Source organism: Nycticebus coucang, chromosome 14, assembly GCF_027406575.1.
Source record: "Nycticebus coucang isolate mNycCou1 chromosome 14, mNycCou1.pri, whole genome shotgun sequence".
NCBI classification, from domain to species: Eukaryota; Metazoa; Chordata; class Mammalia; order Primates; family Lorisidae; genus Nycticebus; species Nycticebus coucang.
Genome location: NC_069793.1, coordinates 12,976,979 through 13,115,871, shown reverse-complemented (window position 1 = coordinate 13,115,871; position 138,893 = coordinate 12,976,979). Strand labels below are relative to the sequence as shown.

At 39.8% G+C, this 138,893-nt stretch overlaps 2 protein-coding genes, 1 non-coding gene and 1 pseudogene across 5 annotated transcripts; 1 reads left to right on the top strand and 3 right to left on the bottom strand.

Moving 5' to 3' along the window:
• Positions 1-6,872: 6,872 nt before the first annotated feature.
• TCN1 (transcobalamin 1) lies at positions 6,873-22,422 on the bottom strand. Of its 2 annotated transcripts, none has more exons than XM_053562951.1 (9): positions 22,258-22,422; positions 18,935-19,114; positions 17,586-17,726; positions 16,257-16,412; positions 14,220-14,410; positions 10,637-10,817; positions 9,465-9,648; positions 7,259-7,377; positions 6,873-7,098 (listed from the first exon to the last, which is right to left on the bottom strand). In XM_053562951.1, the coding sequence occupies exons 1-9, from the start codon at positions 22,334-22,336 to the stop codon at positions 7,037-7,039; spliced, it is 1,293 nt and encodes a 430-aa protein (XP_053418926.1). In that variant the 5' UTR covers positions 22,337-22,422; the 3' UTR covers positions 6,873-7,036. The 2 variants fall into 2 exon arrangements, with proteins under 2 accessions (XP_053418926.1, XP_053418927.1); XM_053562952.1 differs by having other exon boundaries at positions 16,257-16,409.
• On the bottom strand, positions 8,268-8,374 carry LOC128566110 (U6 spliceosomal RNA). The gene has a single exon (XR_008374406.1). It is a non-coding gene; the product is annotated as a U6 spliceosomal RNA (small nuclear RNA).
• Positions 22,423-32,380: 9,958 nt separating the features above from the next.
• OOSP1 (oocyte secreted protein 1) lies at positions 32,381-93,622 on the top strand. Of its 2 annotated transcripts, none has more exons than XM_053559732.1 (6): positions 32,381-32,485; positions 81,054-81,235; positions 82,686-82,783; positions 83,735-83,869; positions 84,141-84,269; positions 93,453-93,622. In XM_053559732.1, the coding sequence occupies exons 2-6, from the start codon at positions 81,140-81,142 to the stop codon at positions 93,577-93,579; spliced, it is 585 nt and encodes a 194-aa protein (XP_053415707.1). In that variant the 5' UTR covers positions 32,381-32,485; positions 81,054-81,139; the 3' UTR covers positions 93,580-93,622. The 2 variants fall into 2 exon arrangements, with proteins under 2 accessions (XP_053415707.1, XP_053415708.1); XM_053559733.1 differs by lacking the exon at positions 32,381-32,485 and adding an exon at positions 43,354-43,409.
• Positions 93,623-106,339: 12,717 nt separating this feature from the next.
• Positions 106,340-106,983, bottom strand: LOC128564287 (translation machinery-associated protein 16-like; annotated as a pseudogene).
• Positions 106,984-138,893: the final 31,910 nt, after the last annotated feature.

Sequence of the window (138,893 nt, the reverse complement as noted above, 5' to 3'; positions counted from 1 at the left end):
CAGACCACCTCCTGCCTGGTTATCAGCAACCGTTTCATGAAGGGTTGAGTGATCGATCTGCAGGCATCAGCTCATTTTATGGTCCAAGATGTCTGCTTTGCAACATGCTCTTTTAGGCTCCTTTAGTCCTCCGGTAAGGACCTGCCAGGTGGAGTCTCGCTTTATAACATTAATTAAATTGACCTTGACCTGGGCTGAGGTCTACCCTAGACTCTTTGAAGATGTTTGACTTTAGGTAGGAAATAGGCCTCGGTTTTCCATAAATTATGTTGTTTGATTTTTCTTTCCTTATCTGGGGATAAAAGTAGTTTCAAACACCCCAAGCTTTTAAATGTTATCTTTTAAAGAAAGTAATTAGAAAAAATGTGGGGTCAATTATTTATACATATTTTTCTTGAAGTATAACTATATTGTAAAGTTATACTTCCTTATGAGAGAAGAACAGTACATAATATCTTGAGATCATGAAGGAGGAGACTTAATTTTTTTTTTTTTTCTACTTTAAGTAGCTCCTTTTAAGGAGAAATTCCCCAGTGGCTGTCATTTTAGAATAAAAGCAAAGTCCTCTTAATGACATAGGAGGCCTTAGAAGATCTGGCTTCTGGTTTCCTTTCTGACCTCAGGTCCAACCACGTTCTCCTTTGCTCACTATGCTCCAGCTGTGCAGAACTTCTTCTGTTCCTGGAACACATCAGCTGCCTTTGCAGTTGACGTCCCCTCTGTCCAGGTACCTCTTCTTCCAAATAGCCTCACGGCAGCTTCCTCTCTTCCTTTATGTCTCTGCTCAAAAATAAACTTTTAGAGAGGCCTTCTCAGGCCACTCTCTGTGACATATCCTCCTCCAGTAGCAACCAGCAAGCTCCTTCCCTCATTACCCTCTGTCTTTCTCCCCACTAGAATGTCCCTCCAAGGGGCTGGAGGCTTTGTCTGTTATGTTCACTGCTCCATCCCCAGCACTGTCAACACTACCTAGCTCTCAGAGTAAATAAAATAAATATTTTTTAATGAATGAATCAAGGAGCAAATATAAGACAGGTTATAAAGACTTTTTTCCCCTTTCTTGGGACATATTGGGGGTTTTGTGAGGTGAGAGCACAGGGTACCTACTGGGGTGTGAAAGGCAATTCTAATGTGGTCCTATGTCCCTGCCTCCTGGGATTCACGCCCGTGTGAGGGTGGGGTAGCCTCACTTGTAATAAATATAATGCAGCAAAAGTGATGAGATGAGGTTGCAAAACGCAGATTTCCTCACTTTCTGGCTCTTGGAGCTTCTTGCTGTGATGAAGCCACCTGCTGAGTATGAGTGGCCTTATGGGAAGCCCATGCACCTCCCCTGAGGGTAGCTCCAGCCAGCACCTGGGGAGGGAGGAATCCTGCTGACATCCACTGAGTGAGGTTGAAAGCAGTTCCTGCCCTAGTCCAGCTTTGAGATGAGGGCAGCCCCAGCTGGAATCCAATGGCAGCCGTGTGAAAGACCCTCAGCCAGAGGACCTAGTGAAGCCCAGCCTGAATCTCTGACCCACAGAAACTGTGGGATAAGGAACATTGTTGTTTTAGGTCCCTGCATTTTAGGGTAGCTTGTTATGCAGCAGTAGATATCCAGTGCATGGTAGCAGGTGAGACCAGAAAGATGGTTTGGGTCTTGTTTGCCATGTGGAGGAGTAGAAGGCAGCATGATGTCACCTCTCCCTCTGCCCCACCAGATGTCCATGTCGTGATCCCTGGAATTTGTGAATAAGATAGATTATACATGGAATTCTGGTGGCTAAGGAGCTGGCTTTAAGAGAGGAAGATTAGTTTGGAATATGTGGGTTGTCCCAATGTAACTAACCACATGGGTCCTTACATGCAGAAGAGGAAGGCAGGAGGCTTAGAGTCAGAGAGGCAGATGGGATGATGAAGGCAGACAGAGGTCAAAATACTAAAATTGCTGGCTTTGACGATGGAAGGGGGCCAGCCATGAACCATCCATGCAAGAAAATGGATTTTCTTCAGAACCCCGAGAAGGAATACGGGCTTTTCCATACCCCAATTTTAGCCCAGTGAGATTTTTGATATCCAGAACTGTAAAGTAACAAATCCATGGTAATTGCTACAGCAAAAATACAGGAGCAGGACTCTGGCATGGTGCTGACTTTGGGGTCCTGGTCCTCTTCCTGCCCACCCCATGATGACCCATACACCAGCACCATGTCAGCTCTTTAAACATCTTCTTCCTTGTAAAGGACCACTTAGGACTGGGGTTGCTGCAAGACTCATTATGCCACAATTGTTGCAGCTGGCAAATAACTTCCAGAACAGGAACTGTAAGACCAGACATTTCTTAACAACTGCATTTTGACAATCCTTGGTTAACTATTGACTGGGGTTATTTATTGATTCTCTTGCTTGTTTCTCCTGGTAACAAAGCACCCCGACTTTCTCTGGAACGTTTATGTATGGTGATTATTCTTTGCTGAGCCAAGATTTTATTTCTTAAGAGCAGTTTTAGTCCCACAGCAAAATTGGGAGGAAGGAACAGAGATATCTCATATCCTCCCTGTGTCCACATGTGTACAGCCTCACCCATTGTTCACAACCCCCAACTGGGTGGTACATTTGTTACAATTGACCAACCTACACTGACACATTAAGTGAGAGCTGCGAAGGAAATGACTTTTTTAATGCTATGATCCAATGTTATTTAACTCTACGTCACTATCCCAGTTAGAATAATCTCTCATACCACATTTGAGAAAAATAGGTCTAATACAAATTGGTGTCAGTGAGCTAGCATCACAGGGAGAGAGTCATGGATTTCCAGGGGGCCTATTCCTTTTTTTTTTTTTTTTGTAGAGACAGAGTCTCACTTTATGGCCCTCGGTAGAGTGCCGTGGCCTCACACAGCTCACAGCAACCTCCAACTCCTGGGCTTAAGCGATTCTTTTGCCTCAGCCTCCCAAGTAGCTGGGACTACAGGTGCCCGCCACAACACCTGGCTATTCAGGGGGCCTATTCCAACCTTCCGATGTTGAGACTCAGTTTCATTGGTCAGTTACACGGTTAATACTTTTTGTTATTTGGACATAAAAAGTCATGTGCCACACCCATAAAGTTATAAAAGTGTATTTTTATCATGCCTTTTCTATGTTTGGAGATGTTTAGATACATAAACACGGTTGTGTTCTAATTGCCTACAGTTTCAGGACAATACTGTACTGTTGAGGTTTTATCATAGGAGCAATAGATTATATATCTATATAGCCTAGGTGTGTAGTAGGCCATACCATGTAGGTTTGTGTAAGTACACTCAGTGGTGCCTGAATACAATGAAATGGCCTAGTTACATATTTCTCAGAAAGCATGCCCATTCTTAAGCAATGGGTGGCTGTATTCAGCCTTGTTTTCTGCTTCAGCTTCTTTATCAACAAAGCCTCCTGTGTATACTGGTTTTCCCAGGATTATCTCAGTTTTCAATGCTTTCCTTAAAAAATTAATATTATTTTTAATTGACATAATAATTGTATATATTTATAGGGTACAGTGTAATGTTGATGAGAAGGGAATGGGGAAATGCTGGTCAAAGGTATAAATTTCAATTAGGCAGGGTGACGATAGTTAATGTGTATTTCAGAATTGCTAAAAGAGTAATTTTCTAATGACTCTCCTCGAAAAAAAAAATACTAAGTAGGCGATAGGATGGGTTCATTAACAAGCTTGATTTAGTCATTCCATATTGTCTAGGGCAGTAAGTCTGGATAGTCACCGACATTTGTATTTTAAAATAAGTATGTTAAGAATATAGCATAAATTCTGTAAGTTGACCACTCAAGGGACGGTAACAAACTGGTCAACATATGGAGGTGGTCAACATGAGGAACTAGGGCTGCTGTATTGATATGTACATGTGGTGCATGTCTGGTCTATGAAAATCAGATTGACTTAAGGAGGCGATTAATGTAGGGAGGCAATCAACTTTGGAGGTTCTCCTATATTTATATAGTTTTTCTTTTAACACATGATTTGAAATACTAAGGGATGATGTCTACTCTCAGAAATGCAGAGGGTGTCAGGAAAACATATACACATTTTAAAAAAGGAAAAAAAAGCCTATATTAAAATTGAAATACCCAAGTCACATTTGACCTCTGTAGTTACAAGAGGTGCTCAGACATTACATGGATTCATCTTTTGTTATCAGTCTATATTGAGCATTACAATTTTAATACAGTTTTTTCCTTTCTTGAAATGTGTATACATTTTCTGGCACCCTCTGTATATATAAACACTCGCCTATATAAGGCACCTGCACTTGTACGTTTATCAGCGCACAAGTCACAATTACAAAAGACAAGGAATCAACCTAAATGCCCATTAACCAATGAGTGGATAAAGAAAATGTACATACACACCATGGAGTGTTACTCAGCCGTAAGAAAGAACAAAATTGTGTCTTTTGCAGCAACACAGATGGAACTGGAAGTAATTTTTTTGGAGATAAAGTCTCACTATGTCGCCCTTGGTAAAGTGCTGTGGCATCACAGCTCACAGCAACCCTTGAGCTTAAGCCATTCTCTTGCCTCAGCCTCCCAAGTAGCATTTGTCATTGTTGTTTAGCAGTCCTGGGCCGGGTTCAAACCCACCTACATCTACGTACTAACCACTGTGCTACGGGGCGCTGAGCCTGGAAGTAATTCTAAGTCAGTGATTTGAACAAGCATGCTGTGAAAATTTTTAAGGATCATTAATTGAATTACTTTTGAAAAGAAGGTCAAAGCACAGTGAGTATACCCTTTATTTTTATTTTTACTCTCTTTTTGATCAACATAATTTAAGTGTGCCATGGAAGTTTAACTAGGTTCCAGTGTGCTTTGAGATAAAAAAAAAAAAAATTGTGAGTAGTAAGACAGAGAACACAAAGTCAATTTTCTGAAGATACCTTATTTTTAATCAAGCAGAACTCATTTTGACTGATTTTTACTATTGTAATGGTTCTAAAAATAAAGTCCATTCTCAGGGGTTCTGATTTCCATAACTAGTTAAAAAATAGTACAGCATAACTTTAGTATTATGGCTCACTCATCCATCATTCACTGTAAACACTTACCATTAAAAAATAAAACACACTTTTTTCAAGAAAAAAAATAGTTGTAAAACACTAGTCTAAGGCATGGAAGTAATTTTTTTTTTCCTTTTTTTTTTTTTTCTTGAGATAGAGTCTCACTCTATCACCCTGGGTAGAGTGTGGCGGCATCATTGTAGTTCACAGTAACCTCAACATCAAGAGCAATTCTCCCATCATGGCATCCCAGAGTGCTAGGATTATAGGCATGAGCCACCATACTTGGCTTCTTCTTTGAGCATAATTTTTTTTTTTTTTTTTGAGGCAGAGTCTCAAGTTGTTGCCCTGGGTAGAGTGCCATTGCTTTATAGCCCACAGCAACCTCAAACTCATGGTCTAAAGTGATTCTCTTGCCTTAGCCTCCCAAGTAGCTGGGGATACAGGTGTCTGCCACAATGCCTGGCTATTTTTTATGTTGCAGTTGTCATTGTTGTTTAGCAGTCCTGGGCTGGGTTCGAACTCACCAGCCTAGGTGTATGTGGCTGGCACCCTACCCACTGAGCTATGGGCACTGCCATTGAGTATAATCTTTAACCATCTTTACTTTTGCTCTTAACAGTGTCCTGTCTGGATGATAAATTTTATGATCACACTACTCATGATCACACTACTCCTGGACAGCAATGCCAATTCTAGCATTTTTTGTGTTTGTCACCTTTATCCACTATCCTTCAATTTCACACAGATTGCATAGTTCACAAACAGATGTGACTGTGGCCCTTGTGTTGACAGCACCACGGGGCCTGGAAGGGTAACTAACATGCTTCTAGCTTCTCTAACTTAGCTTTCAAGAAGAGACATAGACCCAAGTGACAGAATCCATTTCTCTCCAGTCACAAGGGCATCTGCCATGCCTAGTTAATGACGGCCTAGGCAGAATTAACCTGAGAGTCAAATCTTCATGCCAGAAAGCCATGTGGCAGAAGAGGGCGCTGGCAGGGTTGCTGGTGGAGGGGAGGAGCAGAGGTGATCATTAAGAAAATAGAAGGAGTAATGAGGAAGGTATTGCTGAAACAATTTAACCACTTCTACCCTAATGCATTTTGGGGGGAAGTGTTAATTTAAATGCATTACTAAATTAAAAAAAAATTGATCCTCAAAAAAAAAAATGCATTACTTATAAAGCATCTTTTGCCCTTTGATATCTTCAAGGTACCTCTACATCTGTGTGTGGCTCAAGCATTCAGTATAAAGTATAATCCGGCTCATGCCACCTACACACGATTCAGCTTTTTTTTTTTAATGTGAATTCTGTGGAAATAACCATTGGAAATGATTTTTTTTGCATGTATTATTTGGATAATATGAATATGAGGGTGATTTTATTGGAAAGAAGAGGAAAGTAAATACGGGAGAGGAACAAGGGAGACAGCTGGGGGGAGGAGATGGTTTTGCTTCTCAAACTATGGACTGACTTCATGTACAAATCTCCCATCTACCCCCTCTCCTGAGCAACACGTTTCTCTCCATCTACCGCCTGTCTGAAGTCAGTATGAGCACTGGTTCCTCTCTTGCATCTGGGCCTCAGAGAGTGCAGTTTCCCTGCAGACTTTCTGGGGCTGCAACTTTAGATCTAGAGCCATATTTCCATTTTACCCAGTTGCTCAAGGTCACCCAGAGAGTTAGTGGAGAAACCTTGAGGAGAACCCCTGTGGTCTTATCTAGACCTGTGGTCTAATCTCTTTTCACTTTACTTCTCCCCGAAGTGATCTTACCTCTACTAACTTCTAAAATCCTTAAAAAAAAAAAATGAACTGCTTAGAACACACTCTTTTTGTATAGTTGTTGATCTTTCATTGAACAAAGAGGGAGGGAAGGGGAGCTATTGACCCTCCTATTGGGATTAGGATAAGTGAAAAGGAAGGCAGGAGGCCAATTTCTGCACGGAATTCCACTCCAAAAGGATTCTGTCCAACTGAGGAAGGTTTGGGCTTGTTAGTATTTGCTCCAACGAACCTGCAAGTTGTCGCCTTCATGGACAACATAATTACCAGCTCCTGGAAAGGAAGAACGAAAACTGGCTCAAAAGATTTGACTACTCAGTCACCAAATACTGGACAAGCTCTGTCCCTCCCCTCGTCCCCCTCCCCACAAAAGCACATGCCCGAACACGTGGGCGTTTTCACACTGGGAGTCTGTGGCACGTCTCTCCCTTACCTTGGCTCAGTGGTTTGCCTCCACTCAGAAGCTGCCAGTAGGTTCTGTCATTACTGTTGGCCCTTATGCCCTGCACAGAGGTGATGTAGGGGCCCCATTCGCTCTCCTCCATTGTGAAACTGTGGGGAAGGAGAAGGAGTTACAGGGACTTAGAATTTTCTGAGGAAACCCTATGTGAGCATTTCTCATACTCGAACGAATCTAAGAATTGCTTGATGATGTTACAAACATGCAGATCTCCTGGCCCTCTCCCCAGATGCCTTGATTTTTAGGTTGGGGCTGAGGCCCAGGAATCTGCATGTTTTATGAACACTCCAGATGATTCTGGTGCTGGCACTGTACATGCTAGATTAGAGAAATGATGTCCACGGTTTCTGCCCCACTTCTGGCTATACGAGGCACTTTCAGGTCAATAACGTCAACCTTCCACCCCAAGGTAGCAGTTGTTGAAGATAGTCATGCAGTGATAGAAAGTGCTAACCTCAAGTCCTACACATACCGTAAGTTGGTGGGTTTTCTTTTAGGAAAGAGGAATAGGGAAGAATAATCTGATATTTCATATTGTGTTTGTTAAAGAATGACATGGTCAGTGTCTGATTCATATCCTTAGTCCTGTTTCTATACCTTCCCAGAAGCCCTCAGAGGCAGCATTTAAAATATATTTTACATTACGTATGTATTTATATAGACAGATATGTCTGGACATTATTCTAATAATGTTCATTATTCTTTCTTTACAGCATCCACACCATGTTTTGAACATAATACATGTCGACTAGATTTAAGAAGCCAATTAAATGGTACTTTTCAGAGTATCATTTCGTATTTGACCTCCTAGGCCAAGGAACCTGAATTTAGGGGTCCATGAATTTCCCAAAAGAGGGGTATGGAGAGGTTTCAGGGCCTCTGTGAACCCCCCGATTTAAATGCTAGATGGTCTTTGTATGTTCATTTTTCTGGGATGAGCATTCATTGCAGTCATCTGATTTTCTTTCTTTCTTTTTTTTTTTTAAATATGGAACGCTTCACGACTTTGCATGTCATCCTTGCACAGGGGCCATGCTAATCTTCTCTGTATTGTTCCAATTTTAGTATATGTGCTGCCAAAGCCAGCACCATTTATCTGATTTTCAAAGGAGTCAGTGATTCAAAAACAGTTCAGAACCACAGTTGCATAATAAAAATGTCTCACTTAACAGGTTCTACTTATTGAGTTTTCTGAAATGAGAAAAAAATCTGGGAATTATTAATCCATTAAATGAACATTAATTTATTACCTATTATATGCTAGAAGATGAAATATCTCATCTCCTCTTTAAAATTCCCATTGTGAGATGGGCTGGCTAGCAAAGGCTCTGACCCAGAAGGGCTCTACACGTGCTTAGGGTTTGGGTGCAGATACTCTCTGAGTCTTTTTTTTTTTTTTATTGTTGGGGATTCATTGAGGGTACAATAAGCCAGGTTACACTGATTGCAATTGTTAGGTAAAGTCCCTCTTCCAATCATGTCTTGCCCCCATAAAGTGTGACACACACCAAGGCCCCACCCCCTCCCTCCGTCCCTCTTTCTGCTTCCTCCCCCATAACCTTAATTGTCATTAATTGTCCTCATATCAAAATTGAGTACATAGGATTCATGCTTCTCCATTCTTGTGATGCTTTACTAAGAATAATGTCTTCCACTTCCATCCAGGTTAATACGAAGGATGTAAAGTCTCCATTTTTTTTAATGGCTGAATAGTATTCCATGGTGTACATATACCACAGCTTGTTTTTTTTTTTTTTTTTTTTGTAGAGACAGAGTCTCACTTTATGGCCCTGCGTAGAGTGCCGTGGCCTCACACAGCTCACAGCAACCTCCAACTCCTGGGCTTAGGCGATTCTCTTGCCTCAGCCTCCCGAGTAGCTGGGACTACAGGCGCCCGCCACAACGCCCGGCTATTTTTTGGTTGCAGTTTGGCCGGGGCCGGGTTTGAACCCGCCACCCTCGGTATATGGGGCCGGCGCCTTACCGACTGAGCCACAGGTGCCGCCCTATACCACAGCTTGTTAATCCATTCCTGGGTTGGTGGGCATTTAGGCTGTTTCCACATTTTGGCGATTGTAAATTGAGCTGCAATAAACAGTCTAGTACAAGTGTCCTTATGATACTCTCTGAGTCTTTAGAGACAACATGAACACCTTAACCTTAGGTTAGGGAGACATACCCGAATATAGTCTTGTTCTCTTTCTGAGCTTTCTCCATCACGTCTAGGAAGACAGAACCTTTTGGCACGGTGACATTGGTGAAATATGTTTCATTGATTCTCACAGAATAATTGACTGAGATATAAGAGGGTGAGTGAGGAGTTGTCACCATTATAGGCACAGGAGAGGAAATGTTAAAGTTACCTGGAGGAGACAGAAAAGCCAAAGGCAACATTTGGAATACTGAAAATTATGTTAGAGATTGTTTACCTATTCACCTCCCCTCCTAGGGCTCTTTTCCTTTATGTAAAAATGGATTTGATACAAGGAGCAGTTATCATCCATTAAGAAGCAGATCTTTCACATAACTAAAAAGCAACTAAAACTAGAAACTCATCAGCTTGTGAAGGGGAGGGCATTTGGCTTAAATTCCATCTGTTTAAGCAATTCATTTGCCTCAACTCTCATTTCTCACAGATCTTGATTGTTTTGTTTGTTTTGTTTTGTTTTTTCCAGCTCTGGTTCAGACACAGAGTAATGCTTGCTTTTTTCATCCTTTTCATTTCTTAACACTTACTAAAAACTAGTACAGGAGCTGTACTAGTCATGTTACACAGATTATGTCATTCACTTCTTGCAAAAACCTATGTTAGACAGTCATCATTCCCCTTTTTTACATTAGAAAACAAGGTTAGAAGTTATACAGTTTGCCCACGCCCCTCAGACTTTAAGCCTGCAGAGCCAGCAATGTATAGAGATACATGTTGCAAAATCATTTATTTGAATAAATGGCTCATGCTACGATTTTTGAAGAGTACCTCAATATTCCTTCCACGCTGATCTCTTATTTGCCTGATGTATCACTCACCATGGGTAACTGAAGGTCAGAGTCACAGAACAGATCCTCTCTGTACTTAGTTTAGGATGGGAATGATGCTCGGATCTCTCGAGACCCAACAACTAGGGGTCATTACTTGTTCAAGTGTGCCTTGTTTATCAATGTTTGAAACCTTGAGCGATGTCTGGCAGCCAGTTAAGAACAAGTCCTCAGGTGATGACACAAATTCTGTCTGGGAACTGTTATGTTTTAGAGGTTTTTCTGGTTACTGTTAGTCCATAAGGACACCTAAATCATTTTATACTTTGGGTATTATGGTGAAAGGCAAAACCGTCTGTTATTTAGATCTTTTACCCAAACTAGAAACACAAGAGTTAACATCCAAGTAGGTCTTTCCCATCACGGCAGGTAAGATCTGGGCTGCGGCAATCGGAATACTAAATGCTCCTTGAGAAATTTCCTTGAGCACTGTGTCCAGAGTTTGTTGGCAATTCCATTGACTTTTTTGGTAATAGTCTGATGACACAAAAAGGGCCTGAGAGAGAGAGAGAAAGAGAGAGGAGAGAGAATGAGAGATATTTCTAATCTTAAAAAAAGAGGAAGCCTACATCTAACTAATACAGTAATTCAGTATTTATTGAACATTCACTACATAGAAGTCACTTTAGATAACTCAGCTATCTTACTAGTTTAGGTGGGGAGTTGGGGAACTGCTTAATAACACAACTTATAGTAGCTCTGATGAGAACAGACTTTCTCTGCCATATTCACTCCTGTATCCCAACACTGGAAAAATACCTGTCAGACAGGAGGGAGGAACTCAATGGATGTTGTTGACACCCTATTGTAAAAGGGGCCCTAAGATGCATGTCCTAAGAGAAGCATCTCATGGTCTCATGGCATGCCTTTCAAAAGAGGAGAGGAATCCATAAACATTGAGTGAGGCTGAGGAAAGGCTTCGTGGAAAAGATAGTAATTGAGGTAGACCTTGAGTAGTGTGATAGAATTTTGGTAGGCAAAAGGAGGAGGGAGCTCTGTGCTCAGAGGTCAGTGATGAGGGTATCTGCATTTTAGCAAAATCCTCAGAGGAGTCCCCCTGGTCTAGGAGAATTGTGGAAGAAGAGGCTGAAGAAGGAAGCTGGACCAGACCGAATATCAGGGGGATGTGTCTGATATTATTTGATTGACAATGGGGAGTCTAATAATTCATTAAAACTGTCCAGGTAGCAGAATGAAAACTCAATTGAAAAGGCAGAATTGTCAAGTAGCAAAAATTAGGAGGGTATTAGAGTGAGCAAAACAAGAACTAAAGCAGCGGGACTTGAACATTCTGCTCTGCAGTTTCCCAGGGACTGACAATCTCTCTTTTCATAATTTCTTGGGGCTCTTAAAGCTAACAGAGTAGTTGGCTCAGCGCCTGTGGCTCAAGCTAAGGCACCAGCCACATACACCTGAGCTGGCGGGTTCGTATCCAGCCCTGGCCTGTCAAACAATGACGGCTGCAACCAAAAAATAGTCAGGCATTGTGGCGGGCGCCTGTAGTCCCAGCTACTTCGAGGCAGAGGCAGGAGAATCACTTGAGCCCAGGAGTTTGAGGTTGCTGTGAGCTGTGATGCCACAGCACTCTACCCAGGGCGACAGCTTGAGGCTTTGTCTCAAAAATAAATAAATAAATAAATAAATAAAGCTAACCGAGTTAGTCAACAAGAATTTGTGGGACATTAAAGAAAAGCAAAACTAAGGTGGCTCCTGTGGCTCAGTCGGTAAGGCGCCGGCCCCACATACCGAGGGTGGCAGATTCAAACCCAGCACCAGCTGAACTGCAACCAAAAAATAGCCGGGCGTTGTGGCGGGCGCCTATAGTCCCAGCTACTCCGGAGGCTGAGGCAAAAGAATCGCTTCAGCCCAGGAGTTGGAGGTTGCTGTGAGCTGTGTGAAGCCACAGCACTCTACCGAGGGGGATAAAGTAAGACTCTGTCTCTACAAAAAAAAACAAAAAAAGCAAAAGCAAAACTGATCATATTGTGGGCAAGGGGCTTGTGAACCTGCTATGAATTAGTATCGCCTGCAGGGGCTTTAAACAAGACCATGGCTCACATTCCACCTCTGAATTTCTGCATTAACTGGCTGGGGTGGGGCCTGGACATTTGTGTTTTCTAAAAGCTCCTTCAGGTGATTCAAATGTGCAGCCCAAACGGGAAACCACTGCTTTATATCAAGTTCCAACTTGGCCAAGGCAAATAGCAATATAATTAGTAACAACAACAATACAAATAACCTTACCATTTGATCTCTGCTTACATCACCAGCCTCATTCTGTGATGTTTCCCAAGGACCCTATGCTGGCCACACTGAACCAGCATGCGTTGGTTCAGAGGTGATACAGAGGGAGCCTCAAAAATGTATATGCATTTTAAGAGATGTTTTCTATGTTTTGCTTTTTGAAGTTGCATGGAAGGTACTTTTTCTGGTCAAGGGTACCTAGACATGCTACACACATACATTTTACCTCGATTTGTACACTTTTTGCGAATGATCAATTTTACTTCCAACAAGATCTCTTAAATTGTGCATACAATTTTTTGCCCTCCCCCCATATGTGGTGTGATGTTCTTTTGTGCCTTTGCATCTTTTTTTTTTTGACTTTTTTTATTGTTTGGGATTCATTGAGGGTACAAAGAATTAGGTTGCACTGATCACATTTGTTAAAGTCCCTCTTATGTGTTCCACCTCCAAGAGGTGTGCCATACACTGTGACCCCACCCCCTCTCTCCTCCCCTCTCCCCACTCCCTCATTCCCTTACCCACCCCGCCCTTGTATTAGCTTATCTATTTTGTCCTTGCTGTCATCTCTCTTTTGCAAGTTCTCTCACTCCAAGTCAGCCTGGCAAACACCTACTCATACTAGTGATTTCAGTAATTCTTTCTTTCTTCTTCTTTTTTGCTGTAAAACTTCTTTTATCTTTTCTTGTTATCTACCCCTTAGAATTGTGTAGATCAATGAATGACTGCAGGAATAAAGTCCCTGACCTCAAGAAATGTATGCACTGTAGTTTCAGTGTAAGTATTGAGCATAAGTTTTGAGACCTACTTCCTGGGTCCTATCTCCATTTGCACAATTACCTGGTTTTGTAATATTAGCCAAGTAACTCTGTAACTCACATTCCTAATCTAGGAAATGGAGGTAACACAGTAGTCCCCCCTTATCCACAAAAGATGCCTGACACTGTGAATGTGTCAACCCTTAAATATACTGTTTTTCCTATCATATCTTCCTATGATAAAGTTTATTAGTTAGTCACAGTAAAAGATTAACCACAACAATAATAAAATAGAACAATGATAACAACCCACTACAGCATCACTCCTCTTGTACTTTGTGGCTGTTGTTAAGTCATGGGAGGGTGATGGTGACAGTTGATCGGATAACCACAACTACTGCGTGACTCATAGGCGTGGAGTGTGGACAGTGTGAACCCACTGGAATAAGCGATGATTCACAACCCAGGTGGACTAGAGCAGGAAGGTGTGAGGGTTTATCACACTACTCAGAATGACACACAATTTAAAATGTTGAGTTGTTCACTTCTGAATTTTCCACTTAATAGTTTCACACCATGGTTGACTGTAGGTAATTGAAACTGTGAAAAGCAAAACTATGGATGAGAGGGACTATTGTATATGGTAGAATGTACAATTGCGTGGGCTAGAACAAGTTAAGTTGCAGTAGACTAGAATTTCTGACAGAAATTGTAATTAGGAAAAACTTCATGGAAGCATTGGGTGTGGGGAGGTGAATGTTGCAGGCAGGAAGAGTACATTTCAGGCAGGGGAGGGGAATCCCTTGAGCAAAATCAGAGTTAGTGTAGGAAGCATGGAATGGATAATGGGAGAGGACAAAGATGCTGCTTTCCTCCGTGACTCCCCTCTGACTCACCTGCATAGCAGCTCCTGTACTATATACATTTCCAATGAGACCATTTTCTTTTTTCTCAGACAGAATCTTCTTTACCAGTGACTCTGTATGATTACTGATCTTCTCTAAAGCCTTCTCATCTGCTCTGATCTGCCCATTCATCAGTCCCCTTTTCACACAGGTCAGAGCCAGGACGGCCATTGCACCAGTATCTGTCAGGATACAAAACATTGCTGATAGAGTGAGCAACCATCCAAGTCTGCCCTCAGCTGAAAAATGTTAGGGCTAAAAGTAGGACAGATCTGGAAAAATTGGGATGATAAATCGTGCTAATTGATGATGGGAGAGAAGGATTTCAAGATGCAACAATCATTGCTCCAGAACTAACCACCTAAAAGTTTCAAAATTCTTGCTCTGTGTTGAGTGGCCAGGTTCCTCATACTTAGTATCTCAAACCATGGTCACAAAAACACCTACAGATTTGTAGGTGGGCACACATGAACATTCTTCTTTCTTTTTTCATCCTAATTCCTCTCACTTTTTCTATCTTTCTCTACCTTTTCAGTCATATTGGTAAAGGAATCAAGGAACCTAGGATGATGTACCAGACAAAATGAAATATGTCTTTGTAAGGCTCTCAAGAGTTTCCCTACATTGATTAAAAAATAGTACTTAACACCAAGGTGGGTGGATTGCCTGAGTTCACAGGTTCAAGACCAGCCTGAGACAGAGCAAGACCTGTGCCTCTAAAAATAGCTGGGCATTGTGGCGGGTGCCTGCATTCCTAGCTACTTAGGAGGCTGAGGCAGGAGAATCATTTAAGCCCAAGAATTAGAGGTTGCTGTGAGCTGTGACCCCACAGCACTCTACTGAGGGCGACAAAGTGAGACTGTCTCAAGGAAAGAAATACAGTACTTAACAGAATTTTTACCCCAGTAAACCTCCTTAAGGGAGAGGATGAGTCAAGAGATTGGGGGAAGGAAGGGTTAGGGTTATTTTTCTGGCTTGATACTTGGTGTCTCCTGTTAGCCTGGTGCCTTCCCTCTCTTGTAGGAAAGGGGGTTTCAGAAATCTCACATTCTCCTTGCTGTCCAGAAATACGGAATGCTGATTTTTTTGTATCATCTTGGAGAAAGATGAGCTTGTGTATTTGGAGTCATAGGGGCTGAGCTGTCTAGAGACTTCTTTTTGGATGTTGAAACTGACATGGTGAAAAATTTCTGGTTCTTCTCCAAGGTGAATACACATTTTATTATGTAAAATATTAGAATTTGTCACTGGGGAAGTTGTATTTTTTTCAAGTCAACCCCACACATTTAAATTTTCTGCATAAATTAGAGAAAGATGAAATGTTAAGATAAATAAATTCCACTGCATTCCCTTCCTCTACAACTTACACTTCCTAAAATGTTTTATATTAATATTCTCATCTGATATCCTCATTTTACAAATTAGGATCCAGAGTTAACATCCGTTGGTTGCACAGGCAGTCCCTGAGTTGTGAACATCCAATTTATGAACAACTCGCACTTACAAACAAACGGGGGCTATAACAGGTAATCGGTAAATGTACCTGTTTCAACTTACATGCAAATTCAACTGAAGAATAAACCTAGTTCATTTCTAACCTGGGCACTGCTTATATAACTCAAGGGGGAACATGTGGCCTTTTGATTTCAAGGTGGTTCTCTTTTAAGCACCAAAGGAGGCAAGTAGAGCTTCATCTTTCTCTGGTGCACCCCTTTTAAAGAAAGGATGCATTCTGTAAAATTTAGATTCAGTGAAAAGGCCATAGTTATGCATCTAGGAGGCCACAAGTCCCCCACGCCTATGGCTCTTCCTTTTATACCACACATCTAGAAAGAGGCTTAAAGGCCACCCATTATCCTTCTCCGAAAGAAAATTTTCTTCTGAGGGGACTAGGGTGAAGAAAAGAGACAAAAACCAAACCAAAACAAAACAACAAAAACCAATTACTTACTGGTAGAAAAACCCAACAGGCAAGACGTGCTCATGACCATGTCCTTTGTACCATGGGAGATGGATTTAGTGACTCACCTACTGAGAACTGGCCACTCAAATAGTAGTTTTTATTTTCAGGAGAGAAGAGTTCAGCGACTTCAGGGATTGAGTAGCTCCCATTGAATAGACACAAGGCCAGCAGGTTCAGGCTGAGCTGGTAGTAGTTAGTCAGCGGATTGCCATCATGTGCTCCTGGCAAAGAGGAGAAATACTCTTTGTCAGGGAAGAGTATACTCTCACTCTTACTGTCAGAAATACTCTTACTCAGGGAAGGGGCACTGAAATAAACCATTTTCCATCTATTCCTACTTACATGATTTCCATTTCTCCACATTTAAGGAGAGGTGAGTAATAGAAGTCTTGTACCTGTAATCTTAGCACTCTGGGAGGCTGAGGTGGGAAGATCTCTTGAGCTCAGGTGTTTGAGACCAGCTTGAGCAAGAGCGAGAACCCCTTTCTACTAAAAGTTGAAATAATTAGCTGGAGATTGTGGAGGGCACCTGTAGTCCCACCTACAGGAGAGGCTGAGGCAGGAAAATTGCTTGATTCCAGGAGTTTGAGATTGTTGTGAGCTAGGCTGATGGCACAGCACTCTAGCCTGGGCAACAGAGTGGGACTCTGTCTCTAAATAAATAAATAAATAGGGAGATCTCCCATAGAATCAGCAAACCTGATTAAATGTTTTAAAAGGCATTTAAAGTCTATTCAACTCCTTTCATTTTATAACTGAAGGGACCCAGCCCTCAAGAGATTAAGATGCTATCCAGATATTTAGGTAGTTACAGAGATACGACCAGAACCCAGATTTTTCACCTCCAACCCTCTTGTACTTTCAGCACTAAGGTGTTGGAACTGTAAGTCAGAGTTGAAGGTCATTTCAAAGGAAGATAGCATCAGAGGGACCAAATGAATAAAAAAAAATGGGAGTCGAAATAAATCCAATGCACCTCACTAGAGGTCCACCATGGTCAACTTGTTCTTCCTAGTGATAAAGTACTTTGGCCATCTTTATCTCTTATGCCAGTGCTTTGGTACTTGTGACACAGTGTCCCGCATTATGCAGCTGTTCCTGGTGTAATTCTTTATTTGTCTAAAAGCCAAACTTCCAGAGGACTAGAGAACGTGGCGTGTGTGTGTGTCTGTCTGCCATCATATGTAAAGTAGTACGTGACGCGGGGTCAGCGATCAGTTGAACACATTTAAAATGAAAAATCATGTATTCGGAAATAAGCAGAGTGGCTTGTGAGATGCTGTGGGATATTGAGATGAAGAGGAGGAGAAAGGAGTGGAGGGAACTTCACACAGTTCCAAATCACGGGAAGAGAAGACAAGGTTGTCTAGGGCCTCTAAACATTTGATTCTTACCCATATTTTCGATTTCTGCACGGAATTTATTTTCTAGCTGGCCAATCAGGTGGTAGTCATATATAACCTTTTCATCTTGGGTATGACATGCTCCCAGTGCCATTACAATCAAGGCAAGCTGTCCTGAGGTTAAATTTGACACTGAAAAGAAAAGTGTTCAAGCTTAACAAGGTGCATGCTAATGATGCTTCCGGCCTCCTGTCTTCCCTGTGGTTCAGGTTGCCTGTCAATTTATTCCATCTCACTCTACATGGTCATAGGAACTGGTACACAATATTACTATCCTGAATAGTGTAGGCTATTGTAACACAATGGTAAATATTTGTATATCTAAATATATCCAAAAATTGAACAGGTACAGTAAAGACATAGTATAATATCCTGTGGGCCCACCGTGATATAGGAAGTTCATCATTATGTGGTGTATGACTGCACCAGTATTTTATTCTTCTCTCCTTTACCCCCAAAGCAGAGCCTTTATAGCAGTACCATATAAATGCAGTCTTTATACAGATCTTAGTCTTTTCCGTGAAATCATGGAATCTTTTGGAATTGTGATATTCTTGTAAAAATAAAGAAAGAAGGTAAAAAGATAAATAACAAGACCTTGATGAGAGGGGGAAGATAGGGTAAATTCACACCTGACTGGTGTAGTGCACACCTTCTGGGCACACTTAGAACTTTGATTTAACACAGATAAGAGCACATATGTAAGGAAACTGTGTGTACCCCTGAAATATTCTGAAATTTTAAAAAGGACCGTGGTATTTTTTTTTTTTCTGTGTGTGATACCACCTTGCCAGGATACTAACAATTTATTTTTATGTTTTGCATTGTAAATATCAAAACTCTCAGGCTTCTCACAATTGTTACAATGATATTATAAGGTAGGTAAGGTGTTTGCATTTCCCCCTTATATTAATTATAAATCTCAGGTTCAGTATTGACATGACTGGCTCAAGGCTGACCCTGGACTCAAACCCATTCCAAATTTTTACTGCTTCTTGGTTTCCTCTCTCTTGTCACCTTTCTTAGTTATGGCCCTTATCCCTATGTGGGTGTGAACTCAGCTAGCTTACAGAACAGTTTTAACAGATAAAAGCCCATAGCTTTTCCTTGTGGATTCTTGAAGCAAAATGGTCTTTAGGAGCCAAAGCAGCAAGACCTATCTCTAGAGGGAGCAGGAGAGGATTGGTATTTGGAGGCACCTTTCTGCCACCTTAAGTTTTACACACCTAGGATAGACACAGCAGGGATACTCTGGGCACATGACTTTTAGGATTCGTTAGTGACAATCTTTCTCATAGGTAAATCTTTTCCTCAGTCTTCCTGAGAACACAGGCACTCACCATTCCGTTGTATATTGTATTTGATTTGTTGAAGCAAGCGTTGCTTTATGAATGGGTCCACGATCCCAACCAGTCTCTGGGACAACAGGACATTGGCAGCGTCTGTTCCCCTGGCATATTTTGATTTGTCCATTGTGCCCAACAGAGGTGTTAGACGGAAGTAGTTTTCTTCACTTACCTCTGTAGCAGAGGAGAAATGAAACACATACTCAGAAAATACTAAGACTTGGAGCAGATGCGTTAAAATATTTACGAATAGGCATGGGGGGCAGTGTCTGGGGCTCAAGGAGTAGGGCGCTGGCCCCATATGCAGAGAGGGGTGTGGCAGGTTGGAACTGGGCCCGGCCAAAACAGAAAAAAAAAAAAAAAAAAAAAGAATAGGTATGGGACAGACCTAGACCGATCCAGTAGCCAGTGACTGTGTTGGTCGAATAATACAAAGGTGAGTCTGGAACCCTTGCCCCATGCCAGAAATTACGTTTTTTTTAGACAAAGTCTCACTTTATCACCCCTGGTAGAGTGCTGTGGCATCACAGCTCACGGTAACCTCCAGCTCTTGGGCTTAGGTGATTCTCTTGCCTCAGCCTCCCGAGTAGCTGGGACAACAGGAGCCCGCCACAACTCCGGGCTATTTTTGTTGTTGCTGCAGTTTGGCCAGGGCCGGGTTTGAACCTGCCACCCTCAGTATATGGGGCAGACGCCCTACTCACTGAGCCACAGGCACCGCCCAGACATTACTTTTTTAACAACTAGCATGAAAATGTTAACAACTGGTACAGCCTCACCACTGTGTATTGGCAGAATATCGGTCTTACCAGGAGGATATAGTACCATGACCTAGTTTTGTAAAACGGGCCTATAGAAAGAGTATTCTTAAAGAAACTCTGTAATTGGAGGCTTAGTTGAAACTAGAATATACATCTGCCTTCCAGTCAGAAGTACTTTCTACCGTCTGGATTCAGTTCTTCCTCTGTCTTCTTTGAAATCAATTGATGTAATATTGAGGAAATGCAGGGAAAAAATCCTATGTTCCACTGGTGATTGACCTCCGAACTTCACTGCTTGGGTGTCAGATTGGCCAAGCCATGCGTGGAGGGAGGGTTATTGGTGGGATTACACCTATGGTGCATCAAACAAGGGTACATGTGAAACTTGGTAAATGTAGAATATAAATGTCTTAACACAATAACTAAGAAAATGCCAGGAAGGCTATGTTAACCAGTGTGATGAAAATATGTCAAGTGGTCTATAAAACCAGTGTATGGTGCCCCATGATTGCATTAATGTACACAGCTATGATTTAATTAAAAAATTATTAATTATTCAGCAGTAGACACCCTTGAATGTGCCCACCTCCCAGTTTTGGTTTACAACATGTCTAAATTCCAGGACTTGAGGGAATTCAACTATACTGTGGAAGTATAGATTCCTCGAAGAACTAGCAGAGAATAAAAAGAATTAGTTACCACTTGAAACACAGGACAATTTCTCAACATTCTGACATTTCTCAGAATCTTGAGGAGTAGCCCACAATTCTACTCGCTTCCAGATTGTAAGAAGAATATGAGTCTTGGATTTATTCAGTCAGACCTTGGCTACACTCTGTGCCCCTGACTTATAGGTGTGAATAAATTATGTAACTTTTCTAATCCCCCGTTTCCTCATTTTAAAATTATGGATATTAACACCTGCCTTACAGATAATGGACAAGAAATCATTTAATAAACTATAAAATGCTATATCTATTATTACTTGCAATCAACTGGAATTTTTATCAATAGACTTGAGAAGCTAGGAAATGTGATTTCTCTTGCCCATTTTTTCTTCACTCTACAAGAAAGAGTTAAGAGGATCTGAATGGAGGGACTGTAGGAAGGTCATGGTTTGTTGCAAGCACAATGGACAATTGTGAATTGTCTCTCTGAGATTTTATGGAAGCATCCAGTTCAGCAGATTTTCTGGCTCTGAAACAGGCTTTTCAGTTCCTGATCAACAACTCAAATCAGCTTCTTTGACCACTAACGATAAATTTAATTATTTTGTACAATAAATTGAACTTCAAAGCCTCTATAAAGATCTTCTGTTCTTCATCTCCAACAGGAGAAATGTCAGGCCAGGAAGAAAAATTAGAGTTGGCAAGATTCTCTGCTTTTGCTTTATGAATACAAGATTGTTTTCTGATCTCTTCTTATTTGCTACAGAGCTCAAAAACAATGTAACCACAGATGGTACCACCTAATCATCTTTAGGCTGGTTTGAAACTCAATTCCAGAGTAAAGTCTCACATATGGGAAATCACACACCAGAGAATTATATCAGATTCATCTTTGCTTCAATACCCTCCCCTCATTATCTTCCATTTATGGATGAGGTAAAGAAATTCAGAAACATTGGGTTATTCAACTACTAAGAGCTTAAAGTAGACCCGTACCCAGGTGTCATTTCTCCTTATTAGTCTTTACTAGAACCACACAATCTCTGGAGCCAACACTCAGAGGAGAGATGATGAGACTTTTACCCGTGTCTCCTCGGGAAAAGTTGAAGCGAGGGAGGTATGCAGCTTGGAACAAGACCAACTAATGATTAGAATACAGCCTTTATTATTTGAAGGGGATTAATTTTTTTTCTATGTAGTTAAAAGTAGTTAACCCCCAAATCGTGGATTGAACTTCAGGAAAATAGGTTGCATATTTAAACCAAAGGATCTTTTTTTTTTTTTGAGACAGAGTCTCACTTTGCCACCCTCTATAGAATGCTGTGGCATCACAGTTCACGGCAACCTCAAACTCTTGGGGACAAGTAATCCTCTTGCCTCAGCTTCCCAAGTAGCTGGGACTACAGGCGCCTGCCACATGCCTGGCTGTTTTTTAAGAGGAGGTCTGGCTCTGGCTCAGGCTGGTTTTGAACTCCTCAGCTCAAGCAATCCCCTTGCCTCAGTCTCCCAAAGTGCTAGGATTACAGGTGTGAGCCAGGCGCTGGGCCTCTTTTTCCATGATCTTGAAAAGTTTCTGGGATCATGAAGTTTCTGGGATCATTGGAAGTTAACAAGAATAGATAGTTATTTGGGTAAGGATGCTATGCTATGAGGCTCTGAACATACAGAGAGCGCTGGTAGGCAAGTTCACACATACTCTGTGATTCCTCTCGAAACAACCTACATTGTGGTGGGACTTTCCTCACCATCTGCTACCCTTTCCATCACTCACGGAGTCAAATCACGTATGGAATTGAAATAGGATCTTTCCCCAGTAACTCTACACAGTGTCCCCTGCGAACAGCCTTCAGTAGGACTGAAGAGTAATTTTAGCTCCAAGCTTACTCACCACAGGTCTTGCATAGTTGGCTTGGGATAAGGGAAAACAGTAAGAGCCCCAGCAGGGGCAGCTGATGTGGTTGTCGCATCTTTCCAGCTGTGTTCTGGAATGTTGAGGGCTTGGCTGTCTATGTATCCGGTGATGGGCAGAAGGCAGTGAGCACTCCTCCTTAGTTTGCCTCAGACTCTTTCACTCAAGCTAATATTGAGCAACACCAGAAGGTGTGGTCAAGTGTATTTGTCCATGAAATGTGGTGAACAGGAAGAAGACTTGAATGGCATGGCTAGAGAGAATGAGGAAATAGGGTTCTTTGTTTCTTTGTTTTCTGTTCTAAATCTTTCACATTTGTTACTTGCTTTCAGCCCATTGAACATATAATAGATGAATGACTATTTTTAGCAATGTTTCTTTTTTTCATTTCACTTTATGTTTCATTTATGTCTCTTAGATTAGATTTGATCAGGCAAACACATACAATATATGAAAAGGGAAGGAAAAGTTACAAGTCTGAAATTGGAGAAAGCAGGACTGGGGAGCTAGGCATATAAGAGAATCTTTGGCATAGTGGTTTTGCAAAAAAGCTTCCAATATATTTGGGGGGGAGTTCATTTTTGTTCCATGGATATATTAGATAGTGGTGAGGTCTTGGCTTTTTAGCATATCCATCACCTGAATGGTACACGTTGTAACCAATAAGTAATTTTTCATCCTTATCCCCTCCTGATCTCCTACCTTTGGATCCTTAGGGCATTTAGAGGGGAACTGGAACATTTAAGCTGTCAGCCTACCAACTTACTGCAAAAGACATCATTTCATTATTTCGTATTGTGGAGGCTGAGGTTGATTCCATATCTTTGCAATTATGACTCAAAGGTCAGTGGAGGCTGAGGTTGATTCCATATCTTTGCAATTATGACTTGATCTGTGGTAAACATATAAGTGCATATAATGAGTGCTATAATGACTTCTTTTTCTTTGTAGTGGGATTTCTAGATCAAATGGTAGACCTTCTTTTAGTTCTTTGAGAAATTGCAATACTATTTTCCATAGAGATTGACTACTTTACATTCCCATGGTAAACAGTGTGTAAGTGTTGCCTTTTTACTGTATCCATACTATACTAGAGCCTATGTTTATTGTTTTTTGACTATTTATTTAGGGACAGAATCTTAATTTGTTGTTCTCGGTAGAATGCCATTGTGTCACAGCTCACAGCAACTTCAAACTCTTGGGCTCAAGTGATTTCTCTTGACTCACCCTCTCAAATAACTGGAACTACAGGTGCCCATCACAACGGCTGGCTATTTTTAGAGACAGCATCTCACTCTTGCTCAGGCTGGTCTTGAACTTGTGAGCTCAAGCAATGTACCTGCCCTGGCCTCCCAGAACGCTAGGATTACAGGCATGAGCCACCATGCCCGCCTGTTTTTAAACTTTTTAACAATAGCTATTACTAGGTATTTGCCCAGAAGAACAAAAAACATGTTACCACAAAGAAATTTGCACCAGAATGTTTATTGCAGCTCAATTCATAATTCCCAAGTCATGGAAGCAACCCAAATGCCCATCTACCCATGAAAGGATTAACAAATTGTGGTACATGGGCCAGGCAGGGTGGCTCACACCTGTAATCCCAGCACTTGGGAGGCCAAGGTGGGTGGATTGCCTGAGCTCACAGGTTAGAGACCAACCTGAGCAAGAGTGAGACCCTGTCCCTAAAAATAGCTGGGCAGTTTACAAATATTTTTTCTCATTTTGTAGGTTGTCTATTTACTCTGTTGATTGTTTCTTTTGCTGTGCAGAAGCTTTTGGTTTAACCAAGCCCTATTTATTTGTTTTTGTTGCATTTTCTTTTGGGATTTCAGTCACAAATTCTTTGCCCAGTCCAATGTCCAGAAGAGTTTTTCAAAGGTTCTCTTCTAGAATTTTCATGGTTTCAGGTCTTACATTTAAGTTTTTAATCATTTTGAGTTAATTTTTGGATATCGTGAGAGAAAAGGATCCAGTTTCATTATTCTACATATGGCTGTTCAGTTCTCCCAGCACCATTTATTGAATAGGGCATCTTTTCCCCAGTGTGTGTTTTTATCTGCCTTGTTGACGATCAGTTGGTTATAGGTGACATAGTAGGTTTTGACCTATGATTATAACCTAAGATAGATACTCTGAGTGTTTCCTAGCCCGGGATGAAAACTGGAGAGATATGAATCCAAGACAGATTCCTTCCCTGTTAGCACAGTTGCTGCCTGGTGCATTTGAGAAATGTTTCTTGTCATAGTTCTTATGAGAACCATTCATATTAGAGACTGCCACCAGCCATACATGGCCTTTATTATGTTGAGAGAGATAGATGCCTTTGACCAATTTGTTGAGAGATTTTATTATGAAATTTTGCCAACTTGCTCCTCCCCATCTATCCTTTTAATTTATTATTGAATTTGGTTTGCTAGTACAACTGAAGTTGAGGATTTTTATATCTATGTTTATCAGGGTTAGTAGTCTGTAATTTTCTTTCCTCGTAGTGTCCTTATCTGGCTTTGGCATTACAGTGATATTCATTTTATAAAATGAGATTAGAAATATTCTTTCTTCAATTTGTTGGAACAGATTGTGAAGGATTGCCATTAATTCTCTTTTACATGCTTGATAGAATTCACCAGTGAAGACTTCTGGTCCTGGGCTTTCATTGTTGGGAGGTTTTTTGATTATTGATTCAATCTCCTTATTCATTTTTGATCTGTTCAGATTTTCTATTTCATCATGATTCATTCTTAGTAGGTTATATGTTTGTAGGTATTTATCTATTTCTTCTAGGTTATCTGATTTTTTAGCATATAATTCTTCATAGTAATTCTTTGGCTATCTGTGGTGGCCATTGCAATGTCACTTCTTTCATTTATATATTGTTATATATATATTTATTTATTTCATGTATAATTGTACTTATTTGAGTCTTCTTTTTTCCTGGTTTAGTCCAGTTTTGTCAATTTTGTTGATGTTTCCAAAAAACCAATTCTTAGTTTTGTTTATCTTTTCTATTATTTTCCAATTCTCTATTTCATTCACTTTTGATCTGATCTTTGTTATTTTCTTCCTTATGATAACTTTGAACTCAGATTGTTCTTTTTTCAGTTCTTAATATGTAAATTAATTTTTTTCACTTGCAATTATTTTTCTTAATGTATACATTTATAAGTATGAACTTTGCTCTTAGAACTGTTTTTGCTGCATCTCATATGTTTTCAGATAGATGTGTTTCCATTTTCATTTGTCTCAAGAATTCCTTATTGATTTCCTCTTTGACACATTGGTTCTTCATGAGTATATTATTTAATTTCATGTATTTGTCAATTTTCTGATATTTCTTATATTGTTAATTTCCACTTTCATATCCTTCTGGTCAGAAAAGACATTTATTATGAGACTTCAAGCTTCTTAAATTTGTTAAGACTTATTTGTGGCTTAATATATGATCTATTGTGGAGAATATTCTTGTGTGCACTTGAAAAAACATGTGCTCTGCTGTTGTTGGATTGTTCTGTGTATGTCTGATCTATTTCCTTACTGATTTTCTGACTGGATTATCTATCCATTGTTGAGAGTGATGTATTTAAATCACCTACTGTTATTGTGTTGCTGTTTTCTTCTATTAGTTCTGTTAATATTTGTTTTATATATTTAAGAGCTACAATGTTGGGTGCATAAATATTTACAATTATTATATCTTTTTGGTGAATTGACCTCCTTATCATTACATAATGATTTTCTTTTTATCCTGGAACATTTTTTAAATTTAAAGTCTATTTTATCTGAAATAAGTATAGCCACATCTGCTCTCTTTTGGTTATGATTTGAATGGAATATCTTTCCCCATCTCTTCACTTTTATCCTTTTGTGTGTCCTTTCAGCTATTGTGAGTCTCTTTTAAGCAGCACATCATTGTATATTGTTTTTTTTATCCCTGTAACCATTCTGTGTTTTTTGGTTAGACAATTTAGTGCATTGAAGTCTAAAGTAATTTTGGCCAGGACTTACCATTGCCATTGCCATTTTGTTAATTGTTTTCTGATTGTTTTGTAGTTATTTTGTTCCTTTTTTCCTCTCTTGCTGGCTTTTGTTATTAATTGATAACATTTTTAATGGTCTTCTTTGATTCCTTCCTTTGAATGTTTCATGTATCTACTACAGGTTTCTATAAGCTATTTTTTTTTTTTTTATCAAGATCACAAGTTGTTTCTACTTTGCTGCTGCCAATAGTGATTCTAAATTTTCCTTTTACTTGACCTCCTAGTTGATTACTCTCTTCTTTTTAAATGCTTACTTCATTTCACTGGAATACTATGCTTCTCTGAAGTGATTTCTACCTTCTGACTGTTCATTTTTGGTCTCCTTTGCTGGCCCCTCTTAATACATTTAACTTCTACCAGTTAATCTCCTAGGGTTCAGTCCTGGAACTCTTGTTTCTCCTATATTGATCTTAGTTAATCCTAATTCTTTAAATTACACTTATGTGATCATGTTTATAATAGCATATCTCCCTAAATTCAAACTTGAATTGGGGCCTTGTCTTGTGAGTTACGTAGGTCAATAGGATGTTAGCAAATATTAGTGGAAACTTGAAAATTGCTTTTGCTTTGGTTTCTGTGTTTTGAATCCTGCAACCACAATGTGTATGAACCTGAGCTAGTCTTCTGGAAAGGGCATTTAGAGGGGAACTGGAACATTTAAGCTGTCAGCCTGCCAACTGCCTGATATTGGGTGACATGATTTTAGATGATTTAGCATTAATTGAGTCACTAGATGACTGAAGTCACATGAATAATGCTGGCCAAGACTAATAGAACAACTGCTTAGCTAAAACTAGGCCAAGTTTCTGACCCATAGAGTTGTGAGAAAATGATTGATTTAAGCCACTAGGTTTTGGGGTGGATAATTTATGCAACAGTAGCTAAGTGATGCACCAGATTTAGAATTTTTCCAGTTTTTAGTTTAAACAATATTTTAGTAAACTGAGCATCTATTTCATTGCCAGGTACTTCATGTTCCATTAACTGATGTCATAGATCCTTGTAAGTCAAAACACTCTGATTGTCTCTGGTTCTGTTGCTATTTATGGTAATTGCTACAACTTATCTTTGATGATTAAGAACTGTTGTCTAATTTTGGCTAATCTAGGATCACCTTTTAGTAACTGAAATAATTTTAATAGCTAAATCTCTCACTGTCATTCTCAACTACTTCCCCTTGCTAATTCATATCTTAATGTAACAATTAAGGGAGTATTCTGTGGAACATTCCAGGGAGGAAAGAGGCCAGGTGAGTTGGAATAGACTTTGCATTTAATTCCTTGGGGCATAACAGGACCCAATCCTAATGATGGGTCTAGAAGCAATTTGAACACAATAAATCTACATTCTCATCTCTCGTAGCCTTTGGCAGCAAATTTCTGGTATATCATTGAACTGAAGTATACAATACAATAGTTTTTAGTGTATTCACCAGTATAGGCAACCATTACCACAGTCGATTATAGAACATTTTCATCACCCAAAAAGAAACCTCATGCCCATTAGCTGGCACCCGTTAGTCCTCCCAGCCCCAGTCGTCTACTCAGACACTTTCTTTCTGTATAGATTTATCTATTCTAGACAATCACATAAACAGAGTCAGACAATATCCAGTCTTTTGTGACTCGCTTCTTTCATTCAGCCTAATGTTTTCAAGTTTCATCTATGTTGTAACATACATCATAACTTCATTTTTATGGCCAAATAATATCCTTATTATATAGATACACCACATTTAATCTATCCATTCTTTAGTTGATAGGCATTTAGTTTTTTTCCATTTTTTTTGGCTATTATGAATAAAACTGCTCTGAATATAAGTGTACTAGATTTTATATAGATATGTTTTCAATTGTCAGTATACTTAGGAGTTTAATTGCTGGGTTTTTATGTACCTGCCTTTTGAGGAACCGCCACAGTTTTCCAAAGTAGTTACAGCATTTTATATTCCCACCAGCAATATATGGATGAGAGCTCCCATTTCTCCATATCATCCCCAACAATTTTTGTGTGTGTGTGTTTTATTTTAGCCCCCTGATTGAGTGTGCAGTGATCTCTCACTGGATTTTGATTTTCCTTTCCCTGATAACTAATGACACTGAGCATCTTTTCATGCCGTTATTGGTCATTTGCGTATCTCCTTTTAAAAAAGAAAACTTTATTTAGAATCCATTGTTTTAATTGTGTTCCTATTTGCCTTTTTGTTACTGAGTTGCAAGAGTCCCTTATGCACTTTAGATACAAGCTCCTTATCAGAGACATGATTTGCAAATATTCTCTCAAACTGTGGGTTGTATTTTCTACCTGAATTCTTAAAAATTACTCACTATAGTTGATTCTTCCTTCTAATTTGAGATACATTTTTCCCTTGTCCTCTGTGGTGATCTCTCCTAATTTTTCTCCCAGTTTTTTTATTCCCTTTTTATATCCCTACCAATCTTTTTTGAAACTTTAAATGTTATACAGTTTTAGGACTTTATATTAAGATATTATTATTTCTCATTCTACATACGCCCTTCATCCACATCCCAGACTTCAAATATATCATTTCTCCAGTTTTTACTTCTATCTTAAATTCTCTTCTTTGTCCCGACTTGTAGACAAATGCATTCTCTGCACTATTACTAGAATGTCTCATAGCAATGTCAGTTTCAGCTTATCCAAACTCAAGTTCTTAGTCTTCTATTGTAGACTCACCCACTGATGCTCTCTTTACCATTTTAATAGCTGGGTGACTTTTGTTAAGTCCCTTAACTTCTCTGAGTCTCAGTAAAATGTAGAAAATAATAATTCTTATCTCTTAGGCTTTTGTGAGGAGGTAGTGAAGTAATACATGGAGGGTGCTTAGAATAGTCTCTGGTGCATAGATGCCTGATGCCTCTGTCTCTCTCAAGATCATTTATCTTATCAGTCACCACTGGCACATACTCCACCTTTTGGCACCCGTCTGCTTCTGCTTGATTTTACCTCCACTACTATGGTCAACAATTCCACAATTTCATTTATTACCAAAATAACTTCCAAATTTGTATATTATTAATACAATAGCATTTGCTTGTATCTCTCTCTGAGCCATTTTCCATGTAGCTCCTAGGACAGCAATTCTCAAACTTGATCTATAATAGACCACATTAAAAGAAAAGGAATTCTCAGGGGACACAGTTTGAATTACATTGGCGTAAGACTTTTTATCCATGAAAATGGAAACTTTGAATTTTCTTTGCAACAGAGATAATGTTATTATCATGCGGATGTTTTAAAAATACCATGTATAATCCTCATTCCTGGTTAAAACCGTAAAGGTTTCCACTGTGTTTTGAATAAAACTCTAGAATTTAAATGTGAGGTTTAAGAACCTGTACCTTGTGACTGTTCTCTGGCTCTCAAGTGTTATTTCTCTGCCTTGTACATCATGCTACTGCCTCTATTTTCCAGTTCCTCTAATATGCCAAGTTCCTTCCTGCCACAGGGCTTTTCAGGTGTGGTTTTCCTCTCCTAAGTTCTTGCTGTCAGATGGTGCTGCTTCCTGGCTTCTCAAATGGCCTGCTCCTCTTTCTGCCTAAATGCTGCTTCTCAGGGATGCTCTCTCTGCACTCTCTGTCCTGGGGATGTCCCCCTGCTAGCTACTCCCTTGACACTTTGTACTTTTCCTTTGTAGCACTTCTGAGAATTACAGTTACCTTTTTTGCAGCATTGTTTCTTAACTGTGCATATTTAACGTTTATCTCCCTGCTAGGCTGTGAGTTGTTGAAAAGCAAGGATAAGTCTTCCTTGTTCACTGTTGTGTCCCACACTGCACCAGGCACCAGGCACCAGGCACCATGTCTGAACATAAGAGGTTGTCAAATATTTGTAGCAAGGAACCTCAGATCCTTGAGCCAAATGATAAATTAATAATGTGTATTGGTAGATAATCTCATTGGATAAATATTAGAATTTATACAGGAACAAACTAGAAACAACATAAAGTAACTGACTGAAGTGGATTCCATTGGTATTGAGAGCAAGTTGGGGATTTAAGTGTCTAGGGTTGACGTCAAAGTGGCCCAAGCTTTAAGTATGTTAGAGTTCTCTACCCAGAATTTCCTTATCTAATCAAGCAGACCCACTTTGAGATAATCTATACTCCTTAGTAATTCCCCTGCTGATAAGTGTAATTCTTTGTAATTCTGGTTGTTTGTTTGACTTAGTAAAGGTAAACATTGGGGAGTGACCCAAGCACCAACATGTCTAGTGAAATTTAAGTCCTTCAAGACTTATTGGCAGAGCAAAACCAGGCCCTAGGAGCTGCAATCAGGATATATCTCTCAAGAGAAGTCATTGTGAGCCAGGAGAAATGACCCCAGGCCTGCTCCCACCTGGCAGGTGTGCCTGCGGCAAGGCCACAGTGGAGGCAATTATCATGCATGGCTATGTAGAAGCTATAAATAAATTGAAGAAACTATTGAACAAAGTGTTTTGGCCTCCTGTTTTGATGAAGCAACTTTCATAATGAGATGGATATACGTATTTTCATATAGAATTCTCGGAGTTCCCCACTGGAACACTGCAATGTGAGAAGAGCTATCACCTGTCTCTACTCTGCTTCTCTCTCCTGCCCCTGGCCCATGGTCAAATCACCTTATCCAACCACATTCTGACCTGCATTACTGGGGCCTCCAGGGCATGGGTGTGGTCACTCCAGATGATATGTCCAAGCTCCATCCATATTTCCAGCAGAAAACTGCCTCTTGGCCACACATACCTGGGAGGACTGACTCAGGCAAAGGGCTCAGGCAGGACTTAGACATAAGTTCATGTCCGTATGGTCAGGGAATTCTGGGGGATTTGGGTGGCATGTCCCCTTGATCCAACACATCTTTTGCACCCCAGAGAGGGCACAGTGGAGAAGGCCAGAGAAAGGCCCACTAAAGCCTGAGCAGTGATCCTTCCCTGCAAGATCTGATGGTGATATGAAATGGCACAGTACAAACTGATTTATCCCATCCTTTTTTTCCTGTTGTATTTATAGGTATATGGAAGAAGCTAAAATTGGGAGGGAGAAAGGTGTGAAATGTTTTGGTGGGTGAAGGTTTTTTCTTCTTATGCTTTGTTCAGACTACTGATTCTGGAACTTGGCCCAATGTCATGCTAATTGGACTGGTCTCTGTTTAGGTCATTCCAGAGCCTCAAAAGATGATGACTTCTATAGGACAGGTAACACAAATGTTTTGCAAAGTGTATATTGTACATATTGGAAATCAGAGGAAAATATATGATGAGGAATATGATTTGTGTTCATCATTTTATTTTTTATTAACCCAGCAAAGATAAAATTTAATGAGTAGCCCCAGGTGTATCAGATTTCTCATTTAAAAACATGATCATACATTTTATGTCAAAGTGTGCTGAGAATTTATAATGTTGGTGGTTTCAAAAAAACAAAGGTCTGATGTAAAACAAATGAGAGTGAAATGAAACAAATGAAAGGGGAACTGGAGGTTGGCTTCCCTCTCCCTCCCCATCAATAATCCTGAGGACTTCTGCTCAGGGTTTCTCAAAGTATGAGCTTTTAGTAATCACCTAGGGTTGACTGTTAAAAATGCACATTCCTGTGCCCCATCCCACTGAGTTAACTCTGGGAATTTGCATTTATAACAAGCCCCTGCAGTGACTTATGCACACACTTAAACTTCCGGCTACAACAGAACTCATGGGACTGGACTGGGGTTAGGACACCTGTATTTTAAATAGTCTTCCAGATACCTTTGAAAATTGAGGAGCCATTGAAAGAAGCACTCTCTGAAGTGGCAATGTCTGAATCAGTAGTTCTCAGAGTGTGGGCCTGGGGCCAGCAGAACCAGCAGCATTAGCAATTTTCAGAAATATAAATTCTTGGCCTTCCCACCTCCATCCAGCCCTGAACAATCTCAGGGGCCAAGTCCAGCTGTCTGTGTTTGCACAAGTTCTACAGATGATTCTGATACTACTAAAGTTTGAAAATCACTGGTTTAAACATCTGCCAAATATCATTCCCCAGAAATTCAATAAACATGCATTGACACTACCCAGATGTTCTATTCTTTCAGGAATTTCGGAGGCCTGGAGATGTCACAGATTTGCTAACAGCACTTTATATGCACCCCTGATCATGGACCTGCAGTGATCAAGAGCATGTCAAGATTCAGCAGGTAGAGGGATGTCTTTCTCTGAATATAAAATTGATGGCTTTTATAAAGTTTTATTTTATGCTTTCTGGATTTTCTAAACAGGAAGCAATTTAGATCAGCAAAGACACAATATATTTCAGGAAAATGCAAGCAATTGGCAAGTAGTGCTCAGCTGCCTGGATAAAAGTTTCCAGAAATCTCAGCTCCTGCAGCCCCCAGTCCCTGACATGTGGTGGATGCCAAATGCATTAGTCAGCGTGTGAGTGAATGTGTTTTCTGTGCCAAGTTTGTCAGTGGTCACATCACAAGAAAGGCAATTCATAAAATTGAATTTGCCTTTTTTGTCTGCAGGTAGTCATCCTCCCAGTCACTTCTACTTCATACCCCTCATCCTCTGGTCCATGAGAGTGCAAAATTTTAGCTTCCTTAGAATTTAATTTTGAAACCAATCACAATAGATTTTTAGCATTTTTTCTGTGCCACTTCTTGAGACGAGGTTTTGAGGTTAGAGTTGGGATCATCTCAGTGCTTCACGTGTTTTTAAAATGTCCATTTTCAACAAAGTGGCCATGGTGCCCTTGCATATTTCTCCGATGATATCTGTATATAATTTTTATGTGGAATGGATCTTGTAAATAAAATGTGCTTTGCGTTTGCCTAAAGTTCTTAGTGACCAACTGATTCCCTCAAAATAGGACCTAACCTGGGAGGTGGGGATGGGAGTGTCACTGTCATCTCACCTCTCTGTTTAGCAGGACTTTTCCAATATGTGTACAGTTGTGTTTTCAATTCAGTAGATATAGAATAATCCCACATCCTTAGGAGTTTAATTCCTTTAAGAAAGATTTAGTAGGGTGGTGCCTGTGGCTCAAAGGAGTAGGGTGCCAGCCCCATATGCCGGAGGTGGCGGGTTCACACCCACCCCCGGCCAAAAATAAAAAAAAGAGAAAGATTTAGTAGCCATGGTTGGGAACGAACACCATTGGATCAACAAGGAAACAGTAGAAAGTTTGGTTTGGAGAACAGCTATAGTAGAATATTTCTATTAATATATCTTCCTTCAAGATCAATAGGATGAGACTAGTCCTCCTTCTGGACACGCTAGGAACTGTATTTTAGTGATTCCTTGGGGCCAGCCTTTATTTCAACTCCCTCTTTCCAGGCAGTAATAGCATAACTCTGAAACATGCTTTTGAGGTTCTTCTGTGTGCAGAATGCTATCCCTCCCATCAGCAAACCTTAGGTCCAGAGGGAGAGTCTATGTCATTTTAAGATGGCAAGGTGAAGATAGAGTGCCTCCTGCTGGCAGAACAGGAAAAAGGAGGCCAGAACATCTCATTTTTGAACTCTTGGCTCTAACAGTATAGGGCAGAGAAGGTCACGTGTAGAGCTGTGATGACAGGTAAGTAACACACATGAGCTTGCTCCACCAACAGAGCTACTGCCTTCTGTTTCAGTAATGGGGCCAGCAAGCGTCTCTGTATCAATCAGGGCTGACGTTGGTGGTAGTTTGCTTATTCATTCTCCCTTTCCTCCTGCCTCCCTCGTTTGTATCTAGTGTTCATTTGGAATGAATACCTGTTACCACCATAGAAAATATTGTTTCTTGCCATTTTTATCATCCTTTAAATATCCATAATATATTCAGATGACTCCTATTCTCCATCTCTCCTACCCGCCTCCCCAAATCCCCATTAACTATGGGCACGGTGGCTCATGCCTATAATCCCAGCACTGTGGGAGGCTGAGGAGGGAGAATTGCCTGAGTGAGAGTGAGACCCTGACTCCTAAAAAAATGAAAAATCCAACCGGGTGCCACAGCAAGTGCCTGTAATTCCAGCGACTTCCAGAGGCTGAGGCAGCAGGATGCCCACAACCCAAGTCTGAGGTTGCAGTGACCTATGACACCATTGTACTCTGCTCAGGGCATAGGGTGGGACTCCGTATCAATGGGGAAAAAAAAGAATGGAAACTAGAGGCTGGTAACCTCAAAAAATGGTGATAACTAATGGATAGTGTCCATTTTAATAATAGAGATATGAAATATTTTTTGTATTAGGAATAAAGATGGTTATAGTTTATACATTTATTTTCTGTTTTTCACATCTAGCATTCGTTTGGAATGAACCCATTATTTTCATACAAAAATATGTCTCATTATTGCTTTCATCATTTAAAGGTTGAAAGCTCATGAATTCTGGAATGGGGACCAGGGGCTGGTTCCCTTGTAACCTCTGGTGGGAAGCCTCATTCTTAAAAGGATCTAAAGTTCCAAAGGGAAAATAAAAAAGGATTTCCACTGATTCCATGCCCTCTCCCCCCTGTCTAGCTGCAATTGGTCCCATCTGTGGGAAGTTATCTAAACCTTACACATTTTATTACATATCTTCTATTTTTGAAAGATGGGGTTATTAAAGAATGCACCTTTTATAAATGAATAGTGCCTAGGTAGGTAACTTAAATAGGTAAGTTAATTAAAAAGAACTCACTTGAAAGGGTGCGATTTTACCAAAATTGCTTCCACTGCAGCCTAGTTGATCCTTTAGGTCTGAGTCTCATTGGACCTGCTCTTCTGCATGAATAAAAGTCTTCAAGTGCTTTATAGCTGCGGCTTTCAATGTCCCCAGAGGGCTGTACATGCACTAACCTTTCTGGAGGACTTATCTGGAATTCGAAATAACAACTTTAAGAGCACAGTCAGAGACCTCTGTCAGTTAAGACAAAGCTTTGTGGCATCCCTAAACTGATCCCACCAAGAACCCTGTAAGCCAGCTGACCTGTGTATGGCATTCTCTCAGGAACTTCAAAGGTCCACAAGAAGACTTGGGGACACTGAAAACAGCTGTTTCATTGTGTGGGACACACTTTTTTTTAGCACAAAAATTGTCATAAAACTTATTTTTTGGAGGCTAAGTCATGGTCATCACTTAGTGATTGGTGTGCTGCAGTGGGAGGTAATTTCTTACACCTGAGAACAGTGGCAAACATCAAATTACATGAAGGTTTCCAAGCTTTCACCTCCTTTTGTTTCTTGAAAAGTCCTTGCTGTGAGTGATAGCAAGGTGAAGGCCTCCAAGAGCCAGCAAGTCTTAATCTGACCAGTAAGCTCTCTCTCTTTTCAAAAATGTCTTTGGAAAATAGCGTCATTTTTCAGGTGCATTAAGCCATCTGCTTCATGCTTCATCCTCCTTTTTTGTCTCACTTTGTCACCCTCGGTGGAGTGCCACGGCATCACAGCTCATAGCAACCTCAAACTCTTGGGCAGAAGTGATCCTCTTGGCTCAGCCTCCCAAGTAGCTGGGACTACATGCCACAACGCCCCGCTGGTTTTAGAGTCGCATTCTTGCTCAGGCTGGTCTCCAACTCCTGAACTCAGGCAATCCACTTGCCTTGGCTCCCCCAGAGTGCTGGGATTACAGGCGTGAGCCACTGCACACAGCCACCCTCGTCCTCCTTTTTAACACCTTCTTGCATCCTTTTGAACTATCTTCTTATCTCCTTGCTTTGGTTTTCCATTATAGTGCTCTGATTAAACTTTTACATTAAATATTCCTCCCTTTGATATCAAAAGTCTGACAGCTGTTCTAATTTTGACACATTGTTTTGTGACCTCGTGAAGTGAGAGTTACCTCACTCAGGTGCCTGGAGAAAGTCTGGCTTTAGAGAGAATACAGGTGGCATCAATGTGTATTCACCCCTTCCCTTGACTTATTTTCTTGGAAGGCTGCTGTGGCCTAATTGGAGAATTCATTAGTATCTTTATTCACTCCGTCATTCACTAAATGCAATAGAACTTCTGTAAGTTGACCACCCAAGGGACTGTGACAAACTGATCAACACACAGAGGTGGTCAATATAAGGAACTAGGACTGTACTGATACACACACATGGTGCGTGTCCCATCTATGAAATTAGGTACTTTAACGTGGTCAATGTAGGGAGGTGGTCAGCGATGGAGGTTCTAATGTATTTATGAGACATCACATGCTATTGCTTAGTGCTTGGGATTCAAAAGTGCGTGATTCTTGTCTTGGCAAATTTTGTGGTTTGGTGGGAGAGAGATGTTAATTGAATGCTACATATATAAACTGCTAAGGACTAGAGCACAGGGACTGTAGGCACCTTAGCAGGAGATGTGATCCACTCTGGGAGTGTTCTAGGGGAAACGATACGAGTTAAGATCTTTGGTGTGAGCAGAGGTGGAGCTGGCTGAAGTACAGGGAGTGTATGGGAGGTGAGTTCCAAGCAGAGGGAATAGAAGGTGCAGAAAGCCCGGGGTGGGGATGTGTGTGAGGTGTACAAGGTGAGGGGCCTGGTGGAATCAAGGAGAGGAAGGGGATCTGCCCTGGGATGAGACTTGCTCACTAGGCAAGGAAAGGGGTCTAGTGATGGCTGTGCATAAAGACAGGTGATTCTCCTATAACTTATTTTGGAAATAGCATGCCTTGTAAATAACAATGATACATCCACCTAGTGTCTGGACCACAAATCATGATTCTGTGATCCTAATGCTGGTGTTTCTAAAAGTGTGATCCATAGATGGTCTAGTTTGAGCTGTGGCGAGGAACGCTTGCAGGCCAGAGTAAGGAGGAAACGCCTCACGTTGCAGAGGTCAGCTTCCTTGACACCCAAGGGACTTTGCTTAGATGTTAGTATCTCAGGGAGGCCTTCCCTAACTGCCACCCCCCGGCCCAATTTTTAAAAACTCTATCTCCCTGACTACATTCAACTTTTTACCAGCCTTATTAATTCGTAGTATTTATCACCATCTCATGTGTTAGATAATTTGCTTATTTACTTTTATTGTTTATATCCCTTCATTATAATGTCACCTACATACAATTTCTTGTACCTAGAACAGAACCAGCATGGAACATATTTCATCCATGTTAATGTACACGTTTTCAAGTAATTAGACTCATCAGAATTTTATAAGAGTTGTAAACATACTGGGACTGGCCTGTGGACAGGCATGCTGTAGCTGGTATCACGTGCACATAGAGAACTTGGTCTGAAACTTTCTGATGAGAATTCTTGGTGACTCTTTGGTGCCAGCATCAAAACTTGAGATATAAGGGCTACCAAGAGGCAGGAAACTCTGGGGATAAGAGTAGAGCATTCTGGTTTGGTGCTTGTAGCACAGTGGTTATGGTGCCAGCCACGCACACCGAGGCTGGCGGGTTCGAACGCAGCTCCGGCCAGCTAAACAACAATGACAACTGCACCAAAAAATATAGTCAGGCGTTGTGGCAGAGGCCTGGGAGGCTGAGGCAAGAGAATTGCTTAAGCCCAAGAGTCAGAGGTTGCTGTGAGCTGTGACGCCATGGCACTCTCCCAAGGGAGCATTCTTTTAAAAGATGCTGTATCACCAACATTGGTTGAGATAGCTCAAAGGCTGACATCTACGTGGGGATATGGGAAGGACATTGGTGACTGTGATTCAAAAAGTGATTCAGAGGAGTCAGACTCTTCTATGTGAAGATATTTTAGAATTGCTTTAACAAATTGATGTGGTTTATACTTACTTTTGTATGCAGCAAGAGAGTGAAATGATTGAAAATGTCTATAAGAGCTCTTTCTATTTTTATAAAACGATTCTAAGACTGAATGGTAAAGTGTGTCAGATTAATTAGTAGTTTCTGTGATCTTCTAACCATAAAAGTTTCTTTAGTCTTTGTATAAAAAATAATGATGTATTTAAAGTTGATGGCATTTTAGATTCAATGAAAAATGAGAGCAGATGCTCAAATATTTGTTAAATGAGTGAATGAAGTTTCCCCCCAGACCTTTTCTTCTCCCAGGTGCCTTTGTGACTTTTCCTAGAAACTCATTACACTGTACCATCTGCAGGGAAGACAGCATTTGACATCTTGTTTGGATGTGGGATAATAGCATAGGTGAGCTCTTTGGCTTTATTCAAGATCTCTGAACATATTATCCTTTGAAACTTATAAAAGCCCATTTGTCAGAGGCATGAACTCAGAAATCCAGAAATGACACTCAAGCTTTGAGTTCTTTCTGTTCTGATATAGCTTCCTGTTTCAACATCATTAAGGATGGTAACAAGTTCAGAAAATGGGCAATGTCACCATCTAACCATTTTGTGGGTGTATCATAAAACTATCGTATTTATTTGTCCTATTTACAGATAATATCTGAGATGGATGTTTATTTCCTTTAGGCAAGACTGAGAAGGCATATCACATAGATAAAGGAGAGAGAGAGAGAAAGTCAAAACATTTGCCAGCATATATAGTATTTCTTTTTTTCTTGGTTAACAGCTTCTAGGAAAAGCTTATTCAAAAAAGACCTCTAGTAACTTTCTTATGGTCTACTAATATTAAACTTGTAGGGAAAGTCTAAGACTATCTGGTTTTAACCAACTACTTCTATCTAGTAAGAAATTTTAATAATGTATGCATAGTATGAGTATGAAGTTATTATTTTCTCCGAGAACAAACTTGAAGTCTGTGGCTCGATCCATGAAGCCATAGCAGTGTGCTGGTTTTGGTGGTGGGTGGGAGCACAGCAGGTCTGTGTGTGTGTTGGGGGTTAAGACGTGGAAAAGGCCACTGCTGTTAAAGCCAGGCCTTGTAATTGTTTCTTGATCTCTAGGACAGTTCTAGGCCATTAGCATCCTGACTAAGCTAAAATCTGTAGGATGTTTATTTTTTATGGTAATTTTTAGATCTGTGAAAGACATTCTATGTGCCTCTCAGTCATCACAGAACAAGAGTGAAGGGGACATGAGGAATGCTGATTTTGCCGCGTGTACTGAATCTCAGGCCTACGTGGCATCGGAACGCTCATATTGTGGCTTTAGATATTGTACTGTATCCCTAAGTCATGAGGAGAGAAGAGGTGTCTCTTTTGCATTTCCACCTTGATGCTTTTGTGACCATAACATTAGTTTTACGGTAAAAATGAAGCCTGGATCCCTGCAGTACATCTCTTCTTGAGTCTTGTGCAAAACTCAAGGCCTGCGCAATAAAGGGATTGCCTCCCTCTCTCCCCCCTACCGACTTCCATTCCTTCTCCTGGTCCCACATTCTTCTTTCTTTGACTGGTTGTTCTGGTTTTTGACAATATAACCTCAAATGGAACTTAGGCAATGGCTTTGTTTTCCTTGTTTGGCTGAGTTTCCCAGGAACATGTGGCAGAAAATGGGCATAAAGTGTGCATGTGGTGATTATAAGGATGCAGTTAAACATCTTCTAATCATGGTGCTGTTTTATGTGTGCTATGATTTAAGATGCTTAAAGGAGTTTGATCCATTAAATATCTAAGTTCCAGTTTGGATGTGTGAGTGTGATTTACAGTTACAGAGCTCGTACTCTAATCAGCAAGTCTGCTTTATTAGGAATTTGAAATTTTTTTTTGAGACAGAGTCTCAAACTGTCACCTTTGGTGGAGTGCTGTGTCATCATAGCTCACAGCAACTTCAAACTCTTGGGCTGAAGCGATTCTCTTGCCTCAGCCTCCCAAGTAGCTGGGACTACAGGCACCCACCACAATGCCCGGCTATAGTGGTTGTAGTTGTCATTGTTGTCAATGCCCGGTTTTTGGTTGTAGTTGTCATTGTTGTTTGGCAGGCCCGGGCTGTATTCGAACCCGCCAGCTCCAGTGTATGGGGCTGGCGCCCTAGCCCCTGAGCCACAAGCGCTGCCCCTACAAAATCACTTTTAAGAAAGACTAGGTTTCAGGTGGTAATTCACTAATGTTAGGGCTAAGGCCCCAGAAGGGTTTAGGTGCTGGGAACTGTGTGTACAGGGGTAACCAAAGTATCACTGTTAGAATCTGGGATAGGGACTAATGTGTGCCCAGTGTAGGGCTTTCTGGTAAAAGTTTTCTTGAGTGCAAATTTCTATTTCATACAGACTTCCCAACCTACATGTTCCCCAACACCAGGCAGATGTGTATAGTGAGGCAGGCAAAGAGGAGGGCAAATGGGGGAGAGAGAGAGTGTTCTTACTTGGCTCTGAAAGGGAAACGACTGTTCAGGTTTCTTGCCACAAGGAAACAGGAGTTAAAGGGAGCTTGGTTGTGGTGGCCTGATCCCAGGCTTTAGCAAACAGACACCCAGGGATTCTTCCTATACTCTCTTCAAGCCCTTTCTTCTCATTCTCTTAAACTTGCTTCAATTGTGTTCTCACCCCTACCCTTCACCAAAACTGCTTTTTTTGTTCAAGTCACCAATTACCCTCCATCTTGCTAAGCCCAGAGATTGCTTTTCAGGCCTTAGTTTACCTTATCAGTATCATTTGACGATTTTTACCTTAGCATTCTATCCAGGCCACCACATTCTCCTGATTTCCCCCAGAATAACCTCACTGATTTCTTAGCGCTTTTGTGGTTTCTGTCTTTCCCTAACCCTTAATGTTGGGGGGTCCAAGAGCTCTGTCTTTGGACAGCTTATCCAACTTTTATTGAATTATAGATAATAATGATAGACATTTAATAAGATAAAATAAACTTTATTCACAAACATTACCTCAAAGTTAAAAATGAGGAAAGTGTCTACTACCAAGGAATTATGAGAGTGTCCTTAGCCATTTCATTTATTTTCTGAAGCAGAAAATAGATTATGATATAGTTTGTCTTAGGTTCTTGAAAACTGAAGTAGCACAACTGATGCATAATCCTTAAGCAGCTATAGAAATTGGTATCAAATTCTGGAGTATACAAGGATGGCCAGATTCCTTCTCTCATGGAAAGGGGCCATAACATTTGATGCCCAAGGGAATGATCCATCGGCATGTATTCAGATTCCTGAAAAGAGAAAAGGACAGGGAATAGATCCTGATGTGTTTGTTGCTTAAACATTTTCTGAGTGTCCACTGTTTCTAAGAAAAGCTGTGTGTGTGTTTAAGTAGATCTTGAGAGAATGTTCTCTCCTTCAAACTTCTGTCTTTAAGACAATAAAGCAGTGATTTTCAATCTGTGTGCTGTGACAGGATCTTAGGTATGATATAAAAAATTTTAAAAACCATTAAATTATTTTCTAAAGAAGTTCAAAGTATAGTAAGTATATTCTTTCTTTTACTCTTTTTTTTTTTTTAGTCAACATGATTTAAGTGTGCCATGGAAGTTTAACTTCAAGTGTGCCGTGAGATAAAAAAAAAATGTTGAAAAACACTGCAATAATGATTCAAGAATAGCATGTGCATGAGGTTATGAATGGTTATTATAATATTTGACAGCTTTAAGCTCTGAAGAATGTCCCAGATATTCAAGACTACAATTAAAAGGTCTAAAACATTTCAAATTCATGTTGAAATTCATGTTGATACGAGTTAAAACACACATTGGGCATGCATTAAGTCCTTCTAGGAAGTGGCTGGATCCTAACTTTAGGATTTTTCTGCATTACCCTTTACTGTGAGTTAGTTACAGTAAAGCCACCACTTTTATTTTTAGGATTTAGATACCTACTGACATCGAATTGAATGACTTCATGTTTGTTTTGATTATAAAATTTTACCCTAGGTTTTAGGAGAAAAACTCTTATTTAAAATTACTCTAGTAGTAACTATTCCAGTTAATGACAACTAATACAAATGGTAAAAATAAACTTACAATTTCTGAAGTGGAAATAATGAACTATAAAAATGGCATTTTGACAAAGCTTTGAACAAATCTGAGCAGTACTAAGAAATGCCACTTCTAAGTTTTCTTACCTCAGCTGTCCTTCAGGATGAATCATTTCGCCCTCTTTTGTGGTTAGGTTTGTTGAATTCTTCTGCCTTTTGTGTGCCAAATACAAATTTAGAGAATGCAGTTTTCTTAGGATTTTTGCTTCATTACTCACCTGGCTAAAATGGGAGAAAACATTAGCACATTCTTTAATATCTATTTAGGGATCTGTGCCCATGTTTAGTTAGTGCCAGAGTAATTTATCATTTGTCTTGATTATAAAACTTTACCCTAAGTTTTACATGAACCCACCAGCCCTGGAGCATATGGCCAGTGCCCTAACCACTGAGCCCATGAGTGCCCAAAGGATTCTTATTTTAAGATGTTAGACCAACAAACAATGGTAAACTTGCCCAAAGACCTTCCAGGGCAGACAAAAAAAAAACAAACAAACAAAAAAAAAAAAAACACCTAATCAGAGTAAATATTAATCTAAATCTTGGAGATTTCAGACTTTCTCAAAATCATTTGTTATTAGAGTAGCACCCCTGAATTTTTCATGTGCACATGAATTGTCTAGAGATCTGGTTAACATGCAAGTTCTGATTCTACGGGTCTGGGTGGGATGAGAGTCAGAATTTCTAATCAGCTCCCAGATGATGTTATGCTTCAGGTCCTTGAAGCAAACTTTGACCATAGAAGAATTAAAGTACACAGAGTCCATAAGAATCTGACCCCATCTATGGTTCTAAAGAGGGACAAAATACTCTCTATTTTCATCTCTTCTCCATAGTTGTGAGCTAAGAAATCGCATGCTGAGAATAGCTTCTCTTGCTATTTACTGGCTGGTTAGAATATGTCAATTTATTTTTGTTTCCTTCTCATCTCCTTTGGCAATCTTAAACATGGACCAGAGCGACTTGACTTGGCTGCTTAAATTTATCAGCTCTTAGGTGACCCTAATGTTCAGCAGAATAAAAAGTACAAACTTTCTTCCACTCCTCTTAGTATTAAGACTATTCTCATATTTTAGGGAGATAATGATGACGTGTAAAATACTTATATTCTCACCAAGGCCTGCCTTTCTCTGGCCATGCTACCTAATACATAATATTTTGGGTTTGGTTTTATGATTTTAGAAGGACATACCTTGGGAAAAGACAGGTCACAGGTATGTCAATTTGGTTGTCTAAGGTGGCTGAGATATACTTGATGGTGGTTTTATGTTGCAGAATCGTCCCTGGGAGAATCTGAGGAGAGAAGTGTTTGGATGAGCAGTCAAGCTATCTAACATGAGCTCATCTGCTCTAAGGTAACAGAGATGGATTCAGATCTGGTGTTACATGGAATTTGTTACCTGAATCAAAAAAATCATAGTTATGTTTCACTTTCAATAAAATATACCATAACTTGACCATCCAAGGGACTGTAGCAAACTGGTCAACACATTGAGGTAGTCAAAATAAGGACCTAGGCCTGCTGTGCTGGTAAGTACATGTGGTGCATAACTGGTCTATAAAAATTAGGTCAACTTAAGGAGAGGGTTAATATAGGGAGGTGGCCAACTATGGAGGTTATACTGTATCTTCTTTTGAAAAATATCGTTCCAGGTGGAGTTTTGAACGGTGGTAATGAGAACATAAGATTGAAAATGAATCTGCTTTGGGATCCTGTTCCTACTTGCTATTTGTTACTAAAAAAATTGCTTAGTCTGTTTGAACTTTGGTTTCTTCAAGACTGAAAAGTAGCAAGCTGATGTCATAGCATTTTGAAAATGTATACTGATAACATTTAGAAAGTTAAGGCATTATAAACACAAAGTATATGGAATAGCTGTCATTACAGTGAAGAAAACCAGAGTTTCATCAGGCTAGTGAAGGCCCCCCTAAGAACATTATAATATCATTTTTATGAAGCTCATGGTCCCTGAGTTTTTGAGATGGGTAGATTAATCTCCTCTAAGCACTTCTGTGAAGAAAGGTATTTTATGCCGGGATGGACAATCTGCAGCTTGTGGTCACATCTGGCCCCAAACTTGTTTTTGTAAATTTTCAGTAGGACACAGTCATGATCATTCTGTCCATATTGTCTGTGGCTGCTTTTGAGCTACAGGTATGGAGATGAATCATTGTAACAGAACATATATGGCTCACAAAGCCCAAAATGTTCACTATCTGCCCTTTAATAGAAAACAAGTTGCTAACCCTTATTTTAAATGAGGCTTCTCTTTTATCAAGAAATATTTATAGCGTTGTTTTTAATTTTGGAAACTAGACATAAAAATATAGGACTGTTCTGATTTTATAACCCAGAGACTACCATAGTTAATCTATGGATATATATCTTTGCCCTTTTAAAAAATACATAATTTTTAACATGGTTAAAACTACTAAATATTTATACTTGATGAAATCCTATTTCCTTTAACATATTTATGACAGTGAAAAAATGTTGTTTTCTTTTAGCAAAATCTAACTTTTAAGGCTCAGTTTTTACTGGGTTAAATAAGCTCTATTTTTATTTGTGTGGAAAAAGCATACAAAATTCATTTATGAGGTCCTCTCAAGCACTGCCTGAATATAGGATAAAGTGTGGGGTAGGACCATTGAGGAGAGGAATTTGGTAGCATACGTAATGATCTTCCACTTATACCTAAACCCCATGAATTATACTAATTACCCAATAAATAGCCTGCAGGCTAACAGTTGGTTTTACTACATAGTAAAAAAGTTTTTCCTTTCTATGATCTCTCAACTCACAGGCCCACCCCCTTTCTAGTTTAGTTTTGTATCCTTTAGAGCTGTGCAAGTGTAAGATGTAAGATAAAATAAAAATCTATTTCTTTGGTTACCTCGCTACACTTCAATGTTCAAGAGTCACATTGGCTATCATATTCAAGAGTGCAGGTAAAGAACATTTTCATTATTGCAGGGGATTTTGTTGGGCAGTATTGCCTTAGAAACAGGTACACATTAGAAGTTGCAGCTATTGATCAATAAATAAGAAATTTCAGCTTTTTTTTTTTTTTGAGACAGAGTCTCACTTTGTCAACCTGGGTACAGTGCTGTGGCATCATAGCTCATAGCAACCTCAAACTCTTGGGCTCAAGCAATTCTCTCACTCAGCTTCCAAAGTAGCTGGGACTACAGGCGCCCCCCACGATGCCCAGCTATTTTTTAGAGATGGGGTCTCGCTTTTGCTCAAGCTGGTCTCCAACCTGTGAGCTCAGGCAATCCACCTGCGTTGGCCTCCCAGAGTGCTAGAATTACAGGCAAGAGCCACCATGCCCGGCCTGTGAAATTTCAGAATCTTAACTTTCTATGCCCTGAATATAACTGATGGGAAAATCAATTTGACTTTATTACAAGAAGAAACTCAGTAACATTTGGTCTGTGGGCTAAAAAAGGACAAGGACACAAAATGGGGGCAGGTAATTAAAAAATAGCTATAGTTCTTACTGTTGTTTCGATGCCACATTGAGTAACACTGTAAAAAAACTCATATGATTCATGTAGTTCTACGGTGACAGGGCATCCTTCTCCCAGGAACAATTCATCCTGGTGTGCGTACACATCGTCAAATATAATAGCTTTAATCCTGGCCTGAATCCAAGAGGGGCCACACTGGACATCAACTTTTGAGAGACAGAAAAGGGAAATGTTAGCATGGCTGTTCAGACGAAGAACCAGGTTTCAGTGCTTCCAATTAGCATAACAAAAAACATTTTTTCCCTTTACAAAGGAAACTAAATAACAGAAATGCAAAGCATACAAAAGGTAGTCCTTCCATGACTGCCCATTCTTCTAAAGGTATCCCTTTGTGCATCTACTTCCTAGAAGGGTCCGCCTTAGCCTACAAATGGAGGAGGGTAAGCAAGTTCTGATCAGAACCATATTGTACCATTTGGAGTCACAACAATAGGATATAAAATCTGATGCTTTCCCCCAAACTGAAGCCCCTCTGAGACAATTGTATATCTTTACTTTTGTATTGAACACAGCAGTGTAATATAAAGTGAGTGTTACTATGGCGCTATACTGAGCATCCTATTGGTCCAAGGATCAGGAAGAGACAGGTTGTTGTGACTCTGCCCATCTTCTTGTCACTTGGAAAAATTGGACAGTAACTTTTTAGTTAGGGAACAAGAATAACTTGTGGATACATCTTGATGATTGGTCTGGGTTCCAGGAGAAGAAAAATGGAAGGAACTAAGCAGACATTATCATGGATTGCAGCGCCCCCATGGGGAGTGGAAAGGAAGCTGACTTGTTCCATGTTGGCATTAAGTCATCTCAGCTGGTTGCTTGTAGGAACCTGGGAAGAGCTACTGAAAAGGTATCAGTGAGCAGGGCAGCATAAAACTATCTACCTAAACTCTTCAGGAAGGGAAGTGTTAGCAGCTGGCCTGTAACACGCTCACTCTCTATTCGGGATGGCCAACAAAGTAACTGATCTTGATAAAACCTCCATGTAAATGTGAGTGGTATTTACTAGTGGAGTCCTTTTCTCAGAATAAATGTGCTCTGTCTGGATTTCTTATTGTAAACAGACCTGAAATTTATGAATTTATGGGGTACAGTTGACTAATGTAAGCATTTTTTCCCTGTAGTAAAAAGTACGAAGATGGGGGAATTCCCAAACTGGATCAGCTTCCTTTGAGAACTGTTTTCACACACATTGTTCAGAACTCATCTGTGAACTCCAAACTAAAATAAATCCAGAAAGACAGTTTTAGAAGCTCTGTTGGATGAATTGGGGCTTCTGGAGAAGAGGATACCATATATCTTTGCCCATATATGGGGATCATTCTTGCATCCTTGGAAAAATTAGTAATTTTGGTGCAAGGTATGATTCTCTATGATCCCCTAAGATTCTGCTTTGACAAGTCAATTCTTTGTGTTGACACCACTCTTACCTACAATTGTCTTCTCTACCTTCTAAGGGAGGAAAAGGTATGAAAAGTCAAGATTCTGGTTTGAGAAAAACACAAGGGCTTGATGAGAGATCTCTGGTTAAAGAAAAGACACCAGGCAGAGGCTGAATCTGCAGCTCTGAGAAGGAGTGCAGCCCTCAGCCACTGATGGGTTAGCTGTGTGAACTCATCCAATCTTCCTGTGTAGGTTTCTAACAGTCGCACAGGGCTCTCTGCCCACTGGGTATTGTCAGTTAAAGAAGTGGCCCAGTATAGCTGTCTTTTAAAAATGACATGTCGGGGGGGCAGAGACAAGATGGCTGACTGAAGCCAGCTTTCCACAGAGGCTCCCATCCAGAAGGAGAGTAAAAGGACAGAAATTTAGCAAGTAACCTGGTGGATTAGAGCTGCACAAAGAGAGAAGGTTGAAGAATGCACATCAACCCTGCTGAGGTGAGCTGCGACCCCAAGGATACAGAACAAAGGTACAAAATCCATCACCAAGCGGATGGGAGTCCCCTCCCCCATGAGAACAGCTCTAAGTGCCCCATAAATAAACGAGCAGAGTTCAAAGGTCCTCCCACTACACTCCACGGTTGAGACCCTCTATTTGCTGCGTGGGTCCTCCTGACTCCACAGAGCACCAGAGCAAGCCATATCTGAGTAGTCACCAGACCCCTGTGATCCAGTTGCCAGAGACTTTTTAAACTCTCCCACCTGAGACACGTGCTGACTGAGACAATTTATTTGGACCTTTTAAACTGAGCCAATCGCCTGAGGACTATTCAGGTGGTGCCCTGGGTGTGTGGTTGTAGGAAGGTTTGATTTTCCTTTTCCAATTGTTGCCTGTGAGGGTTGAGGTGAATTAATTGCTGGTATTTCTCCACAGCTGAGACTTCAACCCAGAGTAACTGTTTCACTAGAGTCGAACAGAGACCAGCTGAAAACAAGACAGAACCACTTACCTCCACCACACCAAATAGGTCCCCAGTTTCTCAGGCCATAGCACTGTATGGGTCCTTGACAAAGCTCCAGGGGAAAAAAATCAAATGGTTTAAAATAATCGTGGGGTAGAATCAGTGGAAAAACTCTGGTAACATGAATAACCAGAATAGATCAACCCCCCCAAGAAAAGATATGGCAGATGTAACTGAAGATCCCATTCATAAACAGCTGGCCGAGATGTCAGAAATCGAATTCAGAATCTGGATTGTAAACAAGATTAATAGAATGGAGGAAAATGTGGAATTAGAAATTCGAGGAGGAATTCAAAAGTCGGAATTAGAAATTCAAGGAGAAATGCAAAAGTTGTCTCAAGAATTTAATGAATTTAAAGACAAAACCACCAAAGATTTTGATGCACTAAAGCAAGAATTTGAAGCCCTCAAAGATCTGAAAAATACAGTAGAATCCCTCAGTAACAGAGTGGAACAAGCAGAAGAAAGGATTTCTGACATTGAAGACAAAGCCTTTGAATGCTCCCAAACTCTCAAAGAGGAAGAGAAATAGAGAGTAAAAATGGATCATTCTCTCAGAGAGCTCTGGGAAAATTCGAAGAAAGATAATTTCTGCCTCATTGGAATCCCTGAAAGTGATGAAGTGGCCTCACAAGGCACAGAAGCCCTTCTCCATGAAATTATGAAAGAGAATTTTCCAGACATGCCAAGAGATTCTGAAATTCAGATAGCAGACAGTTTCAGAACCCCAGCACGACTCAATCCAAATAAGACATCCCCCAGGCATATCATAATTAACTTCACTAAAGGTAATATGAAGGAGAAAATTCTGAAAGCAGCCAGACCTAAGAAATCCATACCTACAAAGGGAAGAATATTAGAATGACTGCAGATCTCTCTGCTGAAAGTTTTCAAGCCAAAAGAAGGTGTTCATTGACTTTGAATCTCCTAAAGCAAAATAACTTTCAACCCCCATCCTGTATCCAGCTGAACTGAGTTTCACTTATGATGGAGAAATTAAATATTTTTATGACATTCATATGTTGAAGAAATTTGCCATAAACAAACAAGCTCTTCAGGATATTCTCAAAACTATCCTCCATAATGACCAGCCCAATCCTCTACCACAAAAGTGAAGTCACTCAGAAACTTTTGATCAAACTCCAACTTCCACACTGGCAAAAGTATTAAAAATGTCCATTGGACTTTTGAAAAGCTCGATCCCCAAAATTTTACCAGACTTATCAATATTCTTCATTAATGTGAATGGCTTAAACTGTCCTCTAAGGAGGCACAGGTTAGCTGACTGGATACAAAAATTCAGGCCAAATATTTGCTGCATACAAGAGTCACATCTTACCTTAAAAGATAAATATAGACTCAGGGTAAAAGGATGGTCATCCATATTTCAGGCAAATGGTAATCAGAAAAAAGCAGGTGTTGCAATTCTATTTGTTGACACAATAGGCTTTAAACCAACAAAAGTAACGAAGGATAAGAATGGTCACTTCATATTTCTTAAGGGTAATACTCAATATGATGAGATTTCAATTATTAATATTTATGCACCCACCCAGAATGCACCTCAATTTATAAGAGAAACTCTAACAGACATGAGCAACTTGATTTCCTCCAGCTCCATAACAGTCAGAGATTTCAGCACTCCTTTGTCAGTGTTGGATAGATCCTCCAATAAGAAGTTGAGCAAAGAAATTTTAGATTTAAACCTAACCATCCAACATTTGGATTTAGCAGACATCTACAGAACATTTCATCCCAACAAAACTGAATACACATACTTCTCATCAGCCCACAGAATATACTCCAAAATTGACCACATTTTAGTCAGAAGTCTAATCTCAGTAAATTTAAAGGAATAGAAATTATTCCTTGCATCTTCTCAAACCACCATGGAATAAAAGTTGAACTCAGTAACAACAGGAATCTGCACAATCATACAAAAACATGGAAGTTAAATAACCTTATGATGAATGATAACTGGGTCAGAGATGAGATTAAGAAGGAAATCACCAAATATCTGGAAAACACCAGGGAACAAAACGACAATGAAGACATGAATTATCAGAACCTCTGGGATACTGCAAAGGCAGTCCTAAGAGGGAAATTTATTGCACTGAAAGCCTTCCTCAAGAGAACGGAAAGAGAGGAAGTTAACAACTTAATGGGACATCTCAAGCAACTGGAAAAGGAAGAACATTCCAACCCCAAACCCAGTACAAGAAAAGAAATAACCAAAATTAGAGCAGAATTAAATTAAATTGAAAACAAAAGAATTATACAACAGATCAATAAATCAAAAAGATGGTTTTTTGAAAAGGTCCATAAAATAGATAAACCTTTGGCCAACCTTTTAATCAAGAAAAAAAGTGTAAAATCTCTAATCAGAGACGACAAAGACAGAATAACAACAGACTCCTCAGAAATTCAAAAAATCCTTAATGAATATTACAAGAAACTTTATTCTCAGAAATATGAAAATATGAAGGAAATTGACCACTACTTGGAAGCATGTTACCTTCCAGGACTCAGCCAGAATCAAGTTGAAATGTTGAACAGGCCCATATCAAGTTCTGAAATAGTATCAACCATACAAAATCCCCCTAAAAAGAAAAGCCCGGGACCAGATGGCTTCACGTCAGAATTCTACCAAACCTTTAAAGAGGAATTAGTACCTATATTACTCAACCTGTTCCAAAATGTAGAAAAAGAAGAAAGACCATCCAACACATTCTATGAAGCAAACATCACCCTGATCCCCAAACCAGGAAAAGACCCAACAAGAAAAGAAAATTATAGACCAATATCACTAATGAATATACCCTGTTTCCCTGAAAATAAGACAGTGTCCTATTTTAAGGTGTGCTCCCAAAGATGCACTAGGTCTTATTTTCAGGGGACAACCTATCTTCCCTGCAAGTAGGTCTTATTTTTGGAGGATGTCTTATTTTCGGGGAAACAGGGTAGATGCAAAAATATTCAACAAGATCCTAATAGATAGAATCCAGCAACACATCGAACAAATTATACATCATGACCAAGTCAGTTTTAGCCCAGGGTCTCAAGGCTGGTTCAATATACATAAATCTATAAGTATAATTCAGCACATAAACAAATTAGAAAACAAAGACCATATGATTCTCTCAATTGATGCAGAAAAAGGTTTAGATAATATCCAGAATCCCTTCATGATCACAACACTTAAGAAAATTGGTATAGAAAGGACATTTCTTAAACTGATAGAGGCCATTTACAGCAAACCCACAGCCAATATTGTATTGAATGGAGTTAAACTGAAATCATTTCCACTCAGATCAGGAACCAGACAAGTCTGCCCATTGTCTCCACTGCTTTTTAACATTGTAATGGAAGTTTTAGCCATCGCAAGTAGGGAAGAAAAGGTGATCAAGGGTATCCATATAGGGTCAGAAGACATCAAACTTTCACTCTTCACAGATGATATGATTGTATATCTGGAAAACACCAGGGATTCTACTACAAAACTCTTAGAAGTGATCAAGGAATACAGCGGCATCTCAGGTTACAAAATCAACATCCGTAAATCAGTAGCCTTTATATATACCAACAATAGTCAAGCTGAAAAAACAATTAAGGACTCTATTCCATTCGTAGTAGTGCCAAAGAAGATGAAATATTTGGGAGTTTAACAAAGGATGTGGAAAATCTCTATAAAGAGAACTATGAAACTCTAAGAAAAGAAATAGCTGAAAATGTTAACAAATGGAAAAACATACCATGGTCATGGTTGGGAAGAATCAACATTGTTAAAATTTCCATACTACCCAAAGCAATATACAATTTTAATGCAATCCCCATTAAAACTCCACTGTCATACTTTAAAGATATTGAAAAAGTACTTCGTTTTATACAGAATCAGAAAAAACCTTGAATAGCCAAGACATTACTCAGAAATAAAAACAAAGGAAGAGGAATCATGCTACCAGACCTCAGACTATACTATAAAATGATAGTGAACAGCATGGTACTGGCACAACAACAGAGAAGAAGATGTCTGGAACAGAATAGAGAACCAAGAGATGAATCCAGCTACTTACCGTTATTTGATCTTTGATAAGCCAATTAAAAACATTCAGTGGGGAAAAGATTCCCTATTTAACAAATGGTGCTGGGTGAACTGGCTGGCAACCTGTAGAAAAATGAAACTGGACCCACAACTTTCACCATTAACTAAGATAGACTCTCACTGGATTAAAGACATGAAATTATAAAAATACTACAAGAGTGTGCAGGGAAAACCCTTGAAGAAATTGGTCTGGGTGAGTACTTTATGAGGAGGACCCCTGGGCAATTGAAGCAGCTTCAAAAGTACACTACTGGGACCTGATCAAACTAAAAAGCTTCTGCACAGCCAAGAACACAGTAAGTAAAGCAAGCAGACAGCCATCAGAATGGGAGAAGATATTTGCAGGTTATGTCTCCGACAAAGGTTTAATAACCAGAATCCACAGAGAACTCAAACGTTCTTAAAAGAACAAGTGATCCCATCGCAGGCTGGGCAAGGGACTTGAACAGAAACTTCTCTGAAGAAGACAGGTGTACGGCCTACAGACATATGAAAAACTGCTCATCATCTTTAATCATCAGAGAAATGCAAATCAAAATTACTTTGAGATATCATCTAACTCCAGTAAGATTAGCCCATATCACAAAATCCCAAGACCAGAGATGTTGACGTGGATGTGGAGAAAAGGGAACAGTTCTACACTGCTGGTGGGAATGCAAATTAATACATTCCTTTTGGAAAGATGTTTGGAGAACACTTAGAGATCTAAAAATAGATCTGCCATTCAATCTTATAATTCTTCTACTAGGTATATACCCAGAAGACCAAAAATCACATTATAACAAAGATATTAATATAGAATGTTTATTGCAGCCCAATTCATAATTGCTAAGTCATGGACAAAGCCCAAGTGCCCATCGATCTACGAATGGATTAATAAATTGTGGTATATGTGCACCATGGAATATTATACAGCCTTAAAGAAAGATGGAGACTTTACCTCTTTCCTATTTACATGGATGGAGCTGGAACATATTCTTCTTAGTAAAGTATCTCAAGAATGGAAGAAAAAGTATCCAATGTACTCAGCCCTACTATGAAACTAATTTATGGCTTTCATATGAAAGCTATAACCCATTTATAACCTAAGAATAGGGGGAAGGGTGAAAGGGAGGGGAGGGCGGTGGGAGGTGGGCGGAGCGAGGGTGATTGGTGGTATTATAGCTGCAGTGCATCTTACAAGGGTATATGTGAAACTTAGTAAATGTAGAATGTAAATGTCTTAGCATAATAACTAAGAAAATGCCAGAAAGGCTATGTTAACCAGAGTGATGAAAATGTGTCAAACGGTCTATAAAACCAGTGTATGGTGCCCCATGATTACATTAATATACACAGCTATGATTTAATAATAAAAAAATAAAATGACATGTCACTGAAAACCAAGATGGAGAGGGTGGGAGGAGTGGAGGGGTAAACATTTACCTATTGGGTATAATGAATACTGTTTTGGAGATGGGTACACCAAAAGCCCTGACTTAATTAAGCATTATACACCTACATAACAAAAACACATGTATCCCCTAATATTTTGAAATAATTAAAAAACAACACGTGAAAAGCACTCACACATTCATTCTCTGCCAAAGCCTCATAGTGGACACTCTACCAATTAGGTAGTTATCAGGGGATTTTGACATGATAAGCTCTGCTGCAGATATTAGGGACATATCAGTGAACAAAATAGACCGGAGTCCCTTCCATGGTCTACTCTAGGGGGGCAGAGAGTGACATCACATCATAATAGGTGGTAGAGTATTATAAATGCAGCAAAAGACAAAAGAGTGTGGTAGGAGATGAGGGGGGCTGTCTAGGTGGGTTGGATGCTCAGGGAAGACGGTGAGTTTGGACAGAACCCAACATTTGTATTTTAAAGTAAGTACCATAAGAATACAGTAGAACCTCTGTAAGTAAAAACTAGTCAACACACAGAGGTGGTTAACATGAGGAACTAGGGCTGCTGTACTGAAACGTACATGTGGTGCATGTTTAGTCTTTGAAAATTAGGTCAATTTAAGAAGATGATCAACGTAGGGAGATGATCAACTATGGCTCTTCTACTATATTTATACAATTTTTCATTTAACACGTGATTTGAGATACTGAAGGATGATGTCTGGCCTCAGAAACGCAAAGGGTACAGAAAAATGTATCCACATTTTTAAAAAGGAAAAAAAACTGTATTAAAATTGTAATACTCAAATCACACTTGACCTCTGCCATTACAAGAGGTGCTCAGACATGACTTGGATTCATTTTTTGTTATCAGTCTATATTGAGCATTACAATTTTCATACAGTTTTTTTTTTCTTGAAATGGGTATACATTTTTTGGCACCTCCTTTCTACACAAACACACATGTACATAAGATACCTGCACTTATAAGTTTATCAGAGCACAAGTCGTAGTTATAAAAGACGAGGAATCAACCTAAGGGCCCATCAACTGTTGAGTGGATAAAGAAAATCTGGTACATACACACCATGGAGTATTAGCCCCAAGAAAGAACAAAATTGTATCTTTTACAGCAACACGGATGGAACTGGAAATAACTCTAAGTCAGTGATTTTCAACAGGTGTGCCAAGAGAGGATCTTAAGTGTGCTGCAAACATTTTTAATGATCATTAATTAAATTATTTTCAAAAAGAAGTTTAAAGCACGGTAAGTATATTCTTTTTTACTCTGTTTTTCATCAGTATGATTTAAGTGTGCCCCAGAAGTTTAACTATGGTTCAAATGTGTTGTGAGATAAAAACAGTTGAAAACACTGGTCTAAGTGAATTAACTCAGGAACAGAAAGATAAAGGCCTTATGTTCTTTCTTCTATGCAGGAGGTAAGACATTCAGAATGGTGTAATGGACATGGGAAACTCAACAGAGGGGAGGGTGAGAGGGATGAGGGATTATTAAACTCGGACCCCCTACATCTCTTGAAATAACAAGAAAGAAAAGTGGGCAACGGCTATAAATAGGCTATTTACCAAAGATGAAATGTAATAAAACGTAATCTCATTAGTAATCATAGAACAGTTCATTAAAATCCAGGAGCACCACTGGCAAAAAGTTGAGTTCCCTGAAAATAAGTGTTGGTTGAGGACACAGAAAAACTCAGGATAAGACAACTTCAGCAAATAATTCCCAAATGTCTAGGAAATAGTAGACATGTGTATGTGAGTGTGCACATACGTGCTCTTGCACCATCCAATTCTATCTATGCCTTAGAGACACACAGGTGCAGGAGCCAGAGTTGTGTACAAGAATGGAAATAGTGACATGATGAAAACTAGTGACTCTTGGCAACTTAAGTGTCCTGTGGCACAGATTATAAATTGTTATATGATAAAGCATCAAAAGCAAACATGAACAAAGATAGACAAAACCAAGTATGCTGAGACAAAACCAAGTATGCTGTAGGCATGGACATTTGATACTTACGCATCCAGAAATATGTAAAACTATAAATCTTACAGAGGAATAATAAACACAAAACGTGCCCCAAGGTTACCTCTGGGGACGGGGGAAGGAGGAGAGAAAGAGATGTTCCAGCCACTTTCTTATACCTTTCTGGCTTTTTGAAATAGTCCACATCATGGAAACAAGGAGGCACAGCCACCCTAATGGGAGAAAGCTCTTCATTTCATCAAACCCTGAGCCAAGGCCACTCTGAGAAGCAGGAGGCTATGAGATGCAGGCTACCTTCTGTGTTATAACAGCCAAAGTCGCCCTCAGATGTTGGTAGTTAACCACATTCCAGACCACATTAGAGAAGGCCTAGTAGCTCAGCTTCCTATAACTTGCTGTTTTATGATCAGCTGCTGTAGATAAATGGGAAACATAAGCAGAATGTGCTGTTTAAAGGTCCTAGAACTGTGCATTGTTTAAGTCTGTAAAAGTGCCTATTAAATTGTCACATGTAGCTCTTAATTCAGGGTTAGTGAGTCATGGAGCCTCACCTTTAATAGATGATTGAGGATTATTGAGACCCCGCCTCACTTACTGAACAGGTGAATCATCCCTTCAGTCATTATTGTCAATTGTATAAAACTGCTAGGTCCGTATTACAAGCAGTCCCCAGGTTACGAATGAGGTAGATTCTATAGGTTTATTCTTAAGTTGAATTAGTAACTAAGTTGGAATAGGTATATTTACCTGTTACCTTTAATAGCTGCTATTTGGACAAGAGTTGGATGTTTGTAACTTGGAGACTGTACTTTCTCTCTTCAGGACTGGGATGCTGAGCACCTGGGTAGGGAGGGCACCATGGCAGAGAATTTAATTGTCCTGCTGACCTAAGAACTCCTGAGAGAAATTGAAAATTGCAAAACTAGTTTCACCTGCTTTCACGTTGTTTCCTCAACCATGGCTGGTTGGATCCAGCTATGTACAAGTGGTGGATGTGATGGGTCAACTGTCCTATACCATATTGTATAAGGGACTTGAACATCATGGATTTTGGTATCCATGAGGGTCTTAAAATAAGTCCCTCCCATATGCTTGTGGGAGACTGTGCATTATTGCTAACTAGAGTCACTGTGCTGTGCAGTAGAATGCCAGAACTTCTCATATCTAACGAGAACTTTATACCCATATGCCAATGTCCCTGGGTTCTGGTAATCACCGTTCTAGTCTCTTCTCCTATGATTTTTGACTTTTTAAGATTCTATATGTAAGTGAAATCTAACAGTGTTTGTCTCCCTATGTCTGGCTTATTTCATTTGACATAATATCATGTAGGATCATCTGTGTTGCCAAAATGATAGAAATTCCTGTTTTATTTTAAGGCCCAGTAGTGTTCCATCGTGCATATGTACCACTGCACAGTGATGTCTTGGGTATGACTCCAAAAGCACAGGCAAGGAAAGCAAAAATAGGTGAATTGGGTTGCACCAAAATAAAAAGCTTCTGCACAGTTAAGGAAATGATCAGCAGAGTGAAGAGACAACACATAGATTGGAGGAAAATATTTGTGAATTACACATTAAATCAAGGGCTAATACAAAAAATATACAAGGAAGTCAAATTACTCAATAACAATAAACCAACCCTATTACAAATGGACAAAGGATGTATGTAGACATTCCTCAAAAGAGGGCATGCAAGTGGCCAACAGATACCTGAGAAAGTGCTCCACATCCCTAACTGTGAAAGAAGAGCAAATTAAAACTGAATGAGATATCACCTCACACCTGGTAGGCTGGCTGTTATCAAAAAGATAAAAGATAGATAGATATTGGCGAGGATGTGGAGAAAAGGGGGACTCAATATGCTGTTACTATATGTTGCATGGAGGGTCGCAAAAAAAATTAAAAATAGAATTATCACGTGGTCCAGCAATCCCACTACTGGGTACACAATGAGGAAGTGAAATCAGCATGTTGAGGAGGTGTCTGCGCTCCCATGTTCATTGCAGCATTACAATAGGCACACTGTGGGAGTAACCAGAATGTCCATCAATTAATGAATGGATTGACCATGGGGAAGGGTGATATTTACAAACTGGTTATGACTATGATTGGTTATTTATATTTTATGCTTACCTAATTAAATCTCCTGTATTAAAAATGGAGGTTTCTCACATTTATAGATCCTGTCATTTTCAATCACACAATATTTGATTCTACTTTTATAAAACAATTCTTGAACCTGCTCCTCTTGATTCCTAGCCTCACACTTCAGGTGCTCATTGTCTCCTGCCTAGGTTGTTGCAATAACATCTAGCTGGTAAATTTCTCAGAGGGATGTCACGTGACAGGCAAGCTGAGGCTGAAACACGGAACTGCTGCTTTAGTACTATTGGGATCATAAGGTATGGAACTGGGGAAGAGAGGACCTGCTACCCCCTTACTGATAACCATTGCTATAAAAATACAGAACATCTGGACTGGGCATGGTGGCTCACACCTGTAATCCTAGCTCTCTGGGAGGCCAAGGCAGGTGGATTGCTTGAGCTCAGGACTTCAGACCAGCCTGAGCAAGAGCAAGACTCTGTCTCTAAAAATAGCCAGGCATTGTGGTGGGCACCTGTAGTCCCAGCTACTTGGGAGGCTGAGGCAAAAGAATTACTTGAACCCAAGAGTTTGAGGTTGCTGTCAGCTATGAGACTCTACTGAGGGTGACAGGGTGAGACTCTGGCTTTAAAAAAAAAAATACTGACCGTAATTCTTTTTTTTTTCTTATTATTAAACCACAGCTGTGTACTTTAATGTGATCATGGGGCACTGGTTTTATAGACTGTTTGACATATTTTCATCACACTGGTTAACATAGCCTTCCTGGCAATAAGCCTTCCTTAGTTATTGTGTTAAGACATTTATATTCTACATTTACTAAATTTCACATGTTCCCTTGTAAGATGCACCACAGGTGTAATCCCACCAATCACCTTCCCTCCACCATCCTCCCCCCTCCCTCCCCTCCCTCTCCCCTTCCCCCTATTCTTAGGTTATAACTGGGTTATAGGTTTCATGTGAAAGCCATAAATTAGTTTCATAGTAGGGCTGAGTACATTGGATACTTTTTCTTCCATTCTCAAGATACTTTACTAAGAAGAACACGTTCCAGCTCCATCCATGTAAACATGAAAGAGGTAAAGTCTCCATCTTTCTTTAAGACTGCGTAATATTTCATGCTGTACATATATTACAATTTATTAATCCATTCATGGATCAAGGGGCAGTTGGGCTTTTTCCATGACTTAGCAATTATCAATTGGGCTGCAATAGACATTCTGGTACAAATATCTTCGTTATAATGTGATTTTTGGTCTTCTGGGTATATACCTAGTAGAAGAATTATAGGATTGAATGGCAGATCTATTTTTAGATCTCTAAGTGTTCTCCAAACATCTTTCCAAAAGGAATGTATTAATTTGCATTCCCACCAGCAGTGTAGAACTGTTCCCTTTTCTCCACATCCACGTCAACATCTGTGGTCTTGGGATTTTGTGATATGGGCCAATCTTATTGGAGTTAGATGATATCTCAAAGTAGTTTTGATTTGCATTTCTCTGATGATTAAAGATGATGAGCATTTTTTCATACGTCTGTAGGCCGTGAGCCTGTCTTCTTCAGAGAAGTTTCTGTTCAAGTCCCTTGCCCAGCCTGCGATGGGATCACTTGTTCTTTTCTTGCTTATATGTTTGAATTTTCTGTGGATTCTGGTTATTAAATCTTTGTCAGAGACATAACCTGCAAATATCTTCTCCCATTCTGAGGGCTGTCTGCTTGCTTTACTTAATGTGTTCTTGGCTGTGCAGAAGCTTTTTAGTTTGATCAGGTCCCAGTAGTGTATTTTTGAAGCTGCTTCAATTGCCCAGGGGGTCCTACTCATAAAATACTTTGCCCAGACTGATTTCTTCAAGGGTTTTCCCTGCACTCTCTTCTAGTATTTTTATAGTCTCATGTCTTAAGTTTAAATCTTTAATCCTGTGAGAGTCTATCTTAGTTAATGGTGAAAGGTGTGGGTCCAGTTTCAGTCTTCTACAGGTTGCCAGCCAGTTCACCCAGCACCATTTGTTAAATAGGGAATCTTTCCCCCACTGAATATTTTTAATTGGCTTGTCAAAGATCAAATAACAGTAAGTAGCTGAATTCATCTATTGGTTCTCTATTCTGTTCCAGACATCTACTTCTCTGTTTTTGTGACCTGTTTTGATCACAATCATTTTATAGTATACTCTGAGGTCTGGTAGCATGATTCCTCCTGCTTTGTTTTTATTTCTGAGTAATGTCTTGGCTATTCGAGTTTTTTTCTGATTCCATATAAAACTAATTATTATTTCTTCAAGATCTTTAAAGTATGACAGTGGAGCTTTAATAGGGATTGCATTAAGATTGTATATTGCTTTGGGTAGTATGGACATTTTAACAATGTTGATTCTTCCCAGCCACGAGCATAGTATGTTTTTCCATTGGTTAACATTTTCAACTATTTCTTTTCTTAGAGTTTTATAGTTCTCTTTATAGAGATCTTTCACGTCCTTTGTTAGATAAACTCCCAAATATTTCATCTTCTTTGGCACTAATGTGAATGGAATAGAGTCCTTAACTGTTTTTTCAGCTTAACTATTGTTGGTATATATAAAGGCTTTTGATTTATCAATGTTGATTTTGTAACCTGAGATGCTGCTGTATTCCTTGATCACTTCTAAGAGTTTTGTAGTAGAATCCCTGGTGTTTTCCAGATATACAATTATATCATCTGCGAAGAGCGAAAGTTTGATCTCTTCTGACCCTAATTGCGTTGGCTAAAACTTCCATTACAATGTTAAAGAGCAGTGGAGACAATGGGCAGCCTTGTCTGGTTCCTGATCTGAGTGGAAATGATTTCAATTTAACTCCATTCAATACGATATTGGCTGCGGGTTTGCTGAAGATGGCCTCTATCGGTTTGAGAAATGTCCCTTCTATACCAATTTTCTTAAGTGTTCTGACGATGAAGGGATGTTGGATATTATCAAATGCTTTTTCTGCATGAATTGAGAGAATCATATGGTCTTTGTTTTTTAATTTGTTTATGTGCTGAATTATACTTATAGATTTACGTGTATTGAACCAGCCTTGAGACCCTGGGATAAAACTGACTTGGTCATGATGCATAATTTGTTTGATGTGTTGCTGGATTCTGTTTGTTAGGATCTTGTTGAATATTTTTTGCGTCTATATTCATTAATGATATTGGTCTATAATTTTCTTTCCTTGTTGGGTCTTTTCGTGGTTTGGGGATCAGGATGATGTTTGTTTCATAGAACATGTTGGGTAGTCTTCCTTCTTTTTGTACATTTTGGAACAAAATGTAGGTTGAGTAATATAGGTACTAATTTTTCTTTAAAGGTTTGGTAGAATTCTGACGTGAAGCCATCTGGTCCCGGGCTTTTCCTTTTAGGGAGATTTTGTATCGTTGATGCTATATCAGAACTTGATATTGGCATGTTCAACATTTCCACTTGATTCTGGCTAAATCTTGGAAGGTGATGTGCTTTTAAGTATTGGTCAATTTTCTTCAGATTTTCGTATTTCTGAGAATAAAGTTTCTTGTAATATTCATTAAGGATTTTTTGAATTTCTGAGGAGTCTGTTGTTATTTCGTCTTTGTCATTTCTGATGTATGAGATTAGAGATTTTACTCTTTTTTTCCTGGTTAGGTTAGCCAAAGGTTTATCTATTTTATTGACCTTTTCAAAAACCCAGCCTTTTGATTTATTGATCTGTTGTATAATTCTTTTGTTTTCAATTTTATTTAATTCTGCTCTAATTTTGGGTATTTTTTTTTTTCCTACTGGGTTTGGGGTTGGAATGTTTTTCCTTTTCCAGTTGCTTGAGATGTCCCATTAAGTTGTTAACTTCCTCTCTTTCCGTTCTCTTGAGGAAAGGTTGCGGTGCTATAAATTTCCCTCTTAGGACTGCCTTTGCAGTATCCCAGAGGTTCTGATCATTCGTGTCTTCATTGTCATTTTGTTCCAAAAATTTGGCAATTTCCTTCTTAATCTTATCTCTGATCCAGCTATTATTCATCATAAGGTTATTTAACTTCTATGTATTTGTATGAGTGTGCAGATTCCTGTTGTTACTGAGTTCAACTTTTATTCCATGGTGGTTTGAGAAGATGCAAGGAATAATTTCTATTCCTTTAAATTTACTGAGGTTAGACTTGTGACTAAAATGTGGTCGATTTTGGAGTATGTTCCGTGGGCTGATGAGAAGTATGTGTATTCAGTTTTGTTGGGATGAAATGTTCTGTAGATGTCTGCTAAATCCAAATGTTGGATGGTTAGGTTTAAATCTAAAAATTCTTTGCTCAGCTTCTTATTGGAGGATCTATCCAATACTGCTGAAGGAGTGTTGAAATCTGCGACTATTATGGAGCTGGAAGAAATCAAGTTGCTCATGTCTGTTAGAGTTTCTCTTATAAATTGAGGTGCATTCTGCTTGGGTGCATAGATATTAATAATTGAAATCTCATCGTATTGGGTATTACCCTTAAGAAATATGAAGTAAGCATTCTTATCCTTCCCTACTTTTGTTGGTTTGAAGCCTATTGTGTCTGCAAATAGAATTGCAAGACCTGCTTTTTCTGATTACCATTTGCCTGAAATATGGACGACCATCCTTTCACCCTGAGTCTATATTTGTCTTTTAATGTAAGATGTGACTCTTGTATGCAGCAAATATCTGGCCTGAGTTTTTGTATCTAGTCATCTAACCTGTGCCTCTTTAGAGGACAGTTTAAGCCATTCACATTAATGGAGAATATTGATAAGTCTGGTAAAAAAAAGTCCAGTGGACTTTTTTTTATCCTTTCACCACTGTGGAAGTTGAAGTTTGATCAAAAGTTTCTGAGTGAGTTTACTTTTGTGGTTGAGGATTGGGCTGGTCATTATGGAGGATAGGTCTGAGAATATTCTGAAGAGGTGGTTTGGTTATGGCAAATTTCTTCAACATATGAATGTCATTAAAGTATTTAATTTATCCATCGTAAATGAAATTCAGTTTAGCTGGATACAGGATCTGGGGTTGAATGTTATTTTGCTTTAGGAGATTAAAAATCAATGACCACCCTGTTCTGGCTTGAAAAGTTTCAGCAGAGAGATCTGCACTCATTCTAATATTCTTCCCTTTGTAGGTAATGGATTTCTTACATCTGGCTGCTTTCAGAATTTTCTCCTTCATATTAACTTTAGTGAAGTTAATTATGATATGCCTGGGGGATGTCTTATTTGCATTGAGTTGTGCTGGTTTTCTGATACTGTCTACTGTCTGAATTTCTGATTCTCTTGGCATATCTGGAAAATTCTCTTTCATAATTTCATGGAGAAGGGCCTCTGTGCCTTGCTAGGCCCCTTCATCACTTTCAGGGATTTCAATGAGGTGGATATTAGCCTTCTGCAAATTATCCCAGAGCTCTCTGAGAGAATGATCCATTTTGCTCTCCATTTCTCTTCCTCTTTGAGAGTTTGAGAGCGTTCAAAGGCTTTGTCTTCAATGTCAGAGATCCTTTCTTCTGCTTGTTCCACTCTGTTACTGAGGGATTCTACTGTATTTTTCAGATCTTTGAGGGGTGCAAATTCTTGCTTCAGCGTGTCAAAATCTTTAGTGGTTTTGTCTTTAAATTTGTTAAATTCTTGAGACAACTTTTGAATTTGTCCTCGAATTTCTAATTCAGACTTTTGAATTGCTCCTCGAATTTCTAATTCCAAAATTTCCTCTATTCTATTAATCTTGTTTGCAATCCAAATTCTGAATTCGATTTCTGACACCTCGGCCAGCTGTTTATGAATGGGATCTTCAATTACATCTGCCACATCTTTCCTGGTGGGGGGGGGGTTGATCTATTCTGGTTATTCATGTTACCAGAATTTTTCTGCTGATTCTGCCCCTTGATTTTTTTATACTGTTTGATTTTTCCCCTGGAACTTTGTCGAGGACCCATACAGTGCTATGGCCTGAGAAACTGGGGACCCGTTTGGTGTGGTGGGGCTAAGTGGTTCTGTCTTGTTTTCAGCTGGTGTCTGTCTGACCCTAGTGAGACAGTTACTCTGGGTTGAAGTCTCAGCTGTGGAGAAATACCAGCAATTAAGTCACACACACACCCCCGGCAACAAGTGGAAAAGGAAAATCAAATCTTACAACCACACACCCAGGGCACCACTTGAATAGTCCTCGGGTGATTGGCTCAGTTCAAAAGGTCCAAATCAATTGTTTCAGTCAGCACCTGTCTCAGGTGGTAGAATTTAAAAGGTCTCCGGCAACTGGCTCACAGGGGTCTGGTGACAACTCAGATATGACTAACTCTGGTGCTCTGTGAAGTCAGGAGGATCCATCCAGCAAATAGACTAGTCTGAGAAGGTTGATGCCTCCTTCTGCAACTTGCACCTCTGTCACACCCAGTCACTGATAGCCCCACAGGGCTGTGACCCAGTTGCCTGTAGTGAACAGATACTCCAGGAATTTGCACCTGCCTGAATCACAAGGAAATCTGTATCTGCTCAGCCAGGCCGCTGCCCTCTGCCTTTATCCAGCAGGGGGAGGTGAGACCTGACAACCTCGGGTGCTTGATGGAGGCTGGGGGCTGTTCACTCAGTTCCAGCCCTACCCTTGATTGATGTTACTGATAGAACAGAACAACTTTGCGGGAATTTGTTTTTGTCCCTGCTAAATTCCCCTGCAGAAGAGAAGCTGTTTTGAGTTCCCAAAGTCTGTGCCTCCGACCCTGTCTTTGCTCTTGGAGTTTTGTATTCGGTTAGCTGTCAGTTCTAGCCTCCTGCCTTTCTTTGTCTATAGGCTGACGATCCTCTGAGGGCCCCGGTGCATCTTAGGCTCAGTAAAGTGGTCCCCTAGGTCTGCCCCACCCTGGGAATTGCCCATCTCTGCACGTGCGTTTTCTAGTCCCCGTGCTCCACCCAAGCTGGTACCACCTCAGGCAAACCCTTTACTCATGGGGCATGTGTTTCCGTCCCAGATCTGTTCCACAGTGGTTGCCACCTGAGAAGATGCCCGGCCTCCTCTTGTTGCCCAGGGAGACAGGGGGTGTGACTTCAGAATATCCAGGAGTGAGCCCTATTGTTGCCAAAAATGGGTGCTGCTCTGCACCTCGGGGCACCGCAGCTCCCGTGTGGTTCCCTCTCAGCCGACCGTCCTCTCCTCACTCCCATGTTGCAGCATCAGCACTGACCAGCTACAGTCTAGGCCCTCAAGAAATCATCCAAGAATCTGGACTCCTGGGGGACAGGCCTCCAGACCTCAGAGTGAGAGTGGAGGGGAGTGCTGGGAGCTCAAAATTGCAGGTAGAGAATATACAGTTTTATGCCTGGTAGGAGAATGCCGTGGCACCCTAATAGGGGAGGTAGGTCCAGTTTTTAGAGGGTCTGTCCTGTGGAGTGTAGTGGGAGGACCTTTGAACTCTGCTTGTTTGTTTGTGGGGCACTCCGAGCTGTTCTCATGGGGGAGGGGACTCCCGTCCACTTGGTGATGGATTTTGTACCTTTTGTTTGTATCCTTGGGTTTGCAGCTCGCCTCAGTGAGGTTGATGTGCGTTCTTCAGTCTTCTCTCTTGATGCAGCTCTAATCCACCAGGTTACTTGCTAAATTTCTGTCCTTTAACTCTCCTTCTGGATGGGAGCCTTGCTCAGGGTGCTTCCACCCGGGCCCACCGCTGCGCTCGAAGACTTCTGGCTGACTGGCTGAGCCCTACAGCCCAAAATACCTCTACCACCCCACTCAGAGGAGCCGCCACAGCCCAAATCCCACTTGGTATCCCTGGGATAAAAGAAATACCTGACAGTTCTATTGGTTAAGTAGCAAAGTCCAGTCAACTTAGTATTTATGTCCTAACCATTTAATAGCCATCCTCTGTGGCCAGCATCACACGCACCAGACTGTCATTCTGTTTCTTGGTCTTCACATTGACATCTGTCCTGGTCATGCTCACCTTAAATGTCTTGACTCATGCCACCTAATTAGAAGGACTGCATTGAGCACCATATCCAAAAGTGACATCTTTCCCACATCCTTGGTTTTATCTTTGCTTAATCTTTGTTAAAGTTTTGTCTTTTTTTGGAGCTAAACTGATAACATATCTTGGAAATTCTGTTTTATGATTCCAGACTCTGCCACTAGAATGCAGGATCTATGAAGGTAACGTTTGTTTACTGCTGTATTCTCCTCACTGTCTGGCACACATTTCTCTCGTGCCCAGGAGTGGGAAGAGTCACACAGAAATGAGCTGAGTGCCGGAAGAACACATGGACTTTCCTTTTGGGAAGGGAACAGGGAAAATCTTGTCTGCCAGTATGGCCCTTACTGATACAGAGTTTAGAGTTTTTTTTGTTTATTTTTTCTTGACTAACTGTAATTAGAACTATCAATTTGCTATAGGAGATATTAACAGAAAAATGTTAACTAATAGAAAGTTGCTATTAGTCACTTTGCTGCAAAAGGGGAAGTTTTAAGACCTCAAGTTTCAGGATTTCAGTAAATAAAAGATCTGGGAATGCCCTTATTTTCAACAGATAGGAAATTCAACAAAAGCCTTTGCAAGCTAGATAATGTTTTATCACAGAGTTTTTCTTAGAACTGAAGAATAAAATTTTCAATTGGGTAATTTACCTTTGCAAGGATGTCCACATTTAGTTTCCTTTGAACTTCCCATTTCTTCTTGTTATTCTTTGACTTTTATATGTAAAAGTCTTTCATATGTAATGGACACAATCTTCCCATATTCCAGATTGGAGAGGGAGGGAACAGAGAGAGACAGAGAAATCTAGAAAGTAATTGGACGAAGTATAAAATTTATAAGAAATTAGGCTGGCACTAAAACAAAAATCAGACCATGATAGAAATCTTTTTTTTTTAATGAAAAAAAAATTTTTTTTTTCTCTGTCAACTGGGCTAGTGTCTTTATACCTTACTGTAACCTATAACTTTCCAACTCCTGGGGGACCCTCAGCTTTCAGTAGGTGGGAATACAGGCATGCACTATGCCTGGTGAGAGCAGAAGTCTTGTTCACCGGATTTTTTCCTGTTTAGATTTGTGGACTGACAGTGGTCAGAAGAAGTCAGGCAAGGTTTGAAGTAGATTACATGAGCATAAACAGTGGAGACTTTTAACACACTTGATTGAGATGGATCCCTTTCATACTGTTTTCTGACTCCATGACCCAGCCCGAAGCATGGGCAAGTTTCCTGTTGTTCTTAGAAAAGGGAGGCTCCTGACTCAGAAAGAAGTCAGGGCTTAAATGTGGGACATTAATCCTGAGAGCAGGGCCTGGATCTGAATCTGCCCTTGCAGGCGGGGGGGAGTGCTAGCAGCGAAGGTGTGCCTGGGACAACATTCTCATTTTCACTACTGACCTTCCAATTTCTTATCAAGTAGGCTCCTGCCTACATTCTTATAGCTTCTGTTTTTTGTTTTTTGTTTTTCATCAGAGAGAATGCAGTTGGGGTGGGGGTGTCGAGATAAATGCTTGGTCCTCCAGCTCTGTGCTCTGCCTATCACTACAATTCAAGCTTTATCTCATGTCACTGTTTCCAACCTTTCTAAACTTAAGTCATGTGTGTGATCTTTCAATAACATAGCAACACGGAGAACCACTTCTGGCATCAGGGCTTGAACATGCCATTTTCCCTGACTGGTGTAGTCACTCTCTTCCTCATCCCCTTCATCCAAAAACCATATTATCCCTGATTTAAGATTTTTTTTTTTAAGATTAAAAATCTTAAAATCTTTCCTGTCCTTCTCACATGACCCCAGTTCTTATATGCATCAATAGCTTCCACAACTTATCTTTCAGGGCACTGAACAAAGTTTATACAGCTGTGTGATCGTATCAGTGAAACATTGACTTCTTCTCTGAGCTTAAGTGCCTTATCTCCAGAACCTATACGGTCTGCATAAAGTATTTGAGGACAAGTTATGCAAACTACAACAGAAACATTCATGAATGTCCATCCTGAAGTCCTTAGACAAGTAGTTATGAGACATGTGGACTCTGGGTTAAGTTTTTTTCTGGGAGATTGGATACCAGTTGGAGTCGACCCATCACCAAGATGACTGTGGGGGAAGCTCTGGAATATTAAAGAGAGGACTGGTCCAAGGAATAGTTAAGAACATTTACCTAAGAGTGTTCTGGAGGGGAGGAGAGGCCATGAGTTGAGGGTAAATAGTTGATTGCATGTGGTAATGTGAGTGTGAAGTAAAAGAGTGGGTGAGGTGTCAGGGAAGAGCAGGTGGGGCAAGGTGATGGGGGAAGAAATAGAAGACAAAAGGAAGGAGAACCATTAGATTCGACAACCCTCAGTATGTCTTTATGAGAAAGAAGATAATGATGTGAGCTCATCAGTTGTTTAACAGTATTAACTAGATCCAAAGAGAATATATAGGGCTTATTAGAGCCACCCGTTCTTAGCTTTGGGGGATGAATAATCAAACCCAAGCAACTATCCGGTAAGCCCAGTGACTCATAGTCATTAAGAAACCACCCTCTTGGACTATCATCTGCCAAATTCCACAAGGCCACTCTTATTCCTGGATACTGCCCACCCAGAATGTGTTCAAATCAAGGAAACAAGTAGAAGCTAATGCCATAAAGGTCTTCATCATGCTAGACTTCAGGTTAGGAATACCTCAAGTAACCGGAAGTTGAGAGAAGCTGAGAGGATTGAAGTGATCTTACATCTGATGCCACACTTAGGTGTATATTACTCAGTAGCCTTAAACACACCACACTTCTGAGGTGTGAATAGAGTATGTTATATCATGTCAAATCAAACGGAAGCATCATCTCTAGAACATCTTTAGCAAAAGTGAAGTGGGTGATGTCCACAGGCTAACCTTCAATGCTGTAGTTCCCAAAGTGTGGCGCCCCCCAAGTGGCAACATCAGCATCACTTGGGGATTTGTTAAAAATGCAAATTCTCTGTCGCAGCCCTGGGATATATAAACAGAAGATTCTGATTATCTCTAATGCTTGAGCAGAAGACATGTGGCAATTACATGAGCAGGGCATGACTTGAACTCTAGGCAAGAAAGGACCATCCAGTTGGAGACAAAAGCTCAATGGCCAGTTTGGACTCTGAGAGAACTGTGTCCTGTACTTGGGAATCCTCCTGTTAGACCCGAGAAAGTGATTGCACTTAAATCACGACCACAGAGCATACACTGGAGATTCCTCCAAAGATCATGTGGCTTCTAAATTTAAAAATGATAACATCTCAGTGAAAGGAAAATGTGAAAAGGGTGTAGGTAGATATGATCACAACTTTCAGAGTGTTTTGTGCAACTGGTCCAGGTGACACAGGAACCTTTGGGATCAAGAATGGGGAGGCTGCTGACATGGTTCAGATCTGGAGGATGTGTCTGAATAACTGGTGGGTGGCATGCTGATTGAGTCTAATCCATTCCTTTCAACTTATATTATGGAATAATTTTGTTGGGGGCATCTAAAGTGAAGTCTTGTTCATTCACCTTTCTGATATCTCTATGATTCTTATGTTTTTAATTTCTACTAACTTGCTTCCAAGTAAGCTACACACTGCTTAGGACCACTTTTCAATAGTTGGCTTTTAAATACCTATCAAAAGCAAGATTAATAATAACTGGTAACCCGAGCAGCTTTAATTTTAATTTAATTATTTTAAACTTAGCTAAATTAGAAATGCAATAAATAGAGATATACAATAAAATATGTCAACTTTTATGCATGGATTTGTGGCCACATTGAAAATGAACAATACCAATGGGCTTTTCTCAAAGGCATCTTAAAAGGGATTGCAATAGATAAAAATGTACACCATGGAATATTATGCAACCTTAAAGAAAGATGGAGACTTTACCTCTTCCATGTTTACATGGATGGAGCTAGAACATATTCTTCTTAGTAAAGTATCTCAAAAATGGAAAAAAAAGTATCCAATGTACTCAGCCCTACTATGAAACTAATTTATGGCTTTCACATGAAACCTATAACCCAGTTATAACCTAAGAATATGGGGAAGGGGGAGAGGGAGGGGAGGGAGAGGGGAGGATGGGCGGAGGGAGGGTGATTGGTGGGTTTACACCTATGGTGCATCTTACAAGGGTACATGTGAAACTTAGTAAATGTAGAATATATATGTCTTAACACAATAACTAAGGAAGGCTTATTGTCAGGAAGGCTATGTTGACCAGTGTGATGAAGATATGTCAAATGGTCTATAAAACCAGTGTATGGTGCCCCATGATCACATTAATGTCCACAGCTATGATTTAATAATAAAATATAATAAAAAAATAAAAACTTGCAAAAATTGGGCAGTGCCTGTGGCTCAAAGGGGTAGGGTGCCAGCTCCATATGCTGGAGGTGGTGGGTTCAAATCCACCCCTGGGCAAAAACTGCAAAAGAAGAAAAAAAAACCTTGCAAAAATAAATAAAATACCATATAACATCATTAAACTGGGTTATTTTTTGGTATTGCTGGATGTCCAAGGATACAAACTAATTTGAAAGATAAAAGGGAAGATTAAAATGTCTTTGAAGTGAGTGATTCTGTTGCCCGTAAAAAGGCATTTGCTGTAGAAAAAAGTTCATAAGCAGCTGATGTTTGATATTGATAAGACCCAAGATTCGGGGATGTTTTCAAAAGATGGAGAAGACTTTTTGAGCTCATACCTATGGGACTGGAACCAGCTAAAATATACAAAGATAAGTTTAGGACATAAGTTTGTTATAACTCCCAGATTTGAGCTTCATAGCAGATGAAGTTTTGGGATAGTCCAGATTTTAAGAATAGGAGCAGCATTGTCTCCTAAAGATTACAAAATAAAACCAAACAAACAAGTCTTGCATATGTTTGACTTCGTTTGAGATGGACTTGGTAATAAAATCCAAATGGTTTAGCTCATATAATTTCTTCAGAGGCCCCTTCCCAGACATAACATATTTGGTCCCTTTATGAAACCTAAGAAGAATATGTTCTGAACTGGCAAGTCCTGAAATGATCAACCCCTCCTTCTTGTTACAATCGCTGATTTTTGGACTCAAATGTTCAGTTCTTTTTTAAAAATTATTTCAGATTAATATGAGGGTACAAATGTTTAGGTTACATTGTTTTCATTTCTAAGGTAAAGTTCAAGTTGTCTCAAGCCCTTCCCCCAGGGGGCGTGCTGAACACCCTCACATTATACACATTAGGTGAGATCCTGCCAATCACTCTCCCTCCTCCTCCCTCCCCCTCTCTCCTCTTCACCTTTCTAAACTATACTTGTGTTTGTGTTTTTCTTATATTGGTTTCCTATTAGTATTGAGTACATTGGATTTTTTTTCCATTCTTGAGATATTTTACTAAGAAGAATGTGTTTCAATTCCATGCAGGTAAACATAAAAATGTAAAGTCTACATCTTTTCTTATGGCTGAATAGTATTCAATGGTGTACATATACCACAGTTTGTTAATCCAGTCATGGGTACATGGGCACTTGGATTGCTTCTATGTCTTGGCAATTGTGAATTGGGCTACAATAAAAAGTGGCCATTTCTGAATGTTGTAAAGTGAAATCTTCATAGTCAAGTAAAAAAGTTGTAGGATGAAAAATGAATGAAGATTGGTAATTATTCCTCCTGTCAATGCCAAACGTGATGTGACAGAGGGTACAAGAGAGAGAACTGAATATTCCCTGCTTGCATAACCCCCCTACCTGCTGCTGAACTGTGGGCCATTCAGGGCTGAGTGGAAGGTTTATACCTTACCTGTTTTCACTTGCTCTGAATACTTTTTGGGAGGTCATAAAATACCAAGTTGGGTACATAAATGTTGGCCTTTGTAGGTGTTTTTACTTTGTCATCTTATATAGGACCTGCTCTGTATTCAGGAATCAGTGTTGAGCAGGAAGGGGAATGATGGACATTCTGCTCCATAGAGTATAAATAGAGGACTCAGGTGAGACACAAGAATTTTATTTTTTTTCCTTTTATTAAGTCATATACCCATGGATCATGAATACATTTATGCATTTGTGGGGTACAATGTGTTGATTTTTTATACAATTTGGAGTGTTTATATCAAACTAATTAATATAGTTTTCACCTCATTTACTTGATTATTGTGTTAGGACATTTATGTTCTACATAGATTTGACTTGTACCCTTGCAATATGCTCCATACGTACGGGGTCCCCCTGTTTACCCTCCCTCTATCAAACCTCTCCCCTCCTCTCCCTTCTCCCTCCATTTCTCTCCTTCATGAGACATAGGAATTTTCAAAAGACATAAAAAAGAAATACAAAGCAATACAAAGTTTTAAGAGCTATCATTCTGGGATTGAATTTCATGCTCAGGTTGTTATTAGGTCTTTCTTTAATAGCTATAACTTCTAATTTTGTTTAAAGAATAAGACATTATTGTGTTATTCTTGTTCAAAACTCTCAGCCTCTCACCAAATCCTCCATTGTGGGATAATAAATTATAATAAACAGAATCCTTTTTATTAAATTAAGAAAACTATTTTGAGAACATGGTCACAATGTGTTGTAATTTTTGCTTGAAAATAGTAATTGGTCTGAGACAACATATTTCTAGAATCTCTTGAAATTTGTTTAATAGGTTATCAAGAGCTGGGACTACAGGCACATACTACCATGGCCAGCTAATTTTTAATTTTTTTTTGTAAAGATGGTGGGTGAGTGAGTCTTGCTATTGCTCAGGCTGGTCTCCAAGTCCCAAGTGCTAGGATTAGAGGTGCAAGCAACTGCACCCTATTTTTTATGCAGCCTCATTCTTAAAAACCATTTTGCTCCCAAAATTTAAGTATTTTTTCCCCCTAAGATATGTTATTAATATACGGGACACCCGGTTTGCCAAGCTTTCAAAATACAAAAATTCATGGGCATGATCCTTACCTTTGAAGAGCTTATCACTTACTGATCTTTTACAAATTTTAAAACAGACTGTAAATTGTAATGGCAAAAGTCAGATAATACCAACGATAGTTAAATGTATTTATCTAGTCTTTCCTGATAAGACTAAATAAATTTCTAGTAAACTTCCACTGTAAGCGTCTACTTTCTATAAGCTTCTACTTTCCATGTTCTATTAAAATAGCACATAGAAAACTAATACACCTTTTTGGAAAGAAGTATTGAGAATCCTCAAAGAACTAAAAACAGACCTTTCATTTGATCTTGCAATCCCATTGTTAGGTATCTACCCAGAAGAACAAAAATCATTTAACCACAAAGACATTTTCACCAGAATATTCATTGAAGCTCAATATATATTTTGGTGAAAATACTCTTTCAAGTCATGGAAGCAATCTAAGTGCCTATCAACCCATGAATGGATCGACAAACTGTGGTATATGAATACTATGGAATACTATTCAGCCATTAAAAAGATGGAGACTTTATGTCTTTTACATTTACCTGGATGGATCTGAAACACCAGTCTTCTTAGTAAAGTATCAGAAGAATAGAAAAATAAATGTCCAATGTACACAATACTAATGTGTAACCAATGTGTAAACAATTAGATGCTGATATGAACAATAAAACACAAATATAATCTAGTACAGGGGCAGGGAGATGGTGGGGAGGATGTCTGGTGGAAGGAGGGAGGGCATGTGATGCGAATCTCACCTAATGTGCACATTGTAAGGGTTTATAACACGCCCCCTGGGTGAGGCACTCTTTTACAACTGGAACTTTACCCTGGACATGAAAACTACATAATCTAAAAATTTGCACCCTTGTATTAATTGGAAATAAATTTAAAAAAAGCACATAGTTGCTGAATTCTAGTAACTGGTGATGGAGAGGGGGAAAAAAAAATCAGAATGCAGAATGCTTTTTATATCCAAACATTTATCTAAGCTCTTTTTGTAGTTGAGATTTTGAATTTCTCATTTTAAGTTGGCATCTTCTGTTTTGAAGAAAGGAATCTAAATATGCATAAAGTATTTTCAGGTCTTGCTACTGGAAATGTAGCCTACAGGCCAGCATCCTTTTTGTTAGAGAATTTGTTAGAAATGAAGTTCAGACCTCATCCTGGGTTTTCTAAGTTAGAATCTGCATTGTAACAAGGTCCTCAGGTGACGCGTATGCTCCTTCAAGTCTGAGACGCAAGCAATGCTGTGAATGGGCATCAGCACCACATCTACTCTTAAATGCACAGCCCCTTAGACCAGTGACTCTCCAGGTGTGGTTCCTGGAAGGTTAGTATTTGCATCACCTGAGAACTTAAGAGAAATAAATTCTCAGTACGTTAATGGATTAATACAATGTGGTATATGCATACAATGGAGTCTTACTCAGCCATAAAAATGCTAATCTAGTATCTTTTGTGACAATTTGGAGGGAACTGGAAACTGTTCTTCTAAGTGTGCCCCAAACCAAATTGGAACTAACAGATGAACATTCGGAAGTAAATCTCAAGGACAATCAAGCTGGGGGAGGGGGAAGAAAGAGAAGGGCAAATTCAAAACTATCGGGTATTTTGCATACTATCTTGGTGAAGGGCACACTTATAACTTTGACTCAATTTGTACAAAAACCAAAGTGTGTAAACAAGAAATGTATATCCCTAATATTCTCAAATCAAATCAATAAATTTATAAGGAAAAGAAATTTTCAGTTTCACCTCAATCTTACCCATAAAACTGAATGGGACTCAGCTGTGTTTCAATAAAAGCTCCAGGTGATTCTGATGTCTATAAAGTTGAGAGCCCCTGTTTAGAGGTTGGTTGAGGGAATAAGGTGAAGGTAGGTGAATTCAGCGTTTCCATCTCCACGTTCTCAGGGCTTGGCCTTCAGAGGTACACAGGACAATTATATATTTTACAGTTATTTATTTAGAGTTCAGATAGAGAGACAGTTGTCTCAGGATGATAGGGAGTTTTACTAAAATAAGTCCTAGTGCATAAACATATCTGTCTATTGGATAATTTGGATTCTAAGGCCAGTGAAGAGAGTCTTCTACTGTGCTCAGATACTACATGTCTGCTTTCCCTTTGCTCTTGTTCTTTGATGTTTGAATAAAAAGTGTTAAGTTTTCTACAATGAATTGATAGTATATTTATGGCACGCATGTGCTGGCCGAAGTTGTAGTTAATCACTTACATCTGAGTGTGGCTTCGGCTGCTGGGGCATATAAGGTTGTCTATTCTCCCTACCTTCCTGATTCCTGAGTGAGATTTGCTTTCCAGTCTGGGAAAATGAGGACATTCCTGGGGTTAAGGGGGCTCTTTCTCCTTCATTGCTTCCTGTGGGCCTATGCTGAAGACTGGTCAGGTACAACTTGAGACTTGGAGAGCAGAAGTTTCTAAGTTCTTCTGTTTTAGTAAAATAGACCTTAGTGCATAAAAATAGCTCTATATTTGATGGTTTGGATTCTAAGGGGGCTTAGCAAAGCAGTCCGCTCTTCCTCAGTGAGGGGCCACACATGGTCTGTGTTTTTTCAGTACGTTCCTGAGTTAGTCCTGAAAATCTCCTGTCCTAAGCTGACGGGAATAGTTGGTCACCCTGAATACTTGGACTATCAGTTTCTGATGTTGAAATGTTGGAGTTGCAGTGGAAGGTTCTATGTTCTTGCCACGGTGCCTGTGCAACAAGGTGACCCAGCCCTGCTGTGCGTGGGCTTGTGTGTAGGTGTGATGCTTTTTTCCTTTATCAGGAACTATTTAAAAAGCCAACTACAAGGAATAATTGCTAGAATTTCTCCAGTTCAGGCTGTTTCAAGTCCCCATGTTAAGGTTTTATTTTTTCTTTGTTTTCCTACCTAGGAATTGAATCTGAGGCCACAGGCTGTGCAGGTCTGGAAACTGACTCCCTCTTGCTCAATTGGTCTCTAGGAAGGCTGTCAGGTTAAGAAAAGCCTTCCTTAGAACAGTGAAGACTTTTCTTTCTTCTCATTTTCACCTAGGTTTGGTGCTCACAGATGATTTATTTTATTGCTAATCCTTTTTACATCTTTTAAAAATATATTTTAGATAATCGTAGATTCACATGCAGTTGTAAAACGTAATAGAGCTTAGGTATGCCATTTACTCAGCTTTGCCCAATGCTAACTTTATACACAACTGTGATACTAATGCAGTATTACACGGAGATACTGATATAGCCAAATTACAGGCCATGGGTGTTGCAATAAGGATGCCCCACATTGCCCGTTCAGAGCCACATCCACTGTCCTCCTAGCCCAATCCTGCCACTCCTCCCTCCTCCCAAGTCCTCAGTCTTTGTCAGCCACAAATCTGTTCTCCATTTGTGAAGTTTTGTCATCTGGAGAATGTTCTATGAATGGACTTGGTATATGGAATTTTTTGGACTTGGCTGTTTTCATTCAGCATAATTCCTTTAGAGTCCTCTAAGGAATTGTCGCATGTCTCAACAGTTTAGTTTGTATTGATAAGTAGTAGTCCATGGCACGGATGGACCGTAGTTTAATTCTCCCCCCACTTAGAGACATTTGGGCTGTTTTCATTTTTTGGCTCTTAGGAATAATGCTGATATAAACATTTATGTACATTGTATATAAACATAATCAATCTGTGTTTGCCTGGAGTGAATGACTAGGAGTTTATTTAACTGCTGGGTCATAGAGTATTTGTGTGTGGTTGTTTGTCTGATTAGTGAGTTTTCAGGATCTCCTGAGGACCCCGACTCCTTCTAATACCTTACTGAAAGTATTTTCTCGAGTGAGGGTTAGCTAATTAGCAACAGTTACTTTTTTTTTCCCTCATGCTTATCCATTTTTGTGACTTCTAGGTTATTCTAATTATGTTCCACTTGGACCTAACTCAAATGATAGATTTTATCAGAAAATTGTTCCCTCTCTCAGATGAAAAAAAAAAAAAATCGACCTGATACTTCCAATTAGAAGGTGAAGGACCACAGATTGTCACTCACTGTCCAGGAAAGCCTGGTTGCTAGGCTTTAATTTTCCGAACAAGTCTTCATTCCTACATCCACTCTTCTCGCCTACTTTTATACACCATGAAGTTGCAGATACAAAAATGCAGGGCAGCTGACTCTGGGCAGGAGCTGGGGAGTGCATGGAGGGGGTCCAGAGGGTGCTGCTCCCCCTCCCCCATGCACCATGGTCCTGGAGCATTTCATGGTCCCTGCCTGAAACCTGGTCCTCCCAGGCCTGCAGTGAGCTGGCCCCGGAGCTGATGAGGCTCCTGGAGGATCCCTGCACTCCTGGATCTTCACCCCAGATGGGTGGAGGCTCAGCTGCCCCCAGCCTTCTGCTACAGCTTGGGGACCAAGGCTGACTTTAGGACTATTCTTGGGGGATGGGGCTTGGCGGGGCACCTGCACTTGGCCTGGGCTGGGCAGGTGCTTGGCACTGTGCAGAGGGTGCATACCCAGGTGGGGTGGGTGTGCGGTGAAGATCAGGGAAGATGCGGGTGATGGATTCTGCCCTTCAGCACATTCTCTGTGTGCCCAGAGCCCACAGTGTGTCCACCGAGGGCATTTGGAAACTCGTGACCCCAGACGCGAGTCCTCTCCCGTGGAGCTTTCCTTCCTGGAACAGATGCATGGAGCAGACTTACCCATCTGTACCCACCTTCTAAATGGGTCCTCCCCAGCAAGAGTGTCCCCAGCCAGGGGAGACCCATGGCAGGTGGTCACAGACCCCCCTGGCAAGCTCTAAGGTGTGTGCAGTCATGAGGGAGGGCAGGTGTCATGTCTGAGCAAGTGGGGTAGACAGGCACGGTCTCTGGCCTCTTGGGACCTGGTGTTTCCTAGGGGACAGTGATCCTGTGGGGTCTCCCCAAGAAGGTGCTGGGGGTGTAGGGTGTTGTGCTGACCTTCCTTCCAAGATAATAAGCGTCCATGTGGGTCCCAGGGAAGCAAAAGGTGGGACTTTGCCAAGGCCAGGTTTCATCCTTAGAGGGCAGAACATGTGGTGTGCAGGTCCCTGAGTGGGGCTTGGCCTGGCATCTGCTGGGCTGACCGTATCCTGGGGCCCTGACTGGGCCCACTTGGAGGTCCCCTTCTTGAATTTGATGGGCAAGGAGATCTCTGGTGCAGCAGGGCACTTTGACCCCTTTCTGCTTCAGCTGATTGAAGTAGTGGGTTTTCCCTGTGATGATCAGCTGGACAAGAGAGCCACCACCATGGTGATTTTCCCGGCACCTCAGTGGGCCTTGAGGCTGGTCTGCCTAGCCCAGGCTGACTGCCTGGGCTAACACCCCATGTCCCCAAGAAGTGGTGTGCTGGTAAATATTTTTAGCTGGCTCTTGGAAAGGAGCAAAAACAGCTCTGCTCTATAGCAATTGCCAGTTTCTGTGGTATAAATATTCCCACCCAGAGCGGAGTCTCTGCAGCCTACCCTGAATGAGGTTCTTCTCTCCTCTTACCTAGACATGTCTGAGGTTGTCATATCTGTCCCCCAAGTCCCTTCTCTCCTGTGCAGAGGGAAGGTTGTCCCCATCCTCCCAGTCTCCTGCTGGCTCCTCTGAACAGCAAGTTGCTGTTTCAGGCTGGGCAGTGGCAAAGGCAAAGGCTGCGTGGTGAGACACTCCCTGCCCCCCATCTTCCCTTTCTCCTCTCCCCGCTCACTACCCCACACAGCAGAAATAGGGCTACAGAACTGTTCCTTGCTGTGACCTCTCTGCAGGGGCATCCTGGGCAGGGCCCAGCCCACTCCACATGGGCTGGTGCTGGGGGTCAAAGGTGCACGCTGGGTCCAAGGGCAGTTCCATGGAGGTGGTTTGAAACTTGGGAACAGAAGCAGCTGCAGTGCCTGGCCCCACAGAAAGCTCTGGGTCCCAGGACACCTGGGAGGGGCTCTCCTTTGTTATAGAGGGAAGCATCAAGGCTGAGAGAAATGAGTATGAGACCCCCAGCTTTGCTGCCCAGGGGTAGTAGGTGGCCACTACATAGGAGAGATAAAGCCTGCATTATCTCTCCTATGACATCCTGTCCCACCGAGGCCTCTGCCTGGGGACCTGTGGTCAGGGAGGAGACCTGAGGCTAAGAAGGGAGAGGTCTGTGTCAAGGCCCTGGAGCGGTAGGGGACGATTCCAGCAGAGGGGCCAAGCTGGCCAAACCTGAGAGCCTGACTCCTGTGGTAGGAGAATCTCCAAGACCCAAGTGGCTGTCCCCCAGAAAAATCTGCTTGCACTGCTATTGTCACCTCATGCCTCGCACCCCGCTGAGCTGAGAGTAGCCCAGATTGGCCAGATCTGGTCCCCTCTGCTTGGGCAGAGAGAAAGGATGGTCCTGGCTGTCCCAGTGAAGGGGAGACATGGCCAGGATGAGAGTAGCATCTCCTGAACCCAATCTGGGTCTTCTTTGCCCCTGTCCCAGCCGCAAATCTGTGGGATGGAGGCCGCTGGGCCGGGTTGTACCTGACAGGGCTCCCAAGAATGTCACTGTCAGAGATCTTGCAGGTCAAAGACTTGGTCCCTGGGATGCTAAAGGTGGCGTGGATGATCTTGTTTCTTAGTCTTTCCATCTACAAAGGGACATCACTGTTCCTTGCCTTTGCCAGAGAAAAGTGCCTGACACATGGGCTGTACGCTCCCACCACCTTATTTAAGTTACGCAGGCAGAGAAGGGACAGCTCACCTGCACATTTGGGGGCTTTGGGGTCAGAAAGGTCAGCGTGGTCTGCCTGAGAGCTAGAAGGTGTGAGATTGAAACCAAAACCCAACATGGCCTAGCACCAAAGCCCACAGATTTTCTACCTCGCCAACTGTTCTGTTTTGTTTTTTTTAAACTGGAAAAGTAAAACCTCCATATACGTCAACAACAAAAGCTCATAGGACCTTGGGCCATTCTTCCCTCTGCAGAGAAGCTTCAGTGAACAGCCTCTTCCTGGCCCTTGAGTCACCTTCTGTGAGGGAGGGGTTGGTCCTTTGGGTTCTGTCTGTCCCTTGCATTGGTGTTTAACATCTGACATGGGGTCCCTCCTTTTCTTATTGAGTAGGAGGCTGCCAGGCTGTGGACATCAGGATGGGCCTTTAGTTTTCCTGGTCCTTTGGTGCCGTAAACATCCTTGTAGATGTCCTAGGCCACAGCTCACCTCCCCAGAGCTCAGTCATAGCTCCCAGGAAACTGCAGAAGAAACTTCTCCAACCTGTACCCCAAAAGTCTCAGGGTTTCCCAAGTATAGCGAGAGGCTCAGTACCAGCTCCTCAGCCCTCAGTGTCAGAAACCTTGATGATTCAGAGGTGCCAAATGTGAGCCAGACCATAGAGACTTGGAATTTCTCTGGAGGCACCAGCACATCTGTTTGTCTTTTGGACATGCTTCAGGGGCAGCAGGAAAGTTATGAGCCCCTGGGCCTTGAGTGAGGGCTCTAGTCCTTTCTTTCCAGTATTTGTTGCTCCCCTGCTCTATACCAAGCACTGTGCCATGCACTGGAGGCACCGAGGGGTTGAGGGACTCAGTCTCTGTATTGGGGAGGGGGTCCTACCCCTGGGTGAGTGAGGGATGGTGGTCAGCCCTATTCGCCAGCCCTGTGGGGTCCTTCACCATCAGTCCTAGTACTATTTTCTGCTGAAATCCTCAGAATCCTTAGCACAGCATCCCAGGCTCTACCAAAGCAATGCAAGTTGTCAAGAAAATGACATGTTGTGCCATTTGGGCTGAGGCTACTGTTGCATTGGAAACAGTTTCATAAAAGATGCAGGTGTAGGGGCCTCAGTGGCTCTCTCTGAAACAGAAGGAGGCCAGATATAACAAGAAAGAGGACATAGTTGAGTTATAGTTGGTGTCCTTGAGTGGGTGCCAGAGGAGAGAAATGTCATTTCCAAAACTTCACAGGAGAGCTCCTTCCGCTCACTCTGGGACTTTAGATCAAGATGTCTCTTCACTGACTCTCCTCGTGGGCCTGGCCCCTCCACGTCCCTACCTCCTGCCTCCGTAGCAGGGCTACACCCAATGTGGCCGTGAAGACTGCCAGGTGCAAACCCAGCAGCATCTCAAAGCAGGTCTGGGGTTTTATCCCCTCCTGCTTGTCTGTAAAGTGAGGATAATAATAATTGCTTCATGGTTTAGGGGAAAGGATTAAGTGTCTTTAATAGCAATAAAGTGCTGAGCATAGTGCCAGGCCCTCAGACACCAAAAACAAACAAAAAAATGAAAACAAGGACTTGATTAAAGCAGTTTCAGTTGAACAAGAGCCATAGAACATGTTCTACACCTCTTCACATAAATATCATAGATACATTCTTATGATTCCATTTGTATAAAAATTTGATGTTGGAAAATTGGATGATGAGATCTTTTATTGATTTTGTTTTTATATATAGGTTCATTAAATAGTTTCTTTGAAGGATGGGTAATATGTGGATATTTTTAGGGGATGAAGCAATGGTATGAAGACCACGTTTTGTGACTTGTTTATCCCTAAGACCTGTTATATTTTAGTGGGATGCTGTCTTCATTTGTATTAACTGGCTATGTGAAAATTTTCCTGAGCTGATCTATATATACTAATAGAAAATTTCTTTTCTTTCTTTCTTTTTTTTTTTTTTAATTCTCAGCTCTTCAAGTACAATGTACCCATGTATGGATCTGTGTCAGGATTAAACCTACAATATTTTACGATATTTATGCAGAGACTTTTGAAATGTTTTTGGGAGATGACTGCCCAGTAACTGATGTTGACCCAGATGGGTACTATGAGTTTTTCTACCATCCTAGTGAATGCGGTATTATAACTCACGTAAGAGAAATAGCTATCTTACCTGAAACATGAGCCTCTTGTGATTCTTTCACCAGGCCCACAAATCAGATGTTACTTAGTTTCTATTTGTAATGTGACTGGACTTGTTTCTCTAATAGTTGCATTCGGAAAAGAAGATGGCTTGATCCCAGGAGTAGTTCAAGGCTAAACTGAGCCATGATTGTGCTACTCCAGTCTAGCCTAGACAATAAACAAGCTCTGTTTTAAAGCAAAAAGCAAAATACCAACCAAACAAAAAGTTGCCCTTGGGAGAAAGAAGGCTGTGCCAAGGGTAAAGCTGAGCTATGATGCAGACCCAAAGGCAGCTTTGGCTGACCCTGCAGAGAGCTTGTCATAGGGCTAGACTGGTTTCTAGCCACATGCCCATAATTCTTGCTGAACTGGCAAGGAGAAGTGGGCCACTCCAGTAAAGGCCTGTGGTCTTGGGCCAGATAGCTCTTGGCAACACAGTTGCCAGACTGAATTTTCTGGAGAAATTCAGAGCTGAAGGCTCTCTGGGGACTGAATTTCTAGCAACTGGGGCAACAAGCACTTAGGCTGGGGATCTGGAAAACACATTGCAGGTCCACCACGTAAGCTTTAGGGGGGAAAATCAGGGGAAATATTCATGTTTTCAAGGAAATGTGGGGGAGGGGGGAGAGATGATAGGTGTGAATTTCATTTTATCTCTATTTCTGTTTTCAAATTATCTAACAGAGGAACATGATCTATCTGAAGGAAATAAACATTATATTTAAAATTACATAATGAATATGATTACCTCTGATTAATTTTAACCTCCTATGGAGTCAGGGACCAGGCCCTCTACTGATAACTACATGCTAAATGTTATAGGAAAAGAATTCTATTGTCTTAACCCCCCATTTCACCCCCAAACAGGTATTGTTCCTGTTAGGCATATATTATATGCTGAAAGCTTCAAAAACTTCAACGTTGTTCCTTGTTACCATGATCACTGCTATCTTAGAAATAAAACAGATTGAATTGTTTAAACAGAATTTCCGAGGGCTCATGATGAGTAGAGGCAGCTCTGAGATTCCAAAGGATTCATAGGGACCTTAAAAGTCCATACTCTCTCTGAGTGAGCAATACTGCAGCCGTGGCCGTGCTCCTCAAGCGGTAGCATGCACAGAGGCTGTCTCCAGTATGAATCACTAACATCCTTTCTCTCTAAGCTAACAAGGGTTGCTTGCCTGTTATGCGCCAGCATTATGCTGGATTTTAACCTATCTATCCCTTTAGAAAATGGCCCCCCTTTTTTTTTCCATGAGCGGATGCTTTTTATAGTTTAGTGAGAGTGTGACCAGGTTTAGAGAGCTTGAAGTATTAATCAATCTGTGTTCAAATGCCTTTACATTACCTGAGTAAGTATCAATCTGTATTCAATTGCCTTTACATTTACATCTGTTTAAAATCTGTGTCTCCTTAGGCTTTCCAGAATTTTCTTCTGTTTAGAACTAAAATCTTGTACTTTCCAAGCGATGGCACCATGGAAACTGAAATGCCTGTGAGGTGTGTCACGCGTAGGTGAGTGCAACAGGCCAGACTTCTGCCCTGGGCCCTGGCTTCATCTTTACCTTCCAGATAAACCTCCCCACCCCAAACCTGAAAGATGAAATGACAAAAACAGGGGTAGGTGTGGGGGAGACACCAAACCCTACCAGGGACATAAATCCCTTGATCCCTGTCCCTGTATCCTTCTAACGTTATTGCTATTATCCCCTGCCATGTATGAATATTAGGAATGCTGAAAAATGAAATGACTTACTTTTGATACCATTGTCAGAGTTACTGAAAATCTGACAGATCTTAGGCGAACAAATCAAGTTATTTAGTTTTAATTAAACTTGAACCCATATTGAAGGTTCCTGAATGCCATAAACAAAAATAAAGTTGAAAAGCTACACAAACTCATTAGTGAGTTGAGATCAGGGTGTACTGTGATGGGCGAGGGGAAGAGAGATGGACAGATTTGAGCAGCATCTCTGGGTAAAGATTCTTTTTTATGCCTTATGAGTTGACCTTCTTGAGAAAGCCTAAGACAATTAGTCTTTAGATTAATAAGAACTATGATCAGGTCTTAGCAAAAGTGTACTATACTTGGCAGGACTTTCTTATAGACAATTTTTGTATTAGGATTTTATCATTAATTTCCAAACCTAAACATTTTTCTCCTCAGTAATTAGAGAAGAGACACACTACATGGTGTTCTTCCCACAGATTGCTGTTATTAATAATTATTAACACTAACCACTTACTGTATGCTGACACTGATCTAAGCATTTTACTTGTAAGAATGCATTAATTCACAATTAGTGTAACCTGGTTTCTTGTACCCTCAATGAATCCCCAACTATCTATATAGATAATTAAATAGGCTCCAAATTAAAAGGGGAAAAAAAAAGAATGCATTAATTTCTCATGGCAAATACATGAGGTAGATGTTGGATTTTTATTGCTGTTATTTTTTTTTTCCAGACACGGTGTCCAATTATGTTACCCCACAGGACGGTGTCAAAACTGTCCTGGAGACCATGGGCAATCAGCTGCAGTAGATTCTTCTATGCCAGTAGATTCCTCTACGTCAGTGGATTACTCTATGCTAAATTCCAGGTGAGAAAATCAAAGCACAGAGGAATTAAATTACTTGCCCAAGATCATTTGCTGGCAGGTGGTGGAACCAGGAAGTGAACCCACAGGTCCGGTTTATAAGCTAAGGCCTCAAAGCAGCACAAACATTGCCTGTGATGTTCTGGAAATACACGCAGAAGTCAATTCATCTACTAGCAATGGGAGTTCGGTCCCAAGTACAGCCTTGTCAATGCTGGGATCTCAGTCGATCTTGTGTCTCCTGTGATATTTCTCTATTTTCTTCTGATTGTAGGCAGCAACCTTATTCAAATGAAGTTCATGGGAGACATAATGAAACTGGCAGTGTAACCCAACAGGAATCAAGGGGCAGAATTCACACTGAGAAAGAAGACATGGAAGTTGCTTCTGCAACGCAATCTGGGTGAGGATACTCAACACTGGCATCTTTTGTTTTTTGTCCAGGCATGTCCTAGATACCCACTGATAGAATTGTCAAGGAAATGGCATGTGTTTGTCTTAAAGTGCTTTCTGTGTAAAGAGCTTCCAGTTCAGAATTGGCAAATCCATGCCTACCTGTGTTTGATGAAGGTATTGCGGATCATGGTGCTCTTGTTAATCTTTTACTAACTGGTAGGAACCCACAGAAATAAGAGCTGTTCCTCTTGGCATCATGTAAAATATTATGATTCATTTAAAGATAAGATACCTATCAATTCCAACATGAATAAAATTCTGAATCATAATAAATGAGCATTAATACTGAGCCTCCCTAGTGGCTTAGCTACATTGGTAGCAACTGGGAAAGTGAACTCAAAAGTGTCATAAACCCTGGTTGCAGTTTCTTTGAGAAAGGACCAAATGCCTACAAATTAGTACAGTTTTTTGTTCTTGGAGTTCCATATAAGGTTTTATTGTGAAAAATCCATATGTTAAGATTTGGCTATTCATTAAGGGATGGAGCTGTATTTCTTTTTTCATGTAGTTATTTCTTTTATTTTTATTTTTTTATTAATATTAAATCATAGCTGTGCACATTAATGCGATCATGGGTCACCATACATTGGTTTTATAAACAGTTTGACACATTTTCATCACACTGGTTAATATATAGCCTTCCTGGCATTTTCTTAGTTATTGTGTTAAGACAGTTATATTCTACATTTACTAAGTTTCACATGTATCCTTGTAAGATGCACCGCAGGTGTAATCCCACCTATCACCCTCCCTCCGGTCATCCTCCCCTCCTCCTGCCCCTCCCTCTCCCCTTTCCCCAAATCTTAGGTTATAACTGGGTTATAGCTTTCATATGAAAGCCATAAATTAGTTTCATAGTAGGGCTAGGTACATTGGATACTTTTTCTTCCATTCTTGAGATACTTTACTAAGAGGAATATGTTCCAGCTCCATCCATGTAAACATGAAAGAGTTAAAGTCTCCATATTTCTTTAAGGCTGCATAATATTCCATGCTGTACATACACCACAGTTTATTAATCCATTCGTGGATCGATGGGCACTTGGACTTTTTCCATGACTTAGCAATTGTGAATTGGGCTGCAATAAACATTCTGGTGCAAATATCTTTGTTGTAATGTGATTTTTGGTCTTCTGGGTATGTACCTAGTAGAGGAATTATAGGATTGAATGGCAGATATATTTTTAGATCTCTAAGTGTTCTCCAAACATCTTTCCAAAAGGAATGTATTAATTTGCACTCCCACCAGCCGTGCAGAAGTGTTCCCTTTTCTCCAAATCCACACCAACATCTCTGATCTTGAGATTTTGTGATATGGGCTAATCTTACTGGAGTTAGATGACATCTCAAAGTAGTTTTCATTTGCATTTCTCTGATGATTAAAGATGCTGAGCATTTTTTCATATGTCTGTAGGCTGTGAGCCTGTCTTCTTCAGAGAAGTTTCTGTTCAAGTCCCTTGCCCAGCCTGTGATGGGATCACTTGTTCTTTTCTTACTTATACGTTTGAGTTCTCTATGGATTCTGGTTATTAAACCTTTGTTGGAGACATAACCTACAAATATCTTCTCACATTCTGAGGGCTGTCTGTGTGCTTTACTTACTGTGTTCTTGGCTGTGCAGAAGACTTTTAGTTTGATCAGGTCCCAATGGTGTATTTTTGAAGCTGCTTCAATTGCCAAGGGGGTCCTCCTCATAAAATATTTGCCCAGACCAATTTCTTCAAGAGTTTTCCTTACACTTTCTTCTAGTATTTCTATAGTTTAATGTCTTAAGTTTAAATCTTCAAACAAGTGAGAGTCTATCTTAGTCAATGGTGAAAGGTGTGGGTCCAGTTTCAGTCTTCTACTGGTTGCCAGCCAGTTCACCCAGCACCATTCGTTAAATAGGGAATCTTTTCCCCACTGAATGTTTTTAATGGCTTGTCAAAGATCAAATAAGGGTAAGTAGCTGAATTCATCTCTTAGTTCTCTATTCTGTTCCAGACATCTACTTCTCTGTTTTTGTGCCAGTACCATGCTGTTTTGATCACAATCAATTTATAGTATAAGGTCCGGTAGCAGGATTCCTCCTGCTTTGTTTTTATTTCTGAGTAATGTCTTGGCTATTCAAGCTTTTTTCTGATTCCATATAAAATGAAGTCTTATTTTTTCAAGATCTTTAAAGTATGACAGTGGAGCTTTAATAGGGATTGCATTAAAATTGTAAATTGCTTTGGGTAGTATAGACATTTTAACAATGTTGATTCTTCCCAGCCATGAGCATGGTATGTTTTTCCATTTGTTAACGTTTTCAGGTATTTCTTTTCTTAGAGTTTTATAGGTCTCTTTATAGAGATCTTTCCATGTCTTTTGTTAGATAAACTCCCAAATATTTCATCTTCTTTGGCACTACTGTGAATGGAATAGAGTCTTTAACTGTTTTTTCAGCTTGACTATTAGTATACATAAAGGCTACTGATTTATGAATGTTGATTTTGTAACCTGAGACACTGCTGTATTCCTTGATCACTTCTAAAAGTTTTGCAGTAGAATCCCTGGTGTTTTCCAGATATACAATTATATCATCTGCGAAGGGTGAAAGTTTGATCTCTTCTGACCCTATATGGATACCCTTGATCACCTTTTCTTCCCTAATTGCGATGGCTAAAACTTCCATCACAATGTTAAAGAGCAGTGGAGACAATGGGCAGCCTTGTCTGGTTCCTGATCTGAGTAGAAATGATTTCAGTTTAATTCCATTCAATATGATATTGGCTGTGGGTTTGCTGTAGATGGACTCTATCAGTTTAAGAAATGTGCCTTCTATACCAATTTTCTTAAGTGTTCTGATCATGAAGGGATGCTGTATATTATCAAAAGCTTTTTCTGTGTTAATTGAGAGAATCATATGGTCTTTGGTTTTTAATTTATGTGCTGAATTGTACTTATAGATTTACATATATTAAACCAGCCTTGACACCCTGGGATAAAAGCAATTTGGTCATGATGTATAATTTGTTTGATATGTTTGTTAGGATCTTGTTCAATATTTTTGCATCTATATTCATTAGTGATATTGGTCTATAATTTTCTTTTCTTGTTGGGTCTTTTCCTGGTTTGGAGATCAGGGTGATGTTTGCTTCATAGAATGTGTGGGGTAGTCTTCCTTCTTTTTGTACATTTTGGAACAGGTTGAGTAATATAGGTACTAATTCCTCTTTAAAGGTTTGGTAGAATTCTGCTGTGAAGCCATCTGAACCTGGGCTTTTCTTTTTAGAGAGATCTTTTATGGTTGATGCTATTTCAGAACTTGATATTGGCATGTTCAACATTTCCACTTGATTCTGGCTAAGTCTTGGAAGGTGACGTGCTTCCAAGTATTGGTCAATTTTATTCAGATTTTCATATTTCTGAGAATAATGTTTCTTGTAATATTCATTAAGGATTTTTTGAATTTCTGAGGAGTCTGTTTTGAATTTCTGTTTCGTCTTTGTCATTTCTGATTGATGAAATTAGAGATTTTACTCTTTTTTTCCTGGTTAGGTTAGCCAAAGGTTTATCTATTTTATTGACCTTTTCAAAAAACCAACTTTTTGATTTCTTGATCTGTTGTATAATTCTTTTGTTTTCAATTTCATTTAATTCTGCTCTAATTTTGGTTATTTCTTTTCTTGTACTGGGTTTGGGGTTGGAATGTTCTTCCTTTTCCAGTTTCTTGAGATGTCCCATTAAGTTGTTAACTTCCTCTCTCTCCGTTCTCTTGACGAAGACTTGTATTGCTACAAATTTCCCTCCTAGGACTGCCTTTGCAGTATCCCAGAGGTTCTGATAATTCATGTCTTCATTGTCATTTTGTTCCAAAAATTTGGCAATTTCCTTCTTAATCGCATCTCTGACCCAGGTATCATTCAGCATAAGGTTATTTAACTTCCATGTTTTTGTATGAGTATGCTGATTTCTGTTACTGAGTTCAACTTTTATTCCATGGTGGTCCAAGAGGATGCAAGGAATAATTTCTATTCCTTTAAATTTACTGAGGTTAGACTTGTGACCTAAGATGTGATTGATTTTGGATTATGTTCCCTGGGCTGATGAGAAGTATGTGTATTCAGTTTTGTTGGGATGAAATGTTCTGTAGATGTCTGTAAATCCAAATGTTGGATGGTTAGGTTTAAATGTAAAATTTCTCTGCTCAGGTTCTTATTGGAGGATCTATCCAGCACTGCTAAAGGAGTGTTGAAATCTCTGACTATTATGAAACTGGAGGAAATCAAGTTGCTTATGTGTGTTAGAATTTCTCTTATAAATTGAGGCGCATTCTGGTTGGGTGCATAAATATTCATAATTGAAATCTCTTCATATTGAGTATTACCCTTAACAAATATGTAGTGACCGTTCTTATCTTTCTTTACTTTTGCTGGTTTAAAGACTTTTGTGTTTGCAAATAAAATTGTAACACCTGCTTTTTTCTGATTACCATTTGCCTGAAATATGGATGACCATCTTTTCAACCTGAGTCTATATTTATCTTTTAAGGTAAGATGTGACTCTTGTATGAAGCAAATATCTGGCCTGTTGGCTAACCTGTGCCTCTTTAGAGGACAGTTTAAGCCGTTCACATTAACGGAGAATGTTGATAGGTCTAGTAAAATTTTGGTTATTGAGTTTTTCGAAAGTCCAGTGGACAATTTTAATCAGTTCGCCCTTGTGGAGTTTGATCAAAAGTTTCTGAGTAAGTTTATTTTTGTGGTAGAGGATTGTGCTGGTCATTATGGAGGATAGGTCTGAGAATATCCTGGAGAACTGGTTTGGTTATGGCAAATTTCTTCAACATATGAATATCATTAAAGTATTTAATTTCTCCATCATAAATGAAACTCAGTTTTGCTGGATACAGTATCTGGGGTTGAATGTTATTTTGCTTTTGGAGATTAAAATTCGATGACCATCCTCTTCTGGCTTGAAAGGTTTCAGCAGAGAGATCTGCAGTCATTCTAATATTCTTCCCCTTGTAGGTAATAGATTTTTTGCGTCTAGCTGCTTTCAGAATTTTCTCCTTCATATTGACATAATTACTTCATAATTACTTCATAATTACTGAAGTTAATTATGATATGCCTGGGGGGATGTCTTATTCAGATTGAGTCATGCTGGGGTTCTGAAACTGTCTGATATCTGGATTTCAGAATCTCTTGACATCTGGAAAATCTTCTTTCATAATTTCATGGAGAAGGGCCTCTGTGCCTTGTGAGGCCACTTCATCACTTTCAGGGATTCCAATGAGGCAGATATTACCCTTCTTTGAATTATCCCAGAGCTCTCTGAGAGAATGATCCATTTTTGCTCTCCATTTCTCCTCCTCTTTGAGAGTTTAGGAGCCTTCAAATGCCTTGTCTTCAATGTCAGAAATCTTTTCTTCTGCCTGCTCCACTTCGTTACTGAGGGATTCTACTGTATTTTTCAGATCTTTGAGGGCTGCAAATTCTTGCTTCAGTGCATCAAAATCTTTGGTGGTTTTTGTCTTTATTTATTTATTTATTTATTTATTTATTTTGTAGAGACAGAGTCTCACATTATGGCCCTCAGTAGAGTGCCGTGGCCTCACACAACTCACAGCAACCTCCAACTCCTGGGCTTAAGCGATTCTCTTGCCTCAGCCTCCCAAGTAGCTGGGACTACAGGTGCCCGCCACAACGCCTGGCTATTTTTTTGGTTGCAGTTTGGCCGGGGCCGGGTTTGAACCCACCACCCTCGGTATATGGGGCCGGCGCCTTACTGACTGAGCCACAGGCGCCACCCGGTTTTTGTCTTTAAATTCTTTAAATTCTTGAGTCAATTTTTGAATTTCTCCTCGAATTTCTAATTCCGACTTTTGAATTGCTTTTCAGATTTCTAATTCCAAATTTTCCTCCATTCTGTTAATCTTGTTTGCAATCCAAATTCTGAATTCGATTTCTGACATCTTGGTCAGCTGTTTATGAATGGGATCTTCAGTTACATCTGCCATGTCTTTCCTTGGGGGGGTTGATCTATTCTAGTTATTCATGTTACCAGAGTTTTTACGCTGATTGCACCTCATGATTACTTTACACTGTTTGATTTATTTTTTATTTTTATTTTTTTCACCTGGAGCCTTGTCGAGGACTCATGCAGTGCTATAGCCTGTGATGTCGGGGACCTATTTGATGTGGTGAGGCTAATTGGTTGTCTTGTTTTCAGCTGGTCTCTGTTCACCCCTAGTGAAAGAGTTACTCTGGTTTGAAATGTCAACTGTAGAGAAATACCAGCAATTATGTCACCCCACCCTCCATAGGCAACAATTGGAAAAGGAAAATCAAACCTTCCTACAACCACACACCCAGGGCACCACTTGAATAGTCCTCAGGTGACTGGCTCAGTTCAAAAGGTCCAAATCAATTGTCTCAGTCAGCACCTGTCTCAGGTGGGTGAATTTAAAAGGTGTCTGGCAACTGGACTACAGGGGTCTGGTGATAACTCAAATATGACTTGCTCCTGTGCTCCGTGAAGTCCGGAGGACCCACCCAGCAAATAGATTAGTCTGGAAAGGTTGATTCCTCCTTCCCCAGCTTGCAGCTCTGTCACACCCAGTCACTGGTAGCCCTGCAGGGCTGTGACCCAGTCAGTTGTCTCCAGTGAGCAGATACTCCAGAGGTTTCCACCTGTCTAAATCACAACTCTGTGTCTGCTCAGCCAGGCCGCTGCTCTCTGCCTCTATCCAGCAGGGGGTGGTGAGGCCTGTTAACCTTGGGCACTTGATGGAGTCTGGGGGGGGTGTTCCCTCAGTTCCAGCCCCACCCTTGATTGATGTTACTGGCAGAATAGAACAGCCCTGTGGGAGTTTGTTTCTATCCCTGCTAAATTCCTCTGTAGAAGAAGGGCTGATTTGAGTTCCCAGAACCTGTGCCTCAGGACCTGTCTTTACTCCTGCAGGTTTGAAATCGCAGCACTGTTAGCTGTCAGCTCTAGCCTCCTGTCCTCCTTTGTCTATAGGCTGATGATCTCCTGAGGGCCAGGTGTGTCTTATGCTCAGTAAAATGGTCCTCTTGGTCAGCCCTTCCCTGGGAGTTTCCCGGCTCTGCACATGCGTTTTCTAGTCCCCATGTTCTGCCCAGGCCAGTACCGCCTCAGGCAAACCCTTTACTCATGGAGCATGTGTTTCAGTCCCAGATGTGTTCCGCAGTGGTTGCCATCTGAGAAGATGCCCGGCCTCCTCTGGTTGCCCAGGGAGACGGGGGAGTGGCTTCGGGAAATCCAGGGGTGGGCCTTGTTGCAAAAGACGGCTGCTGCTCTGCATCTTGGGGCACTGCCGCTCTGGCATCATTCCCTCTCAGCCTACTGTCATCTCCTCACTCTCATGTGCAGAATCAGCACTATCCAGCTGCAGTCCCTATCCTGTCCACACCTCTTGAGAAATCACCCAAGAATCTGGATTCCTGGGGGACAGGCCTCCAGACCTCAGAGTGAGAGTGGAGGGCAGTTCTGGGAACTCAGAATTGCAGGTCATAAAACCAAGTTCGTTGAGACCAAATGAGCAAATAAACAAATATAAAGGCTACCAGACACAGAAGCCCATAGATGCACAGACGGAGATACATAGACATACAGACAACACCCACAACAACAGCAACAAAAAACAACTACAATAAAAATAGTGATAATCATAAAATAATTGAAAAAAAGAAAAAAGTGGTGTTCATAAAAAATTAAAAAAGAATAAAGGAGAAATTAAAAATAGAAAAAAATAGGAATAAAAAATATATCTATTAAAAAAAATTAACAATAGCTCCTCCAAGAAAATGGTGAGGAAAAAACAGAACAAAAAAAGAAAAGCACCAACCACAAAAATATTATTCTTGTATATATGTAGAAATATACATCTTTATGTATGATGTAGGGATCAACTTTTGTAGGAATATATTTATAATGCAATACACTTTCTGGACACCAGGTGGCACTGTGAGTGGTTCCCAGGCTTATACCTGATTTACAGTTCATACTGTTACCATGGTAACCACCCTCCTGGACGATCACCATTTTGGAGTTTCTGTAAAAGTTTGTCACCTAACTATTGTGCAACCTCAGCTGCTCTGTGCCAGACGGCACTCCTATCTGACTTCCCTACTCAGTGCAGGAGTCCACGCTTCATAAATATTTCCACTCTGCTCTCACATTCTCCTGCAAACTGGCAACTGCAATCGGCTGTGGGGGAGGGTGTTGGCTGCTGAAGGGTCGGCTGGAGTGCTCGGGGACCTAATTCTCAGTTTTGTGATTCAGAGTCTCCCTTTTGAATCAGGACTTTTGAGTCCAGCCACCCACCAGTTCACCATGCAGCCTGAACTGCCAACCCCCTCCAACATTCCCCCCCAGGAATGCTCCAGTCTATTTAATCACTCTTGTTGTTCTGGGGGACAGTGCCCGCCATTTTGGATAGTTCAAAATGTCTGTTTCCTGGAACCCATAATTTCCTGGATGGGATCCCTTCCCTTCAATTTTCCATTGGGTTGCCCAGCTGCCTGTGGTTTTGAGTGGCTCTCCTTTCGTGTGCCACCCTCAGCTCAGGAATAATTTTCATCAATTGGGTTTTGCCAGTAATTGCAAGCTGCTGTCCTCTGTAAGGGAGGGGCCTGCTGGCCAGCATGGCCAAGCAGGGAAAAATCTCTGCAGGAGAGTCTGTGGTTTTAAATTACCCCTCATATACAGCAATCCACCAATTTGCTGAGTGTCTCCAGCTGTTCGTCCACACCAGTAATCCATGTGCCGGAAAGCTCCAGACTCTCTTCCTCTCACCTGATGACTTGGGAGAGCTGGGCTACAGGTCCATCCCATCTGCCATGATGCTCCACCTCGATGGATCTGTATCTTACAGGGAATAAGCAGGGTTGTCCTAGAATATCTGGGATGTACTTCACATCTTAAAGAGTAAAAGTACCCTTATTCACTTACACATGTGTTGAACTTGAATCCTTATATACTTAAGGATATGGTATTAAGGACAACATTTACTGTGTCATTCTCTTCCTCCCTCACCTCTATTCTATACCTGGCTTTACTTATGAATTATGGGTTCTTGGAAGTAGCTGAGAAATGTTTACACCAGGGCCTAAATTTTACTGTCTTTTTTCCATTTCAGCAAGAATGTGAATGTTAATTTCCCCTGTGTGTCAAATGATGGACTTCACTGCAAGAGAAGAAACTGGGTTGTTTGCCTCATTATTGAGAAGGAATTTGGAATGTCTACCATGTTTGCACAGGACTGAGGATGTATAATGTGCTCCTTTGTAGAAATCCAAGGAGCAGGAATGAGATTTAATAACTCACATATTTTAAAATTCTAATTTATAATTTTCAATAAAATGGCATGATGCCTTTTTATGTTCTTTTAAAAACTGGAGCTGCTCCTGCTTTGAACTTTATGGAGTCTTATTTGTGAATAAAGTTTGAACTATTACATGGCTGTTTGTAATTTTTGAAGAGCTGAGTTACATGTAATTTTCAGCTTCCATGTTCATTATAGGTCAGTTTTGAAGGGTAAAGTGACTCTCCTCAGTTGGTAATTGATGCTCAGTCATGGTTGGAGCTGGGAAGTGATGTATGATCGTTCATTTATTCCACAAACATGCCCCCATGGAGTTCACATGTTTAGTAGAAGGAGACAGAGTCTAAACAAAAATTATCTTCTAGGAAAGGGTAAATCTTCCTGAGGGAACATAAGGCAGGGCAGGGAGATTGGGAACACTTGGGTGAAGGTTGTGGTTCTGTTAACATAGCATCAGGAAGACCAGCCTGCAAGGCGATGTTTGAGAAAAGATGTGGAGGAAGGAAGGAACGGGCTGTGCATTTCCCAAAGTCTTGTAATAAATGCTACTTACAAACCAAATCACAAAAAGCACTAAACATTGGGAGCAGAGTTTTGGGAATGTAGATCATCTAATTTTGTAAAGTTGATTGAGAAATTTGTCTGTTATTTGAAATAAGATGGGAAACTACCATAAAGCTGCAAAGGGAAGAATGACATGATTTGACCTAGATTTCTACCAGACTCATCTCCTGTTCCCAGGAGACTAGACATCAGCAGACTAGACTGAAGCAGGGAGGTGGGTTGGTGATGACGGCTGTTAGACCTGCTGTCCTCATCCAGGGGCAATTTTACCTGTCAGCGGACATATCTACAGTTTTGTCATAAGGGGCTGTTAGTGTGCTACTAACTTCTAGTGTGTATAGGCTAGGGATGCTGCTAAAAATCTGTATGTGTATGATAGCCGCTGACATGGTCATCCTGCCCAAATGGCAACTGTGCTCAGGCTGAGGCTGAGGACCCTGAGTTAGCTGGAGTAGTGGAGTTCACAGGAAGTGGTCATGTCTGTCTATCTGAGAAGGATTTGCAGACAGGAGGTAGGAGCAAGGAGTCCAGCAGAGTTTACTATTGGTAAGTTATAACCACATGGAAGATGCCACTAACTCAGACAAAAAATGTGGAAAGTGTTGGTTCACAGACTCTCTTTTAGTGAGCAGTTGAATATATAGATCTTGAATTTGAAAGAGAAATGTCCAGGCTGGGTGTAGGGAATTTGTATTCATCAGCAAACAGTAATATTTAAAGCAGAAAAGATTGCATGAGTTGAAAGCAAATAAGTGAGGAAAATGAAGATAATTGGTGTACGCCTTGAGTCTTGGGATAGTTGATTTTAAGAAGTGGCTGAGTTGTTTTAATGTCTTGGTGATTGTGAATTGCACTGCTATAAACATTCGAATACAGGTGTCCTTTTTATAAAATGACCTTTCTTCCTTTGGGTGTGTGCTCAGCAGTGGGATTTCTGGATGAAATGGTAGGGCTACTTTAAGTTCTTTGAGGTATCTCCATACAGTTTTCCACAGAGGTTGTACTAGTTTGCAGTCCCACCAATAGTGTAGTTTTGTTGGAGTAAGGGGATATCTCATTGTGGTTTTGACTTGCATTTCCCTAACGATTAGAGATGTTGAGCATTTTTTTTATGAGTTCGTAGGCCATTAGTAGACCTTCATTTGAAAAAGTTTCTGTTGATCTCTTTTTCTCACTTTCTAATGGGGTCATTTGGTTGTTTCTTGCTGATTTACTGGAGCTCCTTGTTTGATAGATTCTGGTTATCAGTCTTTTATCAGATGTATAGCATGCAAATATTTTCTCCCATTCTGTGAATTGTCTATTTGCTCTTTTGATTATGTCCTTGGAGGTGCAGAAGCTTTTAAATTTAATGAGGTCCCATTTTTTCTGGTTGTTGCTATGATTGCTTTTGGGGTCTTCATGAATTCTTCACCTAGACTTATATCTATAAGGGTTTTTCCAACATTTTCTTGCAGGATTCTTATAGTTTTCTGCTGCAGGTTTACAACTCATGTGCCTATGAATACATGAATGGATTAATAAAATGTGGTATTTGCATATTATGGAGTACTACTCAGCCTTTACAAATGGTGGCCTAGTATCTTTGTGTACAGCCGAGAACTAGAAACCATTTGGCTAAGTGAAACATACAAGAATGAATAAAAGAAGAGAGGTAGTTAATACCAAGTTAATCAATCAACACTGAAGTGCACATATGGAAGAAAATCTCAACAAAAATGAAGCTGGGGAGTGGGTGGGGTGAAAGGAAAGAGTGAATTCAGTGTTTGGGTCTTTTGCATGCTTTCTGCATGAAGGGCACACATATGTGTAAATTTGACTCAGTCTGTATAAAAACCAAGTATGTAAACCCAAGCTGTGTATCCCTAATATTCTGAAATCAAATAAATAACTAGATAAAGTGAAAAGGAAAAGAAATTCTCAGCTCCACCACAATCTCACTGAACCATGAAACTGAATGAGACTCAGCTGTGTTTCAATAAAAGCTCCAGGTGATTCTGATGTCTATAAAGTTGAGTGCCCCTGCTCAGAGGTTGGTTGAGGGAATAAGGTGAAGGTAGGTGAATTAAGCATTTCCATCTCCATGTTCTCAGAGCTTTGCCTTCAGAGGTGCACAGGAAAAGTAGATTATCTTGTAGTTATTTCTTTAGTGTTCAGATGTGGAGACAGATGTCTTAGGATGATAGGAAGTTTTACTAAAATACATTTCAGTGCATAGAAATAGCTCTGTATTTGATGGTTTTGATTCTAAGGCCAGTGAAGAGAGTCTTCTTTTTTTTTTTTTAATTAAATCATAGCTGTGTACATGAATGTGATCATGGGGCACCATGCACTGGTTTTATATGCCATTTGACATATTTTCATCACACTGATTAACATAGCCTTCCTGGCATTTTCTTAGTTATTGTGTTAAGACATTTATATTCTACATTTATTAAGTTTCACATGTACCCTTATAAGATGCACTGCAGGTGTAATCTCACCAATCACCCTCCCTCCACCCATCCTGCCCGCTTCCTCTCCCCCTTCCCCAAATTCTTAGGTTATAATTGGGTTATAGCTTTCATATGAAAGCCATAAATTAGTTTCATAGTAGGGCTGAGTATATTGGGTACTTTTTCCCCCGTTCTTGAGATACTTTACTAAGAAGAATATGTTCCAGCTCCATCCATGTAAACATGAAAGAGGTAAAGTCTCCATCTTTCTTTAAGGTTGCCTAATATTCCATGAGAGAGTCTTCTACTATGCTCAGATATTACATGTCTGCTTTCCCTTTGCTCTTGTTCTTTGATGTTTGAATAAAAAGTGTTAAGTTTTCTAAAATGAATTGATAGTATATTTATGTTGTGTGTGCTGGCTGAAGTTGTAGTTAATCGCTTACATCTGAGTGTGGCTTCAGCTGCTGGGGCATATAAGGCTGTCTATTCTCCCCACCTTCCTGATTCCTGAGTGAGATTTGCTTTCCAGTCTGGGAAAATTAGGATGTTCCTGGGATTAAGGGAGCTCTTTCTTCTTCATTACTTCATATGGACCTATGCTGAAGACTGGTCAGGTACAACTTGAGACTTGGAGGGCAGAAGTTTCTAAGTTCTTCTGTTTTAGTAAAATAAACCTTAGCACATACAAATAGCTCTGTACTTGATGATTTGGATTCTAACGTGAAATAGCATTGCAGTCTTTTCCTCCAGAGTGAGGGGCCACACGTGGTCCCTGTTTTCTCAGTACTTTTCTGAGTTAGTCCTGAAAATCTCCTGTCCTAAGCTGACCAGGATAGTTGGTCACCCTGAATACTTGGACTGTCTGTTTCTCATGTTGAGATGTTAGAGTCCAGTGGAAGGTTATGTGTTTTTGCCAAGGTGCCTGTGCAACAAGGCGACCCAGCCGTGTGATGGCTTGTAAGAGTCTCCGTGTAGGCGTGATGCTTTTTTCTTTATTAGGAACTATTTAAAGAGCTAACTACAAGGAATCATATAATGTCCTTTGACCCACTATCCAGGTTTATTAAATCAATAACAATTTTCTATATTTGCTTAAATTTTATTTTCTGAGAAGAAAAAGTTCAGGTACAGTTGAAGGCCTTGTGTCTATCCTGACCCTCTTACTTCCCTTTTTGCCCACATGTTTGGCAATTATTCATTTCCTGGTATGTTTTGTAATTTTACAACAAATTGATAGGTTGGTAAATGTTTTTCAGGCATTTAAACTTCTATTTCTCTTTCATTCTATAGCTTTTTATTTTATCACTCAACATTACTAATGTGCATTTGTAACTTTGGTTTATTTTTATTACTCTTTGGGATTCCATTGATTAGATACACTGTGAATTCTTTCTCTTCTCATATTGCTAGAATTTCTCCAGTTTGGGGCTGTTACAAGTTCTGTTTCTACTGGAGGTTTTTGTTTTCACACCTAGGAATTGAATCTGAGGCCACAGGCTGTGCATATTTGAAAACCTACCCGTCTTGTTCAATTGGTCTCTAGCAGGGCTGTCCAGTTACAAGTCTTCTTAGAAAAATGAAGACTTTGTTTTCTTGTCATTTTCACCTATATTTGGTGCTCACAGATGACTTTTTTTTTTGTTAACTTGGCTGGGAAAAACCTCAGACTTTTACATTTTTTAAAATATATTACTTTTTTATTGTTAGATCATAGCTGTGTACATTAGTGCAATCGAGGGGTACAATGTGCTGGTTTCATATACAATCTGAAATATTCTCATCAAACTGTTCGATGTAGCCTTCATGGCATTTTCTTAGTTATTGTATGTAGACATTTGTATTCTGCATTTAGTAGGTTTCACCTGTACCCATTCTAAGTTTCATTCTCCCTCCACTGTAACCTCCCCCCTCCCTTCCCCTCCTTTGGCCCTTTCCCCATAGTCTTGTGCTATAGTTGGGTTATAGCCTTCATATGAAAGTTAAATTAGCTTCATAGTAGGGCTGAGAACATTGGATACTTTTTCTTCCATTCTTGAGATACTTTGCTAAGAAGAATATGTTTTAGCTCCATCCATGTAAACATGAAAGAGGTAAAGTATCCATCTTTCTTTAAGGCTGCATAATATTCCACGGTGTACATGTACCACAATTTGCTAGTTCATTTGTGGGTCAATGAGCTCTTGGGCTTCTTCTATGACTTAGCAATTATGAATAGGGCTGCAATAAACATTCTGGTACAGATGTCTTTGTTATGTTGTGATTTTTGGTCTTATGGGTACATACCTAGTAAAGGAATTATAGGATCGAATGGCAGGTCTATTTTTAGATCTCTAAGTGTTCTCCAAACATCCTTCCAAAAGGAACATATTAGTGTGCATTCCCACCAGCAGTGTAGAAGTGTGCCCTTTTCTCCACATCCATGCCAACATCTCTGGTTTTGGGATTTTGTTATGTGGGCTACTCTTACTGGGGTTAGATGATATCTCAAATTAGTTTTGATTTGCATTTCTCTGATGATTAAGGATGATGAGCTTTTTTTCATGTGTTTGTAGGTCATGCATCTGTCTTAGAGAAGTTTCTCTTCAAGTCCTTTGCCCACCCTGAGATGGGATCACTTGTTCTTTTCTTGCTAATACATTTGAGTTCTCTGTGGATTCTGGTTATGAAACCTTTATTGGAGGTATAACGTGCAAATATTTTCTCCCATTCTGAGGGCTGTCTGCTTGCTTTACTTACTATGTTCTTGGCTGTGCATAAGCTTTTTAGTTTGATCAGGTCCCAGTAATATATTTTTAATACTGCTTCAATTGCCTGGGGAGTCCTCCTCATAAAATATTCACCCAGGCCGATTCCTTCAAGAGTTTTCCCTGCACTTTCTTCAAGTATTTTTATAGTTTCATGTCTTAAGTTTAAATCTTTTATCCAGTGAGAGTCTGTCTTAGTTAATGGTAAAAGGTATGGGTCCAGTTTCAGTCTTTTACAGATTGCCAGCCAGTTCACCCAGCACCATTTGTTAAATAGGGAATCTTTTTAATTGGCTTGTCAAAGATCAAATAACGGTAAGTAGCTAGATTCATCTCTCGGTTCTCTATTCTGTTCCATACATCTACTTCTCTGTTTTTGTGCCAGTACCATGCTGTTTTGATCACTATCGATTTATAGTACAGTCTCAGGTCTGGTAGCGTGATTCCTCCTGCTTTGTTTTTATTTCTGAGTAATGTTTTGGCTATTCGAGGTTTTTTTCTGATTCCATATAAAACGAAGTATTATTTTTTCAAGATCTTTAAAATATGACAATGGAGCTTTAATAGGAATTGCATTAAAATTATATATTGCTTTGGGTAGTATAGACATTTTAACTATGTCTATACTATGGTATGTTTTTCCATTTGTTAACATCTTCAGCAATTTCTTTTCTTAAAATTTCATAGTTCTCTTTATAGAGATCTTTCACGTCTTTTGTTAGATAAACTCCCAAATATTTCATCTTCTTTGGCACTACTGTGAAAGGAATAGAGTCCTTGACTGTTTTTTCAGCTTGGCTATTGTTGGTATATGTAAAGGCTACGTATTTATGGGTGTTGATTTTGTAGCCTGAGACATTGCTGTATTCCTTGATCACTTCTAAAAGTTTTGTAGTAGAATCCCTAGTGTTTTCCAGATATACGATCATGTCATCTGCGAAGAGTGAAAGTTTGATCTCTTCTGAACCTATGTGGATACCCTTGATCACCTTTTCTTCCCTAATTGCAATGGCTAAAACTTCCATTACAATGTTAAAGAGCAACGGAGACAATGGACAACCTTGCCTAGTTCCTGATCTGAGTAGAAATGATTTCAGTTTAACTCCATTCAATATGATATTGGCTGTGGGTTTGCTGTAGATGGCCTCTATTAGTTTAAGAAATGTCCCTTCTATACCAATTTTCTTAAGTGTTCTGATCATAAAGGGATGCTGGATATTGTCAAAAGCTTTTTCTGCATCAATTGAGTGAATCATATGGTCTTTATTTTTTAGTTTATGTGCTGAATTACATTTATAGATTTACGTATATGGAACCAGCCTTGAGACCCTGGGATAAATCCCACTTGGTCGTGGTGTATAATTTTTTGATGTGTTATTGGATTCTGTTTGTTAGGATCTTATTGAGTATTTTTGCATCAATATTCATTAGTTATATTGGTCTATAATTTTCTTTTCTTGTTGGGTCTTTCCCTGGTTTAGGGATCAAGGTGATGTTTGCTTCATGTTGGGTAGTATTCCTTCTTTTTCTATATTTTGAAAGAAGTTTAGTAATATAGGAACTAGTTCTTCTTTAAAGGTTTGGTAGAATTCTGACATAAAGCCATCTGGTCCTGGGCTTTTCTTTTTAGGGAGATTTTGTATAGCTGATGCTATTTCAGAACTTGATATAGGCCTGTTCAACATTTCTACTTCGTTCTGGCTAAGGCTTGGTAGGTGGTGTACTTCCAAGTATTGGTTGATTTCTTTCAGATTTTCATATTTCTGAGAGTAAATTTTCTTGTAATATTCGTTAAGGTTTTTTGAATTTCTGAGGGTTCTGTTGTTATTTCATCTTTACCATTTCTTATTGATGAAATTAGAGATTTTCCTCTTGTTTTCCTGGTTAGGTTGGCCAAAGGTTTATCTATTTTATTGATCTTTTCAAAAACCCAACTTTGTAATTTATTGATCTGTTGTATAGTTCTTTTGTTTTCAATTTCATTTAATTCTGCTCTGATTTTGGTTATTTCTTCTCTTCTGCTGGGTTTGGCATTGGAATGTTCTTCCTTCTCCAGTTGCTTGAGATGTCCCATTAAGTTATTAACTTCCTCTCTTTCTGTTTTCTTGAGGAAGGCTTGCAGTGCTATAAATATCCCTCTTAGGACTGCCTTTGCAGTATCCCAGAGGTTCTGATAGTTCACGTCTTCATTGTTGTTTTGTTCCAAAAATTTGGTGATTTCCTTCTTAGTCTCATCTATAAGCCATCTATCCTTCAGCATAAGGTTAGCTTCCATGTTTTTGTATGGGTATTCAGGTTCCTGTTGTTATTGAATTCAACTTTGATTCCATGATGGTCTGAGAAGATGCAAGGAATAATTTTTATTTTCTTAAATTTGCTGAGGTTAGATTTGTGGCCTACGATGTGGTCGATTTTGGAGTATGTTCCATTGGCTGATGAGAAGAATGTGTATTCAGTTTTGTTTGGATGAAATGTTCTGTAGATGTCTGTTAAGTCCAGATGTTGAATGGTTAAGTTTAAATCTAAAATTTCTTTGCTTAGCTTATTTTTGGAGGATCTATCCAGCACTGCTAAAGGGGTGTTAAAATCTCCAAGTATTATGGAAGTGGGGGAAATCAAGTTGCTCATGTCTGTTAGAGTTTCTCTTATAAATTGAGGTGCACTCTGGTTGGGTGCATAGATATTAATAATTGAAATCTCATCATATTGAGTATTACCTTTAACAAATATGAAGTTTCTATCCATATCCTTCCTTATTTTGGTTGGTTTAAAGTCTATTGCATCTGCAAATAGGATTGCAATGCCTGCTTTTTTCTGCTTTCCATTTCCCTGGAGTGTAGATGACCATCCCTACACCTTGAGTCTATATTTGTCTTTTAATGAAAGATGAGATTCTTGTATGCAGACGATATCTGGCTTGAGTTTTTGTATCCAGTCAGCCAACCTGTGCCTCTTTAGAGGGCAATTTAAACCATTCACATTAATTGAGAATATTGATAAGCCTTTCGAGAGTGTGGTAGACATTTTTAATCCTTTTGCGACTGTGGAAGTTGTAATTTGATCAAAAATTTCTGGGTGGGTTTACTTTTGTGGTGGAGGATTATGCTGGTCTTCTTTCATCTGGCTGTTTTCAGAATTTTCTCCTTCATCTTAACATTAGTGAAATTGATTATGATGTGTCTGGGGGATGTCTTATTCAGGTTGAGTCACGCTGGAGTTCTGAAACAGTCTGCTATCTGAATTTCAGTATCTCTTGGCATGTCTGGAAAGTTCTCTTTTATAATCTCATGGAGAAGGGACTCTGTGCCTTTTGAAGCCACTTCATCGCTTTTGGGGATCCCTATAAGACAAATATTGGTTTTCTTCAAATTATCCCAGAGCTCTCTGAGAGAGTGATCTGTTTTTGCCCTCCATTTCTCTTCTTCTTTGAGAGTTTGGGAGTGTTGAAAGCTTTGTCTTCAGTGTCAGAAATCATTTCTTCTGCTTGTTCCATTCTGTTACTGAGGGATTCTACTATGTTTCTCAGATCTTTGAGGGCTGCAACTTCTTGTCTCAATGTGTCAAAATCTTTGGTCATTTGGTCTTTGAATTTGTCAAATTCTTGAGACATCTTTTGGGTTACTGCTTGGAATTCTAATTTGATCTTTTTGCTATCCAGATTCTGAATTCAATTTCTGACATCTCAGTGATTTGTTGGTGCATGGGGTCTTGTGCTGTGTCTACCCCATTGTTCCTTGGAGGAGTTGATCTACTCTGATTATTCATATTGCCAGAGTATTTCTGTTGATTTTGCCTCATGATTGTTTTTCACCTTTGCCTCTGGCCGTCCTCAGAGTTGAGGAGGTGTCTCTCCAAATTAGACCCCAGTGGGATCACTCTATTGTTGCTGGATCTTTGTAGGGAGTGACCCTGTGTAGCTCCTCTGGGGCTGCCCCAGCCAGGGAGTTCTGGTTGTGGGAGCAGCTCCGGAGTGGACACACCCTGATCCAGCAACAGGGTGGGGAGTGGGGGTGGTGCACACAGTTTTGGGAGTGTCTGGTGCCCAGTGACTTTGGCACAGAGGGCCCAAGGCTTTAGCAGTCTCTGGCCAGGAGAAGGGCTCTGTGCAGAGGCAGGGAGGGCTCTGGAGGGCATGCGGCTATCAGAGTCCTTGGCCAGACAAGCAGGCCGGTGTGGTGGCAGGAAGGGTACAGAAGTTAGGATGTGGGGTTGTGTGGCTCCTGGAGTTCCTTGTCATGGCTTGTGGAGGCCTAGCAGGCACAGGTTTTGGGTCACAGTGCAGCTCTTACCAGGGCCTGGGAGGGGCCGATGGCTGTTGTGGCTCAGCTCTTCCGGAGGTCTGGGCGGGCACCAATGGCGGGGCACAGTGCAGCTCTTCCAGCAGTCTGGGCATGTGCCAATCATGGGGTGCAGCGCAGGTCTTACGGAGGTCTGGGTGGGCACCGATTGCGGGGTACAGTGCAGCTCTTACAGAGGTCCGGGTGGGGCCAATCGCTGAGCGGCACTTGAAGATCCTTGTACTGGAGCCAGGATGCCAGATCCGTGACCACAGACCAACTTATATCCTCTGCTGTCAGCCAACTGCACAGGGGCACTGCATGTTGTAGGACCTCATCCCCTGTGAGCCCAGATGTGACTGCAGCTTGTCACATTTAGCTCCAGGGAAGCCAAGAGCCCAGACATAAGCAAAGCAGACTTTTACATTTTTAAACGAGACTTTTTATTTTTAGGTAATTGTAGATTCACATGCAGTTGTAAGAAGTAATAGAGGTTAGGTATTCCATTTACTCAGATTTTCCCAATGGTAACTTCATACACAACTGTGATACTAATACAATATTACATGAGGGATATTGAAACAGCCAAATTAAAGAACATTGCTATTGCAATAAGGATGCCCCACATTACCCGTGTAGAGCCACATCCACTTTCCTCCTGACCCAATTCTGCCACGGCTCCTTCCTCCCCAGTCCTCAACCTTTGTCAGCCACAACAAATCTGTGCTCCATTTGTGATGTTCTGTTATCTGGAGAATGTTCTATGCATGGACTCATTACATATAACCTTTTGGACTTGGCTTTTTTCATTCAGCATAATTCCTTAGAGAGTCATCCAAGGAATTGTTGTGTGTCTCAACAGTTTAATCTTTTTTATTGCTGAGTAGTATTTCATGGCATGGATGGACCATAGTTTAATTATTCTTCCCCCTCTCAGAGACATTTGGGCTGTTTTCATTTTTTGGCTCTTAGGAATAATGCTGTTATGAACGTTCATGTGCATTGTATGTGAACATCATCAATTTGTGTTTGCCTGGAGTGAATGCTTCTTTAACTGCTGGGTCATAGAGTAGTTACATGTTTAGTTTTTAAAGTAATTTGGAAATTGTTTTTCAGAGTAGTTGATTGATATATTTTTCCTATCACCACCAGTAAAGTATGAGTGACCCAGTTTCTCCACATCCTTGATAGCCCTTGGTATTGTCACTATTTTTTATTTTAGCCACTGTGATAAGTATGCAGTTATTTGGATTTCCATAGTGGCCAATAATGTTGAACATGTTTTCTTGCATATCCTTTTAGGTGAAAGGTTTGGAGGTTTATATATTTTGTCTAAGTAGTGAGTTTTTGGAATCTCCTGAGGACTTGGGCTCCTTCCAATACCTTCAGTGCAATTGGAAGTATTTTTTTAGCAAGGTTTATATAAGTTTATATAAGTATATAAAAAGTATATGTAAAGTATAAAAAAAATTTATTGCTTTTTTTTTTTTGGCCTCATGCCTTCCCCTTCTTATAACTTTTAGGTTGTTCTAATTCTGTTCCTCTGGAATCTGGCTCAAATAAAAGTTTATATCAGAAAAGTTTTCCTTTTCTCAGATAAATAAATTATTGTCTCAATATTTCAAGTTAGAAGGGGAAGGATAGACAATCTTTATTCAATTTCCATGAAAGCCTGGTTGCTAGGCTTTATTCTTCTGGACAAGCCTTTTTTTATGGAAATAATTTTATTTTTAAGTTTCAAAAGTAAAAACATTTTAAGTAAACTGTTACCAAGATGTAGTTATATTTAGTTAACCTCATACAGCTTTACTGTTTCCTTGAACTCTTTGCACTGCACCCTTTAAAAAACAGACTAAAGGATACTTGCATTTAACAAATTCTGCAAAGAACACAATTCTACAGTATCTGTTTTTCATGATACTCTAAATATTGAGTTAAGTGTCAACCTAATTCTTGGAAGGACAAATAACGCAATTAAAATCATTGATTCTCTAATCTTTAGTTCTGTCTCCACATATAAAACCTATCACTTTGTACAAAAAGAAAGCATAATATACAATCAAAAGAAGTTAACCAGAAATTATCACCTTCATCACAAAGGAACGGATTAAGTGAGGGAGGTTGATATAACATTGTCACTGTTCATTTTCTTACTGTTTAACTCTGGCTCAGAAAATAATAACACACAATCCATCCACGTAGACAAATTCCATATCACATTTTCTCCTATTTTATAATAGGCCTAATGTTTAAGAGAAGAATCATTGTGACATAATTACTGAAAGATTATTTTGCTGTCATCGTTGCTCAGGAAGGATCCACAGGAAGCTTTCAGCAAACAGGTTACTGTCATTTCCCCAAATGTGAGATTACATAATCCTGAATGCACATGAGGAAAAAAACAAACGATTTTGTCCTTGTAGTGTTCCCCACTCCCGAAATTTAGATTACATAGTTTTTGGGAATCACTTCTAATTTAGCAATTTAATGTAAATGAAAAGCAATCTTCATTTTAAAATAAAAATCTAGACACCACTTTTGAAATTGCAAATGGGACTCTCATCAAGTCATTGAATGAGTGAAATAGCAAATTCTTGGATCTGGATGACTGCGTTTTGTGATCAGTGAGTACAACTTGAAGGTATCCAATTATCTGTGTTCCATTCAAGTCAAGGCAATTAGTTCCCTGCAGTCATTTCCTCATCAGAGTCACTTGATTCATCTTTATTGCCAGATCCCCCAAATCCTCGCCTGCAGTTATGGTAGTTTTCTTCTCATGCTTCTTGGGAAGTGCATCATTATCACAAATTTTTCTCATTTTAATGTTTGGCAGTTTCTTCAGATCAAAATTCCATTCCCATAAAGTTTTCAGATTACTCACATTCTCAGTGTCTGGAATTTCAAGGCCGTAACCTTCATATTCCTGCCACCCTCAGCTTGATGACTGTCTCTTGAAGGGACTAGTGCCGCCTTTCCTGCCGGTCTTTGATGCTGTTACGTAACTCGATCTGCTCCAGCTCACTGCTGAATCGTTTTAAATACTGTTCAATTATTTCACTAGCATCTTTCTTTGCATATCTCACTTTTGAGGGATCAAGATGATTTTGAAACCAATGAAGTTTTTCACCAATAAGGTTAAGATGCAAGGACTTTTCATTCTTTATTTGTCCTCTTTTTCTTGTTTGTGGGCCTCTTTTGTAATTTGAGCTGCTTTTCTACTGGAGGGATGGATGACTTTCCCACCCCTCCATCTTGCACTTTTTCCCTTTAGTGCTTTAGGTATGGTGAGTCCTTGCAGCTGCAGTAGACCTCTGCCCTGCATTCCAGACCTGGACAATGGTACCTACTCAGGCAGCAGGTACCCTGGCCCACTCTGGACAAGTCTTTATAAACTCTCAGTGACTGCCTTTATATACAATGAAGTTGCAGACACAGACATGGAAACAAAGACTTGCTTAAAGGAGCTTCTGTTGAATGAGAGACACAGAACACGCTCTATACTTCTTCACATAAATTCATAGACATACTCTTATGATTTCATCTCTACAAAAATTTGACTATGGAGAATGGGATGATAAGCTCTTATATATAATTTTTTCATATATAGATTCACTAGAGAGCCTCTTTGAGGGGTAAGTAATATGTGGGTATTTTTAGGGGATAAAGCCATTTGCTCATCTGTAAGACATGTTTTATTTTAGTGTGGGATGCTGCCTTCATTTGTATTAACTGGCTATGCAAAATATTTCCTGAGCTGATCTATGTATACTAACAAAAACTTTCTTTCTTTTTGAAAAAATTCTCAGTTCTTGAAGTACAATGCAGCCTATCATTATTCTATGTCAGGATTAAACCTACAGTATTTCCCAATTATCATGTGGAGCCCGATGATCTGATTTTGGGAGATGACTGCCCTGCAACTAACATCGAGACGGATGCCAACTCTCAGGATTCCTGCTATGAGTTTTCCTACCATCCTAGTGATTGTGGTATTGTAATTAAAGTAAGAGAAATGGCTTTTTACCTGAAACCCAAGCATCTTATGATTCCTTCAATAGATCCACAGATCAGATGTTACTAAGTTTCTATTTGTATATAGAAATATAGCTGGACTGGTTTCTCTACCAGTCACATTCAGATCAGAGGATGGCTTGACCCCAGGAGTAGTGCAAAGCTGCAATGAACCATGATTGGGCCCCTACACGCTAACCTGGGCAACAGAGCAAAAGAAAAGAAAAGTTGCCTTGGGGAAAAGAAAGTTGTGCCAAGGGTGAAGCTGAGCTGTGATGTAGACCCAAAGACAGCTTTGGCTAACCCTGCAGATCTCACAGTTAGAACAAACTTTCCAAGGGTTCACGATGAGTAGAGCCAGCTCTGAGATTCCAAACAGGATTCATGGGATCTCAGAAGTCCATGCCCTCTGTGTGTGAGCACCACTGCAGCCATGGCTGTGCTTCTCAAACAGTGGTACGAACAAATGCTTTCTTGAGTATGAATCACTAATATCCTTTCCATTTAAGCTGACAAGGGTTGCTTGTCTGTTATGTGTAAGCCTTGTGCCAGATTTTGACCCATCTGTCCCTTTAAAAAATAGCCATTTCCCATAAACAGATCTTCTTTATAGTTTAATGAGAGGTGACCATTTTTAGAGAGCTTGAAGTATTGATCAATCTGTATTCCAATGTCTTTGAATTTCCTGAGATACCTGAGAGCAATGTCTGTTCAAAATCTGTGTCTCCTTAGTCTTTCCATGGTTTTATTCTCTTTGAAACTAAAATATGGCATTACAGAAAAAACCAGACCATTGGATTTGAGATGCCTGTGACCTGTGTCCTCCGCAGGTGAGTATAACACACCAGACTTCCACCCTGGGCCCTGGCTTCATCTTTCCCTTTCAGATACAAAATCCCCTAACCTGAAAGGTTAAATGGCACAAACAGGGACAGGGGTGGGAGAGACAGAAAACCCTACGAGGGACACAAATCCCTTGACCTCTGTCCCTGTATCCTTCTACTTATTACAATGGCTCCCTGGAATATATGACTATTAGGAATGCTGAAAAAGGAAATGCTTCACTTTTTGATACCAGTGTCAGAGTCACTGAGAACCTTACGGTTCTTAACCAAGTAATTTGAGTTTTAATTAAACTTGAGCCCATATTGAAGATTCCTGAATGCCACAACAAAAAGTCTAAAAGAGGGTGGCGCCTGTGGCTCAAAGGAGTAGGGTGCCGGCCCCATATACTGGAGGTAGTGGGTTCAAACCCAGCCCCAGCCAAAAAATTGCAAAAAAAAAAAAAGTCTAAAAGATTCATGAACTCATTGGGGAGTTGAGATCAGTATGTACATTGAAGGGCTATGGAAGAGAGACGGACAGCATCATCTCTGGGCTAGGGTTCTTTTCGTTCCTTATGAATCTACCTTTTTGAGAAAGTCTTAGATAATTAGTCTTTCGATTAATAAGAACTATGATCAAGTCTTAGCAAAACTCTAATATACATGGCAGGAATTTCTTTTAGACAATTTTTGTATTAAGTTTTTATGGTTAAAATCTTAGCCTAAATTTTTTGCTCCTCAGCAATTAGAGAAGAGACACATTACATGGTGTTCTTCCCACAGATTGTTGTTATTTTGTTAATAATTGCTAACATTAATTACTTATGCTGACACTGTTCTAAGCATTTTACTTGTAAGAATGCATTAATTCCTCATGGCAAATACATGACGTAGATGTTGGGGTTTTTGTTTTTGTTTGTTTTTTTCAGATATGGAGTCCCATTTTTGTACCGTGCACAATCGTCTCGACCTTGTGGGTGCAATTACTGCACCCTCCCCTACCTCACAGATGAGGAACCAGCTGCCGTAGATAATAATACTATGCTAAATTTCAGGTGAGAAGATCGAGCCCCAAGTATAGCCTTGTCAATGCTGGGATCTGAGTTGATCTTGAGTCTCCTGTGATAGTTCTCTATTTTCTTCTGATTGTAGGCGGCAACCTTATTCAAATGAAGTTCAAAGGAGACATAATGAAACTGGCAGTGTAACCCAACAGGAAACAAGGGGCAGAATTCACACTGAGAAAGAAGACATGGAAGTTGCTTCTGCAACGCAATCTGGGTGAGGATACTCAACACTGGCATTTTATGTTTTTTGTCCAGGCATGTACCAGACATGGGCTGATAGAATTGTCAAGGAAATGGCATGCATTTGTCTTAAGGTGCTTTCTGCGTAGAGAGCTTCCAGTTCAGAATTGGCAAATCCATGCCTTCCTGTGTTTGATGAATGCATTTTGACCATGGTGGTCTTGTTAATCTTTTACTAACTGGTAGGAATCCACAGAAATAAGAGCTGTCCCTCTTGGCATTATATAAAATACTATGATCAATTTAAAGGTAAGATAGGGAAAAGGGCTGAAGTTTGCCCATTTCCCAAAATCCAATATGACCATTTCCCCAAATCCTGGAGACTTAGTGACCCAATGAGGGCACTGAGAGTGAAGTCCTGGGAGATGCTCAGCAGAGGAAGGAGAATTTTTGGGACTGAAGTCACACTCCATCCAGAAAAGAGAGAGACAGTTCTCTTGTGGAGAAGAAAAGTGACTTACCCCTGTAGAGGTAAAAGAAGTGACTTTCCGAAGTCTCCGTGTAGGCCATCAAAAGATAAATTTGGAAAATGTTCACTTGCTCAGTAGGTGTTGTTTGAGAGACCAGAAAAGAATTTCTCTAGGCCAAGATTAGAATATAATATAATAATATTATATATATAATATCATATATAATATATGATATAATAATCTTTACATTCGAGCGAGGGAAGAGAGTGTGGAGAAGAGAGAGATGAGAGCACAGAGCAGGGAGTGAGAGAAGGGAAGATGGACGTGGTAGAGAAAAGGACTGAGAGAATGGGTGGCTTCCCAAAGAAAGAAAGGAAGAATTCTCAATTTGAAGGTAACATACCTATTAATTCCAATATGAATATAGTTCTGAATCATAATAAATAAGTATTACTACTGAGCCTACCAAGTAGCTTAGATATGTTGGTAGTCTCTGGGGAAATGAACTCAAAAGTGTCATAAACCCTGGTTGCAGTTTCTTTGAGAAAGGGTCAAATGACTACAAGTGAGTACAGTTTTTCATTCTTAGAGTCGCATATGAGGTTTTATTGTGAAAAATCCACATATGTTAATATTTGGCTATTCATTAAGGGATGAAGCGATCTTACAGAGAGTAAGCAGAATAGTCATAGAACATCTGGGATGTACTTGACATCTTAAAGAGTAAAAATATCCTTATTCACTTACACATGTGTTGTACTTGAATCCTTATATACTTAATGTTATGGTCTTAAGGACAGAACATTTACTGCCTTGTAATTTTCCTCCCTCACCTCTATTCTATATCTGGCTTTACTTATGAATAATGAACTCTTGGAAGTAGCTAAGTTACGGTTACACCAGGGCCTACTTTTTACTGTCTTTCTTCCATTTCAGCAAGAATGTGAATGTTACTTTCCCCTGTATATCAAATGATGGACTTTACCGCAAGAGAAGAAACTGGGTTGTTTACCTCATTATTGAGAAGGAATTTGTAATCTCTACCATGCTTGCACAGGACCGAGGATGTATAATGTGCTACTTTGTACAAATCTAAGAAGCAGGAATAAGATTTAGTAACTCACACATTTTAAAAAACTAATTTACAATTTTCAATAAAATGGCATGATGCCTTTTTATGTCCTTTTAAAAACTGGAGCTGCTCGTGCTTTTAACTTTATGGAGTCTTATTTGTGAATAAAATTCGAACTATTACATGGCTGTTTGTAATTTTTGAAGAGCTGAGTTGCATGTAATTTTAAGCTTCCATGTTCATTATAGGTTGGTTTTGAAGGGTAAAGTGACTCTCCTCAGTTGGTGATTGATGCTCAGTCATGGTTGGAGCTGGGAAGTGATGCATAATAATTTATTTATTCCACAAACATGCCCCAGTGGAGTTCACATATTTAGTGGAAGGAGACAGAGTCTAAACTAAAATTATCTTCTAGGAAAGGGTAAATGATCCTGAGGGAACATAAGGCAGGGAGATTGGGAACACTTGGGTGAAGGTTGTGGTTCTGTTAACATAGCATCAGGAAGACCAGCCTGCAAGGTGATGTTTGAGAAAAGACCTAGAGGAAGGAAGGAATGGGTTGTGCATTTCCTGCAGGGACAGTCATTCAAGACTACAGAAACAGCTGATGAAAAATTACTGAGGGGTCAGCATGTTGGAGTGTTCACAGAGCAAGAAGGCCATCATGGTTGCAGAGATTAAGTCAACTAAGATTTAAAAAAGAAAATCATGGCTGGGCACCCATAACTCAATGGTTACAGTGCCAGCCCTGTGCAGTGAGGTGGGAGATTCAATCCTGGCTGGGACCTGCTGAACGGGAAAAAAAAAAAAAAATCACATAAAGCCCTAAAACAATGGGAAGTGGTGGGGAGGGAGTAGATCATCTAATTTCCCAATGTTGATTAAAAAAACTTGTCTTTTTTTTTTTAATTAAATCATAGCTGTGTACATTAATGCGATCATGGGGTACCATACACTGGTTTTATAGACCGTTTGACACATTTTCTTTGTTCTTTTTTTTATTATTAAATCATAGCTGTGTACATTAATGTGATCGTGGGGCACCATACACTGGTTTTATAGACCGTTTGACACGTTTTCATCACCTGGCAGTTTCTTAGTTATGGTGTTAAGACAATTACATTCTACATTTACTAAGTTTCACATATACCCTTGTAAGATGTACAGCAGGTGTAATCCCACCAATCACCCTCCTTCTGCCCCCCTCCCCCCTCCCTCCTCTCCCTTTCCCCCTTCCCCTATTCTTAGGTTATAACTGGGTTATAGCTTTCATGTGAACACCATAAATTAGTTTCATAGTAGGGCTGAGTACATTGGATACTTTTTCTTCCATTCTTGAGATACTTTACTAAGAAGAATATGTTCCAGCTCCACACATGTAAACATGAAAGAGGTAAATTCTCCATCTTTCTTTAAAAAAAAGAAAGATGGTGTACATATACCACAAGTTATTAATCCATTCGTGGATTGGTGTGCACTTGGGTTTTTTCCATGACTTAGCAATTATGAATTGGGCTGCAATAAACATTCTGGTACAAATATTTTTGTTATAATGTGATTTTTGGTCTTCTGGGTATATGCCTAGTAGAGGAATTATAGGATTGAATGGCAGATCTATTTTTAGATATCTAAGTGTTCTCCAAACATCTTTCCAAAAGGACTGTATTAATTTGCATTCCCACCAGCAGTGTAGAAGTGTTCCCTTTTCTCCACTCTCACTGGAGTTAGATGATATCTCAAAGTAGTATTGATTTGCATTTCTCTGATAATTAAAGATGAGCATTTTTTAATATGTCTGTGGGCCATGCACCTGTCTTCTTCAGAGAAGTTTCTCTTCAAGTCCCTTCCCCAGCTTGTGATGGGATCACTTGTTCTTTTCCTGCTTATACGTTTGAGTTCTCTGTGAATTCTGGTTATTAAACCTTTGTTCTGCAAATATCTTTTACCATTCTGATGGCTGTCTGCTTGCTACTGTGTTCTTGGCTGTGCAGAAGCTTTTTAGTTTGATCAGGTCCCAATAGTGTATTTTTGAAGCTGCTTCAATTGCCCGGGGGGTCCTCCTCACAAAACACTCGCACAGACCGATTTCTTCAAGGGTTTTCCCTGCACTCTCTTCTAGTATTTTTATAGTTTCATGTCTTTAATCCAGTGAGAGTCTATCTTAGTTAATGGTGAAAGGTGTGGGTCCAGTTTCAGTCTTCTACAGGTTGCCAGCCAGTTCACCCAGCACCATTTGTTAAATAGGAAATCTTTTCCCCACTGAATGTTTTTAATGGCTTGTCAAAGATCAAATAATGGTAAGTAGCTGAATTCATCTCTTGGTTCTCTATTCTGTTCCAGACATCTACTTCTCTGTTTTTGTGCCAGTACCATGCTGTTTTGATCACTTTTGATTAATAGTATAGTCTGAGGTCTCATAGCATGATTCTTCCTGCTTTGTTTTTATTTCTGAGTAATGGCTATTTGAGGTTTTTTCTGATTCCATATAAAATGAAGTATTATTTTTTTTCAATATCTTTAAAGTATGATATGGAGCTTTAATAGGGATTGCATTACAATTGTATATTGCTTAGGGTAGTATGGACATTTTAACAATGTTGATTCTTCCCAGCCATGAGCATGGTATGTTTTTCCATTTGTTAACATTTTCAGCTATTTCTTTTCTTAGAATTTCATAGGTCTCTTTATAGAGATCTTTCACGTCCTTTTTTAGATAAACTCCCAAATATTTCATCTTCTTTGGCACTACTGTGAATGGAATAGAGTCCTTAACTGTTTTTTCAGCTTGACTATTGTTGGTATATATAAAGGCTACCGATTTATAAATGTTGTATTTGTAACCTGAGATGCCACTGTATTCCTTGATCACTTCTAAGAGTTTTGTAGTAGAATCCCTGGTGTTTTCCAGATATACAATCATATCACCTGTGAAGAGCGAAAGTTTGATGTCTTCTGACCCTATATGGATACCCTTGATCACCTTTTCTTCCCTAACTGCGGTGGCTGAAACTTCCATTACAATGTTAAAGAGCAGTGGAGACACTGGGCACCCTTGTCTGGTTCCTGATCTGAGTTGAAATGATTTCAATTTAACTCCATTCAATATGATATTGGCTGTGGGTTTGCTGTAAATGGCCTCTATCAGTTTAAGAAATGTCCCTTCTATACCAATTTTCTTAAGTGTTCTGATCATGAAGGGATACTGGATGTTATCAAAAGCTTTTTCTGCAACAATTGAGAGAATCATATGGTCTTTGTTTTTTAATGTGTTTATGTGCTGAATTATACTTATAGATTTACGTATATTGAACCAGCCTTGAGACCCTGGGATAAAACCGACTTGGTCATGATGTATAATTTGTTTGATGTGTTGCTGGATTCTGTTTGTTAGGATCTTGCTGAATACTTTTGCATCTATATTCATTAGTGATACTGGTCTATAATTTTCTTTTCTTGTTGGATCTTTTCCTGGTTTGGGGATTAGGGTGATGTTTGCTTCATAGAACATGTTGGGTAGTTTTCCTTCTTTTTCTACATTTTGGAACAGGTTGAGTAATATAGGTACTAGTTCCTCTTTAACAGTTTCGTAGAATTCTGATGTGAAGCCATCTGGTCCCGGGCTTTTCTTTTTAGGGAGGTTTTGCATGGTTGATGCTATTTCCAAACTTGACATTGGCCTGTTCAACATTTCCACTTGATTCTGGCTAAGTCTTGGAAGGCAACATGCTTCCAAGTATTGGTCAATTTCCTTCAGATTTTCATATTTCTGACAATAAAGTTTCTTGTAATATTCATTAAGGATTTTTTGAATTTCTGAGGAGTCTGTTATTTCGTCTTTGTCATTTCTGATTGATGAGATTAGAGATTTTACTCTTTTTTTCCTGGTTATGTTAGCTAAAGGTTTATTATTTTATTGACCTTTTCAAAAAACCAACTTTTTGATTTCTTGATCTGTTGTATAATTCTTTTGTTTTCAATTTCATTGAATTCTGCTCTAATTTTTGTTATTTCTTTTCTTGTACTGGGTTTGGGGTTGGAATGTTCTTCCTTTTCCAGTTTCTTGAGATGTCCCATTAAGTTGTTAACTACCTCTCTTTCCATTCTCTTGAGGAAGGCTTGCAGTGCTATAAATTTCCCTCTTAGGACTACCTTTGCGGTATCCCAGAGGTTCTGGTAATTCATGTCTTCATTGTCGTTTTGTTCCAAAAATTTGGCAATTTCTTTCTTAATCTCATCTCTGACCCAGCTATCATTCAGCATAAGGTTATTTAATTTCCATGTTTTTGTATGAGTATGCAGATTTCTGTTGTTACTGAGCTCAACTTTTATTTCATGGTGGTCCAAGAGAATACAAGGAATAATTTCTATTCCTTTAGATTTACTGAGGTTAGACTTGTGACCTAAGATGTGATCAATTTTGGAGTATGTTCCATGGGCTGATGAAAAGTATGTGTAGTCAGTTTTGTTGGGATGAAATGTTCTGTAGATGTCTGCTAAATCCAAATGTTGGATGGTTAGGTTTAAATGTAAAATTGCTTTGCTCTGCTTATTGGAAGATCAATCCAACACTGCCAAAGGAGTGTTGAAATCTCCAACTATTATGGAGCTGGAGGAAATCAAGTTACTCATGTCTGTTAGGGTTTTGTAACAAATTGAGGTGCATTCTTGTTGGGTGCATATATATTAATAATTGAAATCTCATCATATTGAGTATTACCCTTAACAAATATGAAGTGACAATTCTTATCCTTCCTTACTTTTGTTGGTTTAAAGCCTATTGCGTCTGCAAATAAAATTGCAACACCTGCTTTTTTTCTGATTACCATTTGCCTGAAATATGGATGACCATCCTTTCACCCTGAGTCTATATTTGTCTTTTAAGGTAAGATGTGACTCTTGTATGTAGCAAATATCTGGCCTGAGTTTTTGTATCCAGTCAGGTAACCTGTGCCTCTTTAGAGGACAGTTTAGGCTATTCACATTAATGGAGAGTATTGATAAGTCTGGTAAAACCTTGGGTATCGAGTTTTTCGAAAGTCCAGTGCACATTTTTAATCCTTTCGCCACTGTGGAAGTTGAAGTTTGATCAAAAGTTTCTGAGTGAGTTTACTTTTGTGGTAGAGGATTGGGCTGGTTATTATGGAGAATAGGTCTGAGAATATCCTGAAGAGATGGTTTGGTTATGGCAAATTTCTTCAACATATGAATGTCATTAAAGTATTTAATTTCTCCATCATAAATGAAACTCAGTTCAGCTGGATACAGGATCGGGGTTGAAAGTTATTTTGCTTTAGGAGATTCAAAGTTGATGAACACCCTCTTCTGGCTTGAAAAGTTTCAGCAGAGAGATCTGCAGTCATTCTAATATTCTTCCCTTTGTAGGTATGGATTTCTTATGTCTGGCTGCTTTCAGAATTTTCTCCTTCATATTACCTTTAGTGAAGTTAATTATGATATGCCTGGGGGATGTCTTATTTGGATTGAGTCATGCTGGGGTTCTGAAACTGTCTGCTATCTGAATTTCAGAATATCTTGGCATGTCTGGAAAATTCTCTTTCATAATTTCATGGAGAAGGGCCTCTGTGCCTTGTGAGGCCACTTCATCACTTTCAGGGATTCCAATGAGGCAGATATTAGCCTTCTTTGAATTATCCCAGAGCTCTCTGAGTGTATGATCTGTTTTTGCTCTCCATTTCTCTTCCACTTTGAGAGTTTGGGAGCATTCAAAGGCTTTGTCTTCAATGTCAGAAATCCTTTCTTCTGCTTCCTCCACTCTGTTACTGAGGGATTCTACTGTATTTTTCATGTCTTTGAGGGCTGAAAATTCTTGCTTCAGTGCGTCAAAATCTTTGGTGGTTTTATCTTTATATTTGTTAAATTCTTGAGACAACTTTTGAATTTCTCTTTGAATTCCTAATTATGAATTGCTGCTCAAATTTCTAATTCCTAATTTTCCTCCATTTTATTAATCTTGTTTGCAGTCTAAATTCTGAATTCGATTTCTGACATCTCGGCCAGGTGTTTATGAATGGGATCTTCAGTTACATCTGCCATACATTTCCTTGGGGGGATTGATCTATTCTTGTTATTCATGTTACCAGAGTTTTTCCTCTGATTTCGCCCCATGATTGTTTTACACCATTTGATTTTTCCTCTGGAGCTTTGTTGAAGACCTGTACAGTGCTGTGGCCTGAGAAACGGGGGACCTGTTTGGTGTGGTGGGGCTAAGTGGTTCTATCTTCTTTTCAGCTAGTCTCTGTTCAACCCTAGTGAAACAGTTACTCTGAGTTGAAGTCTCAGCTATGGAGAAATACCAGCAATTAAGTCACCCCGCCCCCCACAGTCAACAATTGGAAAAGGAAAATCAAACCTTCCTACAACCACAGTCCTCAGGCAATTGGCTCAATTCAAAAGGTCCAAATCAATTGTCTCAGTCAGTACCTGTCTCAGGTGGGAGAGTTTAAAAGGTCTTTGGCAATTGGATCGCAGGGGTGTGGTGACTACACTGATATGGCTTGCTCCAGTGCTCTGTGGAGTCAGGAGGACCCACCTAGCAAATAGGTCAATCTGGGAAGGTTGATTCCTCCTTCCCCACCTTGCACCTCTGTCACACACAGTCACTGATATCCCTGCAGGTCTTTGACCCAGTTGACTGTAGGGAATAGATACTCCAGGGATTTTCACCTGCTTGAATCACAAGGAAATCTATTTCTGCTCATCCAGGCCGCTGTGCTCTTCCTCTATCTAGCAGGGGGATGTGAGGCTGACAACCTCAGGTGTTTGATGGATGCTGGGGGGGGTGTTCTCTCAGTTTCAGCCCCACCCCTGATTGATGTTACTGATGGAACAGAACAAAACAACTTTGCAGGAATTTGTTTCTGTCCCTGCTAAATTCCCCTGCAGAAGAGAAGCTGTTTTGAGTTCCCAGAGCCTGCGCCTCAGGCCCTGTCTTTGCTCCTGCAGGTTTGTATTTGGTTACCTGTTAGTTCTAGCCTCCTGTCTTCCTTTGTCTATAGTCTGATGATCCCCTGAGGGCTGGGTGCATCTCAGGCTCAGTAAAGCTGTCCTCTGGGTCAGCCCTGCCCTGGGAACTTCCTGGCTCTGCGCATGCATTTGTAGTTCCCGCACTCCACCCAGGCCAGTACCACCTCAGGCAAACCCTTTACTCACGGGGACTGTGTTTCTGTTCCAGACCTGTTCTGTGGTGGTTGCCACCTGAGTAGAGGCCTGGCCTATTCTGCTTGCCCAGGGAGACAGCAGGTGTGGCTTCAGAATATCTGGGAGTGAGCCCTAGTGTTGCTAAAAGACAGATGCTGCTCTGTGCCTTGGGGCACCACCACTCCAGTGTGGTTCCCTCTCAGTGAACCGTCCTCTCCTCACTCCCATGCCCCAGAGTCAGCACTGACCAGCTGTAGTTTAGGCTCTGTCCACACCCCTCAAGAAATCACCCAAGAATCTGGACTCCTGTGGGACAGGCCTCCAGACCTCAGGGTGAGAGTGGAGGGAAGTGCTGGGAGCTCAGAGTTGCAGGTAGAGAATATATACAGTTATATACAGTTTTATGCCTGGCAGGAGAACACTGTGGCACCCTAGCAGGGGAGGTAGGTCCAGTTTTTAGAGGGTCTTTCCCATGGAGTGTAGTGGGAGGACCTTTGAACTCTGCTCATTTGTTTGTGTGGCATTCCGAGCTGTTCTCATGGGGGAGGGGACTCCCGTCTGCTTGGTGATGGATTTTGTACATTTTGTTTATATCCTTGGGGTCGCTTGCCTCAGCAGGGTTGATGTACTTTCTTTAAACTTCTCTCTTGGTACAGCTCAAATCCACCAGGTTACTTGCTAAATTTCTGTCCCCGCAAGTTAAAGACTCTCCTTCTGGACGGGAGCCTCTGTGGAAAGCTGGCTTCAGTCATCCATCTTGTGTCCACCCCAAACTTGTCTTTTTTGATGAAATAAGATTGGAAACCACTGGAAAGCTGCAAAAGTAGGAGTGACATAGTCTGACCTGGATTTCTACCAGGCTCATCTCTTGCTATATGGAGAATAAACCAGGAGGAAGCAAGGACAGAAGAAGGGAGCTGGGTTAGTGATGACGGTTGTTAGGGTCACTGTCCTCATCCAGGGGCAATTTTACCTTCCAGCAGACATATCTACAGTTTTATCATAATGGAGATGTTAGTGTGCTACTAACTTCTAGTGGATATAGGTTAGAGATGTGGTTAAAAATCTACATGTGTAAGATAGCTGCTGACTGAGTCATCCTGCTTAAATGGCGACTGTGGTCAGGCTGAGGCTGAGGACCCTGAGTTAGTTGGAGTAGTGGAGTTCACAGGAAGTGGTCACGTCTGTCTATCTGAGAAGGATTTTCAGACAGGAGGTAGGAGAAAGGAATACAGGAGAGTTTACTACTGGTGAGTTATAGTAACTTGGGAGATGCCACTACTCAGACAAAAATTGTGGAAGGTGATGGTTCACAAACTCTTTTAGTGAGCAGTTGAATATATAGATCTTGAATTTGAAAGAGAAAGGTCTAGGCTAGGGGTAGGGAATTTGTATTAATCAGAAAACAGTAATGTTTAAAGCAGATAAGATTGCATGAGTTGAAAGAAAATAAGGGAGGAAAATAAAGATAATTGGCGTATGCCTTGGGATAGTTAATTTTAAGAAGTGACTAATACGTTTCTTTTTGAAAGAAGTTTGGAGAACACTCAGGGATCTAAAAATTGACCTGCCGATGGATTCTGCAATTCCTCTACTAGGAGTATATCCAAAAGACCAAAAATCACTTTGCCAGAAAGATATTTGCACCAGATTATTCATTGCAGCTCAATTCATAATAGCCAAGTCATGGAAGCAGCCCAAGTGCCCATCAACCCATTAATGGATTAATAAATTGTGGTATATGTATACCATGGAATACTATGAAGCCTTAAAAAAGATGGAGACTTTACCTCTTTTATGTTCACATAGAGAACAATTTACTCATATTCTCCTGAGTAAAGTATCTCAAGAATTGAGGAAAAAGTATCCAATGTACTCAGTACTTCCATGAAACCAACTTATATTTACTCACACTTACTTATGAAAGATAGAACACAACTATAGCCCAGGATGAAGGAGAGAAATGGAATGGGAGGGGAGGGGAGAGAGGAGGTTTGATAGAGGGAGGGTAAACAGCAGGACCACACCTATGGAGCATATTGCAAGGGTACAAGCCAAATCTGTCAAGTATAGAACATAAATGTAACACAATAATCAAGTAAATGAGGTGAAAGCTATGTTGATTGGTTTAATGTAAGCATGTCATATTGTATTAAAAAAACCACATTGTACCTCACATATGCATAAATGTATTCATGATCTAAAAAAAAATTAAAAAAATTAATTCATGACTTAAAAGAAATAAAACAATAATAAAAAGATTTGGCTGAATTGTTTCAATGTCTTGGTGATTGTGAATTGCGCTGCTATAAATATTCCAGTATAGGTTTTGTTTTTATAAAATGAGCTTTCTTCCCTTGGGTATGTACTCAGCAGTGGGATTTCTGGATGAAATGGTAGGTCTACTTTAAGTTCTTTGAGGTATCTCCATACAGGTTTCCACAGAGGTTGTACTAGTTTGTAGTCCCACTAACAGTGTATTCTCATTGGAGTAAGGGGATACCTCATTGTGGTTTTGATTTGCATGTCCCTAATTATTAGAGATGTTGAGCATTTTTTCATGAGTTTGTAGGCCATTTGGCAGACCTTCATTTGAAAAACTTTCTGTTGATCTCTTTTTCCCACTTTCTAATGGAGTCATTTTGGTTGTTTCTTGCCGATTTACTGGAGCTCCTTGTATGATAGATTCTGGTTATCAGTCTTTTATCAGATGTATAGCATGCAAATATTTTATCCCATTCTGTGGATTGTTTATTTGCTTTTTTGATTATGTCCTTGGCTGTGCAGAAGCTTTTAAATTTAATGATATCCCATTTATTTTTGTTGTTGCTATGATTGCTTTTGGGGTCTTCATGAATTTTTTGCCTAGACTTATATCTATAAGGGTTTTTCCAACATTTTCTTTCAGGATTTTTATAGTTTCCTGCCTTAGGTTTATAACCCAAGTGCCCACAAATATACAAATAGATTAATTAAATATGATATATGCATATTATGGAGTACTACTCAGCCATTACAAATGGTGGTCTAGTATCTTTTTGGAAAACCTGGAGGGAACTAGAAACTATTTCTCTAAGTGAACTGCACAAGAATGGAGAAACAAAGAGAGGTAGTCAATACCAAGTGAATCAATCAACAGTGAAGTGCACATATGGAGGCAAATCTCAATAAAAATGAAGCTGGGGGAGGAGGGAATGGGTAATTTCACAGCTATGGAGTACAGTGTACACTATCTAGGTAAAGGGAACACTTATGTGTATAACTGTGACTTAATCTGTACCAAAACAAAGTATGGAAACAAAATATGTGTCCCTCGTAATATTCTGAAAGTGAAAAAAGTGAGAGGAAAAGAGACATCAGGGAGATAGACTGGAGGTAATCAGGATGGAGTGGGGTCCTGGGAGCCATGGAAGTGGAGCTGTTGACCACGCCAGGCATTGCTGAAAGGTTAAGTAGGATGAAAAGTAAGAATGAACCATTAGGTCTAGCAATGTGGAGGCTCATGATTTTTATAAAAGGATATTTGGTAGGGAGGTATGGATGAAATTCTGTTGGTGCAGGTTTAAGACAAGATGAAAAGAAACGAACTCAAAAGAGTAAGAATAAAGGCCTTTTCTAGGAGTATGGTTTTAAAGAGAAAAATAAAAATGGAGTAGTTGTAGGGACAGGTGGAGATCGAAAAAGTAGTGTACAAAGTAAGTACTTTCATGTAGTAAGAGCTTTTTACAGCTTACCATGAATTCTGAATGCTTGTCCATTAAAGAGATCCTGATGTTTGAAAAAGGATTAAGTAAGAAATTTTGGTTTCTGAGTTGTATCCTTAAGTGTAAATAACAATTGCTTGCATTACTATTATGTAATAGTAAAATGCCCTATTTCTAATAATCACTACAACTATTTATAATAAATTAACAAAATGCACCCCCCCCCAAAAAAAAAAAAAACCTAGTGTACAGCTGGAAGGAATGAGTTGGTTGCCAAAATGCTGAATATAAAACAGGTGTGTAGAAGGTTCGGGCACATCAGTAAGTCAGGTGGGTTCTCTCTGTGTGATCAAATTACCACATCAATGACCAAATCCTCAAATTTTAAGAAAAGATGGTGTGAGAGTACTTTCTTCCGTCATTACCATAGACCTAAAGCAGAAACAGATATGTGGGCAACACTAATTTTTATGTTTACTTTATCCACTGGCTTGAATTTTAGAATCCAGGTCATCAGTGAAAGATGGGATTTTAGGAAACTGGGCTGAGTGTAAGGCGAGGCCTATAGAGATTAGACCTTGGATACACAACACCTGAGCTCATCGTGCACTATAAAGTCATGTGTGGCAGCCCAGCTTCATCTTATTGTCTGCGTCCTCAGAGGCGGTTGGTTTGGATCTGGTATCATGAAGTTAACTGTAGTTTTCCTCTTTGTTGCTATGACTTCGTTTGGGTATGGAGTACCAAGAGGTATAAATCATAAATTTGAGAGATTTGCTCACCGGGGAGAGCTTCTGTTATCATTTAGGCACATGGCTGTGCTCCGTATGTGTAATGAATGAACTGCATTTTTATTTGATTTTTCTGATTCTTATTGTTTTTTGGCTGGACACTAAGTAGGGTATAACTAAGAATTTTCTGATTCTGGTTAGACTCAGACTCAAATAAGTGTTAATGTCTTATTTCCTTTTTATCAACTAATGTGCTGAGTTCAAATTGGTGTTCTTTTTACTCTTCTGCAACACTCTAAATAAATGTGAGGTGCTTTGATCTGCTCCCTGGCCTACGTTTTCTGTCCTGCCCTGTGCTTCATCCATGTTTGAATCTTCCTGCCAGAACAACCTTGAACTCTCTCTTGCTAGTTTCTCCAGACTTGGTCTTCTAATTCTTATGCATGATGCTGTTCCTGAATTAATTTCCTTTAGCTTCTGCGGAACATTTTACACTGGTTGAAACTGGATTTTCCATCTTTACCTCCTTATCTTCCTGCACACGGCAGATCAGGAACTGATCGGTTAGCCTTGGCAGTAAGCAAGCGAACTAGAAATAAGGTAACTGTCAGAATAGTCATTCCCCAGGTAACCTTAGGAAGTTGGGTGACTTCTAAGTAAATCTCAGGGGGGCAATGAGATGTTAGGTCTTGCTCCCCTTGTTGACAAAGCATGTTTAGCAGACAGGACTCTTGTGAGGTAATTGGCCTGAGATAATTTGGAAAAAAATCAATATGACTAAATTTGAAATAACCTGATTAGACATTGGTGTTACTATTTTTTTTTTGAGACAGAGTCTCACTCTGGAGCCCTTGGTAAAGTCCAGGGACAACCTCGAACTGCTGGGCTCAAGTGATCCTCCTGCCTCAGCCTCCCAAGTAGCTTGGACTACAGGCACCTGTATGTACCTGGCTATTCTTTTTTCTATTTTTGGTAGAGACTTTGGGGGTCTTACTCTTACACAGCCTGGTCTTGAACTCCTGTTATCCTCAAGTGATCCTCCTGCCTCTGCCTCCCAGAGTGCGAGGATTATAGGCATGAGCCACTGCACCTGGCTGGTATTATTAGTTATATCTAATAGAACTTCAGTAGCAGTTATTTGATCTTTAATCTTTATTTATAAAATTTTTGATGGTATTATCACTTCTTCTCTGTCAATGCAGTTGATGTGATTCATGAGCAAGATGAGGTTGGAGGCTTTTTGGAATTAAGAGGTGACTGACCCAGGCATGCCATGTACAGTTTAAGCATAATGTAGCTTGGACATGGTAGCTCACATCTATAATCCAAGCACTTTGGGAGGCCAGGGCAGGAGGATTACTTGAGGCCAGGAGTTCTAGACCAGCCTGAGTAACATAGCAAGAGCCTGTCTCTACAAAAAAAGAGAAAAGTATAATGCGAATATGGTTGTGTGGACTTGAGTCTGCAAAGGCCAAGCCTCTAAGATTGAGCATTGTTAGAAATATGTGATCACTAAAATACACAGACTCCTAGGAAGAAGACAGCCACAGCCTTAGGGATAGAGCTGGAGTATCCTCATAGGGACATAGTGAATTCAAGTTCTCCGTTCCTCACAGTCAGAAATAATAATGTGTGAAGAAGCAAGCAATATATGTTTAAAAAAAAACATGAGGTCAGTTCTAGAAATTTAAAAGATTTTTTCTTAGATATGATGGTTTTAAAGTATTAATTGAAAAAAGATTGGCCACAGGCTGGGGGGATCTTATTTTAGTGGCTAATTTAGATCCCATGGAGACATATATGTGGGGATTGGGGAGACCCAGCCAGTGGCAATTGCAGCTCCTAGCTGTCATAGGTGTAGGGATTTTAATTACTTTATATTTATAGGAATTTGTTTTCAGCTCCATTTTAAGACTCATACCTAAGAACTGACATTTTAAGAAGTGGATGTGGGTTCCTTTGAAATAACTTACTTTTAATACTGAACATTTTGTTAACTTAAAAATACACATAAGAGTACATAAAGTATTGCTTAGTAAATTATTTTAAACTAAACACTTGACCACCACCCAGTTCAAAGACACGACCAGCACACCCGAAGGCCTTTTGTAAAGTTTCTTTCCAAATATACTGCCTGCCAATTTCCCCCTCCCTTGCTCTAAATTAACCACTACCTTAAACTTTATGGTAATTGCTTCTTGTTTTCTTTCATTTTACCATCTGTGCATTACTAAGCTTTAGGCATTTTTCTTCCTTATAATGCAATTTTTTGTTTTGGCTCATTTCCCTTAACATGAGTTTTATGAGATTCTTCTGTGCTGTAGTTTTTCATGCTTTATAGGATTCTTCATATAAAGATACCCCAGGTCATTACTAACTGGGTCATTACATTTGGGTTGTGAGCATTCTTGTACCTATTTTTAGTGCACAGGCATACATAGTTTAGAAGTGTGTGGCCCTAGTGGGGAACTGCTGGGGTACAGGGCATGCCCAACCTTTAGATACTGCAAACTGTTTTCCAAAAGGTTTGCGCCAAGTTCTGGTTGCCTCACGTCTTGGCTAAACTTAACGTTGTCAGTCATTTTCATTATAGCCACTTGGGTGAGTATGTAGTAATATTTCATAGTGGTCTTAAATTTGTGTTTTCTTATTGAACAGTGAAGTTATCCACCTTTTCATAATTTTATTGGCCATTTAAAATTGTTTTGGAAAATTTCTGTGCAAGTCTGTTTATTTTTTTTTTTTTACACTGAGTTGAATTTTGCTTAGGAATTTTTAGAATTTCTTTTATATACTCTGGATGTGAACAAGCTATGTTACAAGTATTTTCATTTACTCCATTACTTACTATTTTATTTTCTTTGTGGTCTTTTCATGATACAAAGGTTTTAATGTTACTGCCTTTCTAATTAGCATCTTATTGCAGAATTTTACATGATTCTGGGAAAGGGTATAACATGAATTAGTGGAACGTTAAAAATACTTTTATTGTAGAATATTATTGATTCAAATTAAGGCAAGACATTGCATGGCTAACCAACCCATCCTCTGGAACTAGTCAGGCTGATTAGTTTTTTATAATCTGATTGGTTAGCAAGTTTAGAGCTTGTTCTTTAAAAAAAAAATTATAAAGATGAACGCATGATTTTGGAAGTTTGCTCAAATAGTGGTTGTCACCGGGGGTAGGGAAAACTTCTGGAGATCTTTGTAGCCATGATAATTATTGGGCCATGAGAGCCAACACAGTACATGTTTATTCTGCACTCCACATGCTGGTAATCAGTTATGTTGGAAATATGTGCTATGGTTTGAATGTGTCCCCTCAAATGCAGTTGTTGCCAATGTGATACAGTATTAATAGGTGGGACTTTTTTTTTTTTTTTTTTTTTTTGAGACAGAGTCTCATTATGTCACCCTTGGTAGAGTGCCATGGCATCACAGTTTACAGCAACCTCCAACTCTTGGGCTTCAGTGATTCTCTTTCCTGAGCCTCCTAAGTAGCTGTGACTGCAGGTGCCTGCCACAACACCTGGCTATATTTTGTTGCAGTTGACATTGTTGTTTAGCAGGCCCAGGCTGGGTTCGAATCTGCCTGTCTTGGTGCATGTGGCTGGCACCCTAACCACTGAGCTATGGGTGCCGAGCTCACAGGTGGGACCTTTAAGGTAATTAGGCCATGGGGGTTGCTCCCTCTTTAATGGATTAAGGCCCTTATAAAGGAGGCCCCAGGCAGCATTGGCTGGTTAGCTTTCTTGTTCCTTTGCTTCTCTGTTATGTGAGGACACAGTGGTCCTCCCCTCCAAAGGGTGTAGCTCTCATCAGGCACTACAACTATGGGTACCTTGATCTTAGAGTTCTTGACACCCAGAACTGTGAGAAATTAACTTACTTTCTTTCTAAATTGCCCATTTTCAGACATTCTGTTATGCAGGATGTGCATAGTTCTTGTGCAATAGTTTAAATTACAGTGGCACAAATGGATTAAGGCACCATGGAAATCAGAAAACACTACATTTTTGTGCTTTTCCATCCTAAGAAGTGGTTTTTAACATTTACCATCATGGTATTAAGTATGAAAGTGTGTCCAAGCCAAGCCGGACAAACTCCAAAATACAGTGGATTAAAATTTATTTTGATTATGGATAAGTCCAGAGATAGCCAGAAGGTCTAGGACATAGACATGACTGTCCCATAATCTTATTTCCAGGTATTTAGAGTCACTACTCATGTCCAATACTGTACCCAGCTAACTGCTGCAGTAGATGCTACCTCTCAGCCAGTACAATAGGGGAATGAAGATATCTAGGTCAAGTGGTTTGTCTTCAAATAAATGACCCAGGTAGGGCACACATTCCTTCATGTTGACCAAGTCCTAGTTATGTGGTCACATAGTTCTGTGAGAGCTTCGTTATATGGCTACAGAGCCTCCTCACAAATCAGAGTGTTCTGTTATTGGTGGTAATATTGAGTACCAGGAAATAAATAGAAGTCTCTCCCACAGTCGGTCCCCTTGGCATACTAATAATAATGCATTCCCTTCTATAGATAGAATATATCCATCCTCCCTCAAGGAGGATGCAAAGTCCAATGAGTAGTTACTGCAGATAAGTTATAGGCTTGCATCTCTAAAGATGTGCTGTCTTCTCAGTTTGGTCCGTTTACAACTTCTTAAATATGGACTTAAAAACTAAAATATGCCATTTATCCCCCCAACGTTTACAGTGGTTTAGGAGGAACAGGATTACTTCTACAAAAACTCCCACAGAGGAAGAATGAAGAGTGTTCCTAATCACGTCCTGTAAGGCAGGAATTTTACAGACTCCCTCTCCTGATATCCTGATAACAGAATTAAATTGCTTAATCAGATTCTAAAAAACAAGTCCTTTGGCATTATATTCTGATGGCTCCTCCCTGTACCTTTTAGATGATTATTTGTCTATCCTGCACAGCCTCATTTAAAGTGGTCACTAGGGGAGCGTTCCTCTGGGGGGGTCTATATCGCTCTCACTGTGTGCATTCTCTAGTGCAGGTTTGGGGGCCTACAGTTGTCCTTGGAATCATTAAATTATATACAGTAGAACCTTCATAGTTGACCATGCCCCTACATTGGCCACCTCCTTTTGTTGACCTGATTTTCATAGACCGGACATGCACCACATGTACTCAATGATAGCTCCTTATGTTGAGCATTTCTGTATGTTGACCAGTCTGTTACAGTTCCATGGGTGGCCAACTTACAGAGATTCTACTCAATATATACATGTGTGTATATTTATATATAAATGTATATTTGTGTATAGAATGTGTGTATATATGTAGATTTAAAGGCAAGATTTGTGGTTTCCATGGCAATATAATTACCTGAAAATTTTAGTAGGAAGAACTTCTGCTTTTGGCTGTGATGGAGAAAGCGACTAGAAAAACCATACTTCTACTAGGGAAAAACTAGGCAAAATGGAATTTACCTTTTTAAAGGCACTGGGATCTGATAGGGGAGTGAACTCAACACTTTACAGGCTTCTCCCTTCTGGGCACAGATGGTGAGAAGTAGATGTGGAGAAACCAGCAGAAAGTGGATTGTGGGGCTGGAGATAAACTTAGAATTCAAGGCTCCCGGAGGTGTCAGGATTTGAAGGGATGTAAGCTCTCCAAGAGGAGGAAAGCACATAAAGGTGAAGCTAATGGAAGCTTGGAATGTTTTCTTTTCACTAAATTTCCCAAAATCTTAAGCAGATCAGGTAAAACTATTATACAGGGTGGCCATACAGTTTGTGTGCAATTTGAATAGTTGTAACTTTATGGCCGCCCTGAATAATGAGCAGAAAGAAGAAGAAAAATCAATCTAAATGCCAGTGGCTGATTCATCACTATTTAATAGGAAATGAAAAAGAAGTAGAAGTTCTAACCAAACATATGCAGCATTTTTCACTGGCTATGTGACAACATCGCAAGATCACAAATGCCCCACCCCAAGTGTTCGAAAAAGCCTGTATTGGTGAGGGGAAAAAGGAAAATTGTTAAGTTTCATTAGTTTCATGGTTAATATCAATGCATGCACAGATACCCAGGAAACGAGGTAAATGGGCTGTGGGTTTACCAGGCAAGTGCAGCAAGGCAAGTGACAAAGGATTGGGGAATGGAAGTCACAGTTGACCTGAGAAGCCAAGCTGAGCAAACATCAAAGACAAGATAACAAGATGGTAATTGGCAGAAGGGAAGATCAAGGACTGAGGTCCAGGAATTAAAGAATTGTTGGTGTCAGAGTCCTCAGAGAATGGGATAGAATTCAGAATGATGGAAAGGAGAGTGTTGTAGGAAATCAGATGTATGGGGACATTGGATTTCCAGGTGATGCAAAGCTCTAGGGCTGTGATTTTCAACCAGTGTGCTGCAAAAGATGTTAAAGATCATTATTATTATTATTATTATTATTTTAGAGACAGTCTCACTTTATTGCCCTTGGTAGAATGCCGTTCACAGCAACCTCCTCACAGTTCACAGCAACCTCCAACTCCTGGGCTTAGCTGACTCTCTTGCCTCAGCCTCCCAAGTAGCTGGGACTACAGGTGCCCACCACAATGCCTGGCTATTTTTTTGTTGCAGTTTGGGGCTGGGTTGGAACCTGCCACCCAGCCGGTGCCCTACCCACTGAGCCACAGGCACTGCCCTAAAGATCATTAATTATTTAATTATTTTTGGAAGACATTCAAAGCACAGAAATTGATTTTTTGTTTTTTTTTTTTTGTATTTTTGGAGACAGCGTCTCACTTTGTCACCCTTGGTAGAGTGCCCTGGCATTGTAGCTCACAGCAACTTCAAACTCTTGGGCTTGAGCAATCCTCTTGCCTCAGCCTCCCAAGTAGGTGGGACTACAGGTGCCCACCACAAGATCTGGCTATTTTTCCAGACAAGGTCTCACTCTGGCTCAGGCTGGTCTCGAACCCATGAGCTCAGGGGATCAGCGGGCCTCTGCCTCCCAAGTGCTAGGATTACAGGCGTGAGCCACTGTGCCTAGGTATTCTTTTTATTTTTTGATCAACATAATTTAAGTGTGCTGGGAGATAAAGAAGGTTGAAAAATACCACTCAGGTATGATCTCAGGGTTAAATGCCTGAGAGAGAGTAGAAGGTAGGGTTGTAGGCCTTTTTTAAAAAAGTTTTATTCTGACATAATTTCAGACTTACATGAAGTCACAAAAACAGTACACAAAATTTCTATATATCCTCCCTCAAAGTTCTCCAAATGTTTACCACATCTAGCTATTTTTCTGCATGCATATGTGTGTATATGTGTATTTTTTCCCCTTGACCATTTGAGAATAAATTTAGGTCATAATGAGCTTTTAGTGCAAAATATTGCAATATATGTTTCCTAAAATGAAGGACATTCTTATATAACCACTGTGCAATGATCAAAACCAGAATATTAATAATGATACATTATTATCATGTACAGAGCTATCCAAATGTTGGCCTTGATGACGAATGAAAAAAAGACCTGTTTTAGGAGCTAATCCAGGATGTTGCATTACCTTCTGTTTTCATATCCCTTGATAATCTTTGGGTCTAGATCAGTTCTTAACTTCTTTTGTAATGTATAGGCCTCTTATAATAATTTGTAGAATGTCCCTCATTTTGGAATTGTCTGGTATTTTACATTGAGTAGCTCCAGGTTGTGCATCTTTGGCTGGAATTCCGAGAAGTGATGTGTTCTTACTGAATCCGATCAAGAGGCATGTGGTATCTTGCTGATCATTTGGTTAATGTGGTACCAGCCATGTTGTTAAGTTGTTATTTATCAGAGATAACAAATAGTGTTTTTTGGGGAGACTGTTTAAATAGCCTATTTCTTATCACGTTCTTATTAGTTTTAGGATCCCTTTAATGATTTTTGTCCCAAGGGATTATTAATATGGTGGTGACAAAAAACATTTTTTTTTTCTAATTCAATTATTTCTTCTGAGTTGACATTCTTAGGTAATCTGGAACGCAACCATTCCCACTACCCATTCTGTCTGATGTGGCTGTAGGAATACACGTTTTTCCTCTGGTTAGTATGTGATGCCCCTTTCCATTGGTTTCTTTTCAGATTGTTCGTCTTCATGCTTTAAGTGTGACCATTTCCTCCAGAAAGTTTGCTCCTACTTCAGCCTGTGGTTAGGAAGTGTCCTTTGACTTATGAACTGCTCTGGCCTCTTGACGGTGCTGGCTTAGAGGAAGCTCCTAGATTGCGCTTCCCTACCCAATGTTGCATTTACGTTGGAAGTTGGCTCTGGTCATCGCCAGGTGACTTTCCCCTTGCCAGCTTTCTTCTTGCTCCTTTCCTGATGCTTAGACCCTGGGCCCTTGACCTTGCTGTCCTGCTTCTGAGATTTCTATTAGCTTTAAGATACACTTTTTTTCCTCTCTAGCAAGATGATTTTACAGCTGCCTTGTAAATTCTGAGCTATTTCCTACGACATAAGTATATTGATATGTTCTCTTTGCATCTTTCAGACTTACACACATCCTGTACCCACAACTGGCTTTTTGTCAGAATTAGAGCAGCGTCAGTTGGGGGTTGGTATATACTTCCCGATGAGGTGTTTCTGGGATTCGGATGTACTGTAACCAATGTGCAGCAAGACTTTTATTCATTTTTGTACCCTACAAGTGACTGTGGCATCATTTCTCAGGTAAGAACAATTGCCTTCTTTCTTAGTAGAGTTACTTAGGCACACTTTATCAGGCTCAGGAACCAGCTGCCTCAGGTGGCCCTTGTAGCAAAGCTTATCTGATTTTTATAAGGCATGTTTTTTTCCCAGAACATTCAGATTCAGATGTAGATAATAGCTTCTTGTCAACGAATTATACCTCATAAGCAAATAGAGCTCTAGGCAAACTTTTTCTGTAAATGAATCTGTAGTCCAGTCGTGTGTTATTTAATAGCGGGGAACCATTCTGAGAAATGCATTGTTAGGAGATTTCATCACTGTGTCAGCATCACACCATGTATGGCGTGGTACTCACACTGCCCTAGACGGTGTAGCCTACTGTGCACTGGGGCTGGATGGGATAGCCTATCACTCTAAGCACAAGCCTGTGTGCATACTGCAGTTCTGGATACTACAGGCAACTGTAACACAAGGGTGAGTAACTGTGTATCTAAACATATCTAAACCTAGAAAAGGCACAGTAAAAATATTGCAGTAAAGATTAGGAAAAAAGCATGTCTGAATGGGCAGCTCCATTTACCGCCATCAGATATGCAGTGTTGAGCAACTAAGTGATCAGAATGTTGTATGGCATATGACTGTGTGTATTTTGGGTTTTATAGATCATATGGTCTCTGTTGCAGCTATTTAACTCTATCCTGGTCCTTGAAAACAGACATATGTAGTATGTACACAAATGAGCATGACTGCATGTATTGTTATAAACTTTATTTGTAATTGCTTCTTTCCTTAAACAGACAGTGGGCTGGATTTGGCTTGTGGGGTTATAGTTTGCTGAGCCTTGCTCCTGGGGATGCTGAGTTAAACACAGAACTTTCTCAAATGTGTTGATAGTTCTGTAGGGAATATAGTTTTTATTTCTTTATTAATTTACAGCAAGACAGTTCATCTAGTAGTTTTCAATTAAATTTAATCCTTCAAATTGTAGAAGTCCATTTTCCACTAGAGAAAAAGAAGAACCACTAGATGTCTCCTTCTTTAATAAGTAACATACTTTAACCAGTTTGTTCTTTCCTCGAGTTTATGTTCATCTTCTCAGGGGCTGGAGAGAGACAACTATAGTTTACAGCAGTGGTTCTCAACCTTCCCAATGCTGCAGTCCTTTAATACAGTAACTGTGGGTCACGACCCACAGGTTGAGAACTGCTGGTTTACAGGATTCTTACATGATCCTCTCATAAGGTTCTCCAAATAATGCGTTCATACTTGTCAAACTCTGAAGGCCAGTTGAGATGGGAAAATTTAATTTTTAAAATCAGGCTTTCCACTGTTTTTTTTTTAATATAAAAATTAGAAGTTAAAAAAAACGATTTTCCCTAAACTAAAATTAATCTTCTGCTTTATCCTGAATAAAATGTAAGAGATATTATTGATTTCAGAAGTCAAGGGCTTTCCTCTTTTTAGACAAAGAGAACATGGAGATGCTACATGAACATGAAAGTGAACCTGTTTCTGAGTAGGGGTATCAAAGAAGTTTACTATTTGTTTTTGTCTAACACTTTAGAATTAGCGTACCTTCTGAGAAGAAAACACAAATGCATTAGAGCAACTAAGCAAAGGCAATCTAGGGCCCAATACTACATGGAAAATATTTCAGTGAATGTGCTTTGGAACGCATTTCATCAGCCATTGACTGTCTTTGTTAAATCCTAATAGTGACTATTGTTTATATTGACTTTTTATATGCCAATACCTTCGTGAACTTTTTGTTTAATAATACAATGCTGTGAATCTGGCGTTTTCTCTCTCTCTCTCTCTCTTTTTTTTTTTTTTTAAGAGAAGACATCGTGTTTTAGAAAGATAGAGAAAGATGTTTAGGGAAAACACAGAATTTAAACACAGATAAACCTACTTATAAAAAATGGCTTAAGTGCTTTTAAAACAGTGGTCTTTGAAGAATTAGGTTGTATCTTGGAAACAATAAATTAAGAGTCAGTTAAAACGTATTGGGGCTCCTGTGTTACATGCAGTGCTCATTTATTTTAAAACTAGACTTTCTACCTTTAGTAGATGTGTCCCTCTGTTTACTTTTGTCTAAATTTGGTCTTTTTAGGGACTTTGTATACTTTTCTGACTTCTCTAAAAATTTTAGTATCATAATTAATAAATTGACTTAAAATTTATTTTGTCCACTCAGGTTTTACATGGGAGCATTGTTTTTAGAACTGTGTTATTATTTATTTCAAGAACGTTTCCGACGGAAAGGCGAGCATTCTGGATTATCACATGCGCTGTTCAGCAAGGCAAATCTTCATTACAACTCTCAACTTCATATATTGAACCAAGGTACTTGTGCTCAGATAATATTCAAAAATGTCCTCCTGGGAACGTCTCTTTAAAGATGTTGGTTTCTGTTTTAAAATATGCTGTAATACATTTTCACTGGAGCTTCAACCACCTATTTCCCAAATACCATTTTGAAAGTAAGAGGTGAAGGGACAGGTTTTTGGACACCAAACCTTGACTAGGACTTGATGCTTTTTGAGTCTGTATTCTATAGTCTGTATCATTTAGTAGAATAAAAATGTATCTCTGCAAATATGAGATGCCCACTATCCACAGACAAATGGAAAGATCATTATGTATCAATTCTTTTAATATACTATTGTTGTCAGGATCAACTTTGGAACTTCTATTACTTCCTACATACCGTATTTTCTCTATCTTGTTTTCTATAACAAAGACTTACATGGTCACATTCGAGTTTACAACTAGGTCTGTAAGAAGAAAAGTTTTTGAGGATGAATTTTACTGGCTCTTGAAGACAGTTGTTTTACATGCCTTCGGGATCATAAAATGGAACTTTTAGAGTATTTGATAGCTTTGGTAAACAAGTCTTCTGATAGGTCTAATTATCTCAAGTTTCTAGTATATACCTACCATTCTTTTAATCAAATGATAACATATCTCACTGGGCATGGTGGCTCATGCCTATAATCCTAGCACTCTGGGAGACCGAGGCGGGTAGATTACCTGAGCTCATGAGTTCAAACCAGCCTGAGCAAGAGCAAGACCCCATCTCTAAAAATAACTGGGCGTTATGGCGAGCGCCTATAGTCCCAGTTACTCAGGAGGCTGAGACAAGAGAATCACTTGAGCCCAAGAGTTTGAGATTGCTGTGAGCTGTGATGCCACAGTGCAGTGAAACTGTCATAAAAAAATTAAAATACATCTCATGTATCTCAGAGGGTGTTATTGAAGCAACTTTTCTGTAAATGTTTTTGGATCTAAATTCTATGCTTATTGTGGTGTCTGAACAGCAATAGGTCATAGTGGCTCTCTCACTTAAAAATTGAAAAAAGTCTTGCGTTAAATTGGAAAAGCAACAATAGTGTAGCCTCTGATGTAACAGTTGGGCCTAAACAGATGTTTAAACACATCTTCCCCCCCCCATTTTTTTCCTTCCCTCTATAGTCAGGCCATACTGTTGTCTCCTCCATTTTTCAATGAGTACTGGATGGATATTTTCAAGTGCTTTGAATCTTCTTCCAGAACATAAAACACACTCTTCTCCATCCATCAAGATCAATGAAGACAAGGTACCGTGAATGTCAGTTTCCTTAGTGTTCAAGTATGCTCTGTGATGGAAAGCAGCAAGTTCTTCAGGAGATTGCATACATCTCTGTTGATGTGCTGTGTATTCACCAGCATTCGATTTGCAAATGGAAGTTGTGTGCATTACTGTCAGGTTTGCTAGTGACTTGGTCTAGCAAGTGACAGTGACACGGGTGGGGATTCTTATTCGTTAGGGGTTTCTCAGGCATCATGTGGTAGATGAGGACTGTAATCTTAGGGCTAATGTGAAATATGCCAACTTCAACATTCTGTATAATATCAAGAACTATTATACTGTTCATATCAACACTAAATATTACTAAACAATCAATGGAGATATGAACTCAGCATTTTCTTAATTAGAGATGAGAATTATTTCTTAAAATCCAATCCCTGAGGGGAAGTATGTCTCTTACTCATGGGATTTTCTTAGAGAGCAGTAACAGGGAAGTGATGTAAATTTCCTTATAGGATTAAGACTTTGGGATGTAGTATTACTGAGGGAAAGGGACTTACTTGGTTTAAAGAGATTACTTTTAAAACCAGAATTTGAAATGAAACCATTTCTAGGAAATTGAGTGTTGCCTGCATTTTGATACACAGTACTCAGATGCAAAGAAAATGCTCACATACAAAATTTAAGCATTTACAACACTCAGTGTCCTTTTGTGGGCTCGACCCAAGGCTCTGGGGCATTTTCTCCCCTCCTTTCTGTTTCAATAAAGGTTTTTTTCAACTAGATAACCCATCATTATAAAAGCTACTTATTTACTCTTTTTTTTTTTCTTATATGAAGTGTCTAACATTACATCATAGCATTTTCTCTTCGATAGAAAATAGAAGTGGGATGTATAAAGTGATATACAGAGGAATTGCAGCTGCCTGAGGACCAAGAAGCAAGGTGCCTAAGCCATCGCTATCTTCTGAAGATGGCGCAGTTCAGAGGTCTTACTGATACCATGTGTTTTAAAATATTTTTATTAATCTGCAATTTTAATAAAGTAGACCTTTCCCTTTTTATGATTGTTTTTTGAGTATTCTTTTTTTTTTTTTTATTGTTGGGGATTCGTTGAGGATACAATAAGCCAGGTTACACTGATTGCAATTGTTAGGTAAAGTCCCTCTTGCAATCATGTCTTGCCCCCATAAAGTGTGACACACACCAAGGCCCCAACCCCCTCCCTCCGTCCCTCTTTCTGCTTCCCCCCCATAACCTTAATTGTCATTAATTGTCCTCATTTCAAAATTGAGTACATAGGATTCATGCTTCTCCATTCTTGTGATGCTTTACTAAGAATAATGTCTTCCACTTCCATCCAGGTTAATACGAAGGATGTAAAGTCTCCATTTTTTTTTAATGGCTGAATAGTATTCCATGGTATACATATACCACAGCTTGTTAATCCATTCCTGGGTTGGTGGGCATTTAGGCTGTTTCCACATTTTGGCGATTGTAAATTGAGCTGCAATAAACAGTCTAGTACAAGTGTCCTTATGATAAAAGGATTTTTTTCCTTCTGGATAGATGCCCAGTAATGGGATTGCAGGATCAAATGGGAGGTCTAGCTTGAGTGTTTTGAGGTTTCTCCATACTTCCTTCCAGAAAGGTTGTACTAGTTTGCAGTCCCACCAGCAGTGTAGAAGTGTTCCCTTCTCTCCACATCCACGCCAGCATCTGCAGTTTTGAGATTTTGTGATGTGGGCAATTTTCACTGGGGTTAGATGATATCTCAGGGTTGTTTTGATTTGCATTTCTCTAATATATAGAGATGATGAACATTTTTTCATGTGTTTGTTAGCCATTCATCTGTCATCTTTAGAGAAGGTTCTATTCATGTCTCTTGCCCATTGATATATGGGATTGTTGGCTTTTTTCATGTGGATTAATTTGAGTTCTCTATAGATCCTAGTTATCAAGCTTTTGTCTGATTGAAAATATGCAAATATCCTTTCCCATTGTGTAGGTTGTCTCTTTGCTTTGGTTGTTGTCTCCTTAGCTGTACAAAAGCTTTTCCATTTAATGAAGTCCCATTTGTTTATTTTTGTTGTTGTTGCAATTGCCATGGCAGTCTTCTTCATGAAGTCTTTCCCCAGGCCAATATCTTCCAGTGTTTTTCCTATGCTTTGAGGATTTTTATTGTTTCATGCCTTAAATTTAAGTCTTTTATCCATCTTGAATCAATTTTTGTGAGTGGGGAAAGGTGTGGGTCCAGTTTCAGTCTTTTACATGTAGACATTCAGTTCTCCCAACACCATTTATTGAATAGGGAGTCTTCCCCCCAAGGTATGTTCTTGTTTGGTTTATCGAAGATTAGGTGGTTGTAAGATGTTAGTTTCATTTCTTGGTGTTCAATTCGATTCCAAGTGTCTATGTCTCTGTTTTTGTGCCAGTACCATGCTGTCTTGACCACTATGGCTTTGTAGTACAGACTAAAATCTGGTATGCTGATGCCCCCAGCTTTATTTTTATTACTAAGAACTGCCTTAGCTATACAGGGTTTTTCCCGGTTCCATACAAAATGCAGAATCATTTTTTCCAAATCTTGAAAGTACGATGTTGGTATTTTGATAGGAATGGCATTGAATAGGTAGATTGCTTCGGGAAGTATAGACATTTTGACAATGTTGATTCTTCCCATCCATGAGCATGGTATGTTCTTCCATTTGTTAATATCCTCTGCTATTTCTTTCTGAGGATTTCATAGTTTTCTTTATAGAGGTCCTTCACCTCCTTCGTTAGGTATATTCCTAGGTATTTCATTTTCTTTGACACTATGGTGAAGGGAATTGTGTCCTTCATTAGCTTCTCATCTTGACTGTTATTGGTGTATACAAAGGCTACTGACTTGTGGACATTGATTTTATATCCTGAAACATTACTGTATTTTTTGATGACTTCTAGGAGTCTTGTGGTTGAGTCTTTGGGGTTCTCTAAGTATAAGATCATGTCGTCAGCAAAGAGGGAGAGTTTGACCTCCTCTGCTCCCATTTGGATTCCCTTTATTTCCTTATCTTGCCTAATTGTATTGGCTAGAACTTCCAGCACTATGTTGAATAGTAAAGGTGACAGAGGACAACCTTGTCTGCTTCCAGTTCTAAGAGGAAAAGCTTTCAGTTTTACTCCATAGATAAAACTATGGGTGTGGGTTTGTCATAGATAGCTTCAATCAGTTTTAGAAATGTGCCACCTATGCCTATACTCTTCAGTGTTCTAATGAGAAAAGGATGCTGGATTTTCTGCATCTATTGAGAGGATCATGTGATCTTTATTTTTGCCTCTGGTAATATGGTGGATAATGTTTATGGACTTGTGTATGTTAAACCAGGCTTGCATCCCTGGGATGAAGCCTACTTGATCATGATGGATGACTTTTTTGATGATAAGCTGTAATCTATTAGCTAGGATTTTGTTGAGAGTTTTTGCATCTATATTCATGAGTGAGATTGGTCTGAAATTCTCCTTTTTGTTTGGGTCTTTTCCTGGTTTTGGTATCAGGGTGATGTTCGCTTCATAGAATGTGTTGGGGACGATTCCTTCTTCCTCAATTTTTTGGAATAATTTCTGCAGTACAGGAATAAGCTCTTCCTTGAAGGTTTGATAGAATTCTGGAGTGAAGCCATCTGGACCAGGGCATTTTTTGGTTGGAAGATTTTTTATTGTTTCTTTAATCTCAGTGCTTGAAATTGGTCTGTTCAGGAGCTCTATTTCTTCCTGGCTGAGTCTAGGGAGAGGGTGTGATTTTAAAT

Bases quoted from the DNA above. Each gene is read 5' to 3' on its own strand.
- TCN1 (XM_053562951.1), bottom strand. From the start codon at position 22,336: ATGCGACAACCACATCAGCTGCCCCTGCTGGGGCTCTTACTGTTTTCC. The intron at 19,115-22,257 runs GTGAGTAAGCTT...CCTCTGCTACAG, and splicing joins CCAACTATGCAAGACCTGTG to AGGTAAGTGAAGAAAACTAC. The intron at 16,413-17,585 runs GTAAGAATCAAA...CCTCTTTGCCAG, and splicing joins TGCAGAAATCGAAAATATGG to GAGCACATGATGGCAATCCG.
- OOSP1 (XM_053559732.1), top strand. From the start codon at position 81,140: ATGTTTTTGGGAGATGACTGCCCAGTAACTGATGTTGACCCAGATGGG. The intron at 83,870-84,140 runs GTGAGAAAATCA...TTCTGATTGTAG, and splicing joins TACTCTATGCTAAATTCCAG to GCAGCAACCTTATTCAAATG. The intron at 84,270-93,452 runs GTGAGGATACTC...TTTCCATTTCAG, and splicing joins GCTTCTGCAACGCAATCTGG to CAAGAATGTGAATGTTAATT.